The sequence below is a fragment of the Narcine bancroftii genome, chromosome 14 (genome assembly GCF_036971445.1).
Source record: "Narcine bancroftii isolate sNarBan1 chromosome 14, sNarBan1.hap1, whole genome shotgun sequence".
In the NCBI taxonomy this organism is placed as follows: domain Eukaryota; kingdom Metazoa; phylum Chordata; class Chondrichthyes; order Torpediniformes; family Narcinidae; genus Narcine; species Narcine bancroftii.
In genome coordinates, this window is record NC_091482.1 from 65,397,443 (window position 1) to 65,541,621 (window position 144,179).

A 144,179-nucleotide genomic window follows, 5' to 3' on the forward strand; every position below is an offset into this window, starting at 1 on the left:
CAGCAAGCTGTAGCTGAACAAAGCAGCCAAAGCAACTGTTTGGCTACTGGCACACACCACTGAACTTGAAATGCTGCAAATTAATCCTGGAGAGTATTAAATGTTATTTGGAACATGCACATCCGTTGACTGAGATTAATTTTTTTTTCTATTAACATCTATGTGTTTAACTCTCACTACGTGTTCCTGCATCCCTCTGCCTGTCTGTTTCTCTCGTAACATTAACTGTTTCTTCTCTACATGCATGCCTGTCTCTCTCTCTCACTCCTGGATTACCTAGTGATGTCTGTATGAGATTCTTCCTCTCTTTTTTTCTCTGTCCCTCTCCCATCTCTCACCCTCTTCCTCCCAGGCTTTCCTTCCCCTTCCATCCCATCTTTCGCCCCTTTCTATCCTTTTCTCTTCCTCCCCTCACACCCCTCTCTTTTCCTCTCTCTTTCTCACCTTCCCCCTCTCTCTCCCACCCCCCCTCTCTCTCTCTCTCTCTATTCTCAGCAGGTTATTTAATGACCGCAAGCAGTCAAGCCCATCTGCAAACTCTTCAATGACCCAGTAAATCTATCCTTCCATCAGCACCACGAAGCTACCTCTCCCTTGACTAACAGATTGAGAAGGGTTTTCTAGTGTGATTTTATCCCTTTTGCTCAGCTTGCAACGTCTGGTATAACATGCCGTGTGAGCTAGATGTCCTTGGCTGCAGCATAGATTAAATGTCCTGGCTTTTCACTGCTCTTAATTTTCCTTGTTCTGCAGCTTTCACCCTCCTCTCTTGAATCTGATCTCTGTCGCTTGGGGCTTGGCTTTATTAAAACAAATTTTAACAAAAAGCATTTGGATTATGTCTACTGTATTAGCTGGAGTACTGTGTGTAGTTCTGGTTTCAGGGGGAGGAAGTTTAAGGGAGATGTGCAGGACAAATATTTTACAGGCAAATTGGTAGAGGAAGACATGAAAAGAGCATTTAAGAGCCTTCCCAATTCAAGATGCCTTTATTGTCACAGAACAAGTAATATTTCAAAAAATTCCCTTCTGCCAGCTGCAGGGCAGACAAGGAGCCGCCATTAATTGCCCGGTGCCCCTTATAGCATGAGAGCAAGAGGAGCAAAAGAGAGGGAGGGAGACACTAGGCTATTTCTTACCTTTTCATGCAGGCCCAGAAAAGCCTGCTCCGATGGCCCCTTTCAGCCTGGAGGTGGCTTGGGCATTGATGTGGCGTGACTACTGGTGCCATGACGCCGTACATGCGCAATGAGCAATGGCCGACTTTGTTACCCATAACCCCCCCCCCCCCACACAGCTGGAACCACTCCCAGAATGGTTCCGGCTGCATGGGGGGGATTATGGATAAGGTAGGCGACCATTGCTCTGCTGTGTATGGAGCAGCTGGCGCCGATGAGCGGCCCCGAAGGCTGAAGCGGCCCGGTGAGGTGCTGGAGGCCGGGGCAGCCGGCAGAGCTGTCTCAGCCCACCCCCGCCCTGAAGGAGGTCATGGAGGGAGAGAAGTGAGTGAGATGGGTCACCATAATGTCATCAGCCGCCCATAACCAGCCGCTAGCAGTGGCATTTCATTCATGCTAGGCAGTGGAGCACAGCGTTCCACCGCTGACCCTTACCCCAAGAGGGATTGCAATCAGCACTTTGGAGCCGGCTAGTGCACTTTCATGGAGATGAGTCTCCTGACGCAAGGGCAAAGAATCTCTGCCTTTAGACTCGGGCCTTTAGACCGAAAGGGCCTACTGGTTCCCATCAGCCAATGGCATGCAGTCTGTGCGGGTCCCCCGACCACAAGGGTCCCTCAGCTACATTAAGTAATTCTGAGACTACAAAGGCGATTCATTGATTTGAAACTTTGCTGGTACTTTTGTGGGGGGGGGGGGGGGTGGGGTGGCGGGGAGCAATTGAAAATCCATTGCAGAGATACACCTTAAATTAGACCAGGATTCAAACATCCACTTGAGGAACAGCACATCATATTCTTCCAGAACATCCCAAAACCCAACAGTGCGTGCACTAGAAAATTCAGATAACATCCACCCAACTTGTGAATCTTGAAGGGTTAGCGACTCTATCCAGTGTTCCTTTTGTTGGCTCCTCTACATCAGAGAGACTAGGCACAGACTGGGAGATCGCTTTGTTGAGGCCCTCAACTCTGTCTGCCACAATAGCGTGGATCTCCCAGTGGCCACCCATTTCATTTCCCTCTCCATTCCCTTGCTAACGTGTCTGTCCATGGTCTAGTCCACTGCTAGATTGAGACCACCCGCAAATTGGAGGAACAACACCTCGTCTTCCGTCTGGGCCTCCTCCCACCGGAGGGTATTAACATAGAGTTCTATGGTTTTTGATAAACCTTCTTCTTCCCCTTTTCACCTTTCTCTCCTCTCTCTCTTTCCTCTTTTCTCCCGTCTGCTTTCACAGAAACCAACTCAATTCTCACCTTTCCTGTTAACATCTTTTGGCTGTTGGTCTGTCCTCCTCCCTTTGCCTTTCTTCCCCCTTTCTCTCTCCAGTCTTTTCTCCGATGCCTCCCTCTTCTTTGCTTATATCTTGACGAAGGGCTCAGGCCCAAAATGTCAGTAATACTTGGTTACCTCCTACGGACATCACGAGACCGGCTGAGTGCCTCCAGCATTTCTGGGTGCTTTTGCCACAATCGCAGCGTCTGCAGACTTGTTTCACTTCGCGTGACGAGCTACCCCCTACGACACTGAGCCCTTGTCTGTTGTCACAGGAGCACGATCTTTTTGCTAAAATGTTTGACACAATTTTTCATGCTCAGGTTGCAATTAGCCAGAACCGAACATGGTTTTACTTTCTCACTGGTGGCCACGTGTATGAAAATGTGCCCGAGTCATTTCTCATAGATCAGCCCTCTTGAACTGTGCCAGGTGTGGAGTAACAAAAGAACGTCTCATTTAAAAATACACAGCAGGATATCCTATTATAGAGCATTGTAGGCAAGGATTCAAATTTAAATTGTTCTGTGCTTGGGATTGCAGCTGGATCTCGATTGCAAGGTAACACCCACTATCTATCCTCCAATCTCCATGCTCTTGGACAGTTCTTGTACTGGATGTTTGTATTGATGTTGATTGTCGGTTTTCTTGGGGAAGTGGCAAATGAGAGGAAGGCTTGTTGGTGACGCAGTTTTCCAACTCCGTACAGCTTGCCAGCTTTTATTTTTGAAGTCCGGTCAAATTGGTAATGCAGAAAACACAGCAGGCAATGTGCGCACAGCAAGGTCCCACACATGGCAATTCACTCAGTGACCAGACTCTGACGCTGGTTGAGCTATGATGTATAGAGATAGGCTCAGAGAATGGCCAAGAAGCCAGCAGATGGAGTGTAACATGGGAAAATGTGAGGTTCTAAACCTTGGAATGAAGAACAGGAAAACAACTTATCAGTTTAAGTTGCGTGGGATAAGAACATTGCAGCGCCAACAGGATTTGTTGATCTTTGTATATGAAACACAAAAAGTTCACATATATAGGCAATATATCTTCAGGAAGGTTGATAATTGATAATAAGTTTATTGTCATACACACTGTACAATATTTCCGTGCCCAAAATTCTTTCTAGCCGTAGCCAAACAGGTACTGTATAAAAGTGTGTAATAGTCGATAAAGTGTGTAAAAGTCAACCACCCTATTTTTGGACCAAAATCTGGTATTTTCCAGATAGCACAAGTAAAAGTTGACCCCCCCCTCCCCCACCACCATTATTTTTGGCCCGGCCACTGTTCCACCAGAGCTCCCGATGCCCTGACCACGGACTCTCACCTGGGCCCCGGCTGCATGCCCATCTGAGCTCTCAACACCTCGAACGCGAACTTACCAACAGTCCCGACCACCACCCACCCCTATGAGCTCCCGACTCTCTGAGCGACGCACGTACGTACCGCGGTAAAAAGCCATATGCCTATAATGGTCTACCTCCTAAATTTTACCCTTAATTCAGCTATTACACAAGTATATATGGTACTTATAAAAAAAAACTATCAAAGTAAACTAATTGAATTAAATTAAGAGAGAATAAATATAGATAATAAATATTCACTTTAATCACAGACTGTCACCACTATTGTATAACTTTTTTGCACTGAGAGTAGTGTTCCAAGAGGAGGTTCAAGAATCTGATGGGCTCTTGGGGGAAAAATCTGCTCTTGAACCGAGAGGTGCAGGATTTCAGGCTTCTGGATCTTCTACTCGAAGGAACCAGAGGTTGTGACTACGGTGATGGGGGTCCTTTATGATTTTTAAAAAATCTCTTATGGCCACTGGATGAAAACAGACTGGCCTTGGGTTTAACGTCAGCCATAAGGTACATGAGTAAAACCTGAAAGATACAGTAGTTGAAGTAAGAACACAATACAGGAGAAAATCAGCAGGTCAAACGGTGTCAAACAGCAAAGATCAAGAAACAAAACCGACATTTCTGGTTTGAGGCCTTCATCAAGGTATGAGCAAAGTGTAGCCAGTGGCCCAAACAAAATGGTGAAGGGAAAGGGGCAGAGGGAGAAGCAGGAGAGAATAGGTGGATAAGGGAGGGAGGGCACACTAGCAAACAGGGGGTGGCTCTGTGAATGGAGAGGTAAGGGGGAGGGGAGCTGGAGGAAAGAAGACAGAGGGGTGAGGAAGAGAGGGAGAATGGGGAGTGGGCTAGCAAAAACCAGAGAAGTCGATACGGCTATGAGTGCCCAGACAGAATATTGGGTGTTGCTCCTGGTTTGACAGTACACGAGGCCATGGACGGACATGTCAGCGTCTGAGTAATTCAATTTAAAATTCATGAGCTTGAAATCACAAACCTCCAGATTCAAGGAGTTTCTCTCCCAATGTTGTAAGACTCTTGAATAGACCTCTCATTAGTAAAAGAAGATGCCCTTGCACTGTATAAGTGCACTTTTCTTTACACTCTGCACTTCATCTTTGTAACACGACACTTTATTATTGCTCCACCTGCTGTACTTGCGTACAGGTTGACTTACCAGGATAGCACACAAAACAAAGCTTTTTGCTGTTTTGGTAATTTTGGTAAATGTGGCGATAAACCCAGGAGGCAGCTGTGGGACAAAAGCTCTGAGCAGGTGCTTCAGGAGCGGGAAGAGGGGAGGTGGAGGTTCACCACAATCCCAGGGTCCTGGCCAACACTTACACCCACAGCTCAGGATTAGGCCTCGCAAGCCCAACCAACTGAAAGAGTAAAGGAAAATCTGTCTCATGTGGAGAATTTACTTTGAAAGAGGCAAAAGCAGAGTGTCTGAGGCTTTGTTTGCAATTGGCAGTCAAAGTGGCATTCACCTCTTGGACTCCAGCCACTGTTCTCTGCAGGGAAATCAGGCTGAAGCTTTAGCATAATGATCCCATAACAAGAGGTGATCTATGTTTGTTTTGTCGTGGGATTGGTTGAGGATTAACTGTTGGTAGCTCTATGCCACATCCCAGTGACAATGAGGAGCCCAGCTGCTCCTACCCCCCTCATGTGTGGGGGTCTTACCCTCTCCTCCAAGTGGTTGGTAGTCTGTATACCAGCCGAGCAAGGCCCGACTTGTGCCGATGGAGCCGACTTGAAGAAAGCTCAAACCACCAGGTTCAGGAACAGCTGCTACCCCTCCACATCAGACTCCTCAACCACACTCAATCAGGGACTCATTTAAGGACTCTTATTGTCCACTTTTTAAAAATTAATTTCATGTTTTATTTTTTAATTTAGATATATAGCACAGTAACAGGCCCTTCCTCCCCATGAGCCTGTAGGTCAATTACACCCAATTGACCTACAATCCTGGTGCATTTTTGAAGGGTGGGTGGAAACTGGAACACCTGGAGGAAATCCACACAGACACGGGGACGACGTACAAACTCCCTACAGACAGTGCCGGATTCGAACCACCACACTGACCATGCCTCTCTGTTGAATTTTTTTTTGTATTTCACACTCAGTAGTTTACATTTCTTTCTTTATTTACATTGATCTCTTTTGTATACATATCTTTTCTTGAGTAGTTTTTGTGCACTACTGATTCTGCCTGGCCTGCAGGAAATAAAATCGCGGGGCTGTAGGTAATGTCATGTACATACTCTGACAATCTCTCCTCTTGTGCACTGGAATCTTCCCAAAGTGCCACCAGCTGGAATCTATGTCCAGCTGTGTCACAAAGCTGGCTGTACTCCTTTGTTGCAGTCCTAGTCTCACACGCACTGAATTTCATACGGGAACCGAAACGGTCCAACGTCACCTTGCTCCTTATACACTGGACAGAGAGCAGGAACGCCAATAGCCATGAGAAAATCATCCAGCAAGACATCATTGCCACATGGAAGGTTATTACCATCACCGTCAGAAATGAGATTCTTGCTCGTTTTTTTTCCCTGCATGACATTAGCTTCAGCTTTGGGAGTTACATCACAGTTTACTAAGTCACGCATGTGGGAGATTCCAGTGCACAAGCTGACAGCTGTGACTTCTACCCTACAGTGTTGTCCTGAGATGGTGAGAGAGGTTGAGAATGGGTTTAAGGGGAGTCTGAACACCAAGGAGGAAGGAATGAAGGGGGTGGGGGCAGGGGCGAAGAACAGCAGTGGGAGGAGGAGACTCCACATGGTTAGGGCAGCAATAACATAGCAGCTGGCGCAACGCTATTACAGCGCCAGTGACCCTGGTTCGAAACCGGCGCTGTCCGCAAGGAGTTTGTAAGTCTGTGTGTGTGGGTTTCCTCTCTCCCTTCAAAACATACGAGGTTGTCGATTAATTGGGTACATTTGGGTGGAGTAGGCTCATAGGCCAGAAGGGCCTTCTACTGTGCTGTATGTCTAAATTTAAATTACTAGCTGTGAGTGCATGCCCCTATGGGGCTGAATGGCCTATTTTGATGCTGTATATCTTCTGCGTAAAGCCTGACTGTCTAGATTCCCCTTCTTCACCCACACATAATGCAGTTCAGCAGATTGGAGCTTGAGAGTAATGTGGGTCTGAGTAGCCATCAGGTTGGAAGGGAGGTAAGAGGTGAAGATTGGGAGAGTGGTGGAGGGTGGATGTTGTGCAGTGACCATGACACAGGAAGATTGGATCGCTTCCCTTCCATCACTGAAGGGTCCAATCAGAGCCCAGTGGACCCAGATCCCTCAGAGGACCCTTACATTGATGGTGGAAGGGCAATTTGTGTGGGGACATTTGGGCACCTGCTTCCTCTTCCAAAGGCTCAAGAACTGTGAGAGTTTGGAGGAAGGTCAGTCCTGGAAAAAGACCCATGCTGTTTTGAGAAAGTTGTCAAGGACTAAAGTACCACAAGACTTTCCCAATTCTTTAGTCCCCGCTAATGTTGCTTCCACCTTTTGCCAATTTTTCAGAGCTGTTGGATGTAAAATTGACAAATCATAATTGTTTTCTTGCCCACTGCAGCTGCTGTCAAACCTCCTCATCTCCCACAAAACCTCTCATTCTGTAAGTGTCCTCTGGGGAATGAGTGGGTGGCAACTTCATCTTACCCCTTCTGCATTGAGCACCAAAAACGTCAGGCCTTCGGGCAGTGCTCTGGGAGTGCGTCACCATTCAACGCATGCATGTTGATTTATGGAACAGTCCATTCAATAAGGCAGAGAAATGGACCTGCGACAATTCAGGGCACTTTAACTGAGGCATGAGCCAAAGTCCCTCTGCTCAACCAGCCCTGGGAGTCTCCAGAGCTGTTCACCCAACCAACTCCAGTTAACAAACCTCCTCCTTGCTGTTTAACTTGGTGACCCCACATTGACCAACAGTGTCCCTTTGTCCTAGATTCTCCCATATTACCCCTCTCTACCCTCTTTGTCCAGTTGCTGCCACCTGGAAGTGCAATCCAACCATGAGCACCTCTCTCCAGGGTGGGTGACAAGAAGCCTGGACCTTGCAATATCCTGCCTCCAGCCTGATGGGCGGACAATTAGACAATGTTACTGTGGCAATATTTAATGAACAATGTCAAGCCAATGGAGAGTTATGGAAAAATGCTGTCACCATAGCAACGCTAAGGCCTTCTTCAAAAGGTCGTGATTTGAATATAAAATCAATTGCAGCTTGTAGAGGCTGATTTAAATTGCAGATGTAAATTTTGTTGTCCACGTGCTCCTGGAATTTAACTGGTGAATGTTGAGTACCAGAAATGTAAATGAAAACAGTATAAATGTTGGATCTTTAACAATCTGATTTAAACCCCCCCTTGAAGAGAATCTGTGGTTGGAGAAGATTCCCCTTTGACCTCAATCCCAAACTCCTCCCATTTACCTTTCCTGATTGTGTTCTGTTCCTGGAGACATCTCCCTTTAAGTCCCGAGTATTTCATTCCAGTGTTTCTTGCCTCTCCCTGAAGTCCCACGAGTCGTTCCCATTCTTCAGTCCCCTCTCACTTAGCTTCCACTTGCAGCCAATTTTTCAGAGCTGTTGATTTGTAAAATTGATCTAAATCGTAATTGTTTTCTTTCCCACCCCAGCTGCTGTCAAGCCTTGCGGTTTAGCTCCTTGTCTCTCATAAAATCTCGTTTTTTGTTGTTTTTTTTTTGCGTATCCCCTGGGGCTGAATGGGTAGCAACTTCATCTCTACCCTTCTGCATTGAGCACCAAAAATGTCAGACCTTCGGGGCAGTGCTGTGGGAAAACTGCTCCCCTCAATGCTTGCACGTTGATTTGTGCAACAATCCATTCAGTGGTAAATGAGCATAAACACATTGTTTATCTCCTGAAAGTCGGTCATTCATCTTACGACACACCACAGAGCAAATACCAAGTGAGGAAGTGAGGAACAGGTTCTGCAAATGTATGGTGACATCCATGGTTCTGTGTCACATTGCAATCAGCTTCATTGATGTGACCCCAGGTTTAGTGAAGGTGGCACAGTGGTGCCTCTCACAATTCCTGCAACACTGGTTTGATTCTAACTTCTGGTACTGTCTGTGTGGAATTTGTGATTGTGTGCTCTGGTTTCTTCCCGTGTCCTGATGACCTGCTGGTTGCTGGATTAATTTACCCTGAGTGTGTAAGTGAGAGGTAGGATCTGTATCCTCAGTGTGGCCAAAGAAGACCTGGCTGTGTGTGTGAGGCCTGTATCCATGCCTGTCTACCTAATGTGGCCAAAGCAGACCTGGCTATCTGTGGGGCTTGGATCCATCCCTGTGTACTCAGTGTAATCAATGCAGACTTGCACGTCTGTGGGGCCTGTATCCAAGCCTGTGCACTCAGTGTGGTCAACACTGAGAGGAGATTGAAACTTTGGGACAGGCAAAGTGAAGATTACAGCTCTGTCCACCACAATAGCAGGGCCACCCATTTCAATTCCCTGTCCCATTCCCATGCTGACGTGTCTGTCCACGGTCTCATGTACTGCCGGACTGAGACCACCTGCATATTGGAGGAACAACACTTCATCTTCCATCTGGGCCCCCTCCAACCATATGGACTCCGTGTCCTGGTTTTCAGAGATTACTAACAAGCGAATATACTCCATGTCCCTGTTTTTCAGGGTCGGTTTCCTACCCAACCAATGATTTTTTTTTAAACCTTTCATACCGTAGAGGGAAGGGGGTGGAGAGGTGGAGGAAAGAAAGCTAAGGGATGGGGAAGAAAGAGGAAGAACAAGGAACAGGCTGGAACAGAAACTGGAGAAGTTGATGTTAATGCCATCCGACTGGACAGTGCCCAGACGGAATGTTAGGTGTTGCTCCTCCAATTTACAGGTGGTCTTGGTTTGTCAGTATGAGCCCATGGAAAGATGTCAGCACAGGAATGGGGCGCAGAATTGAAATGGTTGGCCTATGGGAGATGGTGGTCACTGATCCAGGCAGAGCATCTGAACAGATGGATGTTTCACCCCTGTCTTTCCAAGTACTTTATTGGAAGCTCAGCCGCCTTCTATTCTATTTCCTCACCCTGCTTTTCTCAATCTTTTGCTGGGTTCATGAATTCCATGTTCTCTGGTTAATTTTTCCTGGATACCGTGCTACAGGGTCAGAGACGTGGGATCTTCTGCTTAACATAAGGACGTTAATGGAGCCAGGGTGAATAGTGCTGCGATCTCCAGGGAGATGTGGAAACATCTGTGACTGTAAGCAGTTAACCTCATCTTTTCAGTAGTTCTCTGATCATCCTAACCCCGCGTGTCTCACTTGCCATGTCTTGTGTTGTACATAGCAACGTATCTCCTCGAAACTCAGGGTCTAATGTGTGCAGAGTTCAAACAGTGTGCAAACAGGGCCGGATCACCCAGTAACCAAGCACAACAGAGGACAGATTTCTACGCCACTTTCAAACTCTTTCATGAAAGGATCCGGGAGTCACGCCTCATTTCTCTCTCTCTTCTAAGAGAGAGGAGAAAAGAGCCGCAGGCTTTTGTTTGCAGAGTAGAGCAGCGCAGATGTTGCAGTGTCGGGTGAGGCCAGAGAGTCAGACCCATGCCTTGCTGCGGGGCTCAGGAAACTGCTGTTAATTGGCCATTGCTGTGTCCCAGCCTGATGGAGAGCAGTTTTCCCAGTCTCCAGGGGTTGCAATAAATCGCCGCAGCCTTGTTAAAAGCAAGCATGGAGAAACAAACAAACCAATGGAGGATTAATTATGATTCTTCCCTACCCTGTCCCTATCTGGTTTCTCCATCTCAGCCAGTCACAAGGGTAGGAATTCCACAGCTACACCTTGCCTCGAGGCTAGAGACCGACCAGGCTCACTGGGCCGTTTCACCGCATCCCCCTTCCCAACCAGCCCCTGGCAACCAGTGTTGCAGCAGTAGGGTGGCTGGGAATTCTGCAAAATCAGGCCTGAGCTGATTTGTCTTCTTCCCTACCAACCAATGCCCCCCCCCCCCCAACCCCTCCCCTGGCCTGCCTTTAGGCTACTCTGCGGGCTCCCATTAACACAGCCAACCTAAAATCGCAGGTCTGCCCCATTCTGCAGTAGACCCCAAAACAACTACGACCCTGAAATGGAGCAATGAGCTGCGTGTCAAGAACTGGTTGAACACGTGGACGAGAGATTGTTGTCCTATACACAAGTGCAATGAGCGAACACAAATTGCATATAATTAAGATTCCAGTAAAAAAAAATATACAGAGAAGAGAAAATAAAATAAATACTGAATCATAAATGTTTAGTTCACTGGTTCCACAAATAAAGTGTTCTGGGAATTATGCCGACAGGTTGAGACTGCCTGCCTAGGATATAATACAAAACTCCCAGTATCTAGCACGTTTTGGAGATTGGTAGATGCTGGATAAGTGGATTTTCTGGTTGCTTGAGACTGCCTGTTGCGTGTTTGGCGAACTAACTCCCAGGGTTTTCCAATTTTAAACTTTATTTTCCACAAAAAAAATTTTTCTGCTTGCTTCTGGATTATTGTTGCTTAAATTCTGGATAATGGGCATTTTACTGTGGCTTCTTCCCACAGGCTGTGAGGGTGACGAACAGTATCCTGTAACCGAGTAAATCGTCCTAAAATATTTATATATATATTTATTTTAAATGATTATGCGCTGTGTATTGCACGTGTATGTGTGCACAGTGGTCCGGAGAAACACCACGTTTTGTCGGGTTGTCTATGTGCCGTCGGATGATAATTGACTTGAGCTTGAGATCTATGAGATCTTTGTGCTGTTATGGTTTGGTTGATATAGGAAGGCTCAAGAGTCTGATAACTGTTGGAGATAAAAACAATAGTTGTTGGTGTAAAAGTCTTCGCAGACAGGATTTGAAGGCATGATTTACGGGTAAATGCTTTTTTTTAAGAAATTTACAGGAATTAAATTTCCACAGAATCCAGAATTATTTTTATTGGGGAATATCGTAGGGACAAGACCAAAATTGAAATTAGAATTTGTCAAAATAGCATTAGCAGTGGCAAGAAAATGTACAGCAGTTCCCTGGAAATCTGATTTACATTTAGGAATGGCATGATGGAAGGCTGAGATGCATTGCTGGGTTCCCCTTGAGGAGATTACATAATTTAAGAAATAAATATGATTTTTTTTGCAAATTTGTCGCCCGTATTTACAAATTTCAGGCATAAACTTGTAAAAGTTTTTATAATCCTAGAGACTTGTGTTAACCTTCTCCAAAGAATTAAATATATATTGGAGATCTGTATGGTGAGTGGCACTTTCTTGGCAATCCTTTGTTTTCTTGCTTTTCTTTTTCTCTTTTCTGTTCATCTTTTTTTTCCTTTTAGGGTTTCTAGGGTGGGAGGGTGTTGGGGTTTCTAGGGTGGGTGGAGGTTAGGGGGAGTGGGGGATCTAACCATCATGAAGTAGAATTGGTTTACATTTTTTCTATTTGTATCTTTTCAATTTTGTAACTGACTCCATGTATAGACAAACATTTTAAGTAAAATATACAGAGAAATCATATACAATTTATTCTGTCTTTAATCCCAAAGATAAATACATCACCAACAATTACAAATGACCACAGTTAACAAAATTAAATATTACTTCTCCAGACATCTCTGTAATTCTATGACAACAATTTGAAGTTGATCCAGCAGGTTTGGTGAAGTCAAGGTGATGGGGACCTGGCTAATATTCCTCACCCCACCCTCCCTCCAGCACTGAGAGACTGAGAGAGAGAGAGAGAGTGTGCTACAGGAAAGGAGATGGTGGGGAGGGTGTGGTTAATGGCATCCTGTGCTCCTGTTGTGTTCTCCTCTACATCGGAGAGTCTGGACGCAGACTGGGAGATCACTTTATTGAGCCCCTCGGCTCTGTCCGCCACAATAGCGTGGCCACCCATTTCATTTCCCCGACCCATTCCCTTGCTGACATGTCTCTCCACGGTCTCAGACTGAGACCACCTGCAAATTGGAGGAACAACAACTCGTCTTCCATCTGGGCATCCTCCAACCAGATAGTATTAACATTGACTTCTCCAGTTTCCATTAAACCCCCCCCCCCCCACCAATCTTATTTCCTTTGGTTCTCTCTCTCTCTTCCATTTATCCTCTGTCTCCTTTCACAGAGCCAAAATCAATTCTCACTCTTCGCTTGTCATACCCAATCAACACCCTTGTCTGTTGGTCTGTGCCCCCCCCCCCCCCCCATAATTCTTCCCCCTTTCTTTCCCCTGCCTTTAATTCAGGCGCCTGTGTTTTTTCCACTCGTTCCTTGAAGGAAGGCTCAGAAATGTCGGTAATATATCTTTACCTCCCAAGGACGCTGTGAGACCGGTTGGGTTCCTCCAGCATTTCCATGTTTTGACTACAATCGCAGCATCTGTAGACTTTTGTGTGTTTCACTCAGTGGAGAGGTTAAGCTCCAGCGGATGTTTTGGGACCACCCTCACCTCAATGAGTCACATAGTAGACCTGCCGGCATCGGTTGAATATTTGACTGCTTTCAGCACCTTTTAAGCAGGCCATTGCAAAACATTCCCTGGGCTTGTTCCATGTCCTTTAGGACAGGGATTCCCAACCTGGGGTACATGTACCCCCAGTGGTACGTTTGCACTTTTCAGGGGGTCTGAGAGAATAACCACTACTGTACAATACATGGTGTTGTAATCTGCAGTCAGATTGTACAATGTCGTGTTTTCTTTATCCTTAATTTTTAGGGGTACACGGGAACCTTTAAAAATGCCCAAGGGGTACAGAGGAACAAAAAGGTTGGGAACCCGAGCAAAGAAAAAAAAACTCTGAGTATGTATGACATTTTCTAGATTAAATTATGGACTCTCTTGCCTCCTTCCATCCTTCCCTGATCTCTGTGCTCCTCCATTTTGACTTCTTCTGCAGTATTCCCCACCACACCTTTCAGTTCCTCAGCTGTTTCCTCTGGAAGCTTGTCCCCAAACCCCTCAGCCTTTCTTCCTTCAAAGTTCTTTAAGACACACATTAAGCAAGTGTTAGGACATCTCGCCTAAAAATACCAAATATCGATTTAAATGTGTCTGGATGTTTTCTTGAACTAAAGGTTCAGGATGTTGTTGGTTGTTTTATCTCTTGTATTTAAGCCCTTTCTCGACTGAGAGATTGTTTTATTTGGAGACTTCTTGGTTAAAATAAGCAAAAGACCCTCCCAGTCCACCTCTTCGTTGCTTCCAAATGTTTGAATTGTTTCCTCCCTCTGCACCTTGGGTCAACCAAAGGCTCAGGCACACGTCGGGCCACAGGGTGAGAAGAAACCTCAAACGTTGACAGGCTTTCATTGTTTCAGAACGTCTTTGGGAGGAAGTAGGAAATGGGACTGCGGAACTTTCAACGTAAAATGCCAGCTGTGTTCTGCTCTTGTGCCTCCAGCGACAAGATAAGAAACCCACTCACAACATTTTTCAACGTCTGCCGGAAAAGGTCATTTGTTGCTCCCACCCTAGTTTTGGAGCCCTTTGTTGCGTCTTTCTTTTCCCATTAATGATGAACTGATGATCACATTGTCCAGTCCAAACAACTGCCTCTCAATATCGCAGCAGGATGAGATCTCTCAACCTGCTAACCTGTGTAACGAGATGATGGCTAAACCATGTGCCTCTCTCTCCTACCTCAACACCATCAAAGATCTTTCATCTCAAATGTGTTGTCGTCCACTGATCTGGAGCTTTTTTTTACTATTTTCAAAAGAAAATAACTTGAAAAGCAAAATCAAATCACTCCTTTTCAGCTTCCACTGAGTTTAACTCCCGGTGTTCTGGCAGATCTGCACTGCAGTCTCTGTAATCTCAGACTCTCTAACGGAGAGTGTTCCGAACTGCTTGTGGCACCTTAGTTATGGTCTAGGTTTGTGTGGCTGTACCACATCCCAACCCCCCCCCCCCAACCATGGCTCCACAGACTCCATCCCTTCACCATCAAATGCTGTTCAATCTTTTTGAGTCCATGATGCTTGATGATTGAAAACTTGGCTGAATCTTCTTCTTCTTCCTCTGGGTTGGTCATCTGTTGTTTCCTTGATTTCTTTTTACTCTCTTCTTTCTTGTTCTCGTTGTTTTCTATGTCCTCTTCTTGCTGCTGTGCTGTGGCTGTCATTCTCAGCTGTGGAGATCGACTCCTCAGCTGGTACCCCCTCCCGTCAGTGTTTTTTTTGTCTTGCGCGTCGCGCATGCGTGACTCCTCGCGGATGCGCGGTTGCGCACTTTTGTTTGGCTCCGCGAGCCATTTTTGTAGTCCCGAGCTCGGGACTTCGACTGACCTGAGGGAGCGGGCTTCTCTCTCCACAGCGGGCCTCCTCGGACAGGTAAGGCCTTCACCTTCTTCTTCCGATGTCTTTTCTTCTTCTCTTCTTCCCGTTGCTTTCGGGTTTTCTTTCTTCGCTGCCATTTTCTTCCCACCTTTACTTTCACTTTATTTTAATTTTTGTGTTTGTGCCTTTGTGTTTTCTGTGTTTTTTTTTAAAAACTTTTCTGGAGAGGGCTGGAGTTCCCCGACCAGCCACTACTCCATCATGTGACTCCTCCCGAAAACTTGGCTGAATGATGGACTAACAACAACCTCTCAGTCAATGTCACCAAAACCAAGGAGCTGGTTATAGACTTTAACCAGAGGTGTCAGATTTCAGATTTATTGTCCGAGTACATACATGACATCACATACAACCCTGAGGTTCTCTTACCTGCAGGCCAGGCAGGGTTACCACTTATTGGTCGTGCAAAAAAAAATGTAGACAGTGTGCACATTGAAACAAATAAAGAACAAGTAAACAGATAATGATGGGAAAATCCAGAACCCGGGGCCGTGGTTTGAGGATAATAGGCAAACCATTTAGGACCGAGATGAGGAGGAATTTCTTGACCCAGAGTGTGGTGAATCTGTGGAATTCATTGCCACAGAGGGCAGTAGAGGCAGGTTCATTAAATATATTTAAGAGGGAATTAGATCTATTTCTTCAGTATAAGGGTATTAAAGGTTACGGAGAGAAGGCGGGGACGGGGTACTGAACTTTAAGATCAGCCATGATCTCGTTGAATGGCGGAGCAGGCTCGAAGGGTCGAATGACCTACTTTTGCTCCTATCTTCTATGTTTCTATAACAAATGTCAACAAACTGTGCAATGCAGAGAGGACAAAAAGAAAATCAATGAAGTGTACAAGTAAGAGTCCTTAAATGTCTGATTGTTTGTTGTTGAGGAGTCTGATGGTGGAAGGGGAGCAGCTGTTCCTGAACTTGGTGGTGCGAGTCTTGTGGCACCGATACCTCTTTCCTGATGGCAGCAGCGAGAACAGAGCTTGTGCTGGGTGGTAATGGTCTTTGATGATTGCTGCTGCTCTCTGACGGCTGCGTTCCCTGTGGACATTATCAATGGTGGGGAGGGATTTACCTGTGATGTCCTGGGCTGTGTCCACTACCTTTTCACTCCGGGGTATTGGTGTCCCGGTTCCAGACTGTGATGTAGCCGGTCAGCACACTTTCCACCACACGTCTGTAGAAATTTGCCAGGATTTCTAGTGTCATACCAAACCTCTGCTGACGTGCTTTCTTCACGATGCCATGAGTGTGTTTAGTCCAGGGAAGATCCTTCGAGATTGACTCCTAAAAACTTAAATATGGTCACCCTCTCCACCTCTGATCCCCCAATGATCTCTGGATTGTACACGTCTGGCTTTCTCTTCCTGAAGTCAACAATTAGCTTTTTAGTTTTGATGACATTGAGTGCAAGGTTGTTGTTGGTGCAACATTCAGCCAAGTTTTCAATTTCCCTCCTATATGCTGAATCATCCCTTTATAACCCACTACCGTGGTATTGTCCAGCGATCAGTGGGGGATGGGAGGTGGAGAGGGTGAGCAAATTTAAATTCCTGATCTCACTTTTCTCATTTTTCCGTGTAATGTGTTACCATTTCTACAATGTCCTGACTCACTTGCCTCATCCCCTGAGGTCCAGAAGCCTTTTGCTGCCCCTCTCTGCACTTATCACTCTATTGAATGGAATTGGCTTAGTACCCCATGTCCAGGAACTAGTGTTGATGCCAATTAAATGGTTCAGATCCTTTAGATTATTCTGTGTAAAGGGACACTGATCCTCAATCCTCTTGGAGAGTTTTTGGAGCAGTAGATACGACTGAACCTCAAGTTGCCCAGATGTCCTGGTGGCAGTAGATGGGTGAGAATGTGGTATTGGGGCTGGGGAGAGTTATAGTGGCTGCACAGGTTGGCGAAGAGAATTGTAGTTGAGAGCACAGCTTTAAGTGCAGACCAAGCCAACACTGCCGTGTTTCCTAACTTTTGCTTGCTGCTAACTGGACGAGGCTCACCGTACTCTCTGTTGCACTGCTCTTTCCCTGGGGTGTAGCTGAACAGGTGAGGAGGAAGGAGCACAAACTAAAATATTCCAGGTTCATCAGTACAACCACATTACAGTGTTCATGTGCAAGGCACCACAGCTGCAGTAAGACCTTTTACAAATTGCCATTGATATCCAACCACATTGAAAAGGGACAGACAGAGTAAATGTGGATAGGCTTTTTCAATTAAGAAAGGGGGAGATTCAAACTGGAGGACATGGTTTAAGATTGAAGGGGGAAAATTATAAGGGGAACATGAGGGGAAATTTCTTTACACAGAGGGTGGTGGGGATGTGGAATGAGCTTCCAGCAGACGTGGTCGAGGCGGGATCATTGGTTACATTTAAGGAAAGACTGGATCGTTACATGGATAGGAGGGGACTGGAGGGGTATGGACCGGGTGCTGGTCAGTGGGACTAGGAGGGTGGGGATTTGCTACGGCATGGACTAGTAAGGCTGAACTGGCCTGTTCTGTGCTGTAAGTGGTTATATGGTTATATGGAAATGTGGTGTCCCTGTAGAGCTGAATGTCCGTATTCAGAGAACAAGCAGTATTCAGAACCTGGGTCACCAGAAGTAAACCACAAAAATCTGCAGGCACTGTGCCCTTTTCCCTGCCCCTCTGCCCCCTCCAGTAAATTTTGCTAATACTTTGATGAAGGGTTTAAGCCCAAATTGTTGGTTATGTATCTTTATCTTTGCTATATAAAGTACATTGTTTATCTGCTGAGTCCCTCCTGGGACGGGCCAAGAGGACCCCAAAACCCAGCAGCAATAGAAATTCACCAAGACAAATGGTTACTTAAAAAAAGTTACTTTTAATTTTGTCTATACATAAAAACAGGATCAAACTTTAACTTACTACTATTAACTTAACCCCCTTCTAATTCTAAGGGTATATGTAATGTGTATATAAATTCAGAAAAGTTCTTTTGAGTCACAGTCTAATCTTACTTCTCACTCCTCCAAATTCACCGGTATCAGGCAATTCTTATGCTGTGCACAGAATTTAACATTTATGAATCTTCACCAGGCTTTGGCGCTTGAAAGGTAAATAGTTTCCACTAGGAAGGTTCTTGTTGGTTTTCAGAGAGAGATTTGTTGCTCGTTGGACACAAACTGATTCTTTCCAGTTAGCCACTACAGTGTTTTGCCGAAGAAACCTGCCCCATCAGGGTTTTCCAGATGATGGCCTTTTTTTTAAGGTCACCACATAGTTCCTTTTCTGTTTCCCTCATCTCAGGCGAAACATTATACAACCACCCATTTCCTCTTGTATGGACCACAGGGGCTTTGAATAGGCTGAACTAAGAACTCACAACCTGTCTTCAAAATGGGGTTTCAAACAAGCTTCCAAAAGCCACTGCACACACACGCAGAGAAAAATCCTGTTTGATTCTCTCTGCTTGCAAAACCACATGACCTTCCTAGAACAGCCAACTGACTTCAGTCAGATTGTGGCACCGGACCCAAACTTCTGAGTCCATTCATCTGTTGCTTTCAAAACAGTAATCTATTACTCCACAGCATGTCCAATTAGCACCTACTTGTGAAGTCCTTCAGCAAAGCAGTTTCCTCTGGCTGTACAAAGGCACTGGGAGCCTGGTCTGTCTGACTGGAGCAGAGCTCTGGCACTCAAATGAGATCTGAATGATGAAATGTTTGTATATTTATGTCACCTACACTAAAACCCCACACAATTTATCTCCTTAAAAACATATCTATTTACATAATATAAAATATAACATAATCTGTCACACTCCAGCGTTGTGTTTTTACTGGGACACCAAGAGGCTGGAGACAGTTGTGCAATGACTGACCTTGACTGAGAGATGAAGCCTTGCCATGTGTCTTGGAGGTGAAAGAAGTGGGGGGGGGGGGGGGGGTTGGCCGGGGGTAAGAAAAGCAAATACTGGGAAATCTAAAGTTCAGATCGAAAATGCTGGAATTGTTCAGCAGGAGGACAGAGAAACGAGAGTTGACGTTTCACACTGAAGACCTCTCATCAGAACTGGGAAGGAAGCAAAAGGTGTTTGTTAAGATACAGGGTGAGGATAGAACTGGAGATGGTCTAAACTCATCCAGCAGGGGGAGCTCAGCTGGTCGAACTGTATCAGTGGGAGAGAAAGAGTGGCTGACGTTTCGGGTTCGAACCCTTCGTCAAGACAAAGCTTAGCTTTAGATTCTCTGGTGGGGGAGACCAGAACTAGGGGACATAGCCTCAAGATGCAGGGTAGTAGATTTAGGATCGAGATGAGGCTTTTTCCAGAGGGTGGTGAATCTGTGGAATTCGCTGCCCATTGAAGTAGTGGAGATGACCTCAGTAAATATCTCCAGTCTCCTGTGTGCCCTGAAATTGGTGCAACCATGGGGACATGGTTATATACTGATTGAATGAGTGGGAGCAGTGATCTATAGAGCACGGAACAGGCCCTTCAGCCCTTGTCATCAATGCCAACTAAATTAGCATTCTGGGCTAGTCCCATTGCCTTCAGCCCATGTCGTCAATGCCAACTAAATTAGCATTCTGGGCTAGTCTCTTTGGAGCCATTCCTGTCCATATTTGTTTGTGCAAATGTATTTTGAATGCCCTAGAAAGCAGATTATCAGTGAGTCTCTGTAATGCTAAGATAGATGCTTCAAGGGAGTGTGTTTCATAAAAAGATGTGGCCTGAACATTCCTTTCACTTTTCCAGCTATGAAAAGGAAGCCAAGCAGTATAAAAGGTAAACCACTAGATGCCGAAATGTTCACCGAAGGTCCAGGGAAACAACAAGCAATGCTTGTTGTGATGCAATGCTTTCAAAGTGCAGTGGACTGGTAGGCACTCGGGCTAGGTAAATAAAGCAAGACAGCACTCACTGCTGTTTTCCGGGGAACATGACGAAAGAAGCCATTAGCGCTGAGGTGCCTCATTGATCTGACACAGCACATTCTGTTGAAAGGAAACTGTATTTCAAGCAGAGCGTGCATCTGAAAAGTTAATGGTGAAGGTGGAAAAGCTCTTGTTATTAGGTATACAAGCCAGGCATACATAGCAGGCTGGGCATATTGTTGAAGCCTAGCATTAGCCTTTTCTAGACTCAAGACTATTGTTTACAAGGTAGGATGAACGTAGTGAAAAAAAATGCAAATTAATAGAATTGGTGTCCTTAAAGAAAAGGCAAAGAAAGATTTAACTTCAATGTGAGATTAAAATACCTCCTTGTAAATTTGTGTCCACATTCTCACAAAGGAAGAGACACAAAAGGGCTAGAGGAACTCCGGTCTTGCAGCGTTCATAGAAGGTAAAAGACCTATAACCCACGTTTTGAGTCTGAGCCCTCCCTCAAAAAGCAGACAGGCGCCTATATTAAAAGCCTGGTGAAAAGGGAAGAATGGGAGGGGGAGGAGTAGAGACCAACAGACAAAAGGTGTTAATTATATACGGTAAGCGGACAGGAGAGCGGAAGGTGAGTTTTACTCCTTATGATGGGGCAGTCCATCAGAGCAGATGACTCACTGTTCACAAGCAAGGCAAATGCTTTGAATAATGAGTCACATTTTTAAATATAAAAAAAGCGAGAAACAATATTAAAAAAAGAGAACAATTATTGTAGCTGGAGCACATTGTTGCATTCTGTTTACAGGTAATCCAGAACTCGTAACTCGCACATTCTGCCTGATTTTACAAACCTCAGCAGCGATTAAATTCTAACATAAAATGCTGCAGGCGCCAGAAATCTGGAAAAAAAAGTGTGCAGGGATTAGACAAAAGTGGTGGGAGTAAGAGAGTTAACATTTTCCAGCAATAGCCTTCCATCAGAATTTAAAACAGCAATTAAACACCAGCTGCAGTTAAACTTTACAGACTCTGGACCCAGTCACTTTCAACAATTAGGCGGTGTCTTTTCAATTTAAAAGCTAAATCGCGCACTATATAAAAGTCCTCTCAAGTCCATCAATCACGATGCCATGAAAAATGCCCAAATTTTAAAAAAGAACATTGGTCATTCCTACAGTTCAAAATACATAGTTTCTAAATTTAACTTTAGACTTGCAGTACAGTAACGGGCCCTTGCTGCCAAATTCTACCCAATTGATCCACACCTCCAATGCGCTTTGAATGTTGGGAGGAAACTGGAGCTCCCGGAGATTACCCACACAAGCGCACGGAGAAGGTCCAAACTCCATACAGACAGCGTCGGATTCGAACCTGGGTCGCCGGCGCTGTAATTGTGTGGTGCTAACTGCTGTGCACACTTTCATATCTACTGTCAATTCTCTTTCTTTTCTCCCATGGAAGCAATGTGGACTTGTCATTCTGGGATTGATTGCAGTTCCTAAAGCAGATCTTGATGTCAAATGCGATTAGGATGGATATTATTGCTGAAAAATAATGAAAGCAATTGCATTAGTCACTGAGGGAGGATGAAACTGACTTCTCTGTGGAAAACCATTTAGTAGAATGGTAGACATGGTTGTAAAGATTAATAGAAGCACAGGAGAGGGAGGCATTCTGCCCTTTGTCCATCTGCCATTTGTCTGGTTAGTTCCCAGTACCAAATCCTTGTCACCAATACATGAGATTGAGTATAGGAGTTGGGATGTTATGGTACAGTTGTATTAACATTGGTGAGGCCAAATTTGGAGTACTGTATGCAGTTGTGGTCACCTAACTGCAGGAAAGATATCGATAAGAGTGCAGAGAAGATTTACCAGGATGTTGGCTGGAGTTCAGGAACTGAGTTACAGGTAGAAGGACAGTACAACGCCGATTATCCAAAATGGTCATGACCGGACCAATATCGGTTAAAAAAATTTTTCTGAGAACCGGTCAGTTTAAAAGAAACATTCCAGTAGCGACAGCAAATCAATGTTAACAGTGTTTAAACAACAAGGGAAGGGTTTTTAAGCTTTAAAATAAAGTTTTATTCTCACCCAAAAAATGCTGGCGAGTGCCAATCACTGACACTTCCCCACCGAGGCCCCGCACGTGCTGGGAGCCCAAGGGTCCCGCTCCTGCCCGGGAGCTTGAGGTCCTCTGCTGGTTAGTTTGGCTCTGAAAAAAAAATCGGATAAACGAGGATTTCAGGTATCCTTGTTTATCTGAAATTTTTTTAAAAATTTGGATAACTGAGGATTTCAGAGAATTTGATTTTGGATAATTGGAGTTCTACTGTAAAAACACAAAATGCCGGAGAAACACAGCAGGTCAAACAGTGTCCTTTATGTAGCAATGGTAAAGATACAAAACTGATGTTTCAGGTGAGAAAGAGAATCAGGACTCCAGTAGCAGTCTGTGTCGGGAGCCATGTGGTATGAATAAGCTTGGGAGGGTCCAACGGCTTCTCCTCCACCACTGTGTAAAACATCATCTCCAACCTCTGGTCACCTCTTCTCCACGACCACCAACCTCATTTTCTCCCACTCCCACACTGCCTGTTTCTTCCTTCTGCCTAAGATCCACAACCCCAACCCTCTGGGTAGACCCATTGTTTCTGCCTGCTTCTGTCCAACGGAACTAGTTTCATCTTACCTTGACTCTGTCCTTTCTCCCTGGTCTAATCCTACCCCACCTAATAGACTGTTGTTTACAAAAAGGCAACAGATGAAATAACTCATCAGAGCCGCAGGCTGTCTGGAGTGAAACTTGCTGTTCTAAGAGGGTCATGTGGTTTTGCAAGCAGAGAGAGTAAAACAGACTTTTTCTCAGAGAGAGAGTTGAATTCTGCAGTTTTACAGTCAGCAGCAATAGCTGGGACTGGATCAGGACAAGTTGGCAAGCTTGTGGAAAGCCCCACTTGGAAGATGGGATGTTAAATTCTGTGCGCAGTATAAGAATTGCCTGCAACCAGTAAACTTGGAGGAATGAGAAGTGAGATTGGACTGTGAATCAAATAACTTTTCTAAATTTGTATGCACACTACATACATGTGCTTCGAATTAGAAGGGGGTTAAGTAAGTTGATAGTAATAAGTTAAAGTTTGATTCTGTTTCATGTTTAAAGATAATTAAAAGAAACTTTTGTTTAAGTAACCATTTGTTTTGGTGAATATTTATTGCTACTGGGTTTTGAGGTCTTCTGGGCTCATAACAGACCCTTGTTCACTTTATTGATTTTCTTTGCTCTCTCTCTCTATTGCACAGTCAGTTTGTTTATATTCGTTATCTGTTTACAGTTCTTTTATTTGTTTACATGTTTACACTGTGTACAGTTTATTTTTTGCACTGCCAATTAGTGGTAATTCTGCCTGGCCCGCAGGAAAAAAGAATCTCAGGGTTGTATGTGATGTCACGCATGTACTCTGACAATAATCTGAACTCTGAAAAATAGTTCAGCACAGACTAGAAGGATTGAAGGGCCTGGTTCTGTGCTGTAATGTTACATGATTCTTTGGTTCTATTGATGTGTGTAGATAATCTGGGGATAGGGAGTGGTACTTGGATTGTTTGCTGCATCTTGGAATAATAATGAAACATGGAGAGAGTGATAAAGATGGGAAGATTGCTCGTTTGGTGGGAGTTATCGCAAGCCTTCCATCTGGCTCTTCAGCAAGTTGGGTACTGACCCAATCCGAGACATGGTGCAGGGAAATCCAACAGCCATCATTGCTGAGTCACAATAATGCCCTTTCAAGCACTTTGTTCTGTCCAGTTGGTGCTTCCGATTGAACCGTCTACTTCTTGACACAAAGACTGCACTGTTTTGAGCTTGTTGCTAGTTGATGGAACTGGGGTGCAAGAGAGTTCACTTACTGCTCTGGATGTGATGCTATGCAGACCTTGGCATGCGGGTGTATTACCTCAAGCGGATTACACTCATTAAGTTAACTGTGGAGTGCCGGGAAAGAATGACTTGGAAACCAGGGCACTGCCCCGTGCTGGTGAAATGCACAAGGGCTGATTTCAGTTCTGCTGTCACTCACGTTATCAGGGAGCAGAAGTTGCGACGCTAAATGTGGATTCTTTTCCGAAGTTATGTTGTGCTATCATTTTAACACTAAATCATTATTGACACATTGAAAGTCTCTACTAATGGTTTCTGCAGAATTTGCCCGCGTCAGGCCTGAGCTTATCTCACACGGTGTACGACTTCGTGGGGATGTGGTGCTTTAGATTCAAGATAAATTTCGTCCTCTTCTCGGAATTTCCACCAGTGACTGTGTGAATTAACCTTCCCAGTTACACTGGACAATAAATTTCTTCAAAAGGTTTGCTTCTTGAAAACAAAATGGGTATTATGATAGACAACATCAAGCTGAACACAAATGTAATGTCAGATTTGCTGTATCATGTAGTAAGACTGAGAAATATTAAATTAACTTTTATTGAATTCACATTGCGATGTTGACACATTGCATTAGTTCAACTGTCCTAAAATGTTTGTTTGTACTCCGCATCTGATGCCTCTCGTGTCAGTGTCCAACAATAGTCGGCTGCTTCCACTTTTCCATGGTTGCAATGTCCTGGTGAAACCTTTCACCATGTTTGTCACTGACTGCACCAGGATCAGCAAGGAAGACCAAGTGCGAATGTGGAAAATGAATTTTTAACGACATGTTGGACTTCATGGTTTCATATGCTTGAAATAGATTTAAAATATGACAGGTAATTGCAATTGGTCGCATCTTAAAAAGTGGTACGGGATAGAATATGTTTAAGCCGATTTTTCGTGACCAGCAGCCCAAAATCCAAAAATACACCCAAAAGTGTTCAGGAAGCAAAATCTTCGTTGTCCAGTTATGGAGGGGTCCCCACTCCTCCAGAGACCCACTTTCGAACTTGACCTTGGGCGTCACCTGCTGTGGGGTTTTCACCTTCTCCCTCCCTGTGGCCACGTGGTGATCCTCCTAGTGCTCCAGCTTTCTAGACATGTGGGTCGGGAAGTTCTTTGGCCGCTGTGAATGATCCTGTGTGGAGATGAGAACTGGGAGGGTTGGCAGGAAGAGAGAAGGTTAATGAGGATAAAATGGGTCATAGTCGGATTGGTGTAAAAAAAATATTAGTGCTTTGTCGTTGGCACAGACCCGATGAACTGAAGGACATATTTCCACATTATAAGCTCCTTGTCCACACAAACCCCTCTTGTCCTGCTTCAGACCCTCTGAGAATTTACCTAGTTTCCCCTTAAATGGTCTGCACTCGTATCTGACCACTTTCTGGAAATTTTTTTTCCTCTTTCCAACACTTTGCAAGTAATAACAGAACACTGGAGAAACTCAGCAGGTCAAACAGTGTCCTTTATGTAGCAAAAATTAAAAATATATAATCGACATTTTGGGCTTGAGCTCTTCATCAAGGTGTGGGAAAATGTTGGCAGACGTCCGAATAAAAAGATAATCTGATGGTGTGGTTGTAAAGGCAGGAGTTAATAGGAGGAGAAGGGAGGGAGGGCACAGCAGTGAACAAGGAGAGATTTCTCCCTTCTCTTCCCCCTTCCAGCTCCCCACCTCCTTTCCTCTGTATTCACCCAGCCATCCCTCCTCCCCTCGCTGCTGTGGCCTTCCTTCCTTCTCGAACTATTACACACTCCCCTGACCCTTTTGCTCGGACGCCTGCTGACATTTTTTCCGTACCTTGATGATTGGCTCAAGCCCAAAACGTCGCTTCTGTGTTTTTATATTTTGCTGACCTGCTGAGTTTCTCCAGCGTCGTGCTTTTACTTCAACCACGGTGGCACGGTGTCTGTGGACTTCCATGTTTTACTTCTTACTTTCCAGATAATGTCTGTCTAAAAACTCCTTGGTGACTATTTTATCTTTTGGGCCTTTCCTGCCAGCGAGAAAGTTTAAACTGCAATTGGTGCTGTTGTGAGATGAGACTCTGAGCAATTGTCATGGAACTGTTACAACCTGGCTGCCTTGTAGCAGCTAAACCTTGCAATCACACTCCAGCCACTTCAGGAGCAATGTTTCAAATGCAAGTTCAAGTTTATTGTTATCCGATTGTACAAGTACAACCCGACGAAACAGCGTTCTCCGATCCTCGGTGTAAAACACGCAGACACACAACCGGACATAACACATACACAGACAATTCATATGCAGGGATACATACATACAAAAAAAAAATTCCTTTTTGAGATTCTCGGATAGTCAATATGATCTGTTCCTTTGGTCGTTCAGCGTTCTCACTGCCCATGGGAAGAAGCTGTTCCTTGGCCTGGTGGTGCTGGCTCTGATCCTCCTGGATCAAAGGCCGTGGGCTGGAGGTGTAATTGTGGTGTATGTTTACATTAAAATTAAAATAAAATTTAAAAGTATAAAAATGAAAGGGATGGGGGCGGGGGGGGTGGAGGAGAGAGAGAGAGAGAGAGAGAGAGAGAGAGAAAACAGACTTTAACTGGGCCGTTGTCTCACGATGTGGCAGGACCTAGACTTGGCAATTGTCACTTTGTGCCTCAAAACCTTTCTTTCCCACAGAAAACTACACAAGAAGCAATTTAGAAATGCAAACCCCTCCCCGTGCAATCTGCTGACAACTGCTGAGGGTGGCTGGCAAGCAAACTAGCCCGGAATGAGATCAGATAAAGTAACACGTGGATCTGTATGAATGCTTGCTGAAAGGGAACTTGGCAGCTACAGGCACAAGGGTTTCCATGGCAACAGTAACCAGATCAGTGCAAAGCCACGGATGGTCACTTAATCGGGTGTTTATTGGATAGGGTGAGGGCAAGTGTAAATGCTGCAGAGGCAAAAAGGGAAACCTCAATAAAACTGGATGGAAATCGTACATGCAAGAGAGCGGGAGTAAGAAAACCGACACAGGCTAGTAAGAGGAAAAGGGACAGAGAAAAGCAAAGAAATTAGATCAAAGGTAAAGAGAGAGATGTAGAGAGGGAGAGCGAGAGAGGAGTGGAGGTAGAATCAGTGACAGTACAACAAATAAAAAGGCAGAAATGGAGAGAGGATCGCTTAAAAATTTCCTTTCGTTTTTCGTGATGTGAAAGTTGAAGATCTAGTTCTCAAGAAGTCCCCTTTAACTTTCTCAGTTCCATGAGTGTTCCAAGTGTAGATCAAAGTTAGTTTGTGACGGGTATTCAGTTACATCTTATCAGCCTATAAATCCTGAATGCCTGCTGCAGCCAACCAATGAGGTCTCGCCAGTCTTGAGTGATTCAATATTTAACAAGTAATGTAACGATACAATTTCCCTTAGTGTGCCTGCATTTTGTCAGTTGTGTTCTGCCCACCCACACTTGTATGTTGAACAACCTTTCACTGGTCACACCATTCACTCTCTGTTGCAGTCAGCACATCTAAGGGAGGTGTTTGTATTCCAGCGAACGTACATCCCCCACCCTCCATCAGGGCATCCTTCCTTCCCCTTTCTGCCTCAACCAGCTCATTGAACTGAATTACCTTCAACCATATTATCCATCGGGAGTTCAAGTTCAGAGTTCAGGTTTATTGTCAGAGTACACACATGATATTACACACAACCCTGAGATTCTTTTTCTTGCGGATGAGGCAGAATTACCACTTATTGGTAGTACAACAGAAAGCTGTATTCAACATACACTTGTAAACAAATAGAAGTAAACAAACTGTTCAATACAAAGAGAAAAAAGTGAAGTGCAAAAGTAAGATTGAGTTTGTGGTTGAGGAGTTTGATGGCGGAGGTCCTGAACCTGCTGGTGTGAGTCTTGTGGCACCGACGCCTCTTTCCTGATGGTAACAGCAAGAACAGAGCGTGTGCTGGGTGGTGTGGATCCTTGATGATTGCTGCTGCTCTCCGACGGCAGCGTTTCCCTGTAGATATTCTCGATAGTGGGGAGGGTGTTACTTGTGATGTCCTGCATTGTACCCACTTTTGCAGGGCTTTACACTCAGGGGTATTGAGGTCCCTATACTAGACCGTGATGCAGCCAGTCAGCACACTTTCTACCACACATGTGTAGAAATTTGCCAGGGTGTCTGATGTCAAGATAATTATCATCTGACTGTACCTATACAACCCAACAAAACAGTGTTTCTCTGGATCACGGTGCACAGACTTACACACACAATTCACAGCACATAATAATCATGTGTCCATGCCATCATGAAGACCATCTGTTTCCAGCTAATTGCATGATGCCATCCACCCCATTTCAGCTATCCTTTCATACCCCTAGACTGTGGCTGGCTTTCCGCATTTTTAAACTTGGCTGTCCAATGCTGCTTTTGTCCCACACTCATTAGGACCCCTGTGGTTCCTGGTCAGCTCTACCGCCCCAATGAAATTCTCAAGGCGTTGAGCAGCTGGTAGTACCAGAGGAATGCCTTTCCTGCGTTCTCAGTGTAGAAAAGCTGCAGAGAGACTTGGATAGATCAGGAGAACGGGCAAGCAGGTGGCAGATGAAATACAATGTTGGGAAGTGTACGGTCACACACTTTGGTAAAAGAGGTAGATGTGCTGACTATTTATTGGGGAGAAAATTCAAAATTCCGAGGTGCAAATGGAGTTGGGAGTCCTCGTCCAGGATACCCTAAAGCAGGGGTGGCCAATCTTTTAATTTTTAATTTAGATATACAGCATGTTAACAAGCCATTTCAGACCATGAGTCTGTGCCACCCAATTAACCTACACCCCCAGTATGTACTCGTGGGCTGAAATGGCCTGTTACTTTGCTGTATGTCTAAATTAAAAATTAAAAGGTTAGCCATCCCTGCCCTAAAGGTTGACCTCCAGGTTGAGTCATGTTTATTGTCACATGCTCTCTGGTACAGTGAAAAGTTTCACTCTGGCTTCTATCCAGCAAGTCAATCCATACATTGTGTCTTCCGTTGGTCGTGGTTGACCATGGGTACTGCGCCTCTGGTAGCTGGAGTGCAAGCCAGGGCTGAGTTGATATGGAGATCCGTCTGTTGCCCAGGCAGTGGTACCCGCCTCCCACCCCACCATGCTAATGACAGGTCCAAAGGAACTGTCGATACGGTTTGGTGCCAGCAACATTGCAGGAGTTGCCATGCTGGCGCTGGGTCCAGCAGTCAGCAGCCTTTGGGACTCCGACTCCGGATTTTCCCTCTGGGTTTACTCCCAAAGTCTTTCCTGTGAGCAGGTGCAGCCACAAGGCAGTGGGGGGGTTTGAAGTCTGAGTTTTCCCTCTCCTAGCTGATGGTTAACGAGCCCCATCTGCCCAGAGCAACTGGATTCAAGGCGCCAGTGGCCCATCCTTGCCCCTTCTCCTGTCGGTGAAACCAGCTCCACTAGATCTATGACATAGGTGAAGGCCAGGAGTTGGACCTAGTTGTCAGAGGCTGTTTGAGTCGCACACCATGAAGAGCATTTGAGCAGCAGTGGGAGCTCGTCCCCACGACCACCCTTTGGCTATGACAACCTTGAGAGCCATCCGTACATAGTACAATAGAAACACAGCACATAGTTGCAGAGAGAGTTAGAGTGGAGCAAGGGCAACATAGTTAACTTCTGCAAGGTTCATTAAGGAGTCTGATAACAGCAGGAAAGAAACTAGTGGTGTCTGATCTTCTTCCAAATGGGATGAGGGTTAAGAGAGTGTGGCCAAGGTGGGATAAGTCCATTAATTTTCCAATGAGGTGGGAAGTGTAGACAGAGTCAGTGGAGGGGAGAGAGGTTTGTACCACAGTCTGAACACTTTCTTGTCATCTTGGCCTTGGATCATAGATAGTGGCAGATTCTCTGAGTTACATTGCATTAATATGGTGCAACAGGGGCGAGGTCAAATTGCTGGAATATGTGGCGAGTGCGATGGAAATAAAATACAAAAGGAATAAGAATTGGAACTGACCGTCACCACTTTGGACAGTTACACCAAGGCTCATCACACCCAATGTTGGGAGGGTGAAAGCTCCCACCTCAGGGAATAGCTGCCGCTGTTTTTGATGGAAAGCTTGTATTCATTTGTACTTGCGTAGCAACAGGTCATACAGTTACCATAGCAGTTAGCGCCACACCTTTACAGCGCCAGTGATCGGTGCCAGGGTTCGAATCCCACGTAAGGAGTTTATAGTTCTAGGTTTCCCCAGGCGCTCCGGTTTCCTCCCACCGTTCAAAAGAACCGGGGGTGTAGGTTAATTGGGTAGAAGTAGTCACCACCAAGCAATATTAAGGCTGGCAGTTTTAAACCAGTTACACGACAAGAAAAATGGGGTTTTTAGACCAGGAAACCCATGCCATCAAAAATTCATTTCTATCGGAATGATTATATACACTACTGAACAGATTAACTGTTGACATTATGGTGGTTTATTTATGTGATTACATATTTCAGTCAGCATTTCTGAATTTGCTGCTCTTCTGTTTAATATAAATGAATAGAATAAAACTCTCATACAAAAATCAGTGCCAAATAAAAAGCTGGGTGCACAATAAGAACAGGAGAAAAGATCAAGAAAGGGACAAGGCCGTCTCCAAGATTCCTCCACAACTCTCAGTGAACACAGTTCATGGCCCAAGTGTCCACCTTAATGATTGTAATGCAATGGGTAATTTTGCAGATAGACTATTAATGTTAATAGATTCCTTGCAAACAAGCAAACACCCTTCCCTTTGACTTCTGTGGAAAAGTATTAATTTTCCCACTGAGTCTGAAATTTTTGGCACTCCCTTTCTATTTTCTGTCTTTTCGGTTCTACCAAGTTTAATCAACTGAGTTAAATGTTCTTTTTAATTAAGGTTAAAGTTTTTATCAATGAGTAACATTTCAATGACTGGTCTAGTACAGGGGTCCTCAAACTTTTTAGACCATCGACTCTTCATGCTTCATGGAATACTTCATCCCTCATTGACCCCCAGGCATGGAATCCTGGCACTGGATGGGGGTGGTGGGGCGGGGGAGGGGGGGAATGTAGTAGGGGTAGTTTGTGGCAGTGCTGGATGGGGTGGGGGGTGTGATCAAAGGTACAAAGAACACATACATCTTTATCTTGCGCACCGTCTGTCCTCCCATTCACTTTCACCATATTCAAAGGCCGAAGCCAAATACAACATGACGGCCATGAAGACCCGATCTCACAAGAGGTTGGCCACCCCTGCCATAGGCGCTATTTTCCATTGATCAGCCCTCCTTTAACCATATAACCATATAACTCTACCACAAAAGTTCAATAGACCCCCACACCCCACCCCGGGATTATCGACCACTTTGGAGTCTCCTGGTCTAAAAGTTGTTCAAAATGGCAGTGACATCTAGTGTTGAAACTAAGAAGTGCAATGTACACACAGAGCAATTTATTATTTGAGACTATGTCCTAACTGGTCGGTCACTTAAAAATGGGGTACTGGCCACAGTTGGCAACTCCTGGGGTAAATGGACTCCCATAATGTAAAAAAAAAACACAGACATTCAGGAGGAACCCAGCAGGTCTCACAGCATCCATAGGAGGTAAAGATATATAACTGATGTTTCAAGCCTGAGATTCTCCTCAAGTACGAGTAAAAAGCAGACAGGCACCTGAATTAAAAGGCTGGGGAGAAGGAAAGAGAGGGCGGGGGGGCAGGAGTTCAGACCAACAGATAAAAGGATATGGGCAGGAAAGGTGAGAAATGATTGTGGGAGGTTGGATTGTCTCTGTGGAAGCAGAGCTGGGGGAAAGGAGAAGAGAGAGAGCGAGTGAGACAGAGCTAGAGGAAGGAGACATAGGGATGGGTGGGGTGGGTGTAACAGAAACTGGAGAGGTTGATGTTAACGCCATCTGGTTGGAGGGTGCCCAGACAGAAGATGAGGTGTTGTTCCTCCAATTTGCGGGTGGTCTCAGACTAGCAGTGCATGAGTTCATGGAGAGACCTGTCAGCAAGGGAATGGGGCGGAGGATTGAAATGGGTGGCCACTGGGAGATCCACGCTATTGTGGCAGACAGAGCCAAGTTGCTCAGCAAAGCGATCTCCCAATCAGTGTCCAGTCTGTCTGACATAGAGGAGACCACAACGGGAGCACCAGGTGCAGTAGACGACCCCTGCAGATGCACAAATGAAGCGTTGCTTCACTTCGAAGGACTGTTGGGGCTCCCAAATGGTGGTGAGGGAGGAGGTGTGGGTGCACCTCCTATGCTCACAGGGATAAGGGCCAAGGCAGTGATTGCTGGGAAGGGAGGAGAATGAGACCTCTTTGCAGAAGGGGCATAGCAGTTAGCACAATGCTGTTACGTCTTCAAATCTGGCGCTGCTGTAAGGAGATCGTATGTTCTCCCCGTGTCAGTGTGGGTCCCTCTGGTTGGTCCAGTTTCTTCTGCCCATTCAAAACATATCAATTGGCTCGTGGGCCAAAAGTGCCTGTAATCGTGGTGCTTGTCTAAATTTAAAATTTCAGGTGGCGAGGATAGGCGAAGGGAGGATCTGTCCGTTGGTGGAATCGTGTGGTACGTGGTGGAAATGGCGATATATTGGATGCAGAGGCTGGTTGGGTAGTAGATGAGGACAAGGGGAACCCTTGTTGCTCATGGGGGTGGAGGGGACCAGGGCAGATGTGTGGGTAATTGTAAAAGCGAAGCAAAGGCTCTTCATGTACAATGAGTGATAGCTATGGTGAAATAATTTATGACTCAGTCAACATCGGCCATCTCCACTGCAGCTGGACTCAGTCACAAAAGGATCCTTTAGAATCTTAGCTGAGGTTCTGTGTGTTCATCCTCTCATGGCCTTTGTACAATCCAACGACACCACCATGACGGCAGCACTTGGTCACACTGCAACAAGACCACTTCCATCTGTTCCTTCGCAGGCTTGTTAACAAAAGCTCCTCAGACCAAGGACCAGGGTCATGGCCTTTTTTCACAAAACACTTTGCACATGGCACTGCCTTCTCAGGAGTGGAAGACGGAGGAGGCTCGGACTGGATCCCCTTGCCTGCAGCTGGCAGAAGCTTGAGTTGTTCTCTTTTGACGAGGATTGGGCATGTTTTCTTGTTTTTAATGAGTAAAGTCAGGGCCTTTCAATTAATTTAAAAAAAAGACCTTCATTCAAACAGCCAATCCACTTGCAGTCTCCAGAAAGCTGGACTAAATCAGTAACAACTACATTATGGAATGGATGAGGCTTTTAGCCATGATTATCTCTGACAAAATCTTTGCTCCCTTTCACCTAATCAGGAAAAGCTGTTGGTTTCACTTCACTTCTGCCTGTGTTCCACTCCCCTGGCTGTTGTTATCACTGTCCGCCACTGCCCACCAGATCCCACAGACAGATGGGATCAGTCAGTGGTCTGCCAATCACACGCATCATTCTTAAACCAAATGAGCACCTTGATGAAAGGTTCTAGCCCAAAGAGTTGGTGACTCTTTATACTTGTGCAAAAGACCCTTTATTAATGTTCAATATATGGAATTGACTATTACATGGATACTACTTCTGACCACGATAAGTACCTGCGTCGCTCGAGGTGTCGGGAGATCCGACGGCCAGGCAGCCAGAGCCAAAAGTAGGGGTTCGACCTACACGAGTATTTACGACATATATCTTTGCCTCCAATGAACCTGCTGAGTTTCTCCAGCACTTTGTTTTGTTGAAATGAAATGCAAATTGTACACGTTTGCCATTTATTGCCAGCAGAGTTTTAATATTGGGCTGAATCTTCAGTTTTGAACTGGTTAAAACAAAAAAAAAATTCAAGGCATGCGTTTGTTGGCGAGACAGAGGCTTTCCGCCGAGATTTTAAAAGTAATCTGGGATTTATATTTCATCCAGTATTATTTATTCTGTATAATTCTGATCATGTAGTGAGTTGAAATAGTGTTTGGAACTTGTGAGTGAGAGGCGTCTTAACCGAGGGAAACTGATCATCTTTAAATATTGAAGACACACAGGAGAACACAGACTTTGGAATCTGGAGCAACAAACATTTGGCTGAAGGAACCCCCTCTTTTCCCTGAATATTCCCTCTTTACAAGCCATTACTTCTTCCTTGCTTCCCTGCTTTCCAAACACACTCCACCTTTCCATGGCAAATCCCAATAATAATTAGGAAGGTGACTAATCAACACAGAGGAGAATCAAAGTCGAGCTTGAATGATAGCAGTGAAGTGAGAATGGCATTCCCTTATATAGCAGGCAGTCCAACAATGTGATGGCGAGTTTATCGGCATACACATTCTACAATGTACAGATGCACCAGAATTCTTACTTCCTGCAGCCAAACAGAAAAACCCATGGTAGTAAACTAATTGAACTAAATTAAAAGACACACGAGGTGGATGATTCAGGCCAACACAGTTACAGCAGGTCTGAATCCGGTGCGTGGGTAAGGAATTTGTACGTTCTCCCTCTGTCGTATTCCCTCTCCGTCCTACAGAGAGGTATCTCATGGGGAGAATTACAGGACAGCATAGTTAGCATAGCAGCGCTCGAGACGTTTGTACGTTCTCCCCGTGACCTGTGTCGGCTTCCTCTGGGTGATCTGGTTTCCTTCCAAACATATGGGGATTGTAGGTTAATTGGTGTATTTGGGGGATACAACCTCGCAGGCCGGAAGGGCCTGTTACCGTGATGTACGTCTCAGTAAATATTCGAAGTAATCTAAGTGGAAAACAATGTGATGCAGCAGTGAAGTCTAGAACGTGCCGGGTGACCTGCTGAGTTTCTCCAGCACGTTGGTGCATTGCAATCGACCCCAGCATTCTGCGGGCTTTCTTGTTTAACTGCTTGCAGTAGTACAGACAGCCCTCTTGTGGTGTCAGAGCAGCCCACAATTAATGTACCAATGGGAGGCTAAGAGTCTGAGAGCTGTTGAAAAGACATTGTTCTGGAACCGAGAGGGGCTGGTCTTCAGGCTTCTGCGGGATCACATCTCTTCAAAGCAGGATGGGATCGCCGTCTGTGCCCAGGCTTCGGATAAGTAGTCCAGGAAAAGCTGGGGCATGTTGTCACTGTGGTGTGCTCAAACCTGCCTGCCCGTGGCTCCCTGTTGCCCCTTGTCATTTTGAGAAGTGATCTTACAAGCTGCTCCAATGTAAACAACCCTTCTCAATTGCCCAGGGCCGGATAGAGCCGTCAACAAATGCCACGTTGTGAAGGCCAACTGTCTCTCGACAACAGATTTTTAATAAAACTCCAGGTGTCCCCCCCCCCCCCCCCCCCCCCACTCTTAATGTGAAAAACATTGTGCACTGGTGTGTAACAATAAGGCAGCTCCACACTGTGGAAAGTAAATGACAGATGTTCAGAAATGGTTAGGGATTCGAACCCCAGTGCTGGTTACTGGTACTATAACAGGGTTGCACTAACCATGTCACTCCCATTAATTTTTCCCCCCGGATTTCTGAAATCCCAAGGAACTCGTACCCCCTTTTGACAACCCTATGATGGACAGCATGCTTTGAGTAACTGTGCTGGAACATTCCGCACCATCACCTATTCCGGAGATATTTCTCACAAAGGACCCCATTCGGAAGCTGGGTTCTCCCGCCTAACCTTGCCTGCTGTTGGAAAGCAATCTATGAGAGTGCAGGGCCACGGTTTGCAGCTGTAAATAGCGGGCCTTGTTTGCTGCAGGAGACAAACTGTGAACTCCGCATCGTGGTAGCGCCTGGGATTTGGCAAGGCTCTGTAGTTCCTTCTCTCAATCAGAAAGCCAGTAACTAGATTCATTATGACCTCGTGGAGTCTGACGTCTAAACTTGTTAGGAAGAATGGAGACTGGGGATCATACAAAGATCGCTAAAAAGCAGCTGTTGAAGATTTTAGTCTCAACAATTATTTTCTTTTTGTGAATCTGGAACCTCCCTTTCCCTCGGATTTTCTTTTTGCAATTTCCTCTCTCTTCTGTTGCCAAGAAGCCACTTCCCTCCTGGGGACAGTGGGCCAAGTCATGCAGTCCCTTGTGACTTGGCCATCTTGGAGGCCCTTTCAGTCTTGACAGGAAGCTGGCCTGGTGGGATGCAGCTTGGATCCTAATCCCATAACCTGGGAGACACTGGCCAAGCAAGAAGGAACTTCCCAGATGGTGCACAAATTTCTGGTTGGATGCTCAACATTTTGAGATTCTGATTTGTCTCATTCTTCCCTTCCAATCTTCTGAGTTTATAATTACAACATTATAAACTGCAGGTTGTCAAAGTTTGTAGACCAGCAAAAAGAAGGGCCTTCACATCTATGGAGCCTTTTAAAACCCTAAGGCATTATAAAGCTCTTTACAACCTATGAGGTATCTTTTAAATTTAGAAACTGATTTACAACACGGTAGAAGCTCATTGAAACTCGTGCCACCAAATTTCATCCAATTATCCTACTCCATATGCTTTTGGAGAGTGGTAGGAATTCCGAACGCTGGATTTGAACTGGGGGGGTCACTGGGCTGTACTCTTTGGCTTGGCTTCGCGGACGAAGATTTATGGAGGGGGTAAATGTCCACGTCAGCTGCAGGCTCGTTTGTGGCTGACAAGTCCGATGCAGGACAGGCAGACACAGTTACAGCGGTTGCAAGGGAAAATTGGTGGGTTGGGGTTGGGTTTTTCCTCCTTTGTCTTTTGTCAGTGAGGTGGGCTCTGCGGTCTTCTTCAAAGGAGGTTGCTGCCCGCCGAACTGTGAGGCGCCAAGATGCACGGTTTGAGGCGTTATCAGCCCACTGGCGGTGGTCAATGTGGCAGGCACCAAGAGATTTCTTTAGGCAGTCCTTGTACCTCTTCTTTGGTGCACCTCTGTCACGGTGGCCAGTGGAGAGCTCGCCATATAACACGATCTTGGGTTAGGGTTAGGGTTAATGCTGCATTACCCACCACACTAACCATGCAGAGTTAAAATTTACTTCTTCATCCACAGGACGTTGCTGAAAGTGTCAAAGGTTCCTTTTATTGCCACGTAATAATACATTAAAAAACAATGTTTATGAAATACTTTTTTTTGCCAGCCATAAGGCAAAACAAGAACCCCTAACAATCGGAGAAGCAAAAGTGAGCCCCTTCAGAGACACTGAGTGTCCACGGATTCGCTTCCAGTGCTCCCGCACCCACCCAGACCCCTCTTCAAATCATCGGCAGCCCGAGATCCAGATCCAAACCTGATCAGGAAGCCTCCAGCGCCCTTTGGGTGCCCTTCTTGCCCTTTCAAATATGGGTTCCAGTGCCTGGTTCCCATGAGCTCAGCAGCTCGCAGTCTGCACAGATCCTTAGACGTTTACCGCTCAGCACAGAGCCAATATTTATCACTCAGGCAGCATTATAAAACAAATTATCAGACCATTATAGTGTTTCTGCTTGTGGGAGCTTGCAAATCGATTGTTATATTTCTGATATTATAACTGTGCCAATAAAGTGCAATGATGGTTGTGAAAGGAACTACAAAAAGGCCAATTTTTGTTTTCATCATCCATCAGGTTGCTTTCCACACCTCAATTTCCTGAAAGCAGTTTCCTGCTTATTACAGGAGGTGGGTTTCATGGCCAATCTTCAAGAGGGTTTTTTTTTTGGTGGGGTCCTTTGCAAGAGGTCCAATTTAGACGATGCAACGCTCTCAAGGATTGCACTCTGATTGGATGAATAATGTCGCAATACGGAGAGAAGAGGCTGAGCACAAGAGGCTGTAATCTTCCTGAAGGACTAAAGTGCATTTTACTGAAAAAAATAAATAATTCATGATGAGAGGAAATCAAGCTGCTTTCTCTCAGGTGACTTTCAAAGATTGTCAGCAGTTATTCCAAAGAGCCAAAGAGTTCTCCCTGGTGACCTGGCCTATATTTATACGTTATTTTTGCTGGCTTGCTCTTATCAGATTGCTATCTGTGTGAGTTTTTTAAAAAAAAACTGTAGATTCCAGAAATCCAAAACAAAAGGGAAAATTCCAGAAACACTCATCAGTCTGAGAAATGGTCTTCCACCTGAAACATTGACTGTTTCTCTGTCTGCAGTTGCTGCCTGGCCTGTTGAGTATCTTGGTAATTGCTGTTTGAAGAAGCTGAGCGCAAACTATACATCAGAGCATAGCGGTTAGCGCAACACTGTAACAGCACCAGCGATCGGGTCCGGGGTTCAAATCCCCCGCTGTCTGTAATGAGTTTGTACGTTCTCCCCATGTCTGCGTGAGTTTCCTCCTGTCCTTCAAAACATACAGGGGTTTGTAGGTTAATTGGGTATAATCAGGCACACAGGCTCATGGGCCGAAATGGCCTGTTACCGTGCTGTATGTCTGAATATTTAAAATATAAGAAATGAAAAATACTGCAGATGCATAAAATCTGAAATAAAAACAGAAAATGTTGAAACACTCACGAGGTCAGGCCGCATCTGTGGAAGGAGAAATGATTAACATTACAGGTCTGGGCTCCTGCATTTGATTGCCGACTGCATTTCCTACCTGACAAGAATGTCTCTAGCCCCATCAGATGTAAATTGTTTTGGAACAGACTTAACTTGTGAAAGATGGTGTGACAACGAGAGATCAGAGAGAGTTCAATGCTCATACTCCCAGTGACCCAGTCCTCACACCCCCAATGACCCAGGAGGAGGGAGGGAGAAAAAAAGAGGGGCAGGAGGAAGGTGATAGGAATGGGGAGTGGGGGCTGGTGAATTCAACTGGCCTTTCCACACCCACTGCCCGACCTTCCATTTGTGAGCCTGTCAGTGAGCGTGATTAGATGAATAACCAGTTCCTTGTTCAGTGTCCCCAGGACTACCATCCAGGTGAACTCCAGGCTTGCCTCCTATCTCTCCCAAAGCTCAACACCAACGCGTCTGTTACTAGCCGTAGAACTGCTCTGAAACATTCATATAAACAACGAATTCATCAGATTACCTACGAGTTGGTTGTGTTTTACACAGCAAAAGAACCCTTTTAATTTGATTTGTGAGACTATTGAATATTTAACTTCAAGCTCCAACAATGTCCCATTCTCTTAATATTTGATCTGAATTTCATGATTGTGCCATGTGGGGACAGATGGGAAGGTTAATCCTTGCCAAAACAATCAGCGGGGGATGTTACTGTTTTATTCTACATGGTATCACAGGGAGTTGGACACACAGGGCTGATTTTAAACCCAGCCAAATAGTTGTGAGAATTCATATTGCTAATCAGGACAAAGCCTCCTCTTTAAATGGCTGGTGAAGGACGTGCCTGTTTCTACCATTAATGCCGATGTGTCCTTGCGGTTAAAGGACATGATATTGTGGCTCTGGCTATACCTTCACACTGACACTTCTCGCTGAATCTTTTATACAATGGGACATATCAAAGAGGTTTACTTTTATTGACCAGACTCACCGGCCTAAGGTGAGTGATGTTTTTTGAGACATGCAGACCACGAGTCCGTGCCACCCAATTAACCTACAGCCCCAGTGCATTTTGAAGGGTGGGAGGATACCCACGCAGACACGGGGAGAATATCCGAGCACCTGACAGACAGCGCCGGATTCAAACCCCGGTCACTGGCGCTGTAACAGAGTGGCGCTAAATGCTACGCTAACTGTTGTACCTTGGTCATGGAGGACCAATCGCGAGGAGATGTACTGAGCTCTCTCTGATGGGCAGGAAAGGCACCAGGGAGTTACTTCAGTGAAAAGCAGTTATGTGACCTGCTGAAGGGGGATAATTGTCACTGTCCAATACCTACCTCCCGATGGGTCAGGTGGGAAAGAGCCGCTGAGCTCTATGGCTGACGACCCGCAGCAACTGAGCGATGACAGGGCCTCACTCAAACACAGCAGATTCCAGGTGTGATGATACTCCAATCTGTCCCCTCTTCCCATTGCTGTCTGAAAACCAGTCATAACTTGGCCGTGCTGTCCAAAATGTCCCACCCACACTAGTCCCATCTCCTTGTGTTTGACCCATATCCCTCTAAATCCAACCAAATCCATGTATCCGTCCAGATTTTTCTTAAACATTGCAGTAGTACCTGCCTCAGCCACCTCCTCCTCTGGCAGCCCATTCCATGCACTCACCTCTAAGTAACCCTAAGGTTTTCCTTTGCTGAGGGTCATTCCAAGCAGAGGGCCATCCAGAGTGAAGGGATGTGCTCCAGCCAGTGCCATTCTGAAACCTGCCATGAGCCGCTGTGATGAGCCTTCTCCCTACCCCCCCCACCAACCCCCTCATTGCAGTTTCTCTCTGGTCGTTGGGATGCATTGACCTTCATTCCATGTTTCAGTTCTGGATCATTCTTTGCTATTTGGCCTGGTCCATAAGCCAAGGACTCGAGAAGAGCAGTTTGTGTTCAACAATCCTTGAGCAGCAACCAAGGTTTGAATGAAAATTCCCCAGACACTCCATGGAGGAGTAGGAATGTGTGGAGGAAGCTGCCAGACGAACCGATTAATGCTGCGGGAATTTACTAATGATGATCTCCAATCACATCACAAAACAAAAATGCTATGTGGTCATTGGATTGAATAAGGGGCATAGAACATACTAGCAGGGATGTCTCAGTACAACTTTAGAAAATCTCGCTGAGCACCCAAGCTCTTTTGTGGATCTAAACTTGAACCAGTTCAACTCCCCTAACAATTTCTACAGTGACGTATCTGTCCTTGGCTTCGTACACTGTCAGGGTGAGGGCAAACCGTAAACTTGAGGAAGAGAGCACATCAGTCCTTAAACCAAAAGACACAAGCATTGAGGTTTATGTGAGATAGTGATGGGTTTCGAATGGGTAAACTGAGGGCAGGCGTTCCCCATTGGCTGGTACATTGCTATTGGAGCCAAAAACATCTGAATCGTTATGTTAATAAGCCACTTGAAATTGCAGCTCAATGACTAGTTAAGGCCTTTCTAGTCTGTGCTGAACTATTTTACTGCCTAGTCCCACTGACCTGCACCCAGTCCCTAGCCCTCCATGTACCTCTTATCAATGTACCTGTCCAAATTTTTCTTAAATGTTAAAATTGAGCTCACATTCACCACTTCAACTGGCAGCCTAATCCACACTCCCACCCCTCTCTGTGTGAAGAAGTTCCCCCTCAACCTTTGCCCTTTCACCCTTAACCCAAGTCCTCTGGTTTGTATCTCACCTACCCTCAGTAGAAAAAGCATTTACACTGTCTTTACTCCTCAGCTTTTAGACACCGTAATCAAATCTCCCCTTGTTCTTCGACGCTCCAGGGAATAAAGCCCTAACCTGTTTAATCTTTCCCTGCAACAGTTGTGAAGTCCCAGCAACATCCTAGTAAATCTTCTCTGCACTCCTTCTATCTTATTGATAACTTTCCTGAAGTTAGGTGACCAAAACTGCACACAATACCCCAAATTGGGCCTCACCAATGTCTTGCACAACTTTACCATAACATCCCAACTCCTGTATTTTGATTTCTGCAGGTCACTTTACTACCCTATCTACCTGTCAGGGAACTATGTACCTGTATTCCCATCTGGTTATGCCATTCCAATCTCTTCTTTACCTACTCTTGTACTTAATTCTTTCTTATCTCTAACTTTTATTTCTCTTATAGATAGAGGGAGAGGGGACCCCCCCCACCCCCCCCCACCCCCCCCCCCCCCCAGCCCCCGGAGTGGCTGCAGTCTCTTGCATCAAAGGTTTTGCTTCACTTGGATCTTTTAGTCACAGTTTGTGCGTCTCAGTCCATTTTATTTCTGTATTTCCTGACAACACTGAACAAGGCCGTTTCATTCATCAAGTCAATGTCAGTTCACAGATCAATCCCACTATTTTTTTCCCCCTGAAACCTATTCTCCTGACCTGTTAACCCATTCCCCCAGCTTTTACCACTTACCCAGTCACTAGGTCCTTTCAAACTGCCAAGTAAAATGGGGTTAACAGGAAAATTTGCCCAGTTAGTGCCCCAGTTACGCAGCAGTTAGAAAGGGTCTGACCCGGTCAACCCCGACGGAATCCAACTCAGAGATAGTCAGGGAACCCAGTTAATCTTACCTAGGTCGCGTCCGTAGGCAATTTGAAAACGGCCGACCCACTTATTCCAGTGACATCAGTGCTTGTGTGCATCCCCGGGCAGCCAGCATCCAAACATCTGGTGAATATGTGACCTGGGTGGCGATTTAATGTGCAGATCCCCCTGCAATTTAAAAGGTGCTTCCAGCACTTTTGCCCCAGTAATCACACCTGGGTCCCAGGTGCTGCAATTTAAAAGAAGTTATCGAGAGACAATTTTGAGTGGCCCTATTAACCTAATGATTCAGATGCTTTTGGATCTAATAGCTGCACCAGTGTCCCACCCATTGGGAACAGATTCCCTCAGTTTACCCACTCGAAACCCATCAGGATCTCACATAAAACCCTTTCAAAACTCCTCTCAATCTTCTTTACTCCGAGGAGAACAACCCCCCGCCTCTGTTCTCCTGCAAATCTTGTCCCTAGAATGTTCTAGTAAAGCTTTTCAGTGCTTGAAGAATCATCTCCGAGGAGGCCATTGTGTGGTTGCCAGGATTTTGAATGAGCTCCTGTTCTGTGTCCTGAGAGAGGTACGGTGCCCGAATGACGGACTCGTTTTTGAAAACTATTGTCTCTCCTTCCACGCACCCAGGTTCTGCCTGCTCCCACCCCCGAAACCAATGGCTAAAGTATCTGTTCCCCACTGCACCTCTGATTCTTTACCCATTTATCATCAGTGTATATTCTCTCATTTCCGACCCTCAGCCACTGCAAACAATCTCTTACGTGGACTCGGTTAAAACTCCTCATCATTTTGAACTCTTCAGTGACTTTTCCTTAACCCTTTCTGCTCCGGGAAGAACACTGCCAGGTTCCCCATTCACTCCATGTAAGTGAGAACCCAGTTGGCAGCTCGAAGGGAATCTCGCCTGCGCCCTCCTTAAAACATTGGCATCCTTCCCAAAGTGTGGTGCTGAGAAAACTCTTGCTGACACCACCTAACCAATGATTCCTGAAGGCTTAATATCCACTCAGGCTATTGGACGGGGGGGTTGCAGAGAAGGTTAGGAAAGAAAATTTAATTGGCTCATAGCTTGACCTACAGGAGAGTGATAGGAAGCCGTTCACTGCCCCTCTGGGTCCTCAGCCAATGAGGCCTCGCTGTATGTGTCCATGAATGTGCGGGGAGGGAGGGGAGAGAGAGAGAGAGAGAGAGAGAGAGAGAGAGAGTCACTTATCTGCTTCCAGTGTTTATTTGAAATACAATCTCCCTCAAACTACAAGGCTGCAGTGTTTGGAGAGATCTTGGATGCTAGATAGAGGACTGATTAATATATTTGTACCATGTAGTTCTTGGTGATTGTTTGCAGTTGCGTGAAGTGCATTGTGAATGTTCTCCTTGTGATCTATTACCATTTGAGTTGTGATTATTTCGATCTCATGAGGCACAAAAGGTAAGATAATCCAGAGATAGAAATTGTGGGGAAGTTCAGTACGGGTGGTGAGATTTGTTCAATGGAGAGGCAAATTAGTATTTAAGTCAATGATCATCCCTGGACTCTCTGAAGGTCATTGAGGAAACAGCAGCATGTGTTGCATGAAAATAAGGCACTGAGAGATATTTTCCCCCCAGTGGGAGACTTCTTCTGTGCTGAGGCCATTAACTGTTGGGCTTTGATTGTGTTGTTGTTAACCCTTCCCCTGACCTGCCATTACTCAGTTGTCAACTCTTGGTGCTGTTACTGCATGACCCCTCTCCCCATTGGCCACCCACCTTCCCGTGCCAATCAAATGTCTCTTCCCTGCCCAACTTGTAGATTTTTAATCGGTTCTGTCTTGCAGTTTTCATTTCCCAAGTCTCAAAACACTTGCTGAAAGAAAAGCCTTAGCGACGGTAACTGTGATCCTTCTGATCCTAGCTGGAGGCAGTGGGATTGAGATAAATTTCTGAGGATTTGAGAGCACACTCCAGGTTTGGAGCCCGCGTGATGTCCAGTTGGATGAACCACCATTCCTGGTTTTAATTTTGAGTTTAGACACACAAAACGGTAAAAGCCCTTTTCAGGCCAAGAGCCCATGTCGCCCAATTACACCCCATTGGCTCACAAGCCCCATGCACTTTGAAGGAAACCAGGGAGCTTGGAGGAAACCCACGCAGATACGGGGGGAGCATACAAACTCCTTACAGGCAGCACCGGATTCAAACGCCGGTCGCTGGTGCTGCAACAGCATTGCACTAACTGCTACTCTAAGCAAGTCTGCTAGGAGCCAACCCGCTCACAGTCAGGCAATGGAGATTGTCCTGCACTGCTTTATCATCTTCTTTAGTCTACCCAAGAATAGTTTGGAGACCTGTCTGGCATCAAGATGAAAGGGGCCTCTGCGGAGAGGGTCGGCAGGGACGGTGGAGCGGAGAGAGTTAGGTGAGGCTGTTGGAAGCAATTTGTAAATGAGGGCAAGGATTTGTGTCTAAGAAATTCGACTGCTTGAGCACTGCTTGATTCATTTTATTTCTCGCCCCCCCCCCCCCCCCCCACAATTCGAATGAAGCATAGACCCTCCATTTCTAGATGGCTTGCTTAAAAAGAAAAATTTAACTGGATACTTCCTGTCATGAGTCACCCTTGCAATTCTGGTTCAATTTCCTCTTGAATCTGAAGTTTAAATTTATTTGCAACATTCTGTTAGTGCAGCGAAAATAATTCTTCTGCGAGCAGTCTAACAGGTTAGCTTTAACATGCATAGAGCTGTATAAAGTTGAAGAGCACAGACTGCAGAGTGTAGAGCAGCAATAAAAATAGATTGATTAGCAGGGGCAGCTTGAGGTGGTGGAGTTCATTCAGGAGCCTGATGGCTGCGGGGAAGAAACTGTCTTTTGGTGCACACTTTCACACTCTTGCGCTCTCTCCCCGACGGGAGGAGGGAGAAGAGAGTGTGTCTGGGTTGGGATGTGTCTGTCAGTATGTCGGCTTCCTTTCCTTGGCAGCGGGAGATATAGACAGGATGGCCTCCTGTGTTGAACCCTTTGGAACATTGTGGACCATTGGCCTGGGGTACATGGCTTTGACATTGCAACACTAACCTGGGAGATCATTTCTTCTCTACCCCATCCACCCCACTCTCATTAAATACATGCTGCACAACCATACTCATCTGTATGAAGATGTACAGTAAATAAGAAATCCAAGCAGTTCACTGGTCCACTGGCAGATGATAAATCACTAGATATTATTTTATTGAGACGTCCTGTCAGCATATCAATGAGCAAAGACCAGTGGCAGATGAAAAGATTGGGATGAGTATTAAAATCACCAATGAATGACTAAAAGATTAACAAGGAAGAAAAAATTAGAGTGAAAAATAAAGCAGACCAGAACTATAAAAAGAAAATGTGGTTTCTACACTTAGTTGAAGGAGCAAGTGTGCATTGTTCCTATAGTAAGTGAGCCTTCACAATTCATAATGGAAAATGAAGAGAAGGCAGGTGAATGAAATTGGTATTTTGTATCATTCTTCCCACAAATAGCTTGAAATAGGGAATAGGAAAGGAAAGAGGAACTTGGCGAAGTTAGTTTCACCAGGGAAGCAGCACAGAGCAAATATTTCAGGGTGTGGGAAGACGTCTCCAGATACTAGATGACTTTATCTGAAGCATCGAATGGATGTGGCGAGTGAGATCATAGATGCATCGGTTCCTTTATTGAGAGAGAGAGAAAGAGAGAGAGAGAAGGGGGGGGGGGAGAAAGGGAGAGATGTGTGGAGAGAGGGAGGTGGAAATCAGGAAAGAAACTACAGGTCAATTAGCAGTCAAAGGGAAAATAAAGACATCATGGAGAGACTCTTGGAAAAATTGAAGAGAATTAAGCAATTCCAATATGGTTGATTAATTTATTAGAGTTCTCTGAAGAAATAACATGTGCTGTGAATAAAGGGGATCTTCTAGACTTTCATTTCCAGAAGGACTTCAATAAGATTGGCATTGCAGATAAAAGCTCATGCTGGCCAAGATAGTGTATGGACGTGCACAGAAAGTAGAAAATAGAACAGATATAAATGTGCCTTTTTTTCTGGAAAGCTGGAGGCTGTGAGCTTTTCCAGTGCAATGGTTGGCTTGGATGAAGGCATTCAAAGTCTTTCTGAATTTGCTGTGGACACTAACTATAGGTAGGAAGATAAGCTGTGAAGAGGGCCATAAGAAGAATACGAATGTTTCGTGAGTGATCAGGATCTGTCAAATGGAGCACAATGTGGGGAAATATTCGTTTGGGCAGATTATCCAGATGCGGAGGGATCTGTGTGTCAGTGGAGGATTCAAAGAGGACAAGAATTAGGGGTGGCGCGATTGGCGTAGTGGTGAGAGAAACGATGTTACAGCGCCAGTGATCGGGAATGGGGATCGAATCCAGCGACGTCTGTGCAGAGTTTGTACATTCTCCCTGTGACTGTATGGGTTTTCCCTGGTGGATCTGGTTTTCGCCCACTCTTCAGAACGTACCAGGGAGGGGTTGTCAGTCAATTGGGCATAGTTAGGCAGCATGGACTTGTGGGCCAAAAGGGCCTGTAACCGTGCTGTGTATCTACATTTAATTTTTTTTAAAAAACAGATTTACTGAGTAATTCTAGAAGCTGAAAGGAGTATCAAATGCATAAGTCAGGATATTTTGGCTCATTATGGTGCACTGAGTATGGTTTTACTCTTCTCACATAAGGAAGAATCTTAATGGACTTGCTGCTGTTCAGAGATGGTTTACGAGACTATGATTAGGTGGGTTGTCCTACAAGGAGAGATTCAACAGATTAGGCCTGTGCCCACAGGGGTTTAAAAGAGAAAGTGCTGACTTGACTAAAACAGACAAGATTGTGAAGGGTCTTGACACGTGAATTTTGCTTCCTACAAGAGAATTTTGAATGAGAAGTTGCCCTTTGAAAACAGAGGCGAGGGGATTTTTCTTCTCTCTCTCAGATGGATGCAAGTCTTTGGAACTTGATTCTGCAAAGGACATTGGAAACAAAGCCCTCGAGTATTTTTAATGCAGCAGTAGATCAATTCTTAATTGAGAAAGTGTGGACTAGTGTGCAGATCTGAAGTTGCACTCAAATTAACCATGATCTGATTAAATGGGTAAAAACACAATGCTGGAGAAACTCAGCAGGTTAAGTAGTGAACTTTATATAGTAAAGATATTTCAGGCTTGAACCCTTCTTCAAGATATGGACAATATGTGGGCAGGTGCCCAAGCTAAATGGTGGGGAGTGAGGGGCAGGGAGAGGAACATGGTACTAGATGGATAAGGGAGGGGGGAACACCAGCAAATGGGGAGGGAGAAGGTGGCTCTGTGAATGGAAAGGGAAGGGGGTGGAGAACTGGAGAATAGACGACAGAGGGATGGAGAAGTGAGGAGATTGGGCCGTGGTCCAGCAGAAACCAGAGAAGTCCATTTTAATGCCAACTGGTTGGAGAGTGCCCAGATGGAAAATTAAGTTTTGCTCCTCCAATGTACTTTGTTTGACAGAAATTTTTTTGTTTTTTTTTTTGTTCAGGTAACTGCCTGCATTTTGCTCATACCTTGATGGAGGGGTCAGGTCCGAAACATCTTTACCTTTGCTTTATAAAATATACTGTTTGACCTGCTGAGTTTCTCCCGCATTATGTTTCTACTTCAATCACGGTGTCTGCAGACTATTGTGTTTTACATCTAATTAAATGGGGTAGGTTTGAGGGGCCGAGTGGTCTGTTCCTAACCTTGTCATTCCTCTCCTGTTATTGCCTCTGCTTTACTTTCTCCAGCACTGCCCTTAACAATGAAATGATTTGCTTTGAAAAGCAAAGTTGATATATTTGCATTTCTGATGCATCTGAAAGCATTTTGCCAAAGACCTTGCTTTGGAAATATTCACTGTTGTAACTTAAAAGAAGTAGTAGACAATCTCTGCCCAGTGAACATCTGCAATCAGCAGATAAAAGCCTAGTAACTTTCTTTCAAGATTCAAGATTCCTTTCATTGTCCTGTAACGATACAAAACTATATAATATATTCTTAATGACCTTTTATCTGTTGTAGGGCAAAGAGTTGCCAAGAGCATTGTCTAGCGTCCCAAACAGTTAGGGACAGAGAAGCAGAAGAAATTCCCTTCAGAGTCACTGAGTATCCGTGGATTCGCCTCCAGCGTTCCCGCAGCCTCTGCAGATGCCCAGGCCCCTGTCCGATCCGTTGGCAACCTGAGTTCCAAATCCAAACCTCTGACACGATCAGGAAGCCTTCAGTACCTGAGGCCCTTCGGGAATCCTTCTTGCTTTGAACTGTACTGGTCGAGGGACGAGCATACTGAGGAAACTCACTGGGTTGTCTAATTTGAACCTAGAGCTGAGTGACTATGACGAGGCCAACGACTGTTGTGTCGTCTGCGAACTTGCTGACACCGTTGGAGCTGGATCTGGTGATGCAGTCGTGGGTCAGTAGCGTGTACAGGAGCGGGCTGGGCCACACAGCCCTGAGGCTCAGTGTGACAGTACTTGACGCTCTGCTACCAACCTGGACAGACTGTGGTCTTTCCTTTAGGAAGTCCAGGATCCAGTTACAGAGAGAACCTCTGTGAGGACAGCTTCTCCACCAACCTCTGGGGAATGATCGTATTAAATGCCAAGCTGAAGTTAATGAACAGCAGCCTGGCATATGAGGTGTCGTTCTCCAGGTGGAGTGACAAGGCGATAGCAGCATCTTCTATCAGTGAGTTGAAATGGGTCCAGCGTCTCTGGGAGGTGTGCTGTGATGCATTCCATCACCAGACACTTGAAGCATTTTATAATGCTGGAAGTCAATGCCCCAGGCCAGTAGTCATCAAAGCCTGTTACTATCATTCCCTTGGGACGATGGTGGCTGTCTTGAATCCTGCTGGAGCGGTGGACTGCTGCGGCAAGGTGCAGTGTGCTGAGGGTAGAGATGAGAGGAGATTGCAACCTGAGTGATGGGAGCCCTCTTGAGGCTTCACGGAGACTCTTTCAATAGTCGGTGTCCGTGCCTTTGATGGACATGGCTAGTTTTGCCATTTTTTTTCAGCCTCCTGCATCCATGGAGTTACCAAACCAGGCCATGGTTCAGCCGGTCAGTATACTTCCCAAAGTACCCCTGTAGAAGCTGGGTAGAATATTCAATGATATTTCAAATCTCCTCAGATTCCTTAGGAAGTAGAAGCATTGGTGTACCTTCTTTACCTTGGTGTCTGCTTTGCACCCATCGATGGCACAGTGCAGCATGCCCTTAGTATTTTCTTTCCAATAATGCATGAACTATCGGTACAATCTTCCCTCAGTCCTGCTCACCTGAGGGTTAAGTGATAGTGGTGTGGCACTCCCTCTGGACTGCCCTCTCTGATTGCTTTGTGCTCCCTCATGACCCCCTTGGGGTTTCCCCAGACAGTCTGGGTGACACCAACCCCCTCTCTCCCTCCAACAGTGAAGAGCTTCCTCGACTGCCCTTCCAAAAGTGCAGCTCTCACACAATACAGTCTCTCCCACAGTCTAGAGCTCCCTTATGACTGCCCCCAACACTGTGATTCTCTCTCAGTACTGTCCATCTGACAGTGACTCTTTCTACCAGCAAAGCCCTTCTGAAAAGTGTGCTAATGTGGCTGTTGGATTGTTGAGCTCTGGAGTCTAGATTCGGATTTGAACCCTGTTCTATAGGTGCACTAGAGAAAGCATCCTGTCCAGATGCTTCACAACTTGGTATAAGAACTTCATTCCAAGACCATGAGAAATTACAGAGAATTGTGAACCAACTCAGGCCACCTTGCCCACTAACCTTCCGTCCACTGCCTCCGTCCATAGCTCCTGCTGCCTCAGGAAAGCTGCCTACATATCAAAGGACCCTTCCCACCCCGGTCTCTCTCTCTCCTCCACCTACTCTCAGGCAGAAGGTACACAAGCCCAAAGCGCAAAGTTTCTCTGCTACTTTCATCATCTGATTTTTTTTGTTTTGAATGGACCTCCCACTTTAAAAAAAAATTTAAAATTTCTTTTAAATTTTTTAAATGTAGATCTACAGCGCGGTAACAGGCCCTTTCGGCCCATGAGCCCGTGCTGCCCAATTGACCTACAACCCCCTGTATGTTTCAAACAGTGGGAGGAAAACCCATGCAGACACAGGGAGAATGTACCAACTCCTTACAGAGAGCTCAGGATTCGCTCCCTGGTCCTGATCTATAACAGCACTGCTCTAACCACCACGCTAACTGTACTCCTGACTTTTCCCACGTCCTGTACTGTTTGAGTCGGTGTAAAACTACATTGTGTATTTTGTTTATTATTATACAGTAAGACCCCTGTTATTTTTTAAAATTTTGACATGCAACACAGTAACAGGGCCTTTCTGTCCACAAGCCCGTACCACCCAATTAGCCTCCAACCCTGATACGTTTTGAAAGGTGGGTGGAAACCGGAGCACCCGTAGCACACCTATGCAGACACGGAGAGAACATATAAACTCCTTAAAGACAGCTCGGGTTTCGAACCCCAGTCCCGATCACTGGCTCTGTAACAGTGTTGCGCTAACCGTGCAACTCAATCCAGGATTATGTGATCCAGAATTCAAGCAACCAGCAAACTCAAACAAAAAGAAAATACGGAAAATAAATAGGTACAAAATACAGAAGTTTATAATGATGTTCCCCCCCCACCCAGTGGTTAGTTTGCCAATCACGCAACACGCAGTTTCAAGCAACCAGAAAGTCCATTTATCCGGCATCTACAGTGGTGCCAGATACCAGGGGGTTTTACTGTACTACGGGTTGAAATTAAATATTGGTTGACTTGACTGAATAGCATGCAATGCAAAACTTTTCACTGTATCTTGGTGCACGTGACAATGAACAATTTAATTACATTGAATTCAATTCAAAATCTTCTTTCTCAGAGGTGAGTGGTAATTTATGGAAAATCATATGTGGTCTGAAGAGGGAATAAAGAAAAATGCTGTGAGATGTCTGGCTCATATGCTTTTGTCTGTTTTTCCCTGCTGGAAGAGAGATGAGAGGTGAGTTAGCACTTGGATCTTTCAACTGTTCCTCCCTTAGGCCTGACTGATAGGATATACATCCCTCTGTCTGGCAGTTGAAAGGAGCTATAAATTAAGTGGCTCTGAGCATCTGTGTCCTATTTTTTTTTATTAAGTGGCTTTGAGTTCTGGGCAGTGGATTGCAGCATTGATTGGCAGGGAGTGTGATGACAGAGAGGGTCGAATTTCACTTCGAATCATCGTGTTAGGCAATGGTAGACAGTGGGTGAATAATCCAGACTCTATAAAGGGCTTCAGCTCAAAACTGCTCCTTGTCTCCGACCCACTGAGTTCCTCCAGCAGGTTGTGTTCCAGATTCCAGCGTCTGCACGCTCCTGTAAGACCACCCGGGAATTGAAGTGTAATTAAGTAAGTGGTCTGGAATTCTGAAGGTGTTTTCAGAAATCAGGGATGATTTCCTTCCACTGCAATCCAGTGGTTTGGAGTGACTGATATGAGGCCACTGGTGGGGCAAGAGGAGGCGAATAAGGTGGTGAATGAGGGTTGACATGAACTGCCCCACTGTCTAGACGCAGAAGGCATCTGACTCACAACTGCCCACTCGCGGAGGGAATCTTGCCTTTGCTCATCTAAGAGAGCCAAAGGAATGCCAAGAAATGGTGGGTGGGGAACCACAAAACGGAGGTTGTCAGCGAAAGCAACACGAGGGGGGGAAACCTCTTTGGGCTGCGAGAGTTTAGGGGACCAGGATGCACAGCAGATGGAGGCAGATTCCATGAGAGCATCCGTGAGGGTGCTGGGTATACATGGGAAAGGAAAATGGCTGTGCAGAGAGGTTGGGGACATGGGAACACGAGGTAGTGCAGACTTGATGGGCTGAATGGAATCCTTGCATGAAATAACCATTCTGTGATCCTGCATGGTTAACTCCAAACTGCTAGTCCATCCAGGGGTAGTAGGGGTAGGCAATAAATGCTGCCTTCCCTATATCGACCATGTGCTGTCATGGATAATGAATTGAATTAAATTGTTTATTGTTGCATTTAACCATGATAGAGTGAACAGCTTTTTTTTTGCATGCTATCGAGGCAAGTAAACTCATACAGAAGGTAATGCGATAATGGCAAATAAACAAATAAGTAAACAACATGGTGGGAGCAGAGCAGCGATAAGTGAAATAGTTCAGGGTGTAGATGTGTATTTATAAACAATGCAAGGGCATGATCTTTTACCAGCAAGAGATGCAGTCAAAAGGCCACCACTATTTCAGCCCTAGTGACCCAGGTTTGAATCCTGCACTATCTGTAACGAGTTTGTATGTTCTCCCCATGGCTGCATGAGTTTCCTCCAGGTGCTTCCACCCTTCAAAATATACAGGGGTTGTAGGTCAATCGGTAATTGGGTGGGGCAGGCTCGTGGGCCAGAAGGGCCTGTTACTGTGCTGTATGTCTAAATTTTTTTTTGGAAAGTGTTAACAGTAGGAAAGAAACTGCCCTTGAATCCGGGGTGTTGGTGTTTTCGGGTTCGTGTGTCTTTTGCATGACAGAAGGGGTCAGAGAGTGGGATTGTTTCTCCCTCTGCAGCAGGCTCAGTGCAAGGATGCTGGCACTTGCCAGGGCTGCCTCATCCTCCCCGGGATGGTGTGAGGATTGGGATCTGCCCCTCAAGCCCACTCCATGGGACTGGCTCACTGGAGTCCAGCAACCAGTCGCGACTGCCCCCACTGCGGGAGAAACTGAACACCACCTGCTTTCACTCGTTAGTTTATTTACAGTGAAATCCTGAATGTCCTTTTGAATGTCATCGAAGACATGGTCAGAGTGCCAAAACAGGACAGGCCTTTGTGTTATAATTCCATCTCATTGACAGGATCAAAAATGAAGGTTCCACTAATATTTAATTTAATGTAGAGACACAGCCTTTCTGGCCCACGAGTCCACACCACATAAATACGCCAATTAACCTTCTAACCCCATACATCTTTAAAATGTGGGAGGAAACCCACACAGACACAGGGAGAGCATACAAACTCCTTACAGACAGCGCCAGATTCGAACCTGGGTCACTGGTGCTGTAATAGCGGTATTCTAACTGTGCCTGTAAAAACCCAATGCTGGAGAAACTCAGCAGGTCAAACATTGTCCTTTATGTAGCAAAGGTAATGATTAATAACCACAGTTTCAGACTTGAGCCCTTCATCAAAGGGTGAGCAAAATGTAGGCAGGTGCCCGAATAAAATGGGGGGGGCGGTTGAGGGGTGGGGGGAGGAGCACAATTCTACAGGCAGGAGGTAATAGGTGGATAACGGAAGGAGGGCCCACCAGCAAACAGGGGCAAGGGGGTGGTGACTCTGTGAATGGAGAGGGAAGGGGGAGGAGAGCTGGAAGAAAGGAGACAGAGGGATGGGGAAGAGAGGGAGAACGGGGAGTGGGCTAGCAGTAACCGGAGAATAAGAAATCAACATCATCCAGTTGGAGAATGCCCAGATGGAAAATTAGGTGTTGCCACCCCATGTTCAATGGTCAAGATTACATGGCAAGATTTGGAGAGTTGACCACTCTCCTGACCTCACAGATTATCCGCCTTACACAAACATTCTGGAGAAGCACAGAATCCATAGGAAGCAGAGGGTAACCAGCGTTTTGAGCGAGAACCCTTCATCAGGCCTGGGTGACCTGTTGGGTTTCTTGAGCACACTTGTGTATTGCACTGACCCTAGCACCTGCAGACTCCCTCATTTAACTCCATTGGCCTTCCTGCCTGATTGAGGGTTTCCTCTCAGTGAACAACACTCTTACCTCTGGGTCAGAAGTCCCATTCCAAATTGGGAGTGGAGAAAACCAAGCTGGCACTCAGTGCTCCTGAAGAAGAGCAGATGTTTTGGACGATGACTATCTCTTGAAAGCCTTTATTTGGTTGTTTTAACATTGATGTTTATGGGATCTTACTGTGCTTTAGTTGATAGCTGAGCCGCTTGCAATACTATATCAATAATTGCAGTTGAAAATTATTTATTGGCTCTGAAGTGCATTGGGACATCTTAAAAGGGTCGAGAATGGTGGTTTGAAAATATACGTCTTTTCAACTGGTTGTTCCCTCAAATGGCGGCTTATAGTTGCCAATGTCCCTGCCTTCTCTGCTATTCTGGAATTAACTGGGTGGCACTATGAGCATAGTGGCCTAGTGCAGAGCTGTTACCGTGACTGGGGTTCGAATCCGGCGCGGTCTATAAGGAATTTGTACATTCTCCCTATGTCTGTGTGGGTTTCCTCCCCCTGTTCAAAACATGTTCAGGGGCTGGAGGTCAATTGGGTGGTGCTGACTCGTGGGCCGAAAGGGCCTGTTACCGTGCTGTATGTCCAAAATAAAAACTGCCCCTGAACCCCAAAGAAATGGAAGGATAAGTGGGAGGAATGGCACTTGGAAACAGAGATTGGAAGTGAAGGAAACCTGAGATTTCAAGAACTTAAAAAGTCGACATTTAGGAATGAAAACCTTACTGGAGACTTTGTCTTCACTCAGAGTTACCAGGTGGAAGGTCAAAGTTCATAGTGTAGGGTACCATCAAGCGGGAAAAGGGAAGTCCAACAGGGGGGGATGATTAGAAGTCCCATGATTGTAACAGAAGCATTGTGGTTAAGTTATTGGATTAGCGTTCGGAGGGTGGGATCCTGACATGCGTTCAAAACCCACAATTACAACCGGGTAATTCAAGTTATTTACTAAATCCTGATAAAGAGGAAGCTGACATGCATTAGCAGCTGCTGATCCATCCATCTGCTTCACTGATATGTCCTTGAGGGAAGGAAATCTGCCGTCCTTTCGCAATCTATGCTCATCCAACCAATGTCATTCACTGCCTCTTCAGTCTGGGAATAGTTGGAACATCAGAGCAGAAGAGACAAGAGCAGGAGTCCACCATCTGGCCTGTCGAGCCTGCTCTGCCATTCAATAAGATCATGACTGATCTGGCTGTGGACTCGGGTCCTCTTACCTTCCCATTCATTCCCCATAACCCTTAATTCCCCTTCTATTTAAAAATCTATCTATTGTGTCTTAAATGCTTCCAATGAGGCAGCCTCTACTGCTTCCTTGGGCAGAGAATTCCACAGATTCTCTGGGAGAATCAGTTCCTCCTCATCTCTGTCTTCACTCTACTCCCCCGAATCCTGAGGCTGTATTCCCCAAGAGATGGGCAATCAACGGCAACAGTCCTGTGAGCGAAATTTTTAAAAAAAACACAGAAAAGTCTCGGGGATGAAAAGAAAGATTTGCATTTTGGTAGCACTATCACATGTCCCAGTGCTCTTTCACAGCTGGTCACTGTTGTGATGTTGGCAGCACTTGCAGCCAGTGGGCACAAGGCCACCTTCTACTATCAGCCACATGCTTTTGGCCACGTAGACTGTTCTGCCGAGATGGATCGAGGGCTCCCGGGATGAACCCTACATCCCTCGCTCAGTTTGGTGGCGGTGAGATTTATTAACGGCACTCGGGAGAGCAATAGCAAAAACTGCAACTGTACAAGCGCAGCACGCCCAGTTCTACATTGGAGAGTTGGACTGACTACGTTGTTCAGTCACTGGTATACAAAACCACTATTCTCTGGCTCAGAAGAGAGAGAACTGAGCCAGAACTGACACAGTGTAGAAGTGGGGAGGTTTGAAACGCTACATGAACTTGATAGAAGCATCCAGACTATTGGAACCAATAATAAGAGGCAGGAAATAAAAGTGAGGTTTGGACATCGGCATTTGGTCTCTTGGAAGGCACCCAGTGACTTTTCTTAGCAATGAACTTAAATAGAGGAAGATGGATGATCCCATTCCAGACTGTGTAGATAATGTCTTGCATGTGTCCCTTTATCTCACTCCCATTTTGCACATCTTGCGTTAGGAATCACTTTGTTACAGTTAATTTTGTTTCTGAGGTTAGTTCAATATTTATTTACTGTAATTCTATTTTGTATAAAAAGACAAGGCTTTATGGAGCGCTCGCTCTGAAATGTCTCACTTTTTGTTCATTCTTGAGGGGCAGCGACGGTTAGCCAGCGATCGGGACCGGGGTTCGGATCCCACTCTGTCTGTAAGGTGTTTGTACATTCTCCCCGAGTCTGCGTGGGTTTCCTCCGGGGGCTCCGGTTTCCTCCCACCGTTCTGGGGGTTGTAGGTCAATTGGGCGGCACGGGCTCGTGGGGCGAAATGGCCTGTTAGCATGTTGCATGCTTAAATTTTTAAAAATTACTTAAAATATGGCATCGCAGGTTGAGCCAGCGTTTAATCATCCATCCCTCGAGGAGTTGCCTTCTTGGACCGCTGCAGTCCCTGAGATTGTGGGTCACTCACAATACTGTAAGGGAGGGAATTTCAGGATTTCCACCCAGTAACCATAAGACATAGGAGCAGGAACAGGCTATTCAGCCCATCGGGTCTGCCCCACCATTCTATCATGAGCTGATCAATTTTTCACCCTTGGCCCCACTGCCCGGCCTTCTCCCCAGAACCTTTGATCATCTTGAAGAATGGAGGTGAAAGAACAGCAAGATATTTCCAAGTCAGGATGGTGTGAGGACAACTTCTACTCTGTGTGACGTGAATGGGAGACTTGTTGTTCCTTCTGCTGAAGCACCTGCCCAGATTTAGGCTCAAATCCTGAAGCCTCTGGACTGGTGAGAGTGGCTGAGGTGTGTGCTTTAAAAAAGTTTTGAAGGACTAATAATTTCTTTGACACGTTTAAAGTTCATAAGATTACACTTCCGAAAAGCTTCTGGTTTCAGATGTGACCTGTTAGGTGTGGTGAGGGTTCATTCCACTGCGTGTCTCTTGCTGGTTTGCGATGACATTGGCAAAAGAATACTGAAGAAAGAGATCAGGGATGTTCCTCAGAAGGATCGTGACTGAGCTTCAAGCCCACTCTATGTGGGGTTGATTTGAGGCATTAATTTTACAAAGGATGGTGAGTGAGAATCCTGGATTCTTTAATAGAGACAGGAGATCAAATCCCAGCTCTGTAGTTGGGGAATTTAAACACCGTTAATTAAATGAATCTGAAATGAGCAGTGATAGGAAGGATGAGAATGTAGGCTTGCGGCAGAAAATCCATATGGTTCACTGCTGTTCTTCAGGGAAATCGATCACCCCTGGCTTGTGTCTGCATTAACTCCTATCTTCTCCAAGCAAATAGAAGAAAGATGTTTTTCATGCAGCAGGTTTTCATGACTGCAGAGGCAGGTTTAATCGTGAGTTTCAGAAAACGTGTGTGGGGGAAAAAGTGCATAGGTCACTAATAACACTGGACAACCATTTTTTTTCCAAAAGGTTTGCATCCTGAAAAAAAATTGGGGATGATGGTGGACAATTTCAGATAATTTCAGATTTGCTGTATCACGTAGGAAGTTGGAGAAACGTTGTTAACTTTTATTGATCATGTTCAATCGCATAATGATGCTGACACATTGCGTTAGTTCAATTGACCTAAAAATGTTTTGCCCCCGATTTTCATTTGTACTTAGCATCTGATGCCTCTCGTATCAGTGTCCAACAATAGTCGGCTGGCATTGATGGATTCCCGTTGGTCTGATGTCGGTTTTCCACGGTCGCAATGTCCTGGTGAAACCTTTCACCATGTTCGTCTCTGACTGCACCAAGATCAGCAGGGAGGAAGTCCAAGTGCAAATGCAGAAAATGAATTTTCAATAACATGTTGCGTTTCATGGTTTTGTATGCTTGAGATATACTTAAAATGTGACAGGAAATCACAAAAATAGGTTATATCTAAAAATCAGTATGTGATAAGAAAATTTTAAGGCGGTTTTCATGATCAGTCCAAAATCCATAAAATATACCCAAAGGTGTTCAGGAAACAAAATCTTCATTGTCCAGTGTAATGTGCAGAACAGCAGGACAGGACCCAGTCTCAAAATTAATGAGAAAAGAGCCTCACATGCATTCTCATTCCCATCTGCCAGCTTCAGCAATTTTCCCTGGGGGCCACTGAAATGCAGCTTCCATTTCAAAATCGTTCCATTCGGTCGTACCTAGAGGACATTGTGATTGCACAGTAGTGTGAAGCTTAGCGCCAGTTTGAACGAATCCCTACCCCATTTGCTGTGATATCATGGACCAGTGGTTTCAGACTGCTGACTGAGTGACAGGGGCTGGTCCAGTGACCCAGGTTCGATCCCCATCTCCGGTACAGTCTGTGTGGAATTGGCACATCCTCCCCATGGCAGTGGAGGCTAAAGCCAGTTATCTCCCACATCCCAAAGATGTGCTGGTTGGTTAGGTAAAATGATTGCTGGTGGAGGTGGGTGAGAGAAAAATTAACGGAGAGTCGATTGGCATGTGATGGACAATAGGAAATAAGAGGGGGAATCGAGAGAGACCACGTGAACACAATGGGTCAGATGGTCTCCAACGGCAATACCAAATGTGACGCACCACTGTTTCAAAGAAATCCAGTCTTGTGTTCACCTTTAAACTCCACCTGCTCATTCTGGGGTCTGTTTGGAGAATTGACCATATTAAGGTCATGTTATTTCTAATTCCAAGAAAGCACGTACAAAAGAAATACTTGTAAAATGTAACTGTGTGATTGTGAAGCATTAATCACTAACTGAGGTTGTTAAATATTGAAGAAGGGTCAAGAATTTCATGCAAACGTCTGCTTATGAAAGTCCATCGGCAAGGTCATGAATAAACAAGGGGAGGGAATCACGAAAGTCTGCAGACATTGTGATTGTAGTAAAAGCATACAGTGAATGCTGGAGGAACAGCGTCCATAGGAGGTAAAGATATATTACTGACACTTTGGGCATAAGCAAAGAACAGGAAGACATCAGACTGAAGACTGAAAAATGGGAGGGGGAGGAGTCCAGACCAACAATTGGATATGATAAGAGGAGAGGTGAGAATTGGTTCTGTGAAAGGAGACTGAGGGAAAAGGGAAGAGAGAGAGAGTTTGGGGGAAAGGCGACAGGGGGGGGGGAGAAGAAGAAGGGGGGGAGGGGTTTAACGGAAACCGGAGGTCATTGTTAATGTCATCCAATGGAGAGTGGCCAAGCAGATGATGAAGTGTTGCTCCTCCAATTTGCGGGTGGTCTCAGTTCGGTAGTGCAGGAGACCGTGGACAGAAGTGTCAGCAAGGGAAATGGGGCGGGGAATTAAAATGGGTGGCCACATCAGAATAAAGACTGGGAGAGAAAGGGGGAAGAATGGGAGATGGAGGGTTCTAGACCAACAAACAAAAGTTGTTCATTGGATATGGATAAGAGGAAAGGTGAGAATTGATATTGGCTCTGTGAAAAGAAACAAGGGTCACAGATTTGATGACGAGGCAGGATATTATTCAACTGATCTGGAAAGTGCTGGAAAAAGAGAAGTAAATTCAATGTCACTTTTCAAAGGGGAATTGGATGAATAATTCAGGGGAAACCTATAACAAGGTACTTGGGTGACAGCCGAGTGTGGGATGAATTAGTCTGCTGTCTCAAAGAACTGGCTTGTTGGATAGGGCTGGATGGCCTTCTCTGCTGTAAGATCCTTTGATCATGAGGTATCTTGTAACTAACCCATTTCCAAAAGCTTTTTGCCAAAATTTGATCCACTCCCATATAAGAGGCTGGGAATCAGGAAACAGTCAAAGCTTTATTAAAGGAGAAGTCATCTCTCGGAGCTTCTGATTTCACATTAGGGCAACATCTTTTGAGAATTCCCAATTCCAACACTCGAGAGTAAAGAAGTTCCTCATTTGCTTGAAGCCAGAGTGTCTTCCGTCTCCCATCCCCATGGGTAACCTGGGACGAGGTGTCCAAGGTTGGTTGCAGTGTGGCACTGTGGGTCAGTTTTGGAGATGCTGCCACCTTGTTTAACATGATCAATCGAGGACCAACTTCAAACTCTGTCTTCTTTAGGGGTCTTTGGTTGACGAGCCAAGGGATGGGGGAGAACTTCACTGTTTCTTCACAAAACAATATCATGGGATCTGAACAACATGCAGATCTCTGGGGTGGAGTTACAACCCACATGTTCTGATTTAGAGCCCCCTGATCAGTCAGGCAGAAGACTCCACCAACCAGTGTTAACTTTGGTGTCACACTGGAGAGCCATAGAATCCTAGAATTACGCAGGATGAAACAGGCCCTTCGACCCATCTTGTCCAGGCCTATCTGGGCTTTACCTGTGATGGGCCCAAATCCCTCTAAACCAGGGGTGAACAACCTTTTAATTTTTAATGTAGACATACACCACAGTAACAGGCCATTTCGGCCCATGAGTACATACCGGGGATGTAGGTTAAATGGGCAGCATGGACTCATGGGCTGAAATGGCCTGTTACTGTGCTAGATTAAAAGGTTGGCCACCCCTGCTCTAAACCTATCCACCTATCTGTCCAGAAGTCTTTTAAATGTCATAATTCTACCTGCCTTCACCATTTCCTCTGACAGCTTGTTCAATACACCCACCACCCTCTGTGTGAATGCGCCCCTCAGATCCCATCCCTCTCTCATTAAACCTACCCTCACTAGTTTTAGTAAAAACACAGAACTCAGCAGGTCTTGCAGTGTCCATGGGAGGTGAAGATATATAACCAATATTACAAGCCTGAGCCCTTCCTCAAGGAACCTCGCTCCTATGGACGCTGTCAGACCGGCCGAGTCCCTCCAGCACTCTTGTGTTTTTACTACAACCACGGAGTTAGCAGATTTTTGTTTTTAATTCTCTGGCTTTGGACTCCACCGCCCTGGGATAAGGCAATGGCTCATGGTTTTATATTCTCCCTGTATGTTTACCTAAAACACCAGATTCGGCGACCACCAAGATTTAGGAGCAATAGAGAGGGCTGAGGTTATCCCTATTCGGCCAAACTTTGACCACCAGAAGAAGTTCTAGACCCTCCTTCATCAAGACGCCTACCTCACTGTTAAAGGTATTTCAGTCCTGATAGATGTGTGGTATCTGTATACTTTGTTCTAAAGTACATCACACATGCTAGTGAGATCCTAAAATTTAGAAACATCAGTTGAGGTGCAGTAAAACCCCTGGTTTCCGGCACCTATGGGGTTTGATAAATGCTGGATAAGTGTATTTTCCGGTTGCTTGAGACTTACTCTTACAACGTCTAACTAATACCACATAATCATTTACACACAGAAACAGGCCAGTTTGGCCCTACTAATCCATGCAGAACATCTTCTTCCACCTAGTCCCATTGACCTGCATTTGGCCCATAACCCTCCACACCTCTCCCATCCGTTTACCTATCCAACCTTGAATATTAACATCAATCTCGCTTCTACCACCACTGCCGGAAGTTCATTCCATACCCCCATCACCCTCTGTGTGAAGAAATTCCCCCTTATTTTTCCCTTAAACCTTACTCTCAATCCATGCCCTCTTTGTTTGAATCTCCCCCATTCTCAGTGGAAAAAGCCTGTCCACATTGACTCTATCTGTCCTCCTTATAATTTTGAATACCTCTATCAAATCACCCCTCAACCTTCTACGCTCCAGAGAATAAAATCCCAGCCTGCTCAACTTTTCCCTGTATTTGAAACCCTGGCAACATTCTCGTAAACCTTCTCTGCACTCTCTCTATACTGTTTATATCCTGACTGTAATTCGGCGACCAAAACTGCACCAATGCCTTATACAATTTCAACATAACATCCCAACTCCAGTGTTCTATACTCTGATTTATGAAAGCCAACATACCAAATGCCTTCTTCACCACCCTATCTACATGTGATTCAACTTACAGAGATATATGTACCATGACACCTAAATCCCTTTGTTCCACTGCACTCATTTGTCGACCATTTAACATGTATGTCCTATTTTGATTAATCCTGCCAAAATGTAGCACCTCAGATTTATCAGTATTAAACTCCATCTGCCATCTTTCAGCCCACTCTTCTAACTGTCCTATATCACCCTGTAAGCTTTGATAATCTTCCTCACTGTCCACAATACCACCAATCTTTGTATCATCTACAAATTTACTAATCCAATTTTCCACCCTATCATCTAGATTGTTAATATAGATGACAAACAGCAGTGGACCCAGTACCAATCCCTGAGGCATTCCACTCATCACCGGCCTCCAATTCAACAAAAAGATTTACACCACTACACTTTGGCATCTCCCATCCAACCATTGTTGAATCCATCTCACTACTTCATCATTAATACCTAATGTTTCCACCTTCCTTACTAACCTCTTATGGGGAACCTTATCAAAAGCCTTACTAAAGTCCAAATAGGCAACATCCACCACCTTCCCCTCATGAACCTTCTTAGTAACCTCGAAAAACTCTATAAGATTTGTTAGACATGATCTACCACGTACAAAACCATGCTGACCACTCCGAATCTTTCCAAATAGTTGTATATATCATCTCTAAGAACACTTTCCATTAATTTCCCACCAATGGCATCAGACTTACAGGCCTATAATTACCAGGTTTACTTTTAGAATTTTTTTGAAGAGCAGAACAACATGAGCCACCCTCCAGTCCTCCGGCACTTCCCCCTTGGCCAGTGACATTTTAAATATTTCTGTCAATGCACCCACTAACCTCCCTCAGGGTCCTAGGGAAAATTTTGTCAGGACCTGGAGATTTATCCACCTTGATCTTTTCCAATATAGCTAACACTACCTCCTCCTTGTATTATCCATAATACACCTGCATTAAGATTAAACAAATGAACCGACATTCTGACTTAGATACAAAATACACCTAAAGACAGAGAAGAGGAGTGATGTCACAGGTCAGTCATGATCCTGTTGATTGGCAGCCCAGGATTGAGGAACAGAATGGTTTCCTCCCACGTTCCTTCTCGGAGCGATTGCAGGTACCGTGGCACGAGCAACTTTTTGGTTCCAAGATTCCAGAGATTGTGAAAAATGGAACGCCTTTAGCCTTCTTGGGGAATAGATGAACTCAAACTGAGCCAAGTAACAAGGGAACTATTGTGAAGTGGTAGGAGCCAAATGAGAATTGTTTTCACTTGGAGTTGAGCTGGAATTTGCTTTCTGAAAAACCAATGGAACGGATTCAACAGGCTTTAAAAATGGAATTGGATAAATCAGTGAAAAGAAAAAAGTGCAGCGTTAACAAAAGAGGGAAAGTGGGGAGTATAAGAACCATGTTCTCTGTCTTCCAGTATCCATGGGGCATACCAGCGGCACACAATTTGTTCAGAAAAGCTCACATTACTGGATACATATATATACTCTATGCATAAAACCTTTGAATAAGTTGCCAAACTATATGTAATCTCTTTACTCTTTTAAATAACATCTTTAAAACTGCAATTCTGTGATTTATGTCCAAACAATATTAAAGAAAAATATGGAAAAATTAATCAAACCCTCACCACCCAGGGCGTGCCCTCTTCTCACTGCAACCATCAGGAAGGAGGTACAGGAGTCTGAAGACTGTAGGAACTGCTAAACTGAGGAGCAGATAAGCAGGCAGATTTTGGAATGGTGAGGGAAAAACTGGGTTGTAGTTATGGGTGATTTCTACTTCCCTAATATTGACTGGCACCTCCTTACTGCAAGAGGGATGGATGGGGCTGAATTTGTCAGGTGTGTTCAGGAAGGATTCCTGACACAGGATCTGGACCAGCCGACTAGAGGAGAGGCCATACTGGATCTAGTTCTGGTCAGGTGGCGGATTTCTTACTGGGGGAACCAGTGACCACAACTCCCTTAGCTTCAATGTAGCTTTGGAAAAGGATATAAACAGTCAAACAGGGCAAGTGCTTAACTGGGGAAGGGCCAATTATGATGGGATGAGGCAGGAACTAGCGAGAATAAATTGGAATCAGGTGTTTAAGGGTGAGAGCACAGAAGTAATGTGGAGGAAGTTTAGGGACCACGTGCAGGGTTCAAGATAGATTTGTCCCATTGGGACAAGAAAAAGATGATAGGAAAATGGAACCATTGCTGACGAAACAGGTCAGGAAGCAAGTCAAGAGGACATTAGATATAGGAAGCAGGAAACAGGAAGGGCTCATGAGAAGTATGTGGTAGCCAGGAAGGAACTGAAGAAAGGAGCTCGAAGGGTGATTGAGAAGGCCTTGGCCTGTAGAATTAAGGAGAACCCCAAGGTGTTCTATGTGTATGTGAAGAACAGAAAGATGAAGAGAATGAAGGTGGAGCCGCTAATGGATAAGAGAGGAACGTACCTGGAGGCAAAGGAAGTTGTGAAGATCCTAAATGAATATTTTGCATCAGTATTCACAAGAGAAAAGGGCCTTGATCAAGGTGAGGTCAAAATTGAACAGCCTGTGTGCTGAACAATGTGGAGATTAAGGGAGTGGAAATGTTCGATCTGAAAAACATCAAGATTGATAAGTCCCTGGGGCTGGACGTGATATACCTCAGGCTGCTGTGGGAAGTGAGGGAAGAGATAGCTGGGGTAGTAGCTATGATCTTTGAATCTTTTTTGGCTCCAGAGGAGGTGCCGGAGGATTGGGGAATGGCAAATTTAGTCCCCTTGTCTAAAAAAGGTAATAAGGAGAATCCTGGGAATTATAGACCAGTGAGTCTTATGTCAGTGGTGTGTAAACTAATGGAGAGGGTTCTTAAGGATAGGATCTATGAGCATTTGGAAAAGTCCAGTCTACTCAAGGATATCAGCTTTGTGAAGGAAAGGTCATGCCTCATGAGTCTAATTGAGATTTTTGAGGAGGTAACAAAAGAAACTGATGCCGGTCAGACAGTAGATATGGTCTACATGGATTTTAGCAAGGCATTTGACAAGGTCCCCCAATAAGAGATTCATCCAGGAAGTCATGGAAAATTAGCTGTATGGATAAATAATTGGGTGAAGGAAGAAAGCAGAGAGTAGTAGTGGAAGGAAAGTACTCTGCCTGGAGGTTGGTGACTAGTGGAGTGCCACAGGGAGTTGTTCTGGTACCCCTGGTTTTGTGGTTTTTATAAATGAAGAGGCGGGAAGATGGGTCAGTAAGTTTGCAGATGATATGAAGGTTGGAAGAGTTGTGGATGGAGCTGAAGGTTGTCGAAGGTTACACAAAGATATAGACAAGATGCAGAATTGGAAGAAAAGGGGCAGATGGCTTTCAATCTGGATAAGTGTGAGGTGATGCATTTTGGAAGAACTAACTAGAAGGCTGAGTACAGTTAAGATAGTTGGTCACTTAAGAGTGTGGATGAATAGAGGGACCTTGGGGTGCAAATTTACACATCCTTTAAGGTCATCACACAGGTTGATAGGATAGTTAAGAAGGCCTGTGGGGTGCTGGGATTCATTAATAGGGGGTTGAATTTAGGAGTTGAGAGGTCATGTGGCAACTCTACAAATCCCTGGTAAGACCACACTTGGAGTATTGTGTTCAGTTCTGATCACCTCATTATAGGAAGGATGTGGAAGCTATGGAGAGGGTGCGGAGGAGATTTACCAGGATGTTGCCTGGATTGGGAAACAAGTCTTGTGAGGCAAGGTCACAGAGCTGGAACTTTTCACTTTTGAGCGTAGAAGGATGAGAGGAGACTTGATAGAGGTCTACAAGATTGTGAGAGGCATAGATAATGTGGACAAGCCAGCACCTGTTTCCCAGGGCAGGATCAGCAAACACCAGAGGACATATGTACAAAGTGAAGGGAGGGAAGTTTAAAGAGACATCAGGGGTAAGTTTTTTTATACAGAGAGTTGTGGGGGCCTGGAATACCTTGCCAGGATGGTAGTGGAGGCTGAAACATTCGGGGCATTTAAGAGACTCTTAGACAGGCACATGGATGGAATATAAATCACAGGACATAAATCACAGAATTGCAGTTTTAAAGATGTTATTTAAAAGAGTAAAGAGATGACATATAGTTTGGCAACTTATTCAAAGGGATTCAAAGAGGGTTTTTTTAAAGGAAGGAATATATGGGCCGGCACAACATTGAGGGCCGAATGGCCTATACTGTGCTGTGTTATTCTATGTTCTATGTTAAACTTTTGCCACACAAAGAGGATTCACACTACTGTATTGGTTTTAGCAAACAGCCCTGTGTCCTTTATTCTCCATTTTTCACCAGAACCTTCCCACTCCCAGCCTGTCCTTCTCTGCCACACCCCCATGCCGCCCGGTTCACTCCTTCCCCGCAGGTGACCCGCGACGCTGCCCTTGCTCCCATGGTCAGCCCGCGCATGGATGCTTTCGCACTCAAGTGTCGCCTCCGTTACGTCACCAGCAGCGACCGGCCCCAACGCAAACCCCACGTGGGCATGCAGCTGTGGCCAGACGGACACCCCACGGTACCAAAAAACTTCTTCCCCTCTGCCATCAGATTTCTGAACGGACAATGAACCACAGGCACTACCTCACCTTCACTTATTTTTCACCAATCTGTTTGTTTATTTATTTATTTAAAATGCACTTTATAGCAAGTATCCACCTGCCATAAAGTTACTTTATTTGTGAAACGTTTATAATAAATTCTGATTCTGACTTGTTCAATCGGCCAAATGAAGGGCAGTTTAAAAGAGGGCTTCGCTGCTAAACCTCTAACTACACAACCCTCACGTATGAACAGAAAAGCTAAACATCTTTTCCTGCTTACATTGCATTAAAAAAAAATAAAATGATGAAATGCCTCAACATTCTTAGAATGTTTTGCTGGTTGCAAGTGAATTCCGGTGCACAAACATTTTTGGAGGCACGGGTGGTATAGCGGTTAGTGCAACACCTTTACAGCGCCAGCGATCAGGATCAGGGTTCTAATCCGGTGCTGTTGGTACGTTCTCCCTGTGTCTGCATGGGTTCCCCGAAGGTGGGGCACCGGTTTCCTCCCACCATTTGAAATGTGCCAGGGGTGTAGGTGAATGGGGTGTAATTGGGCAGCACGGACTCATGGGCCGAAATGGCCTGTTACCGTGCTGTATGTCTAAATTTAAATTTAGATAGATAAGCCTTTATGGCAATTCGATCCCGCTCTCAATGAATTTGGACCAAGAGGTGTAAACTAGCCTTCCCCTGAGGTGCCAGAGAAGGAACTAGTCCATTTTGTGTTTTCAACCAAGTTCAAAGATGAGGACATTTGGGCTGAACAGTTCAAACTACCCATGGGAACAACTGGTTATCTCAGGAGATGTGGCATTTCGACGAGGGAGCTGGGTGTCTTGTGTCAGATCCACGCCAAAGCACCAGAACGGAGAACAACACAGTAAAATTCCAATAATCTGCTCTCCGAGATCCCCCAAATGGTCCAGCACCCTTAAATCCCCGGGCCGAACGCTTGCTCAAAGGTCTCCCTCAGGTCCTGCTCCCACACTACTTCGAAACTCACTGGACCTCTGTTCACCCACTGCCCTTAAATTTAACAGGACCCCATTCCTGAACTTCCTTTCAATTCACCAGGGTCCTCTTTCCCCTGCACCTTTTGACACAGCTGGTTCTCTGGAAGTTTTCTACTGTGACAACATGATACCCTGAAAAGGATGAATTCAAAGTGTGTTGGCTTTAATGGGATTAACATCCAGTAATCTGGAATGTCTGTCACTCCAGCAAAATCAAGGTTCCATTTATTGTTACATAGACCAGCCATTCTCAACCTTTTTATGGCTATAACATCTGAAGAACCCTGCTTAAATTTTATGGGCCCCTTTCCCCGTGTAGCAGTCAAGTTCAGTTGGTTTCTTCCATAATTCTCTCCTACTGACCACATAAAAAAGCATTAAAAATATTTTGTTATTTCAGTCCATGGCCCCCCTTCAATGTGCTGTGGCCCCGAGGGAGGCCTACAGCCCCCACTGAGAATGAGTAATGTAGACTAAATACACAAAAAGATTTTTCCTTTGTTTTCCCTGTAACGTCATTAGAGAGGGCTCCACTAGTTCCGGCATCCCTACCAAGAAGACAAGCCCCTTTCACACTTGCCAGTGATCCCAAGAATCGAATGCCAATCGGCATTTAAAGTGTGAAATCAAAATCTGCTCCACGCTGGCGTCGGATCACGTCATCTCATGCCGGGGATTGCCGGCCTTGAACCCTAGTACAATCCCCTGAATCTGCGGATGCCGGCGTTGAGATCAGGCAAGGGTGAAACGGGCAATTGTATTGCAGGCCCTTCCAATTAAAGCTAGAACAGACCAAACGTTGGGGATAGACCCTTGCAAGTGTCCCAGCTAAGAGTGGTCTAGTGTGAAAGGCCAAACCCCCATTTCTATCTCGGGACACTTTACAACTGATTTACTGGGGTGCAAGTAAGGGGCTAGAGAGAAAGAAAGGAGAATCCTTTCAGTGACACAGTGTCCGTGGATCACAACACCCTCTCTAATACTGCCTCCTGTGCCCCCGTAACCTCTATAGTCGCACATCCTCCTGTCCGGTCCAAAGGTGATCCCAAGCTCTAGGCATCCAAGTCTCCCACCTGGTTCCAAACCCCCTGAGCTGTCTGCACCTGAGTCTCTTCCAGAGCCCTGCTTGCTATTGGCACTCCTCACAGATCCCATCCCTACAAGCTGGACTCTGGCAGCCTGCAGCCTTTGTGAGGCCTGTTCCGGATTATCGGTCTTGTCCGTGCGCATGATTTTGGGCATGGGAACTGACCGGCCTGCTCCTCTTTCTTCGCAGATGTCATGGCGCCCACAGTACCGCAGCTCCAAGTTCCGGAACGTTTACGGCAAGGCGGCGAGCCGGGAGCACTGCTTCGATGGCATCTCCATCACGAAGAACGTCCATGACAACCACTTCTGTGCCATCAACCCCAAGTTTCTCGCCATCGTCACCGAGTCTGCCGGGGGAGGTTCCTTCCTGGTTATTCCACTGGAACAAGTAAGTGTTGTTTCCATGGCAGCATATACCATGGCAACCCAGGACTCGTATAGGGGTGCGTTGCACACTGTTCAAGGGGATAGAATCGTCACAAAGACCTCAAAACAAAAGAATCACTAAACAGGGATTGGGCTTATTTTTAAAGCTTAAATTCTTTCAGCTTGGAAATGTTCTTAATTGAACAGTTTTAGTTGTAAAATTGTTGGTGTTTCAGTCAAAATGATTGCCCAACTCACAGAGAATCTCTTCACCCTTTTAAATTAAAATCTTTTGCGTTACAGCTCTATAGTTTAAGCCAAAACAGCATTTGTGTGAATTATAAATAGAGGAACAGGAAAAAGGTCAATGTAAAAATGCAAAGCTGGAGAAACTCAGCAGGTCAAACAGTGTCCTTCATATAGCAAAGATAAAGATACAGGACTGATGTTTTGGGTTTGAACCCTTCATCAAAATGTACTGAAACATGTAGTGAAAGATGCTGTGATTGGAGTAAAAACATGCAGGAGGATCTCAGCCGGTCTCGCAGAGTCCATAGTGGGTAAAAATGTATTACCGAGGTTTCGGGCCTAAACACTTCTTTAATGTATAAGCAAAGAACAGGAAGGCATCAGAATAAAGACCAGGCTGGCTGACGGTGGAGTCCAGGCCAATAAAAGGTGTTAATTGGATATGATAATGAGAGAGAGAAAAGGAGAGTGTCAGAGTGAGAGATGGGGGAAAGGTGACAAGGGGAAGAAGGGGGGAGGTTTAACAAAACTGGAAAAGTCGATGTTGATCCCATCCGGTTGGCGGATCCCAAGGTGAAAGATGAGGTGTTGTTCCTCCAATTTGCGGGTGGTCTCAATCTGACAGTGCACGAGACCATGGACAGACATGTCAGCAAGGGAGCGGGACGTAGAATTGAAATGGGCGGCCACTGGCAGACCCACGCTATTGCGGAGGAGAGAGCCGAGGTGCTCAACAAAGCGATTTCTCAGTCTGTCCCCAGTCTCTCCGATGTAGGGGAGACCACAACGGGAGCATCAGATGTCGAAGATGGCCCGTGGAGCAGATTTTGCTTTCACACTTGCCACTTTAAAGGCCGATTGCTGTTTGATTCCTGGGATCACTGGCAAGTGTGAAAGGGGCTTGTCTTCTTGGTAGGGGTGCTGGAACTAGTGAAGCCTTTCAGAGCTGCCATGTCCCGCAACCTGGAGCTCAGCATGGTATGTGAGTGGAAAGAAAGCGGTTTGAAAACCACTGTTTTATTCGTACTTAATTGACTTGTTATGTGCACGGTTTCATAACTCCAAAGGAAATGGGCCAAGGACAATTTTTCTCAAGCAAAATATATTTCTGTAACAATTGGATCTAGAGCAGTGGTTCTCAACCTTCCCTTCCCACTCACATCCCACCTTAAGCAATCCCTTACTAATCACAGAGCACCGATGGGATAGGGATTAGTTAAAGTGGAATGTAAGTTTAGGGGGGTGGTTTGAAACCACTGGTCTAGAAGGAGCAGCAAAGAGAGAGGGAGAGGCTCCATGTGGTGGGCCTTTTCAATACAAGGCCCATCCGCGTGACCTACAAGGACCAATCGCACGTCAGCCTCACCTGTGTACAGATCTTCTGCTGCCGCCATCGGAGAGCAGTAGCAATCATCAAGGATCCACACCACCCAGCACACACTCTGTTCTCGCTGCTGCCATCATGTTCAGGAACAGCTGTTCCCCCTCCGCCATCAGATTCCTCAACACAAACTTAATCAGGGACTCATTTAAGGACTCTCACTTTCCACGTTATTTAATATTGAATATTTATTTTCTGTCTTGCACACTTCCCTCTTGTTTATATTTCTCTCTTTTGTGTACGTTTCTGTTCTTGAGAACAGTTTTTTGTTTGCACTACTGATAAGTAGAAATTCTGCCTGGCCCGAAAGAGAAAGAATCTCAGGGTTGTACATGATGCCATGTATGTCTTTGACAATAAATCTGAACTTTGCACTTTGACCCACAAAGGTTTGCAATAACAGATCGGCAGCTTCTTCTCTCAGAGTAAATGTTCTTTGTGAGTTTGGCAAAAGTTATCTCAGACCAACTGCAGCTGGATCCCTGTCCAGGGTTCAGACAGTGCGGGGGGCACAGCTGTCAGCACCATGTGACAGGGTCCTGATGGTGTGAGAATAGAGCAGATGGGGCAAACTTCAAATATAAAAACATTCCTTTACTACTGTGGACAATGTGCATGCACCGTGCCATCCCAGGCACCACCGCCTTCCCCCTCCCTCCCTCTGGCGAAGCTTATTTCGACTGGAGACTGCTAGATGCTAGTGACGTTAGGCTGCGGGTTACAATATCTCATGGGGGGGGGGGGGAGGCCACAAGCAGGTGGGGGGGTCACAATTCCTCGTTTGAGGGGGCAATGCCCATGAACACCACCCCACCTCCCGGCGCCGACCCTGCTACTGTGGACAATATGCAGGTACCCTGGAAAATAATTTGACTAAAATAAATTCTACAGCAAGGAGACACAAATTCATGGCTTAATGACTCCAGAGCAACATTATAGAATGCCAGAAACATCGGAGTACAGGGACAGGGGCTCTTTTCCTGTATAATTTTCTCAAACGTGCTGGAGAAACTCATCAGATCGCACAGGCCTGGGGCCCTGTGTTGAGATATGAGCAAAACGCAGGTGTATATGTCAAGTTATGGCTACTTCCTCTAGATGCTGTGTGACCTGCTGGGTTTGTGTATGGCATGAAATTCACTGGTGGTGTGTTATACTGATGGCTGGCTTCGCCCCCTCTACCCATAAATAACCCCACTTTCCCGCCTAAACCCTGAGCCCTTCTGAAGACCAATTATACCCTCAGTTATAAGCTAATAAAAGCATATGTTCTCCTTCTAGTCGTGAAAGCTTTTATTTGCGCTACAGGGAGGCAGTCCAGGCAGGTTCTGCCACGGAGGGACTATCTGCTTAGCTGGAATTCAGCCCAGGTATGGTCAAAAGTCTTGCCTACTTTGGTTCAGGTGGCCTGCAGTGCCACCTCTAGGCCAAATGAGAATAAAAATCACATGATCACTAGGGCCAACAGCACCACCCTGTGGAAATAGCATGAAAACACAGCATGGACAAACACAGCTGGTCTTGCAGCGTCCATAGGAGGTAAAGATACATAACTGACGTTTCGGGCCTGAGCCCTTCTTCAAGGTATGATTAAAAAGCAGATAGGCATCTTAATTAATGACTAGAGAGAAAGGGAAAAGAATGGGAGGTGGAGGAGTCCAGACCAACAACCAAAATGTGTTAATTGGGTAAAATAAGAGGAGAGGTGAGTATTGATTTTTGGTTCTGTGAGGGCAACAGAAGGAAAAGAGGGGAGAGAGAGAGAACAAGGGAAGGAGACAGGGTAACAGAAGGAGGGGTTTCTTATCGGACACTAGAGGAGTCGATGTTAATCCCATCCGGTTGGAAGGTGCCCAGACAGAAGATGAGGTGTTGTTCCTTCAATTTGTGGGTGGTCTCAGTCTGGCAGTACAAGACTACCATGCTGTAGGTCTACATTTAAACTTAAAATTTAAATTTCAAAGGGCCTGATGACCAGCACCTCTACGTTCAAGAACAGTTTGTTTCTCCAACAGCTGGCAGGCACTTGAACTTCCCCGTATCTGTCTGTACTATTGAAGCATCACTTATTTTCTTTCCACTAACTGCACATGAATATTTATCTATCCTTTTATATTTAGAGTCACAGAGTCGCACTGCTTGGAAACAGGCCCTTCAGCCCAATGCTGGGACCAGATGGTCCCACCCACATGAATCCCACCTGCTATATTCCTCTAATCCTATCCAATGCATTAAACCGAGGCCCTGTCTACTACAGAGGGACAGAGAAGATTCTGTGATGCTTTTCAAGGATGCTGGAAGTCCTGGACAGCGTAGATGTGGTGATGTGGTTTCACATGGTAGGGGAGTCAAGGAGAAGTGGGCATAATTTCAGGATAATTTAAAACAAAGACTTGGAAAATTTTTCTTGAGCCAGAGTCTGTGGAACCTGTTACCACAGGTGGCTGTGGAAGTGAGGTTGTTGGGTGTATTGAAGGCAGAGATTGACAGGTATTTGATTAATCAGGGCATCAAGGGTTATGGGAAGTGGGGCTGAGTGGGAAGATGGATCAGCTCATGATTAGAGCAAACTCGATGGGCCAATGGGCCTACTTCTGCTCCTAGATCTTGTGAAGTGTTTTCCTGGCTAAAGTAATTTTCCTGTTGTTCTTACTGTTCAAACATTGGCTGTGAAGTTTCCTTTATACATTGATTGCACTTATAATCGTAGTTCAACGGTCAGAAATTCTGAAATTTGACAAGCTACAATTCAGGTTCTGGAATAACCATCCTTCTTCCCTCTGCACCTCCTCTCCCTCTCCACATCTCTTCTTTCCCTTTCCCATAACTCTCCACCCTCTCTCCTCCTTCCTCTCCCCTCTCCCCTCCCCTTCTCAGACAGGGCGGATTGACCCACTTTACCCCAAGGTCTGTGGCCACCAGGGAAACGTGCTGGACATTAAATGGAACCCCTTTGTGGACAACATCGTAGCTTCCTGTTCTGAGGACACTTCTGTGAGTAATGTTATCATTTATTGTATGAACTGTACTCCTACTGAGAGAAAAAAACACACCCCTCTTTCTTTATGTCGGCAAACTCCTCTAAGCCCTGCCCTCCCCGCAAAGACACATAAAGCTATCACTTCCTGTGGAGGACAATTCCCAACGCATATCCGTGGGTCATAAACCCAACATTTATCTCTGATCTGTAGCTATATCTGTGAGGCCAACCTTTGTGGTCCATCCACATTCATCCCCACCCAACTGGACACCAGGTTATTTCAGTTAAGATTCCCCAGTTACCAGATGAGGTAGATCCTTAAATTGTTGGTCCGTTCCCATCATTGATGGGTTCTCTTTCAGACATCATTGAATTCAATTTGTCCTGTGATAGCAAGGGTTGAACTTGCATCTCGTCTCTATCCTTTCCCCTTTCGTATCCCTTCTGCCTCACCTCTTCCCACTTTCCCTCTCCCCCTCATTCCTCATCTCCCCTCCTCCTCCTCTCTCCTTGTTCTCCCCTCTCCTCCTCTACCCTTACTCCTTTCCTGTCTCCCTACTCCCCTCTCTCTTCCCTCTCTATTCCTTTCTCCCTTCTCTCCCCTCCCCTTCCCCTCTCCTCTATTACCCTATTTTCTCTCTCACCCTCCTCCCCCTTGCCTCTCTCCTCTTTTCCCTCTACCCTTGCTCCTTTCCTGTCTCGCTTCTCTCCACTCTCCTCTTTCCCCCCTGTACCCCTCTCCCCGCACTCCCTCTCAGACAGGCCAAATTGACCCACTTTGCCCAAGATTGTGGTGAGCAGGAAAGCAGGTTCAGGGTCCACGTCTTTGTTCCACCAGGCGGGGATCACCATGATCCCAGTCTCAGTTGCTGAGGCTACGTATCCCTTCACTCTTCCCTCAACGTGGAATCTTACTGTGCAGCACCATGTCATGGAAACAGGGGATATCCAGGGAGAGATCAGAGTCTCTGCCATTCTTTCAAGTGAACACACACACCCAATGCACTGACCACATTCAACTCTCAAGAGAACGACGCTTCAAGGAGCAATTTACCCAAGTCCAAGAGGTTTTACAAAACCCTTCCACTACAAATTTCAGCAGATGTGATATGATTCTCAATTAATTCAGGATTGGAGGAGAAAATTCACAAAATTACCAATAACAACTATTTGTATTTCCATAGAGGCAGAAAACATTAACTTTTGAACTCTGGTGCCCAACCATGTAAGGAGATAGCAGAAGTAACAATGAAAGATGTTTGAAGTTTTTGGAAGGCCAGGCTGAACCTGTGGAGATTCTCTTCCATGGACACAGCCTGACTGTGCCTTTCCAGCATCTTCTGTTTCTAATTTCAGATTCCCAGTGGGTTTTGATTTTGGGTTTTAAGGAAGTAAAAGGAGAGTGACCAAAAGGTTAGACAGAGAGGCTGGGTTCAAGGAGCAGAGAGGGCTGGAGAAGTTCAAGGCAGGAGTTTCAAAGCTTGGGCTCTTGTCTGCGGAGGGCACGGTGACTAAGTTCAGAGGAGACCAGGATTGGAAGAGGGGCAGAATGCCTGGAGGAGGTGACAGAGATGAGGAGAAGAGAGCAAATTACGGGATTCACGTTGATTGTTCCAGAGGGATTACACCCTTCCAATATTTTATTATTGTTATTACTCCCAGGTGAGACTCTGGGAGATACCAGAAGGGGGACTGAAAAGAAACATGACTGAGGCAGTCCTGGAACTGTATGGCCACAGTCGTAGAGTTGGCCTCATCGAGTGGCACCCTACTACCAATAACATCCTATTCAGCGCAGGGTACGATTACAAGGTAAATTTCTTTCTCACAGGACAAGGTTCCATTTATTGTCATGAGCATAAAACACACAAAAATCTGCTTTCCTTTGTTTGTTAATGAAGAAGGTGCCACTGATCAAGGCAGGATAGAGATATTAGTATTAAACAGTGTGATGAGCCCAGAGGACCCAAAAACCCAGCAGCAATAGAAATTCTCCAAGAAAATGGTTACTTAAACAAAAGTTGCTTTTAATTATCTTTAAACATGAAAACAAGATCAAATTTTAACTTATTACTATTAACTTAACCCTCTTCTAATTCTAAGTGCATGTATATGTAATGTGTGTGTAAATCCAGAAAAGTTCTTTGATTCACAGTCCAATCTCACTTCTCACTCCTCTAAGTTCACCAGTATCAGGCAATTTTAATACTCTGGAAAGAAATCAAAGGCTTTGGTGCATGAAAGGTAAATAGTTATCACTCAGGAAGGTTGTTGTCGGTTTTCAGAAAGATATTTGTTGTTCATTGGACACAAACTGATACCTTCCAATCAGCCACTTCAGTGTCTTGCCGAAGAAATTTGCCCCATCAGGGTTTTCCAGATAATAGCCTCTTTCTTTCAGATCACCACAGAATTCCTTTTTTTCATGCATTTATTTATGCAGCCAGTTCTCTCCTCTTGAATGGACCACAAGGGCTTTGAACAGGCTGAACTAAGAACTCACAACCTGTCTTCCAAATGGGGTTTTTCCACCAGCTTGTCCTGTTCCAGTCCCAGCTGCTGCTGCCAAAGTGTAGAACTGAATTCTCTCTCTCTCTCTCTCTCGCTCTCAGAGAAAAGCACATGACCCCTCTTCGAACAGCCAATTGCACTCAGACTACGCCACTAGACCCAATTTTCTGAGTCGTTCGTCTGTTGCTTTCCATTACTCCACAGCGTTTCCAATTAACACCTACTTGTGAAGTAGGTCCTTATAGGTGTTCTTCCAAGTTTTTGCAAAGGCACCTGGAGCCTGGACTGTCTGGCTTGAGCAGGGCTCTGGCATTTTAAATGAGATCTGTTTTGAAGTGTTTGTATGTGATCTACGCTTAAAAAAAACTTGCCACAATTTATCTCCTTTTAAAACATATCTATATAAAATTTAACATGATCTATCCCAACAGGCAAGCCTGCAGACTCTATGACTACCTTGTTGAAGGGCCCATGCCAAAAACGTTGGTTAGCCTTTACCCCCTATGAATGCTGCGTGACCTGCTGAGGTCCTCTAGCATTTTGCACATTGCCCTTCAGACACAGAGTGTCCATGAATCCCCTCCACTTCTTCCCACAGGCCTGTAATCTCCCTAGCCACAGTCTCCTAACTGGTCCAGAGGTGAACCTAAGCTCCAGGCGTTCGATTCTCCCTCCTAGGCCCCTCGATTCCAAGCCCCCCCTCCCCCCAGAACAATTAATAATTAGCAGAGCATCTGATGATCCTGGTGAGAGAGCACGATGAGACATCTGCCTTCTCTGGTGGATGTTACAGAGAGAGATCAGTTTGGCCAGAGCAAAGGGCAACACTCAGGAAAGTGAAGACACAGTCTCTCATGTAACGACTCTATCCTCCTCAGATCCTGATCTGGAACCTGGACACTGGTGAGCCGGTGAAGATGATAGATTGCCACAACGACGTCATCCTCTGCATGTCATTTAACACAGACGGAAGCCTCTTTGCCACCACGTGCAAAGACAAGAAGCTGAGGGTCATTGAGCCTCGGTCTGGTAAAGTACTGCAGGTAAGGTGTTTCACCCTGCTGTGCTAGGCCATGCTTGGCTTGCTCTTGACCTGGTGTGAGTGACAGGCAGGAGGGGCGCACAGAACTAGCACAACTAAGGCAGTCAGAGCACCCCTCGCTTATTAGATCTTTCACTTCTTTTGTTGTTTCCTGAGCGCTGCTTATATTCTTTCATTTCCCCTTCCTCTTTGGAAGACAGATAAGGCAGGCCCCAGTACCTTGCCTGGACAACAAAAAAAACACCCCTCAGATGCTGGTAATTATCAGCCGATCAGGCAGCTTCTGTGGGAAGAGAAACAAAAGTCAACTGGTCAGGTCAGCCTGTCTCTGTGCCTCTTCCCACAGACGCAGCTTGGCCAGCTGAGGGCCGAGTTTCAGTTCCTACTTACTTTGCCTCAGAGGTGAGAGTCCTTTTGTGAGTGAGGGATAAAGCGCGCGGTGACATGGGCTCTTGTGCATTGCCAGAAAAGAGCAAATAAGAAGAATAAATATTTACTTGTTAAGATGTTCCCTTTCGGCAGTGAGATCTCCTTGGCAACACCTTGTGGACTTGATAGTTCTCCCGTGTCAAATTTTTATGATCTTACAATGTGGTCCAATATAGAGTCAAGCTTCAAAGTCACTTTTATCCGGGCTCACAGTTTATGTTTTAATACCTTTATTTTTATCGCAAGGAAGTATCATTGAAAAACGAGGCACTGAAAAGGTGGATTGATGAGTGGAGAACTTCTCTCCTTTACTTTCCTTTATCTTCCTCTTGGACTGATCTAGGTACTAGATAAAGATTAACCCTGTTGGAGTATTGTGAGCAGTTTGGGGCTGCTCTTTTTAGAAAGGTTAGAGTGGGCTCAGAGGAGGTTGACAAGGATGATTCCAGGAATGGAAGGGTTAACATAGGAGGAGTGTTTGACAGCTCTTGGCCTGGACTTGTTGGATTTAGGAGAATGAGGGAGAATCTCTTGCAATATTTTGAATGTTGAAAGGTATGGACAGAGTCGTTACAGAAAAGTTGTTTCCCATGAAGTGTCTAGGACAGTGGTTCTCAAGGATGCCATAGGTGTTCTGTAATTAGTTAGGGATTACATAAGGTGAGTGGAGAGAAAAGAGGGTTCAGAGCCACGGGTCTAGGACAAGAGAGCACAACTTCAGGACTGAAGGGTGTCCACTTCGAATTTAGATGCTTAGGAATTTCTTCAGCCAGAGGGTGGTGAATCTGTGAAATTTGTTGCCACAGGCGGTTGTGGAGGTCACAGTCGGCGCCAAAGGTAAGGGGGCATTTGTGGGCATGGTCCCCCCCCTTGCGAGGTGCTGTGCCTCTTTACCCTCGCGGCCATCCCTACCTCCCCCCCCCCCCCACCCGTGTCACTAGAGTGCGTCAAGTATCACTAGTGTCCACGCTAGAGATTCTCCACACAATAAAAGCAGCGCTTTCGACTGCTACGTCAGAAGGACGGAGGAGGTTTACGTCCGGTTGACAGGTAGCCCCCACCCCCCACCCCATCCCCTGGGCGAGTTTACAACTGTTGACAGTGCCCCACCCGGTTACCCCAATGCCCTCCTCTAACATTTGTCCTGGCGCCGACCCTGGTGGGCATCAAGTCTTTGGACGTACTTAAGGCAGAGACTGACAGGTTCTTGATTAGCCAGGGCATCAAAGGTTATGGGGAGAAGGCCGGGCTGTGGGGCTGAGTGGGGAAATGGATCTCAATTAAATGGCGGAGCAGACTCGATGGGCTGAACAGTTTATTTCTGCTTCTGTGTCTTATCTGCCACATTTCACAGGGCCTAATCACGCTCCCTCAGCTTGCACCCCCTATCACCGATGTCATTTATTTGGTCTCCACCCTATCAGATATTCCCTTTGTCCTCTCTCCCCCCCCCCCCCCCCCTCTGCTGCATAATACAGTCTATCCCCATGTAAGAACATAATAATTCAAGGTTAGACAGAGGTACCTGGATAATTTACCCAAGGGCTGAAATTACGAGCTCCCATAGATTAGTAAATTGACAGATTAACACGAGAGTAGGTGGAGATAAGGATGGGAAGGAAGGTTGTCAAAGGATACAGCAAGGATATAGATCAGTCGGACATGGAGTTCTAATATTAACGTTACATGAGTGAAAGTTTAGAGGTGACCTGATGGAAGGCCATAAAATCATGAAGGGTCTGATATTTCTTTATTTGTTTACGTGTGTACGTGACTTCCTGAGTACAGGTTTTTTTTGCACTTCTAGTAAGTGGTAACCCTGCCTGGCTCGCAGGAAAATCTCAGGGTTGTATGTGATGTGTACGTACTCTGACAATAAATCTGAACTTTGAACATGACAACGGAGAGATAAACAGGCCTGCAAGGATGAAGGTACATGGATTTCTGCTACATTTTGCCATAAGTAAAACATAAGAGTCTGCAGACACTGTGGGAAACTCAGCAGGTCAAGCAAAGATAGATACATAGCCAACGTTTTGGGCTTGAGCCCTTCTTCAAGGCTATACATCAGCCATGATTTGAATGAAGGAGCAGATTCAATCAGCTGAATAGCCCAACGCTGCTCCTGTGTGGTATAATCCGGACAAGTGTGAGGTGATGAATTTTTGCAAGTCAAATGCAAGAGAAGACAGTTAATGGCAGCTGAACAGGAGGATCTTGGGGTGCAGATCCATAGCTCCCTGAAATTGGCAACACAAGCAGTCGGGGATAACAAAGGTGATTGGTGCCTGCCTTCATCATTCAGGGTACCGAGTATAAAGGTCAGGAAGTCACATTGAAGACCTATAAAAATTGTAAAGCAAATGTTTTTTTTGCATTGAAAGTGGTGGGTGCCTGGAGTGGGAGCCAGGAGAGGTGGTGGAAGCAGATAGGATGGCAACATTTAAGAAGCATGAACATGCATGGAGTGGAACAATGACATCATTAGATTGGCATCATGGTCAGCACAGATGTGATGGGCCAAATGTCCTGTCACTGAGCTAGACTGTTCTGTTCTCAAGAGAAGAGGTAGACACACATCTTGTCACTTGGCAGGAAGGCGCATCAGCGACTGCACTTCCTGAGAAGACTGAAGCGGGCAAGGCTACCGGCTGCCATTATGCCAGCCTTCTACAGGAGCTCTATTGAGAGCTGCAGGTATGGATGCTGCAGAGAAATGGATCACTGGTCAATCCACAGGGCCATAAGAGTGGGAGAGAGGATCACTGGAGTCTCCCTCCCCCACATCTACCGGGATTGTTGTATGGAGAGGGCACGCAAAATCATTGAGGATCCCTTCCACCCTGCAAGCAGCACCTTTACAGCTGCTCCCGGCGGGAAAGAGATACAGGAGGATCAGAGCCAGCACCACCAGGCTGAGGAACAGCTTCTTCTCACGGACAGTGAGAACGACCAAAGGAACTGCTCACACTGACCCTCCGAGACTCTCATATGCATGAAACAATATTTATTTGTATACTTTGTCCTGTATTTGAGTAGTCCTGCATTTGTATGTTTGTGTGATATGTCTGGTTGTGTGTCTGCGTGTTTTGCACTGAGGACCGGAGAATGCTGATTTGTCGAGTTGTACTTGTGCGATCAGATGAGAATAAACTTGACTTGAAAACGGGAGGATTCCCTCTGCTCCATTTGAGATGATCCACAGGCCGATGACCACAGCCACAGTCCAGTGAGGGGTTCTGCAGCTGAAGAACACGCAGACAATGGGCTGTTTGTGACTTGAAGTGAGGAACCTACACAGGCCGCGGGCTGCTGTAAACTGGGGTACCAGATATTGGAACTGAGATGTGAGAGGATGTCAAGGGCACTGAGGGCTTCCTGATTCTGTCGGAGGTTTGGATCAGGAGCTTGGGCTGCCGATGGTTTCGACTGAAGGCTGTGTGGTTTCGGAGCCCTCAGGAGCGCTGGAGATGAATGCACAGGCACTCAGTGACTCTGGGGACACTCTCTTTTGCTTTCCTTTCTCTGACAGTAAAGGGTGCCAGGCTGATGGTGAATCTTTTTCTGCCTTACAGTGGACTAAAGGAAATTTCATGTAATATTACATTTCCTGTATTATTACTGGACTATAAAAGAATCTTGACTCACAGCGTCTTCAGACTTCCTGGTTTCTAAATTTCTTCTGGCTCACCAGTGACCCCTGCTGGACAGTGTGCAGAATGCCAGTGAGGACAAAATGGAACCAGATCTGCACCATCTAACACTCACTGACTGACAATACTGAGAGTTGTTAGTGAGAGAGCTCCCAATGTCCCAACTGCGGACTCTTGGTTAGACCCCAGCCACCCACCCATCCGAACTCTCGACATCTCCAATGCAGAGTTGCCACACGGTACCTAGCAGACAGCCTATCCGAACTCCTGATACCCTGAACAATGCAGTTATTTACCACGGTCATAGCAAACCCCCCCTAAATTTTACCCTACAAATTGGCCCACAAAATTCAACAGTTACACGTGTATATGGTATTTCAAGGTTCTGTCCGTGGGCAAATGGTGAATATCAAGAGTCAAGTCCTGGATCTGTTATATCTATGATTTAATGGAATGAGTGCAACATTTAAATGGATAGGGACATTGAAAATGAACCACTAGTCATCGACACTACATCTAGAAACTCACTTTGTCCTTGCTGGTTCAAAGAGAGATTTCCAGCCTGATTCTACCTCCCAGCTCATGGACCCCAACCCTCAGTATTTCATTAACATAATGACTGTTTCTGTGTGGTGCTTAGCAACCTTTCGTCCCATCTCTTTTCACTCCTTCCCCGCTCTTAAACTCTCCTTTAATCCCTCAAACCTGAGCAGGTTTCATTCCGGGAGATGTGAACCTCCCTGGCAGGGTTAAAATTGCAAGCCAGTTTAAAACATAACAGAGATGATCTCTTCCATCCCCACAGGAAGCAAACTGCAAGAACCACAAAGTAAACCGGGTGGTGGTCCTGGGGAACTCGAAGAGGCTGCTTACCACGGGCATGTCCAGGTGGAACACCAGGCAGATCGCCTTGTGGGATCAGGTCAGTTCAGTGAAGCATGCCTCCATTACGGAACACAGGCTGGGATCTGTGGGTGTGACCTTCACACTTTCTGTCATGATGCAGTTAAACTGACAGCAACACCAACCTTGCTGTGCATTTGCAAATTCAGGTATATTCTGAGTACGACTTAGAAGGCAACCTGACCTTATTTGTAAGTCCTCGGATTGTAATGGCCTCAAAAGGATGCTTCAAAATTTAAGGGATGTTTTAAATAATCATACTTTATTTAATAATACTTCTAAACCTAATACTACTGCTTTTGATCTAAATTTGTCACAAATTACTTTGTTAAATAAGAAGTTCTTCTGCAAGCAGACTGTCAGGTTATTTCTAACATTCATTCAGCCATTTAAAGAGAACAGAGCACTTACAGAGTATGATTACAATGAAAAGGAAGGTCAATTAGCACCAAGCTTGGGTAGCCATGACAGCACTGTGATGGGGTTCATTCAGGGACCTGATGGCTGTGGGGAAGAAAGTGTCTTTAGGCCCATTGGTGCTTAATTGTGGTTTTGTCTTCCTGGTTTGTTGGGCAGAAATTCTCCTTTATGATTACCCACTCAGTCAGCTCGAAGACATTGTTGTTCACTTACTGATTATATAGTTGCCAATATAATTGATTACATCATTTTGTTGGCATAATCACCAATATAATCGGTGGTATCATTGTTGCTTGATGCCCGAGACCCATTTGATCAGAGATGCCCACCCACCCAATAAATCTTTTAATGAGGGGCCTTCTCCAAAATGCATCTCTACGTTCCTCTACTCGAGAGGATGTCATCCTTTGTACAAGTTCCCTGTTGCACTTCCCCAGGATTGAGTCACTGTGTGAGGATGATTTTTGGTGCTTCTGAGGGGTGGGATCCAAGACTACTTTTCATCTTCAATCCTTTTCCAGGAAGACTTATCGATGCCAATTAAAGAAGAAGAAATCGATGGTCTCTCGGGGCTCCTGTTTCCTTTCTATGACGTTGATACGCACATGCTCTACTTGGCTGGAAAGGTATCGGTCAGTTAATCATGAAGAGGGAGGCGAAATGAGAATGCACAAGGTTTGACTGTATCATATACCATTTCAAACTCTTCCCACTTATCCAAAGTCTTGTCCATTCATCTCCTCCCACCTCCTGCTCTTTTCAAGGTGTCCCTGGGAGTGGGAGATCCCATCGCAACCACTGATGTCACAAGTGTGTAACATCATCTTATGACCACTTTCCTTATGCCTCATTTTCCACTCTATCCCAGTCCATTCCCAATATCCTTTCATGTTTAAAATTCAATTGATCATTCTCTAATGTACTCAGAAGCTGAGCTGTCATTAGACCCTGGGTAGAGAAGCCCAAAAAAATTCCTGCTTGTTTCAGTCCCAAGTTCCTGCAACTGAGACTTAGTTTGAGATTCCCGGTATCCTGTTGATCAATCCCTTTCAGTATTAAACATGCCAAAGAGATAATCTTTCCTTGATCTCAACACCATTGTGTTCAGGCCAATTATAGTCTCTCCAAATCAATCAGTCTAATCTATTGGTGGGCAGATAGGAGTGAGGGCAGCGGCCTCATTAGGGTTGGTGTCATCCAGTGCAATGACTCAAGGGGTCACCCTTCCCACACCCCCACCCACCCCCACACAAGACCATACAAAATTTTTTTTGTACTAATGTTACTTGTAAATTGTAATTCCCGTATATCACTGAATGTAATGGCAATAGTAGTGAGGTAAACACCCAGCAAAATTTAAATTACACCTTTAAATCACAATATCATACATGCAGCCTAAATATATTTACATTTATATCATTTTACTTGGTTAAAGTGAACATTAGTTACGTTATTAGTAACTGAGCAGAAACCTTTGATTTTTTTCTCATTCTTTTCCTTCATTCTCAAAACAGTTATTGATACAAGTTCACAAATTACCAATGACCACATTATTTAGTTAAAACACCTAAAAATTTTGACAAAAGCAGCTATATATATTTGACTATATCAAAACATCAGCAACAACAAAAACAGCGCTTGCTGGTGGCACGTGCAGATGAAACCACATGATTCGAAGTGTCATTGTAATTGGGTAATAATGACAGATCTGACCAGAGCACATTCGATGGCTCAAAAGGTAAATTAGCATTGAGCGTTATCCTTGGAGGTATTTTGATACATGTAAGCTGGGCTTACAAAAAATGTTATAAATAATGAAAGGGATATTTTTATAAAAAAATTTTGCTTAAACACTGAACATACATTTTATAGACAGTCACCCGGTGTGGTCTGCACCCCCTCGGGTTGCCTGTGAGTGAGGGTTAGATGCTAGAAACAGGTAGTTATGATTGTGTAAAGGTGCTGATGTATCAAGCATACTAAGCATCCAGGGCTTAAGGGTGGAATGACCTCCTCCTGGTTTTGATGTCACCCTTCAAATGTTCCACCCTCACTGGCTTATTGTAAGGAGGGTGAGTGGGTTCCTCAGCAATTGCTCCATCAGGACAAGTCTGGTAGAAAAGATCATCCATCGATTCAAGATAAAAAAAACAATTTTAATTTGTTTGAGGTAAAGGAGATGAGCAAAAAATGGGCAGGAAATGGATGAAATCAGCAATAACAAAAATAATCTCAAAAAGAAAGAGTATTTTACATTTCCTGTGTCCAATCATCTTTTCTACAGGGTGACGGGAATATTCGATACTATGAAATTAGCACTGAGAAGCCATACCTCCACTATCTGATGGAATATCGCTCACCAGCTCCACAGAAAGGGATGGGTAAGGTCGCAAATGTACCCCGATGGTTTGACAATTGATTGTGCGTTGAATTAATGGGAACCAGTCAGAACCCCAACTAGACCCGAGCTCAGCTTTTCTCATCTGCCCTCCCATCCTGTTTAGCCTCTGCTTCTCCCCCTGCCCTTCTTTGCTCCACCGGAGCTCGCCTGCTTTTAGCTTGTACCCCGACAAAGGGCTCAGGCCTGAAACATTGGTCATGTCCCAATGCTGGACGCTGTGAGACCTGAAGAGTTCCTCTAGCACTTTTGTGTATTAAAACATAGCACGAGATGTTATGTTTGATGACAAATAGCCGGGATGTGGACATGATTCTTGAGGAGGGTTGCAAAAGAGAATGGAGTGGAACAACAGAAAGGAGGGAATCACAGATTCTGGGCCTAGTTTACCTAGACAGTGCCAGTGACCCAGGTTTGAATTTGCCACTCTCTGTAAGGAGTTCATACATTCTCCCTGTGACCGCTAGGGTTTCGTGCGCATTCCTAAGTACAGGGTTAGTAGGTTGATTGATCGTTTGAGCGACACAAGCTTATTAACCAGAGGTGTTAAAGTGGACCTGAGGTTGTTTGAAAACAAATATGAATACAGCTGCAAAAACAAATTTTAATCACTTTGCAAAGCATAGGAATTCCGTGACAGCAAGAAGCACTGCCACAAGCAGCTCATCTCACTCCAAGAGAGTGCCTCATGGCTCACAGGACACATATTTACACAGACAAAATTTCCATTGTTCCAGAACATAGGAACAGACTTCTCCAAATAAATATGTTTCTTAGAATTCTTTTGGGATTCATTAATCAAGGTCATAGCCCTTACCGTACAGTATGGTTACTAGTCTTTTAATGCTTTGTCAAATAAGGAGTCCCTTATCAGCACTAGTCTTGTTCAATTGTAAGCAAAACAATGGAATGCAGTTAGTTTCTCTCTCCCAGTCAACATTTTAAAACCTACATTCTCAGAAGGGCCTGCTCCCGTCCTGTATCAAAATTAAAAATAAATCAGTGGGCATGAAGATGCTGGAATTGAAAGGAAGTATATGATGTGGCTGGGATAGAATTCTATGTCAGGATAGTTCTGGGATGTCCAGTTGCCACTAACTGTGAAATGGAACATAAGAAAAGATTTTACCAGGGTCCAGGCCTGATTCCTGTTGAGTGTGGACTTCCATCCGGGGAGAATTTATGTTTCACTATTTTTATGATTCAGGGTATGAGCTGACTTGAGGCTTCCTTGTGCCCGTAACAGGTGTGATGCCGAAACATGGGCTCGACGTGTCCATCTGTGAAGTATTCCGGTTTTACAAACTGGTTACGCTGAAGGGAGTGATTGAGCCAATCTCAATGATTGTGCCAAGGAGGGTGAGTGACATCAGCACCCTCACCTGGGGTTGTTGCTAGTTCCAAGTGTAGTCTCGTTGGTGGGAAGGGGGGGGGGGGGGGGCACGCACAAAAACACAAATCACAGTCAAAACACCTACTGTTGTGAGGATACAAAAACCTGGTGGCTAATTGTACAGTTACCGTTAGAATTTAAAAGAAAGGCGCAAGGCAGCAGCGAGAAGCTGATTGGAGGAAGATCAACAATGAAGAATAACTTTGTAATATTAAAACACTAGCAGTATCAAGCAACATTTTACAGGATGACTCCCATCCATATCTAGGGGGAGGTTTTGGTGCACGACCGGATCTCCTTGGTTCTTGTGGAGCTCCTGGTTCATCATCCTCCACACTATGGCACATATCTTCCTCCTCCTCCAGTATTGGAACTACCAGATTTCTTTGATCTTGTTCTACAATAGGAGACGGGCTTCTGGACAAGGTGCCAAGTCACGACAGACACAGTAGACTCCCATCCATCTGGGTACCTGATGTTTGCATACGTTGGATCACCGTCAAGGAATTTGGCTTGATCTGCAAGTGGTTCATACTTGTTGCCCCTCACAAACCTTCTTCATTAGCCAGGAGGGCAATGAATTTCCATGGGATGAGCAGTGTTGGAATGCAGAAAAAACATTCATGGGGTGTCGTATTTGTTTCTGTACACAACAGCGATCTTTGGGAGTCTAGTACCTAAGGAAGCGCCAGTTCCCAATGCTTCTCAGGCAGGTTATGACATCAAAGGGCCAAATGGACTACTTTCCATGTGATGCCGTTGGACCTGTCCATTCCTGACTGGGTGGTATGGTTATGACTTGTGGCGACCCCCTTCTGCGAGAGATAACTTTTCAGATCCTTCGACACAAGGGTGCTGCGATTTGGCTAAATAGCAGATCCAGGCATGGAAAGGCAAAGGGAAACACGAGTATTCATCATCTACTGTAAGTAGATATGGGTTACGCAAAGCTGTAGGCAAGGGTCCCTTGAAATCAATACTAAGCTGTTTCATCGGTTTTGTTGCTTTGATAAGAATCCCTCCTGCTGGGTGGTAGAACTTAGGCTTCAGGTCAGCACAGACCCATCACGAAGCACAAGTTTTCTTGACGTCTTCTGTAGAACAGGGGAGATTCTTTGCTCTAACAAAATGCAGCAGTTGAATTATTCCTGGATGACAAAGTCCATTGTGAATGTCAGCGAGTGTAGAGGTAGAAAAGGCTGAACAAGTGTACGTCCAACTAAATGTTGTCAGGGCCCACATTCTCTTTCCCAGGATGGTATTTTATTGTATAACTCAATGCTGCAAGTTCCAGGCTCCATTCTTGAATCTTCGCCTTCTTTATCTTTACTGTACAATTTTTACAGTCAATAACCAAGCTAAAGTGGTACCATGCCAGCTCGTGGCTCCATTGGCGCACTGCCTCAATGATGGCAGTTACTTCTTTCTCTACAATGTGGAAGTCCAATTCACTTCCTTGTATGTCTTTGACATGAGTGCAACAGGGCGTCCTCCTTGGTTAAGGGCAGCAGAAATAACCACATCAGATGTGCCACACTCTACCTCAAAGGGTAAGTTTTTATCCACCGTGCAGGGTGGCTTCCTCCAACACTCTATTTAGTAAGTTAAATGTGTTCAGGGCCTTTTCCTTCATTAGAAACTCTTTTGTATTGTTGAATCTTGTTAGAAAACCCATGAATCCATTGGACATAATAAGCAAACATCCCAAGCACCCATTTTAAGATTAGACTGATGGTCTTCTGGAATTTCTTTACATTTTGATCATGTCCCTTTTGTGTATGTCCAGCAAAAGTGATATTATCAAGGTAAGGAAAGGAACCTTGTAGTTTTTTCTTCTCTAACTTGTCCATAGCTTGCTGGAAGGCGGTTACCCCATTTGTGACTCCAAATGAAATCTTACAAAATTGGTATAAGCGTCCATTGGCTTCAAGAGACGTATACCTTATCTGATTCCTAGGCACTTTTCAGGTCTTGGGTAGAGAACACACTATATGTCATTCTCCATTTCATCAATTCTTGGCAAGGGGGTAAGCATCCAATCCCGCGAATTGATTGATGAACAAGCCACACATATTTGCTTCTTGTGCAATGAGGTAGGATCCTTCACCACTACCACTTGGGCTCACCATAAGGATATGCCTTCTGAAAGTAACTGGCAAATTCAAATTCCTGATCATCTTTGCTAAAGCGTCTTGATTTGGCAGAGATTGGTTTACAGCCTAGTGATAACTTTGGAAAAAGGGATGGTTCTTCTATTTTTGCTGTTGTCAGTGCAGTTAACATTCACAGCACCTTTCACAGTTAGCTCAAACAAGGGTCCAACGTATTCTAAATTCATACTCAAATGCTAGCGCTGGAAATCCTGGCCAAGTAACAAGTCAGAATATAGGTCCTTCAATACACCAAGTCAGGTGGCAGCGAATGACTGGCTATTAAGAGTTAGGTCAACACAAAGTTTTCTGAGCTATGGTGTAATGTCTTTACTGGATGGGTGAACCTTTAGTTTGAGTTCCATCTTGACTTTTTTGCTAATGTAACTATCAGCGCGACGTGAATCCAACAGAGCACTTAACCTTTTATCATTCACGGTCACAAAGGTTGCAGTTTGAGCGATTCCTTGTGGCACATAGTAAGTGTAGCCAGTACCTGAGAATTAACCACCGTTGCCACTAAGCTTGGTAAGGCCTTGGATTTGCACCCCCAGGCATAATGTCCCTTCTTGGCACATTTTGAGCAAGTAGCCTCGTGTGCTGTGAACGGTAAGAGAAACCAGGTGAGGTGTGGTATTGCCAGTGATGAACGCGCTATATCAGTTCCACACAATATTCTCAAAAATTTACAGTTTCTCTTTAACTTTTCCAACTCACTGAAGAAATCATCTCCTGGCTTTTGCTGCCTGGTAGTCGGTAAATGTCTGGCAAAATCCTCATTGGGAGTCCTCATGTATAAACTGTCCAACTTAGATAGCGGAGTCAAAATTTTCACCTCCTTCTACGTAGTCACACAACAAAATAGTGTTCTGTACCTGTTTGGTATCTTGTCCCCATAGTCGTCGACGTAGTTCATGAAAATAGTATGCCAGTGTCGCCACTCCTTGGCAGCTGTCGGTGAGCTGGGGTCAATGTCGAAGTACTTGGGCCTCCACACCATCTCCATGCTTGACAATTAAGTTGAGTAAATTGTGAGATTGAAAAACTTGGTGGTTGCTTTCCAAGCTTCACTCAACTTAATTGTATAGTTACAGTAAGAATTTAAAAGCAGCAACGAGAAGCTGATTGAAGGAAGAACAATTAGGAATAACTTTGTAATATATATAAATACATATCCGGGATGATTTTCACTTAACGTTCAGAAGTCTCACAACCTGCAAGAAGCTATTCCTCAGCCAAGCTGTTAAACCCTGCTCCCTTTTCAATGGCTTTATTTTCAATGTCCATAGGAATGACCTCCTCCTGTTGCATTCAAATATTTTAATGAGGTTTCCACCTTCTTTGGGCTAGAAGGTCTAAGAGCTACCCAAAAATTCATTTGAGGTCCTGGTTGGTTGGTAATGGGCAGGTAATTAATCTGTGGGCTACAAATTGGGTCTTTCTCCTTGTCACAACTTCACTCTGTTTGTTTTTGCAGTCTGAAACATACCAAGAAGATATCTACCCGATGACACCTGGCACTGAGCCTGCACTAACTGCAGAAGAGTGGTTAAGTGGAATGAACAGAGGTCTGGTCTTCTAATATTATTTGCTCTGTGCCAATTGCTATAACAGTTCCTGGTCTGTGATGTCAGCCTTAATCCAGAATGAAGGGAGCCTACAGTTTATTCAGTGAAACATGAATGAGATGTTGTGATTGTAGTAAAAACACACAGTAAATGCTGGAGGACTCACCTGGTCTTGCAATGTCCATAGGAGGTAAAAAGATATATTACTGACATTTCGGGCCTGCGGCTTTCAAGGTGTTAGCAAAAAAAAACCAAAGGCAGCTGAATAGAGTCTTAAAAATGGGAGGGGGAGGAGTCCAGACCAACAGCCAAAAGATGTTAATTGGATATGATAAGAAAGGTGAGAATTGATTTTGGCTCCGTGAAAGGAGACAGAGGGAAGAGATAGAGACAGAATGGGGGAAAGATGGTGGGGGTGAGGCTTAATGGGAAGTGGAGGTCAGTGTTAATGCCATCCACTTAGAGGCTGCCCAGACAGAAATTGGGGTGTTGTTCCTTCAGTCTATGGGTCATCGCAGACTTGGACAGAGTTAGCAAGGGTAAAGGGATGGGGAATTGAGCCTTTTTATCTGTTGGTCTTGACTCCTCCCCCTGCTATCTTCAGTCTTTATTCAGATGCCTTGAAGAAAGACTCAGGCCTGAAACATCATTAACATATCTATCTCCAATGGAAGCTGTGACACCAGCTGAGTTCCTCCAGCATTTCTGTGTGTTGTGACTATGGTCTATTGACTTGGTGCTTTTAGTTGTCATGAGTATGAAAAGCTCCACAGTGAATAGTCCTTCTGTTGGAGATGAGCATTGCTTGGCACTTTTTCTCTCCCACTTACCAGCTTGTGCCTGAATGTTGTCAAGTTTAATTGTCACCTGATTGTACAAGTACAATCTGATGGGGGGTGGCACACGGTTGGTGTAATGGTTAGCGCAACGCCAGCAATCTGGACCAGGGTTCAAATCCCATGCTGTCTGTAATGAGTTGATACGTTCTCCCCATGTCTGGGTTTTCCCCGGGGGCTCTGATTTCCTCCCACTATTCGAAATGAACTGGGGTGTAGGTTAATGGTTATAAATTGGGCAGCATGGCCTCGAGGGCCAAACTGCATGCTCTATGTCAAAGTTTAAATTGAAACATCGTTCTCTGGTCCATCGTTCAAAACACTCACACACACAACCAGGCACAACTCACATACAGACAAGCAATACACATGCAGAACCAGTATTCATCTATACATATATTGTTTCAGGAATACAAGGGACTTGGATCATGTACCTTGGTCTTGCTGAATCTAGGCAGCTTTCCCCAAGCTCTGACACTCTCTGCTGTTATCCTTACAGATCCTATTCTAATGTCTTTGAAAGAAGGTTACAAATCTACAAATGTGGCTTTCAAACCACCAAAAAGGGATAAGAAAAGTGTGGTGGTGAATGGAATCGATCTCTTGGAAAATGTCCCACCCCGGACAGAGAATGAGGTAGGTCTGGGAAAAATGGGAATACTAGGTTAAACTTGCTGTTATTTTCCAAAGGTAGTCTCCTCTATATCTGGATAAGATCTCTCGCTCTCTCACTTGGATTTTATACTATCTAAAAATTTTCAAATCCATTTTAGTTGAACTATGCAACACTACACCATAGAAACACTGCCTTCAGTCTATCTAGTCTGTACTGACCCCACTAGCATCCAGACCATATTCTTCCAGTAGCCCTCCCATGCATGTACCTCTCCAATTTCTTAAATGTCAAAATTCACCACATCAGCTGGCACCTTATTCCACACTCCCACCTCGTCCCATCACCATGCTTTTTTAAAAAAACAAGTGTAACCACTTAGTTCCTGTTAAACTTCTCCTTCCTCATTCTTAAACCTATGTCCTCTGGTTACTAATTTCCCCTGCTCTGGGCAAAAGACTGTGTTCAAGATAAGAAAGTTGTGCTATCAGAAGAAAAAAAGTTCAATCTCTAGTCTTTGCAGTTTAGAAGAATGAAGCGTGATGTTACTGAAACGTCCCAAGGGTAGAGCTTTTCACTGCTGGAAGTTTCATGAATGAGGGACATGGGATGGTCATTTAAAATTGTGGTCCTTGAGGAATTCCTTTCTGCAGTGGGTGGTGGAATTCTTTACCAATGAGCGTTGTAGAGACTGGATCACTACTGATATTTAAAAAGGTCAACAAATTAGCAAAAGACTCTGGAAAGAAGGGCTTTGGAGAACTGGCATAGATCAGCCATTGAATGGTGGGGGAAGGGTCAAGAGGCTGTGTGCTGGTCCTTTTGTCATGAATAGGTCACGAAATACATCGTTTTGTGGCAGCATCACTGGCCAACATTGATATAAACCACATTACAAATTAAATAAAAATAATGCAAGAAAAAGACAAAGTGAGGCATTGTCTGTAGTTCATGTTCATTCAGGGATCTGATGGCGAAGGGGAAGAACCTGTTCTCGTGCCGCTGAGTGCTTGTCAAGCTCATATACCTCCTTCCCGATGGTAGCAGAGTGAAGAGGGCACGGCCCGGGTGGGGGTCCTTGAGGATAAAGGCTTTTTAAAATATTTTTTATTAGTATTTACATTATAACCAATTAAACAGTAGTTATATATTGTGGCTATAAGGTTCAAGAAAAAAAATTACAATAAACTTTTCTCATGATTAGAAACAAATCCAGAGCAATCGTATTAAAGAAATAGAATTTAATAATACAAAAAAAAACCACAAAAGAAAAAAAATCAAAACCCCTACCTCTCACCAAGGCTAAAAGTTGACATGTAGGAATCGGGTGATAACAAATTGGAAATAGACAACAAAACACCAAAAGTTTCAAAACAACCCAAATTCTTAAGATAATGATAAGAGTCCATAGATGGGGCGCATGCCTTTTGGAAATTAACATTTGAATCTTTAAACTTAAATAAGACAATATCATTCAGCCATTGTGTGGGTGGAGTGATGTCTTTCCATGTAATCAACAGTGCACATCTGGCGATCAATGAATTAAAAGATAAAATTCGGTTTTGAATTAAGTCAGCGAAATATCAACATCTTGAAATGGTCCGAAAAGAGCAATTAAAGGGCAAGGTTCCAATTTGAACTTGAGAATCACCAAAATTCCTCAAGGGTGTGAGAACAAGTCAAAATGGGGACAAAGAGAGGACTTAAGGGTGTGAGAACAAGTCAAAATAGGGACAAAGAGAGGACTTAAGGGTGTGAGAACAAGTCAAAATGGGGACAAAGAGAGGTCTTGAGGGTGTGAGAACAAGTCAAAATGGGGACAAAGAGAGGACTTAAGGGTGTGAGAACAAGTCAAAATAGGGACAAAGAGAGGACTTAAGGGTGTGAGAACAAGTCAAAATGGGGACAAAGAGAGGTCTTGAGGGTGTGAGAACAAGTCAAAATGGGGACAAAGAGGACTTGAGGGTGTGAGAGCAAGTCAAAATGGGGACAAAGACGTCTTAAGGGTGTGAGAACAAGTCAAAATGGAGACAAAGAGAGGACTTAAGGGTGTGAGAATAAGTCAAAATGGGGACAAAGAGAGGACTTAAGGGTGTGAGAACAAGTCAAAATAGGGACAAAGAGAAGACTTAAGGGTGTGAGAATGTCAAAATGGGGACAAAGAGAGGACTTAAGGGAGTGAGAACAAGTCAAAATGGGGACAAAGAGAGGACTTAAGGGTGTGAGAACAAGTCAAAATGGGGACAAAGAGAGGACTTAAGGGTGTGAGAACAAGTCAAAATGGGGACAAAGAGAGGTCTTCAGGGTGTGAGAACAAGTGAAAATGGGGACAAAGAGGACTTGAGGGTGTGAGAGCAAGTCAAAATGGGGACAAAGAGAGGACTTAAGGGTGAGAGAACAAGTCAAAATGGGGACAAAGAGAGGACTTAAGGGTGTGAGAACAAGTCAAAATAGGGACAAAAAGAGAAGGGTGTGAGAGCAAGTCAAAATGGGGACAAAGAGAGGACTTAAGGGTGTGAGAACAAGTCAAAATGGGGACAAAGAGAGGACTTAAGGGTGTGAGAGCAAGTCAAAATGGGGACAAAGAGAGGTCTTCAGGGTGTGAGAACAAGTCAAAATGGGGACAAAGAGGACTTGAGGGTGTGAGAGCAAGTCAAAATGGGGACAAAGAGAGGACTTAAGGGTGAGAGAACAAGTCAAAATGGGGACAAAGAGAGGACTTAAGGGTGTGAGAACAAGTCAAAATATGGACAAAGAGAGAAGGGTGTGAGAGCAAGTCAAAATGGGGACAAAGAGAGGACTTAAGGGTGTGAGAACAAGTCAAAATGGGGACAAAGAGAGGACTTAAGGGTGTGAGAACAAGTCAAAATGGGGACAAAGAGAGGACTTAAGGGTGTGAGAGCAAATCAAAATGGGGACAAAGAGAGGACTTAAGGGTGTGAGAACAAGTGAAAATGAGGACAAAGAAAGGACTTAAGGGTGTGAGAACAAGTCAAAATGGGGACAAAGAGAGGACTTAAGGGTGTGAGAACAAGTCAAAATGGGGACAAAGAGAGGACTTAAGGGTGAGAGAACAAGTCAAAATGGGGACAAAGAGAGGACTTAAGGGTGTGAGAACAAGTCAAAATAGGGACAAAGAGAGAAGGGTGTGAGAGCAAGTCAAAATGGGGACAAAGAGAGGACTTAAGGGTGTGAGAATGTCAAAATGGGAACAAAGAGAGGACTTAAGGGAGTGAGAACAAGTCAAAATAGGGACAAAGAGAGGACTTAAGGGTGTGAGAGCAAGTCAAAATGGGGACAAAGAGAGGACTTAAGGGTGTGAGAACAAGTCAAAATGGGGGCAAAGAGAGGACTTGAGGGTGTGAGAACAAGTCAAAATGGGGGCAAAGAGAGGACTTAAGGGTGTGAGAGCAAGTCAAAATGGGGACAAAGAGAGGACTTAAGGGTGTGAGAACAAGTGAAAATGAGGACAAAGAAAGGACTTAAGGGTGTGAGAACAAGTCAAAATGGGGACAAAGAGAGGACTTAAGGGTGTGAGAACAAGTCAAAATAGGGACAAAGCGAGGACTTAAGGGTGTGAGAGCAAGTCAAAATGGGGACAAAGAGAGGACTTAAGGGTGTGAGAACAAGTCAAAATGGGGACAAAGAGAGGACTTAAGGGTGTGAGAATAAGTCAAAATGGGGACAAAGAGAGGACTTAAGGGTGTGAGAACAAGTCAAAATAGGGACAAAGAGAGGACTTAAGGGTGTGAGAATGTCAAAATGGGGACAAAGAGAGGACTTAAGGGAGTGAGAACAAGTCAAAATGGGGACAAAGAGAGGACTTAAGGGTGTGAGAACAAGTCAAAATGGGGACAAAGAGAGGACTTAAGGGTGTGAGAACAAGTCAAAATGGGGACAAAGAGAGGACTTAAGGGTGAGAGAACAAGTCAAAATGGGGACAAAGAGAGGACTTAAGGGTGCGAGAACAAGTCAAAATAGGGACAAAGAGAGAAGGGTGTGAGAGCAAGTCAAAATGGGGACAAAGAGAGGACTTAAGGGTGTGAGAACAAGTCAAAATGGGGACAAAGAGAGGACTTAAGGGTGTGAGAATGTCAAAATGGGAACAAAGAGAGGACTTAAGGGAGTGAGAACAAGTCAAAATGGGGACAAACAGAGGACTTAAGGGTGTGAGAGCAAGTCAAAATGGGGACAAAGAGAGGACTTAAGGGTGTGAGAACAAGTCAAAATGGGGGCAAAGAGAGGACTTGAGGGTGTGAGAACAAGTCAAAATGGGGGCAAAGAGAGGACTTAAGGGTGTGAGAACAAGTGAAAATGAGGACAAAGAGAGGACTTAAGGGTGTGAGAATGTCAAAATGGGGACAAAGAGAGGACTTAAGGGAGTGAGAACAAGTCAAAATGGGGACAAAGAGAGGACTTAAGGGTGTGAGAACAAGTCAAAATGGGGACAAAGAGAGGACTTAAGGGTGTGAGAACAAGTCAAAATGGGGACAAAGAGAGGTCTTCAGGGTGTGAGAGCAAGTCAAAATGGGGACAAAGAGGACTTGAGGGTGTGAGAGCAAGTCAAAATGGGGACAAAGAGAGAAGGGTGTGAGAGCAAGTCAAAATGGGGACAAAGAGAGGACTTAAGGGTGTGAGAACAAGTGAAAATGAGGACAAAGAAAGGACTTAAGGGTGTGAGAGCAAGTCAAAATGGGGACAAAGAGAGGACTTAAGGGTGTGAGAACAAGTGAAAATGAGGACAAAGAAAGGACTTAAGGGTGTGAGAACAAGTCAAAATGGGGACAAAGAGAGGACTTAAGGGTGTGAGAACAAGTCAAAATGGGGACAAAGAGAGGACTTAAGGGTGTGAGAACAAGTCAAAATGGGGACAAAGAGAGAACTTAAGGGTGTGAGAACAAGTCAAAATGGGGGCAAAGAGAGGACTTAAGTGTGTGAGAACAAGTCAAAATGGGGGCAAAGAGAGGACTTGAGGGTGTGAGAACAAGTCAAAATGGGGACAAAGAGAGGACTTGAGGGTGTGAGAACAAGTCAAAATGGGGGCAAAGAGAGGACTTGAGGGTGTGAGAACAAGTCAAAATGGGGACAAAGAGAGGACTTAAGGGTGTGAGAATGTCAAAATGGGAACAAAGAGAGGACTTAAGGGAGTGAGAACAAGTCAAAATGGGGACAAAGAGAGGACTTAAGGGTGTGAGAGCAAGTCAAAATGGGGACAAAGAGAGGACTTAAGGGTGTGAGAACAAGTCAAAATGGGGGCAAAGAGAGGACTTGAGGGTGTGAGAACAAGTCAAAATGGGGGCAAAGAGAGGACTTAAGGGTGTGAGAGCAAGTCAAAATGGGGACAAAGAGAGGACTTAAGGGTGTGAGAACAAGTGAAAATGAGGACAAAGAAAGGACTTAAGGGTGTGAGAACAAGTCAAAATGGGGACAAAGAGAGGACTTAAGGGTGTGAGAACAAGTCAAAATGGGGACAAAGAGAGGACTTAAGGGTGTGAGAACAAGTCAAAATGGGGACAAAGAGAGGACTTAAGGGTGTGAGAACAAGTGAAAATGAGGACAAAGAGAGGACTTAAGGGAGTGAGAACAAGTCAAAATGGGGACAAAGAGAGGACTTAAGGGTGTGAGAACAAGTGAAAATGAGGACAAAGAGAGGACTTAAGGGTGAGAGAACAAGTCAAAATGGGGACAAAGAGAGGACTTAAGGGTGTGAGAACAAGTCAAAATGGGGACAAAGAGAGGACTTAAGGGTGAGAGAACAAGTCAAAATGGGGACAAAGAGAGGACTTAAGGGTGTGAGAACAAGTCAAAATGGGGACAAAGAGAGGACTTAAGGGTGTGAGAACAAGTCAAAATAGGGACAAAGAGAGGACTTAAGGGAGTGAGAACAAGTCAAAATGGGGACAAAGAGAGGACTTAAGGGTGTGAGAACAAGTCAAAATGGGGACAAAGAGAGGACTTAAGGGTGTGAGAACAAGTCAAAATGGGGACAAAGAGAGGACTTGAGGGTGTGAGAACAAGTCAAAATGGGGGCAAAGAGAGGACTTGAGGGTGTGAGAACAAGTCAAAATGGGGACAAAGAGAGGACTTGAGGGTGTGAGAACAAGTCAAAATGGGGGCAAAGAGAGGACTTGAGGGTGTGAGAACAAGCCAAAATGGGGACAAAGAGAGGACTTAAGGGTGTGAGAACAAGTGAAAATGAGGACAAAGAGAGGACTTAAGGGTATGAGAACAAGTCAAAATGGGGACAAAGAGAGGACTTAAGGGTGAGAGAACAAGTCAAAATGGGGACAAAGAGAGGACTTAAGGGTGTGAGAACAAGTCAAAATGGGGACAAAGAGAGGACTTAAGGGTGTGAGAACAAGTCAAAATGGGGACAAAGAGAGGACTTAAGGGTGAGAGAACAAGTCAAAATGGGGACAAAGAGAGGACTTAAGGGTGTGAGAACAAGTCAAAATGGGGACAAAGAGAGGACTTAAGGGTGTGAGAACAAGTCAAAATGGGGACAAAGAGAGGACTTAAGGGTGAGAGAACAAGTCAAAATGGGGACAAAGAGAGGACTTAAGGGTGCGAGAACAAGTCAAAATAGGGACAAAGAGAGAAGGGTGTGAGAGCAAGTCAAAATGGGGACAAAGAGAGGACTTAAGGGTGTGAGAACAAGTCAAAATGGGGACAAAGAGAGGACTTAAGGGTGTGAGAATGTCAAAATGGGAACAAAGAGAGGACTTAAGGGAGTGAGAACAAGTCAAAATGGGGACAAACAGAGGACTTAAGGGTGTGAGAGCAAGTCAAAATGGGGACAAAGAGAGGACTTAAGGGTGTGAGAACAAGTCAAAATGGGGGCAAAGAGAGGACTTGAGGGTGTGAGAACAAGTCAAAATGGGGGCAAAGAGAGGACTTGAGGGTGTGAGAACAAGTCAAAATGGGGACAAAGAGAGGACTTGAGGGTGTGAGAACAAGTCAAAATGGGGGCAAAGAGAGGACTTGAGGGTGTGAGAACAAGTCAAAATGGGGACAAAGAGAGGACTTAAGGGTGTGAGAACAAGTGAAAATGAGGACAAAGAGAGGACTTAAGGGTATGAGAACAAGTCAAAATGGGGACAAAGAGAGGACTTAAGGGTGAGAGAACAAGTCAAAATGGGGACAAAGAGAGGACTTAAGGGTGTGAGAACAAGTCAAAATGGGGACAAAGAGAGGACTTAAGGGTGTGAGAACAAGTCAAAATGGGGACAAAGAGAGGACTTAAGGGTGAGAGAACAAGTCAAAATGGGGACAAAGAGAGGACTTAAGGGTGTGAGAACAAGTCAAAATGGGGACAAAGAGAGGACTTAAGGGTGTGAGAACAAGTCAAAATGGGGACAAAGAGAGGACTTAAGGGTGAGAGAACAAGTCAAAATGGGGACAAAGAGAGGACTTAAGGGTGCGAGAACAAGTCAAAATAGGGACAAAGAGAGAAGGGTGTGAGAGCAAGTCAAAATGGGGACAAAGAGAGGACTTAAGGGTGTGAGAACAAGTCAAAATGGGGACAAAGAGAGGACTTAAGGGTGTGAGAATGTCAAAATGGGAACAAAGAGAGGACTTAAGGGAGTGAGAACAAGTCAAAATGGGGACAAACAGAGGACTTAAGGGTGTGAGAGCAAGTCAAAATGGGGACAAAGAGAGGACTTAAGGGTGTGAGAACAAGTCAAAATGGGGGCAAAGAGAGGACTTGAGGGTGTGAGAACAAGTCAAAATGGGGGCAAAGAGAGGACTTAAGGGTGTGAGAGCAAGTCAAAATGGGGGCAAAGAGAGGACTTGAGGGTGTGAGAACAAGTCAAAATGGGGGCAAAGAGAGGACTTAAGGGTGTGAGAGCAAGTCAAAATGGGGACAAAGAGAGGACTTAAGGGTGTGAGAACAAGTGAAAATGAGGACAAAGAAAGGACTTAAGGGTGTGAGAACAAGTCAAAATGGGGACAAAGAGAGGACTTAAGGGTGTGAGAACAAGTCAAAATAGGGACAAAGAGAGGACTTAAGGGTGTGAGAACAAGTCAAAATGGGGACAAAGAGAGGTCTTCAGGGTGTGAGAACAAGTCAAAATGGGGACAAAGAGGACTTGAGGGTGTGAGAGCAAGTCAAAATGGGGACAAAGACGTCTTAAGGGTGTGAGAACAAGTCAAAATGGAGACAAAGAGAGGACTTAAGGGTGTGAGAATAAGTCAAAATGGGGACAAAGAGAGGACTTAAGGGTGTGAGAACAAGTCAAAATAGGGACAAAGAGAGGACTTAAGGGTGTGAGAATGTCAAAATGGGGACAAAGAGAGGACTTAAGGGAGTGAGAACAAGTCAAAATGGGGACAAAGAGAGGACTTAAGGGTGCGAGAACAAGTCAAAATAGGGACAAAGAGAGAAGGGTGTGAGAGCAAGTCAAAATGGGGACAAAGAGAGGACTTAAGGGTGTGAGAACAAGTCAAAATGGGGGCAAAGAGAGGACTTGAGGGTGTGAGAACAAGTCAAAATGGGGGCAAAGAGAGGACTTGAGGGTGTGAGAACAAGTCAAAATGGGGGCAAAGAGAGGACTTGAGGGTGTGAGAACAAGTCAAAATGGGGACAAAGAGAGGACTTGAGGGTGTGAGAACAAGTCAAAATGGGGGCAAAGAGAGGACTTGAGGGTGTGAGAACAAGTCAAAATGGGGACAAAGAGAGGACTTAAGGGTGTGAGAACAAGTGAAAATGAGGACAAAGAGAGGACTTAAGGGTATGAGAACAAGTCAAAATGGGGACAAAGAGAGGACTTAAGGGTGAGAGAACAAGTCAAAATGGGGACAAAGAGAGGACTTAAGGGTGTGAGAACAAGTCAAAATGGGGACAAAGAGAGGACTTAAGGGTGTGAGAACAAGTCAAAATGGGGACAAAGAGAGGACTTAAGGGTGAGAGAACAAGTCAAAATGGGGACAAAGAGAGGACTTAAGGGTGTGAGAACAAGTCAAAATGGGGACAAAGAGAGGACTTAAGGGTGTGAGAACAAGTCAAAATGGGGACAAAGAGAGGACTTAAGGGTGAGAGAACAAGTCAAAATGGGGACAAAGAGAGGACTTAAGGGTGCGAGAACAAGTCAAAATAGGGACAAAGAGAGAAGGGTGTGAGAGCAAGTCAAAATGGGGACAAAGAGAGGACTTAAGGGTGTGAGAACAAGTCAAAATGGGGACAAAGAGAGGACTTAAGGGTGTGAGAATGTCAAAATGGGAACAAAGAGAGGACTTAAGGGAGTGAGAACAAGTCAAAATGGGGACAAACAGAGGACTTAAGGGTGTGAGAGCAAGTCAAAATGGGGACAAAGAGAGGACTTAAGGGTGTGAGAACAAGTCAAAATGGGGGCAAAGAGAGGACTTGAGGGTGTGAGAACAAGTCAAAATGGGGGCAAAGAGAGGACTTAAGGGTGTGAGAGCAAGTCAAAATGGGGGCAAAGAGAGGACTTGAGGGTGTGAGAACAAGTCAAAATGGGGGCAAAGAGAGGACTTAAGGGTGTGAGAGCAAGTCAAAATGGGGACAAAGAGAGGACTTAAGGGTGTGAGAACAAGTGAAAATGAGGACAAAGAAAGGACTTAAGGGTGTGAGAACAAGTCAAAATGGGGACAAAGAGAGGACTTAAGGGTGTGAGAACAAGTCAAAATAGGGACAAAGAGAGGACTTAAGGGTGTGAGAACAAGTCAAAATGGGGACAAAGAGAGGTCTTCAGGGTGTGAGAACAAGTCAAAATGGGGACAAAGAGGACTTGAGGGTGTGAGAGCAAGTCAAAATGGGGACAAAGACGTCTTAAGGGTGTGAGAACAAGTCAAAATGGAGACAAAGAGAGGACTTAAGGGTGTGAGAATAAGTCAAAATGGGGACAAAGAGAGGACTTAAGGGTGTGAGAACAAGTCAAAATAGGGACAAAGAGAGGACTTAAGGGTGTGAGAATGTCAAAATGGGGACAAAGAGAGGACTTAAGGGAGTGAGAACAAGTCAAAATGGGGACAAAGAGAGGACTTAAGGGTGCGAGAACAAGTCAAAATAGGGACAAAGAGAGAAGGGTGTGAGAGCAAGTCAAAATGGGGACAAAGAGAGGACTTAAGGGTGTGAGAACAAGTCAAAATGGGGGCAAAGAGAGGACTTGAGGGTGTGAGAACAAGTCAAAATGGGGGCAAAGAGAGGACTTGAGGGTGTGAGAACAAGTCAAAATGGGGACAAAGAGAGGACTTGAGGGTGTGAGAACAAGTCAAAATGGGGGCAAAGAGAGGACTTGAGGGTGTGAGAACAAGTCAAAATGGGGACAAAGAGAGGACTTAAGGGTGTGAGAACAAGTGAAAATGAGGACAAAGAGAGGACTTAAGGGTATGAGAACAAGTCAAAATGGGGACAAAGAGAGGACTTAAGGGTGAGAGAACAAGTCAAAATGGGGACAAAGAGAGGACTTAAGGGTGTGAGAACAAGTCAAAATGGGGACAAAGAGAGGACTTAAGGGTGTGAGAACAAGTCAAAATGGGGACAAAGAGAGGACTTAAGGGTGAGAGAACAAGTCAAAATGGGGACAAAGAGAGGACTTAAGGGTGTGAGAACAAGTCAAAATGGGGACAAAGAGAGGACTTAAGGGTGTGAGAACAAGTCAAAATGGGGACAAAGAGAGGACTTAAGGGTGAGAGAACAAGTCAAAATGGGGACAAAGAGAGGACTTAAGGGTGCGAGAACAAGTCAAAATAGGGACAAAGAGAGAAGGGTGTGAGAGCAAGTCAAAATGGGGACAAAGAGAGGACTTAAGGGTGTGAGAACAAGTCAAAATGGGGACAAAGAGAGGACTTAAGGGTGTGAGAATGTCAAAATGGGAACAAAGAGAGGACTTAAGGGAGTGAGAACAAGTCAAAATGGGGACAAACAGAGGACTTAAGGGTGTGAGAGCAAGTCAAAATGGGGACAAAGAGAGGACTTAAGGGTGTGAGAACAAGTCAAAATGGGGGCAAAGAGAGGACTTGAGGGTGTGAGAACAAGTCAAAATGGGGGCAAAGAGAGGACTTAAGGGTGTGAGAGCAAGTCAAAATGGGGGCAAAGAGAGGACTTGAGGGTGTGAGAACAAGTCAAAATGGGGGCAAAGAGAGGACTTAAGGGTGTGAGAGCAAGTCAAAATGGGGACAAAGAGAGGACTTAAGGGTGTGAGAACAAGTGAAAATGAGGACAAAGAAAGGACTTAAGGGTGTGAGAACAAGTCAAAATGGGGACAAAGAGAGGACTTAAGGGTGTGAGAACAAGTCAAAATAGGGACAAAGAGAGGACTTAAGGGTGTGAGAACAAGTCAAAATGGGGACAAAGAGAGGTCTTCAGGGTGTGAGAACAAGTCAAAATGGGGACAAAGTGGACTTGAGGGTGTGAGAGCAAGTCAAAATGGGGACAAAGACGTCTTAAGGGTGTGAGAACAAGTCAAAATGGAGACAAAGAGAGGACTTAAGGGTGTGAGAATAAGTCAAAATGGGGACAAAGAGAGGACTTAAGGGTGTGAGAACAAGTCAAAATAGGGACAAAGAGAGGACTTAAGGGTGTGAGAATGTCAAAATGGGGACAAAGAGAGGACTTAAGGGAGTGAGAACAAGTCAAAATGGGGACAAAGAGAGGACTTAAGGGTGTGAGAACAAGTCAAAATGGGGACAAAGAGAGGACTTAAGGGTGTGAGAACAAGTCAAAATGGGGACAAAGAGAGGTCTTCAGGGTGTGAGAGCAAGTCAAAATGGGGACAAAGAGGACTTGAGGGTGTGAGAGCAAGTCAAAATGGGGACAAAGAGAGAAGGGTGTGAGAGCAAGTCAAAATGGGGACAAAGAGAGGACTTAAGGGTGTGAGAACAAGTGAAAATGAGGACAAAGAAAGGACTTAAGGGTGTGAGAGCAAGTCAAAATGGGGACAAAGAGAGGACTTAAGGGTGTGAGAACAAGTGAAAATGAGGACAAAGAAAGGACTTAAGGGTGTGAGAACAAGTCAAAATGGGGACAAAGAGAGGACTTAAGGGTGTGAGAACAAGTCAAAATGGGGACAAAGAGAGGACTTAAGGGTGTGAGAACAAGTCAAAATGGGGACAAAGAGAGAACTTAAGGGTGTGAGAACAAGTCAAAATGGGGGCAAAGAGAGGACTTGAGGGTGTGAGAACAAGTCAAAATGGGGGCAAAGAGAGGACTTGAGGGTGTGAGAACAAGTCAAAATGGGGACAAAGAGAGGACTTAAGGGTGTGAGAATGTCAAAATGGGAACAAAGAGAGGACTTAAGGGAGTGAGAACAAGTCAAAATGGGGACAAAGAGAGGACTTAAGGGTGTGAGAGCAAGTCAAAATGGGGACAAAGAGAGGACTTAAGGGTGTGAGAACAAGTCAAAATGGGGGCAAAGAGAGGACTTGAGGGTGTGAGAACAAGTCAAAATGGGGGCAAAGAGAGGACTTAAGGGTGTGAGAGCAAGTCAAAATGGGGACAAAGAGAGGACTTAAGGGTGTGAGAACAAGTGAAAATGAGGACAAAGAAAGGACTTAAGGGTGTGAGAACAAGTCAAAATGGGGACAAAGAGAGGACTTAAGGGTATGAGAACAAGTCAAAATGGGGACAAAGAGAGGACTTAAGGGTGTGAGAACAAGTCAAAATGAGGACAAAGAGAGGACTTAAGGGTGTGAGAACAAGTCAAAATGGGGGCAAAGAGAGGACTTAAGGGTGTGAGAACAAGTCAAAATGGGGGCAAAGAGAGGACTTAAGGGTGTGAGAACAAGTCAAAATGGGGGCAAAGAGAGGACTTGAGGGTGTGAGAACAAGTCAAAATGGGGACAAAGAGAGGACTTAAGGGTGTGAGAACAAGTCAAAATGGGGGCAAAGAGAGGACTTAAGGGTGTGAGAACAAGTCAAAATGGGGGCAAAGAGAGGACTTAAGGGTGTGAGAACAAGTCAAAATGGGGGCAAAGAGAGGACTTAAGGGTGTGAGAACAAGTCAAAATGGGGACAAAGAGAGGACTTAAGGGTGTGAGAACAAGTCAAAATAGGGACAAAGAGAGGACTTAAGGGTGTGAGAACAAGTCAAAATGGGGGCAAAGAGAGGACTTAAGGGTGTGAGAACAAGTCAAAATGGGGACAAAGAGAGGACTTAAGGGTGTGAGAACAAGTCAAAATGGGGACAAAGAGAGGACTTAAGGGTGTGAGAACAAGTGAAAATGAGGACAAAGAGAGGACTTAAGGGAGTGAGAACAAGTCAAAATGGGGACAAAGAGAGGACTTAAGGGTGTGAGAACAAGTGAAAATGAGGACAAAGAGAGGACTTAAGGGTGAGAGAACAAGTCAAAATGGGGACAAAGAGAGGACTTAAGGGTGTGAGAACAAGTCAAAATGGGGACAAAGAGAGGACTTAAGGGTGAGAGAACAAGTCAAAATGGGGACAAAGAGAGGACTTAAGGGTGTGAGAACAAGTCAAAATGGGGACAAAGAGAGGACTTAAGGGTGTGAGAACAAGTCAAAATAGGGACAAAGAGAGGACTTAAGGGAGTGAGAACAAGTCAAAATGGGGACAAAGAGAGGACTTAAGGGTGAGAGAACAAGTCAAAATGGGGACAAAGAGAGGACTTAAGGGTGTGAGAACAAGTCAAAATGGGGACAAAGAGAGGACTTAAGGGTGTGAGAACAAGTCAAAATGGGGACAAAGAGAGGACTTAAAGGTGTGAGAACAAGTCAAAATGGGGACAAAGAGAGGACTTGAGGGTGTGAGAACAAGTCAAAATGGGGGCAAAGAGAGGACTTGAGGGTGTGAGAACAAGTCAAAATGGGGACAAAGAGAGGACTTGAGGGTGTGAGAACAAGTCAAAATGGGGGCAAAGAGAGGACTTGAGGGTGTGAGAACAAGTCAAAATGGGGACAAAGAGAGGACTTAAGGGTGTGAGAACAAGTGAAAATGAGGACAAAGAGAGGACTTAAGGGTATGAGAACAAGTCAAAATGGGGACAAAGAGAGGACTTAAGGGTGAGAGAACAAGTCAAAATGGGGACAAAGAGAGGACTTAAGGGTGTGAGAACAAGTCAAAATGGGGACAAAGAGAGGACTTAAGGGTGTGAGAACAAGTCAAAATGGGGACAAAGAGAGGACTTAAGGGTGAGAGAACAAGTCAAAATGGGGACAAAGAGAGGACTTAAGGGTGTGAGAACAAGTCAAAATGGGGACAAAGAGAGGACTTAAGGGTGTGAGAACAAGTCAAAATGGGGACAAAGAGAGGACTTAAGGGTGAGAGAACAAGTCAAAATGGGGACAAAGAGAGGATTTAAGGGTGTGAGAACAAGTCAAAATGGGGACAAAGAGAGGACTTAAGGGTGTGAGAACAAGTCAAAATGGGGACAAAGAGAGGACTTAAGGGTGTGAGAACAAGTCAAAATGGGGACAAAGAGAGGACTTAAGGGTGTGAGAACAAGTCAAAATGGGGGCAAAGAGAGGACTTGAGGGTGTGAGAACAAGTCAAAATAGGGAGAAAGAGAGGACTTAAGGGTGTGAGAACAAGTCAAAATGGGGACAAAGAGAGGTCTTCAGGGTGTGAGAACAAGTCAAAATAGGGACAAAGAGAGGACTTAAGGGTGTGAGAACAAGTCAAAATGGGGACAAAGAGAGGACTTAAGGGTGAGAGAACAAGTCAAAATGGGGACAAAGAGAGGACTTAAGGGTGTGAGAACAAGTCAAAATGGGGACAAAGACGTCTTAAGGGTGTGAGAGCAAGTCAAAATGGGGACAAAGAGAGGACTTAAGGGTGTGAGAACAAGTCAAAATGGGGACAAAGACGTCTTAAGGGTGTGAGAGCAAGTCAAAATGGGGACAAAGAGAGGACTTAAGGGTGTGAGAACAAGTCAAAATGGGGACAAAGACGTCTTAAGGGAGTGAGAACAAGTCAAAATGGGGACAAAGACGTCTTCAGGGTGTGAGAACAAGTCAAAATGGGGACAAAGACGTCTTAAGGGTGTGAGAACAAGTCAAAATGGGGACAAAGACGTCTTAAGGGAGTGAGAACAAGTCAAAATGGGGACAAAGACGTCTTAAGGGTGTGAGAACAAGTCAAAATGGGGACAAAGACGTCTTCAGGGTGTGAGAACAAGTCAAAATGGGGACAAAGACGTCTTAAGGGTGTGAGAACAAGTCAAAATGGGGACAAAGACGTCTTAAGGGAGTGAGAACAAGTCAAAATGGGGACAAAGACGTCTTCAGGGTGTGAGAACAAGTCAAAATGGGGACAAAGACGTCTTCAGGGTGTGAGAACAAGTCAAAATGGGGACAAAGACGTCTTAAGGGTGTGAGAACAAGTCAAAATGGGGACAAAGACGTCTTAAGGGAGTGAGAACAAGTCAAAATGGGGACAAAGACGTCTTAAGGGTGTGAGAACAAGTCAAAATGGGGACAAAGACGTCTTAAGGGTGTGAGAACAAGTCAAAATGGGGACAAAGACGTCTTAAGGGAGTGAGAACAAGTCAAAATGGGGACAAAGACGTCTTCAGGGTGTGAGAACAAGTCAAAATGGGGACAAAGACGTCTTCAGGGTGTGAGAACAAGTCAAAATGGGGACAAAGACGTCTTAAGGGTGTGAGAACAAGTCAAAATGGGGACAAAGACGTCTTAAGGGAGTGAGAACAAGTCAAAATGGGGACAAAGACGTCTTAAGGGTGTGAGAACAAGTCAAAATGGGGACAAAGACGTCTTAAGGGTGTGAGAACAAGTCAAAATGGGGACAAAGACGTCTTAAGGGTGTGAGAACAAGTCAAAATGGGGACAAAGACGTCTTCAGGGTGTGAGAACAAGTCAAAATGGGGACAAAGACGTCTTAAGGGTGTGAGAACAAGTCAAAATGGGGACAAAGACGTCTTAAGGGTGTGAGAACAAGTCAAAATGGGGAGAAAGACGTCTTAAGGGAGTGAGAACAAGTCAAAATGGGGACAAAGACGTCTTAAGGGAGTGAGAACAAGTCAAAATGGGGACAAAGACGTCTTCAGGGTGTGAGAACAAGTCAAAATGGGGACAAAGACGTCTTCAGGGTGTGAGAACAAGTCAAAATGGGGACAAAGAGAGGACTTAAGGGTGAGAGAACAAGTCAAAATGGGGACAAAGAGAGGACTTAAGGGTGTGAGAACAAGTCAAAATGGGGACAAAGAGAGGACTTAAGGGTGTGAGAACAAGTCAAAATGGGGACAAAGAGAGGACTTAAGGGTGTGAGAACAAGTCAAAATGGGGACAAAGAGAGGACTTAAGGGTGAGAGAACAAGTCAAAATGGGGACAAAGAGAGGACTTAAGGGTGTGAGAACAAGTCAAAATGGGGACAGACAGGAACATGGGGTGGGAGGGGAAAGCAGACCCAGCTTCTTGTTCCTCTAACTGAACGCTTATATTTATCCTTCAGCTTCTCCGAATGTTCTTTCGGCAGCAAGATGAAATCCGAAGGTTAAAGGAAGAACTGACACAGAAGGACGTGAGGATACGTCAACTGGAACTGGAGCTAAAAAATCTACAGAATGTCCCTAAGTGCACCTGATCTCAGGGTCCTGACCGCACTTCCTCATCCCCTCTGGCATGTCACAGAATTATCAGCCACAGTTATATGCAGATTGTAAGAATGCTAACGAACCTTTAAGACCTGCCAAATCTGCCCCAGCACCCCAAAAGGAGATAAACTTGAAGTTACATCAGCTTTTCAAAAGGTTTAGCCATATGCACAACTAACGGAAGGGTTTGTTTGGTCCGCACACTGCACCTCATCAGGTATTTGGAGAGTTAAACATTGTCCATGCAGATCCAGTCGTCATTTGCAGCCTAGAGACATGTATACTTTTTAAAAAGTTCTGCATGCTAATAAATCATTTTAACGTCATTTTGCATTAAATACTCCGAGGTGCCTCTGAACTAGTGTCTTGTGAGCCTTTCCCATGTAGCTGCTAAGCTTGAAGCTTTAAATGGAAGGGAGGTGAGAGCAAGAACTGACCCGTCCACACAGTCTATGCATCACTACCTCAACTGTGGACTCTCACATGGTCCCCACCTTAAACCACGGAACAATGCAGTTCACAAATAGGCCCTTCAGCCCACAGTCTACACCAAGCTGGATGCTCTTGTTAAACTAAAACTCTGCTGTCTGCATATTATCTACCACCCTTAATTCCTTCCATGTTCATGTTTCTAGCTTTCTAAATGCTATTGTATCTGAATTTTCCCATCAAATCTGCCTTTCCTATTTTAAGAGAAATTACCATGTCAATCCTGGAAGATTTATGATACTCAGGTTAATGAGAACCCTCAGATGTCTGGGAGACACCAACTCCTGTACCATGTTAAGGCAGTGACTCAAAGTGTTCTTGCAACAGACAAATCACTGACCACAGTGTCTAGGTTAAAGCTTGGAACATGAGATCATCATTAGTAGTACAGTTTCATGCAAACTGGATCCAAACACTCCCTAAAGCAGAGGAGTTAGAATTGTTGCAGACCTGTTCCAACTCCGAAACCTGGAAGACTGATCCTGATCGCACAACCTGGAGAGAGAGAGAGAGTACAGAGCCAGCTCAACATGGCTGACACGAAATAATATCTGGCCAGCACAAGCTGTCAGATCCACTGGGACTAAGGCCACCCAGCTTGGCTCAAGCCTTGCTGCTAAGCTTGAAAGTCCGAATTTGCACCCGACTCCAGACGTGGGACTGGGGGCACTTGCAGCTGGCATTCCAGTGCCACAATGAGGGAGCACCAGAATGTTTGAGGTACCTTCCTTTGGATGAGCCATTAGATTGTGTCTCCTGGGGGAATGAGCATCTTGTGGAATGGTCATTCTGAAATCAATCTTTCTGAGATCACTGTCTCATTGCTCTCTCTGGAAGTTTGCAGTGCACAAATTGGCCGTCATGCCAACTATTCCAGAAGTCCTTTAACATTGTCTTGGGATCCAAAGGCACCATACATCCTCACCTTTTCTTTTCTGCTCGGTTTTAAATGAGTAGTTTAGCAGATATTCCTTCCTGAGACCAGTTAAGAGTTGAGTTTAGTCCCTCAACAAAGCCCAGTGATCTCCTGCCTACCTTTTATACTGAACCTTCCAAAAAAACTTCACTGCCTTATAAAACAGAAATAGGTCGAATCAGCCATTCAGCCCCTTGTGCCTGCTTTCCCATTCATGGCTGATCTTTTACTTTAGCTCTACTTTTTTTGCACTAACCTCATATCCTGTGATTCTCTTACAAGTTATAACAGCTTGGGGCAGCATAATGGAGCAGCTAGTAATGCCTTGCAGCTCCAGCCGGCTAGGTTTGAAGTTCCAATGCTGTTTGTGCAGAGTTTGCATGCTCCGTCTCTCTCTCTCTCTGCGACCGCACAGATCTCCTCCAGACGCTCCAGTTTCCTCTCACACATCCCAAAGACTTCCAGGGTGATGGGTTAACTAACTGCCGTAAATTTACCCCTCGTAGGCCAGAGGTGGGCGACAGAATCCTGGTATTGTGGGGAAAGTAAAACAGGATTGGTGCAAGGTTACGGCAAATGCTTGTAGTATGGTCCATATGGTTCTGCTCAGATGCTGAGGTAGAACGGTTGAACTGTACAGTTCTACAGTTGGGGCAGATTACAGCAAAAACAAGATGTGTTCTGCACCAGCAGATGAACAGAAAAGTTGTTCCACTTCCCAACCACTCCTATCTCTCACACAAATCTGCCCTGCTTTAGTGTCAGTGATGTCTCCCGTCAGGCAAGGAGTTTCCACCATGTGGTTCCTTAAATTCAGTAATGAACCTTCCCCCACCCTGAGGATATACTATGCACATGGCCATTCAAATCCAGGATTTTCAACAGCAGGGGCCAAGAAATTTACCATTAGAGGATTAGTTTCCTCCACAAATGTAGTCACTTTTATGTTTGTGGTAAAACACTTGGTGATGCCATAGTGTAGGCCAATGGTGAGCAGGACGTGGGTCAGCTTGGTGATCCATTCACTGGGAGCCCCCAATTTGCAGGGCTGACTGTACTGGCTAGTGCAGAAAGAGCAGATATATGCTGACCTTCTCTGATGGGGGAGGGTGGGGTGGGGGGAGGATGGGCAGAAGGGAATCAGTGGGACCCTTTCATTTCCAGACAGGGATTTTGCTCACCTCCCATCCACCTGGTGCATGGACCCCCTCCCCATTAGCAGGCAATGAAGCAACAAAAGCTCTACATGTGAGGTCAGTGCTTTGTACTGAATTGATTCCATTGACTTGATGCCTTTAACATTATCAATGGGGATGAATTTATCAGAAGAGATCTCCTCGTCCTCAAGACTCCCCCAAGTTAAAAGAAACGTGGTATTTATTGAAGTTTAAAAAAACAGCACATACATTTAGATATAGGCAGTAAATATATTTACACTAATTACAATTTTGATGTACTTTAGAGAGACGAGTTTCTTCTGGAGAATTATTTAATTAAAAGATGCAAGTCGTTAATTGTCATGTTAACAATGGTTTGCAAAATCCCACCTTGATCATTAGGGTCCTTCAAGGAAAGGAATCTACCCTCCTTACTGAGTCTGGAGTGTTTGTCACCTCAGATCCACCACACCCTGTCACCCAATTCAGAGATAATTAGGACAATAAATGCCAGCCTGTAGTGGAACGAACACAGAGTCAAAATTTCCATCTTCAGTTTTAAGCTCCGAACACAAAATGCATCAAAAATTTACCTTCATGGCAAACAGAGCCTTTGATTAGCTTTTTAAGTCGAGTTTGAAAGACAGTGTGCAACTGATTGGCTGAGCTGGGTTTTCTTCCTCTTGCGCCTACTCCAGACAATATCAACTGTGATGGCCATGACTTCACCACCTTCTCCCAGCAGTGGGATAAAGGGGGACATGGACCAACTAGATGGAACCAGCATTGATCTGACAGGCTTCATGGTCTCATCTCCCACATTCCGACTAAACTGGTGCCAAGATAGAATCCTCATGTGTCCATAGAAATTCTTGAACATAACCTATAGTGGTTAATGGAAAATAAATAGAGAGAATATTGAAATGGACAGACAACTTCCCAATCCTGAGATGCCAAACTAATAGACCACAAGAGAGTCAATCACATAGTGACATACCTTATTTGTTCCAAATACTTTGAACAACCCATGACACCAGACATTTCAGCTTTTTTAGTTTATGCAGAGGTAGAATTAGACTTGTACAAACTGATGTATTCCATGTACTTTCTTTGGAAAGATGAAGACCCAGCAAACCTCAATGCAGAGGTTTGCAGATACAACTGGAACTTGCAAATTTAAGCTTGTGTATGGTGCAGTCGGTAGGAAAGAACCAGATTATAAACCCATCAGAACAGCTTCCACAGGTGGGATTGCAGTTGTCCACAAACAGCCAGACAGATCAATGACAACAAATATTCTATTTTATGATCTTCGCTGGCTGAGACAGATGTTAGCCAGGGGACTCTCTGCTGTAACTCACCCCAGAAGGTATGTTTACTTTCAATTGGGAGGGTGGATATGTAGTTTAACCCTCCAGGACTCCAAGATTTCACTTGCCGCCTAGGAGAGCCGGAGGTTGGGGAAGGTGCTATGGAAATCCAGGCCTTGTTTTTTTTTTAATAATCGTGATTGTTGATTCTTACCTTTCTAAAAGAGCTGGCTCGGCTCAAGTATTGGGAATGGATTGTGCGCTGTGATAGGGACAAGCACCCTGGGAAAACACCCTGAAATAGAAGATGGCAGATCAGATAGGATTTGTTGGGTTTTAAAGTAAAAATTGAAAATGATGCCAGTAGTCAGCAGGCCAGGCAGAATACGTGGAATGCGATAGAAGAACCAAGAGGAAGCTATTTCGCCTGCTCTGCCATTCAATAACACTGGACAATAAAAAAAATGTTTGCTTCCTTAACACTTTAAGGTGTATTTTAAGCTTCTGATCACAAAAGTCACTTTAAAAATTTCCTATTATGTTCTGGTTTTTTAAATATAACCTATTTTTGTACAATGTGTCAGCGTCATTATGTGATTAAACACGCTAAATTCAATAAAAGTTAATGTATTGTTTCTCCAACTTCCTACGTGATTCAGCAAATCTGAAATGTGCTTGTTCAGTTTGACATTATCATAATCCCCTTTTTTTTCAGGAAGCAAACCTTTTGAAAAAATGGTTGTCCAGTGTAATTGATGGGAGTAAGAAACAGATTTGATGTTTCAATCAATGACTTGTCATCAGCCAATCATCTCATCAGCACTTCTCTCTCCACAGATGCTGCCTGACTGGCTAAGCATACTTCATTTTTGACTTCCACCATCTGTAGGTTTTTTTTTTCTCCAAGCCTTTTAGACAGTGGAATGTTGTTGGATTTCCTGCAAGAGGACAGGGCAAAGCATTGGCAGAACTCCCTTTGGAAACTGGATGAGTTGAATGTTCGAGGACAGACTTGGCCTGATGGATGGTTAGCATCTCTCACTTCAGGGATTGGTACTGTGCTTGATAATGATTTACATGTATCTGGGCTCCTTCTCCAGTAGAAGGCGAGCCAATCCCATTGATTCATGGCAGCTTGCTTCATCATTCCTGAGTGACTGGAATTTCCTGCAGAAAGATTGGCAAAAACCCTGTGTATTTCAGTCTCCATGCCTAGATAAGGTTATTACCGGGATAGAGAGGGTGGGGGATGAGTACACTTACAGAAGGAAATAGGGCTTTCTGAGAAGGTCATGTGGTGAGAGAACACAAGCCAAGAAATGCTTAGTGAGGCAAAAGCCATTCCTGACAGTGGCCCTACAAGAGAAGCTGGAGGGAGGAATATTATGGATCAAACCATTTGGATCTAAAATGGGCAACGCCCATTTAATAAGGAGGGTGATTTAGGAACAAGGCCATCTGAATTTACTAGTTTTAATAGGTTGACAGATTTGATGCCTTCAGCAAGTTAGATTATGGATTATTCTGATTAGACGATAGTTACAGACTCTGAAAACCACGTACATTTTCTTTTTGCCTTTGTACGTTCTACTCCACCGTCAGTGTGTAATATGAACAGCCATGTCTTCAACTAATAAAGTCCAAGTCACTGTGATTTTACTTTCTGAAAAGAAATCACATAAACTGCACTCTGTAACCAATAACATGAATAAACGATTGTTTTCTCAGTTTTTAAGACTTTGATTGAATGGAACTGTTCGTGGCAAAGGCCCTATATCATGAGCTTGCACATGAAGTTCAGTAATGCTATTCTGTCGGCAAACAGATTTGATGCAAGATTCCACAAAACGAGTCGTTGAGAGTTCACCATGATAATAATGCTCAGTTAATTGACGCACTTAGTGTTAAAATCCAACTGGCAACCCTCGCAAAGAGAAAAATCAGAACATTGGAAAATTTACGAGTTAAAAATGCAACTGCGGATTCCTAACAAGCAGCCTGTAGAGGTCGCTGCTGCTCTGTCTTAGTGTTGAAGGAACATGGGAAGAAGGTCTTAAATCTTAAAGAGCTTAAGCAGATGGCTTTGGGATTCTGGTTTATTGTTTGCATAAATCACAACTACTTATTTTATTTTTATTTTTTTTTCCACACCATAAATCACATTAGCCATGATATACACTATTTCTTTTTCACACATATACAGTGACTTTTAATCACAACTACTTATTCATGTTAAACATCATCAGTCTGTTCATCACCCGGCTAATTCGACATTGTGCTAAATTTCCTATTTTGTACATGTAGGTCCAGTGATGTTATTTTTCATTCTGATCTTTACTCTTTGAACAGGACCTCCTTCAATCCATTTTATAACCACCTCCATGACCCCATCCATTCAATTAGTGGGGCTGTTAGAATTAGGAGGAGATTGATATAATATTAGCTTCCATGTAGACAGCACCTTTAACATCCCGAGGAGTATCACAGGAGTGTTATGAAATGCAATTTGGCACAAAGCAACCTTTCAAGGCAGACAACTTGAAGCTTGGTGAAGGAACTGGATTCTCCAATTGGGAAAAAAAGTGAATATAACAAAAGTAGGGATCACAAGGCAGAGATGCAAGGTTCTTAGAGGAAAGATTTAACTTGCAGTTGATCGCAAGGCTATAATTTGATTAAGATATTGAGTTTAGTTTCATATATAAATCCACCAAAATTCTGATGCTGCAACAGCTAACTTCATAAAGAAAACAACTGCAATGGTCTACGTTAACTTAAAAAGAGATCATCAATACAAAACACAGATAAATAATAACAATTCAGTTACCACAAAGCAAAAAGAGGTGGCGTGATCGTGCAATAGGACAATAGGATTGGCACAGAAATTTGAGAGGACTGCGCCTTCAGCCTGTGCCAAACATGATGCGATATTACACCAACATCACCTGCCTCCAAGTGGTTCATCCTCCCCTTTTTGCTGCCTGTTCTTGAACTTCACTAAATGCCTGGAATTCTAAAAGATGGAAAATCTCATGAAATGGTGCAAGAATAACGACCAGAGGGTCAACGTGGACAAGACGAAGGAGATGATCGTGGACTTCAGGAGGACCAGGAGTGACCACCCTCCGCTACGCATCAACAACTTTGTAGAGAAGAGAGTGGAGAGCAACAAGTTCCTTGGAGTTCACTTAACTGGCGACCTATCATGAACCCACAGCATCTCCTCACTTGTCAGGAAGGTTCAACAGAGACTGCACTCCCTGAAGACTGAAGTGGGCAAGTGGCCATCACATCATCCTTCTACAGGAGCTCTATCGATAGCTTCGTGGCCGGCTGCAACACAGTGGGGTACGGTTACTGTAGAGAAATGGATCGGAGGTCAATCCACAGGGCCATAAGAGGGGCCAGGAGGATCTCCCTTCCCCCCACCCTCCCGTGATTTACCAGGATTGTTGTCTGAAATCATTGGTGACCTTCTACCCCACACACCATCTTTAAGCTGCTCCTGTTGGAAAGAGAAGCAGGAGGATCAGAGCCAGCTCCACCAGGTTGAGAAACAGCTTCTTCCCACAGGCAATGAGAACGGTGAATGACCAAAGGAGCAGATCATACTGACTATCTAAGATTCTCATATTTTTGAAACAATTGTTTTTTTGTTTGTATGGATACCTCACCTGCATGTGTAATATGTCTGGGTGTGAGTCTGTGAGCTTTGCACTGATGACCAGAGAATGATGTTTCATCAGGTTGTGCTTGTGCAATCAGATGACAAGCTTAACTTAAACATTATGATCACATCTGCTTCACATCTGTTGGTCCCCAACATCCACCTCTCTGTATGGAGGGCGAAAAAAAGGCCTCACATGCCTTCCTGCCATGGCCAAGGAAGGACAGAGAAGTTCTCCTGACCAGTACTGATTCATGCACAATACTGCACATTATGGCCCCAGAACTATGTTCTTGCTGTGTATGGGAGTCTGTCACATTAGCTTCCTCTTTGCTTACATTTCAGAAGTTTGTGAATGGCTGTAAATCACTTGGGAAGAAGCCGGGCTTGTTGAAGGTGTTAGGGATACATTAACGTTCATTTTTCACTTTGTCTCTTGCATTCACAAAAGCACCAACAGTCTGCTGTGAAACTCCTCACCTCCAATAATCGGCCATTATTGACAGGAACTGGATTCCAAACCATGCCCCAACGTTGAAAAGTCAAAATTCAACCCACCATACCAGACCTGGAGTTCGGATTTCCAGTGGCTGATAGAAGTGTTCTCCGAGCTTTTACTCTCTGCTATGATCCACGCAAAGGACTTCCAGTTAGAACTCATTAATGCAACTTTCATCTGTCGGCAAAGAGAGACCATCAGTTAATTGGAGTCTGATCACAATTATTTATAATAATTAAATGTGAATTGTGAACACATGCAAAGAGGCATCTTATGTTCAGAAAAGACCTCTAGAGCTCGAGATGATTGACAGTGCGAGCTTTTTCTTGAGGTACTCGAGACCTAGAAAGATGATTGACCCAATCATTTTTTAATTTATTTTGAGGTCCTGGGCGAGACCAAAGTCTATGGCCCTCCCCAATCTATGGACTAAACCATGCCATAAAGCTCAAGTTGCAGAAGCCGGCAATATGCATATTTTTGCTGGTGCCTTCAGCCTGGTGACAGCATTGACAACCGCCCAGGTTCTGCGCGGGATCCCCATCTGAATTCTCTTCCTTGTCTCCCTCCCACCCTATTGCCTTCCTCTGCAATGTGTTGGAGAAACTCAGCAGGTCATGCAGCATCCAGTGGAAGAGTAACCATTTCAGGTCTGGACCCTTAGTCAGGTATCACCTTCCTCTGCTGATGTAGATGGATTGATTTATACTTTGCCCTCCTCTGGACTTGTGTGCCCTCACAAAAGTTCCACATTCCATGAATGGGCAAGCAGCTACCTCATTCATTGCCTGCCATAACCTCTGCCCGTTTATTATTACCCTCTGTACAGTTTTCTGCTACTCCTTCAAGTAGCAACATCCAAATTTGATGCCCATTGCAATCGACCCATGAAATTATGCAGGTTGAGCAACCAACAAAACTGAAGGCCATCAATTCTAAACCAAATAGAAGAGGCAGGTACACCAACTTACCCATCACTATGGGGGTTGGGAAACAGGCCAAGGAGGGAGGCTGATGTCTGGAGCTCGGGTTCACCATTGGCCCGGACAGGTGGTCATGTGGCCGCGGAGGCGCAGGAGGCAAAGGGATCCACCATCACTCGATATCTCTGAGGGGACTCTCTTTGGCTTCTCCTTCTGGTCTTGATGTGTGGGGCTGGTGGTGTCTCTCCACTGGGAAAACAAAGGAAAAATATTTTTGTGTACAGGATGATGAATGGGATCTTGGAATAACCCCACACAGTGCAGCCATTTCCCATTCACACACTGGCACTCAAATAAACACAAAGCCTGCTCGCTTCTCCGCCAGTCCCTCCACCTCCCTTTCTTCCAAGCACTGATCACAGTAAAAGGCTTGCATTTAAAATAGTCCAATCAATAATTAATTCAGTTCTCCTTCAGACACCATGTTAGCATGGCATAGTACTTGCAGATGACCTATCAGATCATGGGAGAAAGTGGTTGGGTCTAGCTAATTACTGTTGGGGCAGTTCCCCAGCTCTAAATGCCCCACTTAGTCCTTTATTATTCTGAACTGAAATTAAATCTATTAAATTGCAATGTGCTTAAAGGAAATGTTGGAAACATTCAGCATCATCTCATATTCAAGTTCATTTAACAAGCGATTGAACAAGTACACCCTGACGAAACAGCGTTCTCCTGTCCTCAGTGAGACCGACTGCAAACACACAAACAATACATATAGACAGAACAGATATACATTTATAAAAATACATAATTGTTAAATAATATATTCGTAGAGGGTTTGTATGAACAGTTCATCAGTCATTCAGGAGTCTCACTGCTCATGGGGAGCGGTTTCTCAGCCCTGTGGTTATGGCTCATACTTGTATATATCTACCCCAAAGGGGAGCAGCAGCTGAAAGGTGCTGTGTGCGAGGTAGAAGGAGTCCTCAATGATTTTGTGTGCTCTCTTCAGACATCAACCCTGTTAGATCACATCAATTGTGTGTGTGGGGGGTGCAGACTTTTGTGTCCTCAAAATAAATTAAAAAATGATTGGGTCAATCATCTTTCTAGGTCTCGAGTACCATTCAATGGTCCTGGGGATTGACCTCCGATCCATTTCTCTGCAGCAACCGTAACACGCGGTCATGCAATCGGCCAGGAGCTCCCGTGGAAAGCTGACAAGGTGGAGGTCGGTAGCCTTGCCCGCCTCAGTCTTCCCAGGAAATGCATCTGTGCTAGGAAAAACTGAGTTTACACTTCAGCCCAGTGACCTTATTGAAAAAGCTTACACACATTACTCCATTGACTTGTCAGGTAGTTGGCTTGATCATTTGGTCAGATGATAGTTCTTTAATGGGGCCGGACCTGTGGCTTTCTTCACTGGTGGTGTTGAGATTCTGACTCAACAGTGAATTGGCCCCATGTCACTGCCCGACACCAGCAAATCTGATGACAGGAGGATACCTTGGAGACCACTCCTTGATGACCAGCTGTTTCAAAGCTTTAAGAGAATAACATCGCACTCATCATCCATTCCCTTCACAGGGGAAATAATTGAGTAATTTTCATGTAGCAACCATTCAAACCTGCATAGGGAGAAAGCCTTCACATTTATATAAAGAGGTAGTCATGGAAACCCAAAATCTACTGCTTAAAGACAAGCAAGATTAATAGTGTGGCATGTTATTTCAGTGCTAACACTTTGATAACGCCAGGTGATGATAAATTGTGGGCATTCAGAATTGTCATTGAAGACAAGCCACAGTCTCCATACTGATTGAATTGCTACTCAAAGGCACAGCACTTCTTGAGTGTTCCTGAAGGATGAAGTAAACTTGAGAATGCAAGTTTTAAAAAGTTGACTGAGAGAGAAATTAACTGTGTTCCATTTTGTTTTCAGTTCAATAAGGCTAGGGTTCATAAAGAACTCCTTATTTGGAAGAACAGAAAAAGATTTAACAATTGGGTAAGGGATACAACCCTGATTAACAAATCTCAAGATCATTCTAAGTTTCTTAGACTTATTTGGAGATGTTCGTTCCAATGTTCTAAATAACTAGAAGTTTTGTTTGGATAAATGTGTGACCTGTGAGCCAGGAGGGGGAGTCTCTTGGGATGAGACTAGCTGCTGTTAGCAGTGCTTCTTGCTGCAACAGAGTTCCTATGCTTTGCAAAGTGTTTAAATAATTTGTTTTTGCAGCTGTATTTGTGTTTGTTTTCAAGCAACCTCAGGTCCACTGTAACAAAGGGAATCAAAATAATTTTCAGCAATCCAAAAATGTGTTAATTACACTTAAGAATGTGTATCTGGAAAACAGTCAGTTGTGGTGACCGTGAGATCAGTGAATTGCCATTGAAACCCTGCAGGTTTATTTATGCCCTTCAGAAGAGAAAAATCTACCAACCTTTCTGACCTAAAACTGAATTAAGGACTAAGACAATAAAGAAAGTGTTTCCTTTAACAGATGGGTTCAGGACCAGAGGATATGGAATGAAAACCAGAAGGACCAAGTTTTAAAAAAATACTATCCAGCAGGTTGGGCAGCTCAGTTAGTGCAACACTGTTACAGCGCCAGCAACCTGGGATCGAATCCAGCGCTGTAAGGAGTTTGTACATTCTCCCCGTGTCTGCATGGGTTTCCTCCCATCCTTCAAAACATATGTGGGGGTTGTAGGTTAATTGGGTGGCAGGGCTGGGCTGGAAGGAACTGCCTGGGAAATAGTGGAGGCAGGTCCAAAATTCTCAAAGAATTTGAAGGACAAAAGGGGAGTGGAACTTGTTGGGTTGCTCATCCTGAGTCAGCAAGAACACAAAGGGCTGAATGGCCTCTTCATGCCATAACTATTCTATAATTCAGTGTAAAACATTGATCGCACTGCAGATTCAAAACCTATGCTGGAGGAACTCATCAGGTCGTGCAGCGCCCATATGAGGTACGAGATGATATAACCAACTTTTTAGGTCTGAGCTCAATATATATATTGACAAAGGGCTCAGACCCAAAACGAGAGTTATACATCTTGCACCGCCTGTGGACCTGCCGAGATCCTCCAGCGTTTCTGTGTTTTTTTTCTACAATCACAGCACCCGCAGACTTTTCACTTTAAGATCTCCAGGTTTAAAAAAAGCTTCATCAGAATTTAATTGTTATTATCTTTGTTCGAAGTGGAGGGTTTAGCCAGGCAAGTGAGTGAAGAGTCACACTGCCCTCCTCTGGTGTTAACGTCAAGGTCTACCAAGAGAGGCAGATCGCTGCACCCCCTGCAGGATGAATGCAGGAAGTGCGATGAAAGAGTCTCAACTTCCACACTGACTGCAGGAGACAGGGCAGAGTCCACGTCCCTGTCCACATCAGTGGTGCTGAAGATGGAAGAGTAGACAGCTTCAAATTCTTAGGAATAAATGGCGTCAGTCACCTGACCTGGGACAAGCACGTTGACGTGGCAGCCAAGTGTGACAACACCTCTACTTTCTTGGAAGATGAAGGAAGCTCAACATATCTCCCCTTGAGGCTCAAGCTTCTGCAGACAGACCATCAAAACCAGGCACTGGATGCTTGGCAGCAGGGGATGGGACCTGCTCTGCTGAAGATTGAAAGTTACAGAAGGTGGTGAATGCCACTTTTGTGTTATTTTGCTTTGCGGAAACTGCCAAAATGTTTGGCCTGGAAGTCAGCCTGAAGAAAACTGAGGTCCTCCATCAGCCAGCTCCCCACCATGACTACCAGCCCCCCCACATCTCCATCGGGCACACAAAACTCAAAACGGTCAACCAGTTTACCTATCTCGGCTGCACCATTTCATCAGATGCAAGGATCGACAATGAGATAGACAACAGACTCGCCAAGGCAAATAGCGCCTTTGGAAGACTACACAAAAGAGTCTGGAAAAACAACCAACTGAAAAACCTCACAAAAATAAGCGTATACAGAGCCGTTGTCATACCCACACTCCTGTTCGGCTCCGAATCATGGGTCCTCTACCGGCACCACCTACGGCTCCTAGAACGCTTCCACCAGCGTTGTCTCCGCTCCATCCTCAACATCCATTGGAGCGCTCACACCCCTAACGTCGAGGTACTCGAGATGGCAGAGGTCGACAGCATCGAGTCCACGCTGCTGAAGATCCAGCTGCGCTGGATGGGTCACGTCTCCAGAATGGAGGACCATCGCCTTCCCAAGATCGTATTATATGGCGAGCTCTCCACTGGCCACCGTGACAGAGGTGCACCAAAGAAAAGGTACAAGGACTGCCTAAAGAAATCTCTTGGTGCCTGCCACATTGACCACCGCCAGTGGGCTGATAACGCCTCAAACCGTGCATCTTGGCGCCTCACAGTTTGGCGGGCAGCAGCCTCCTTTGAAGAAGACCGCAGAGCCCACCTCACTGACAAAAGGCAAAGGAGGAAAAACCCAACACCCAACCCCAACCAACCAATTTTCCCTTGCAACCGCTGCAATCGTGTCTGCCTGTCCCGCATCGGACTGGTCAGCCACAAACGAGCCTGCAGCTGACGTGGACTTTTTACCCCCTCCATAAATCTTCGTCCGCGAAGCCAAGCCAAAGAAGAAGGGACTCTTCTATTTGATTATGGATTTGCACTAAATTTATTTATTTCTTTAAATGTAATTTATAGCAATATTTGCAATTGTAATGCAGCCGCATAACAAATTTTGTTGTCATGCACAAGACAATAAAATCTGATGATTCCTGATTCTCATGGTTTTACTCATCTCGATAGCACACCAAAGGGGTCTCTGTCTCTTGGCACACAATAATAAGCAATTCAAAAATTATTTAGAGACAAGGGACATCAAATGTACTTGTTTATTAATGGTACAAAGCTACAGACAGTTTGTGTTGAAGATGCAGAGAGGTGATTTTGATAGGCTTAGTGAATGAATACAATAGTCTAATAAGGCCCTTCTGCCCCCAGTCACAACAAACAGAATCCCCCTCATCCTCACCCACCACTCTACCAGCCTCTGCATCAAACACATTACCCTCCGGTATTTCCGGCACATACTACAGGACATTTTTCCTTCTCCTCCCATCTCTGCCCATAGAGACCACTCCCTCCGTGATTCCCTTGTGCACTCATCCCTCCCCCACCTTCCCCTGCGGCTACAGGACGTGTACGACTCGGGCCCACACCTCCTCCCTCACCAGAGCCCCCAAACAGGCCTTTCAAGTAAAGCGACACTTGATGTGGTGTTCTAGGGGTCCAGAACCAAATGTCGCAAGTCTCAAAATTCAGACTGGAGACTAGAAGAAACTTCACCAGAGATGGAATTCTGAGGGCTGTGTAGGTGTTGAGCATGTTCAAGTCAGAGCTTGATTGATTTTCTGTATATTACAGGAACAGTATTCACTCGGGAAAGTGGTGCTGCATTTACACGATCAGCCATGATTTTACTGAGTGGCAGACCAAGCACACAAGTTCGAATGACCTACACCTGCTTTTCTTTCAAAAGCTCTTAATCTTGGCAATGTATGGCAGAAGGGGAAACTGTTGTAAAGACTCTCAATTAACATTCTTACTAATCCAAAACATTTCTTCCTTTCTCTACAAATAAATGCTACCCAACCTCTGGAGCATTTCTACCTCCCTCTGTTTAACACTGTATTAGCATTATTTTGTCCCCCCACCCCCAAAGAAATGTGCACCCCCTCTTCCAGGCTATTAATTTTAATGACATTTACAATAAAAGTTGGATCAAATGCAACTTGATCCAAGTTATCTGCCCCCTCACACAGCAAGATGGAAAACAAATCTTCCAAATGGTGTTTGTCTAATGTTCAAAATCACTCCAAAGCGCAAGGAGTGGGGGATTAAACACACGCACAGGCTGCATAACACAAACTTGTTTCAGATGCATAATTAAGAAGCAAAAGACCACCAAGCCTAGACCCCAAGTGATTCAGACCATCGCCACTAATTGAGGGATCAAAAACTAAACCTCAACTCCAAAAATACATACAACCGCAAGTAATACAATGCTTTTTGAAGCAAAATTGGAAATGTAAAATATTATTCATAATAGGTAACAAAGTCCGCAGATACCATGGTTGAAGTAGGAGAAACTCAGCAGGAAAGACCAACAGTCTCTACATCAGAGAGACTGGACGCTTCGCTGAGCACCTGCTTCAATCCAAGAGGCCAACCACTTCAATTCCCCGCGCTGACATGTCTGCCCATGGCCTCGTGTACTGTCGCACCAAGACCACCCGTATATTGGAGGAACAACACCTAATATTCTGTCTGGGCACTCTCCAACTGGATGTCATCAACTTTGCTGATTTTTGCTAGTCTATTCTCCGTTCTCCCTCCCTTCCCCTTTGTTATCTTTCCTCCAGCTCTCTACCTCTTTCCCTTTCCATTCCCCCGCTCCCTTTATTTGTTGGGGTGACCTCCCTCCCTTATCCACCAACTACCTCCTGCCGGTCATCCAAACCTGGTTATCCAATGTACAGGAAGACTACACACTCAGAAAAATCACTGGAGTCCCCATAAACATGCTTTAGTAGCACAAGTACTCCAATTCTGAGGCTTCTCCAAACCCCCTCCCATGTACGAAGGCTGGAGGAGTTGTGAATAGTGCCAAAGGTTATTGGAGGTTACAAAAGGATATAGAAAGGATGCAAAGTTGGGCAGAAAATTGGCAGATTGAGTTCAATCCAAATAAGTATGACGTGATGCTTTTGGAAGGAGAAACCAGAAGGCTGAGTACAGGGTTAATGGCCAGTTACTTAGGAGTGTGGATGAACAGAGGGACCTTGGAATCCAAATCAATACATCCCTCAAGGTCGCCACAGGTTTATAGGATAGTTAAGGCCTATGGGATGCTGGGCTTCATTAATAGGGAATTCAAGAGTTGAGAGATCACGTTGCAACTCTACAAATCTCTAGTGAGACCATAGATTATATTGTGTTCAGTTCTGGTCACCTCAATACATGAAGGATGTGGAAGCTATGGAGAGGGTGCAGGGGAGATTTACCAGGATGTGGCCTGGATTGGAAAATGCCTTATGATGCAAGGTTAGCAGAGCTGAGACTTTTCTCTTTGGAGCATAAAAGGATGAGAGACTTAATCGAGGTCTTAATATTATGAGATAGGCATTGGCCTTCCACCTTTTTACCCCAGAGCAAGGAATTGCAAACACCAGAGGATACAGGTACTTTTAAAAAAAAACACAGTTGTGGATGCCAAGAATACCTAGCCAGGGATGATGGAGGGAGCAAAAACATTTTAAGGAAACTCTTAGGCTCATGGGATGGAAGAAAAATGATACCAGATGCCTTGAACAATGCTTACTTGGACAAATACACTGGGCATTCCCCCCGCCCCCCCCCTACCCAAGGTTCACTTCCTAAAAAAAAAAAGGATTATGATTAACAACTTCAATCTGAACACAGATAATTTCATACTTGCTGTATCACATAGGAAGCTGGAAAAACCGTAATTAACTTTTATTGGACTTGTATTAACTGTTTAAATTGCATGATACGGACACTAAACTTTCAACTGACCTAAAAACTTTTTGCCGCTAATTTTCATTTGTACTCACCATCTGATACCTCTCTTGTCAGTGTCCACCAATAGTCGGCCGGCATTGATGGATTCCATTTGCTTTGATACCACTTTTCAATGGTCACAATGTCCTGGTGCACTGACTGCACCAAGGTCAGCAAGGAAGACGTCCAAGAGCCATTGGAGAAAAGGAATTTTCAATGACATATTGCACTTCATGGTTTTCTTTGCTTGAAACAGGTTGTCAATCAGCTGGATGTAGTTTATTTGTACTTTAAAAGTGTTATATCTAAAAAAAAAGCACATGACATGAAAATGTTACAGCAATTTTTGCGATCAGCAGCCCAAAATCCATAAAATACACCCAAAAATCTTCAGGAAGAAAAACCTTTTTTGTCCAGTATAACAAGGGCAAACAGAAGGGGAAAAAAAAACTTAGCTTAGAAGTTACAGTGCCAGGAATTGGGAGCAGGGGTTAGAATCCCGTGCTGTCTGTAAGGAATTTGTACATTTGCCGTGTCTGCGTGCTTCCTCCAGGTGCTCTGGTTTCCTTCCACCGTTCAAAATGTACTGTGGATTGATTGTAGGTTAATTGGGTCACATGAGCTTGTGGGTTGAAAGGGCCTGTTACTGTGCTATATGTCTAAATGTTAAAAAAAAATTAAAATTACTGGCATTAACGGTAGATAGAAACAATGCCTAGTGAAGGGATTAGATAGATCTACAAATTTCAACCAGCCCAAATGGCAGCAATTACGAATTAGAAAATTAGCATGGATTGGAAATCAACATGAAACGAGCATTAGGGTGGATTAGTCAACCTAAACGGCATTTTGTAAGCACAAAGTTTGTTAAATATTGGGCACCCATCCACACCTGTACAGCATTGAATATTTAGAGAAATAAATCTGCACTAAACAATCCGTGAGCAATATTCAGAGATCAGAGTGGTTTATGGAACATTACATCACAGTACTGGCCCTTCAGCCCTCTATGTGGTGCTGACCTAGATATTTCTACCAAAGTACTATCTCTTCCTATCTTGTAACCTTAACTTTCTTTCATCCACGTGCCTGCCTAAGTCTCTCAAATGGCCCTATTGTTTCAGCCTCCACCCTGGCAAGGCATTCCAAGCACCACAATTCTCAATGAAAAAAATTGTGCCCTGATGTCTCCCCTAAACTTTCCTCCCTTTTCTTGGTTCAGTGTGAGCGCCCCAATCAGACTTTAAACATGGGTCCTTGACACGCCTATTTACTGGGATCTCAGTGCAAAAGGGGTAATAGACCACATTGTAGCCTGACTACCATCCCTTATGTACACTTGACCAAAATTAATTGAATCTCTATGGCAGAACCCTCCTCAACTTCCAATCTATCCATTCAAATTATTCAGTCACGTTGGTTCCTACAGCAAGCAAATTCAAAGACACACTAATCCTCAAAATTCCTCACCTGTTTTTAATAATTCCTCGTACTGAAACCATGCCTCAGTTATCATATTTCTAGATACCCCAAAAGAGGGGAAAATGACCTTTAATAATTCACATCAGAATTTTGTAGGTTCATTCAGGAGCCTTACCGTTTGATGTGGACGATCAAGTTTCCCCATCAGTCACGATCTCCGACTCTCCAAATTGTAGTTCTCCTTTGGCGAAGGGTCCATCTTTGAGCTGAGACAGTAGTCAATATTGAGTTCATGATTATACAAGGGAAAAATGTTGAAGTGGTTTCACGTTGCCTTCTTCAGTTGCAGGGTCTGCATTGGACGAGTAAAAAAAACCCTGGCCATTGGTCTGCAGATTCACCTGGCCAGCATTTTTAGTTTTACAACCGTAAATTCCAATTTGTAGAATCTGCTTGTAAGAACCACCTGCAACCCATAGCTTCACATGACCCTGATTGGGAGGCTAAACAGATACTACACCTTGCCCAAGGGTGACCTGTGGCCTATCGGATGGAAGGAACACCTTGCACCTCCTCTTGCTGAGAAATTGCTCCTTCGAAAGGCCAAGGAGTGCAGGCCCAACCTTTCTTTTGCTAATAACCCAGTATTCATCTTAAATTTACCTAATGACCTTCTAATAGCTGTCAAGGTAAATAGCAAGAACAATCTGGAACACCAAGTGCAGATGGCAAGTTAATGTGCTGCAAATCCCAGCACGACAACCTTGCTCCCCTAAAGCACAATACCAGTGTCTGCAGCCAAAGCACAAAATGTGTAGCCCAAGGCAACTACATTTTAAAACTTCCCCTCCAAAAAAACTAACCCAGCCTAACCCTCAAAATAATGCACAAAAATTGTATATAAAAAAAGGATTTATTGAAATTGTTGAATGACAAAAAAAAAAGACAAAACTAAAAGTTTGGCTTTGCTGAGAGAAAAAAAAAACTGTGGCAAACTTTTGTACAGGTGAGATATTGAAGGAATATAGTCACTCCAGATATGAAAGTAAAAGTCTGTACATTCACTAGGCATTTCTCTTTCCCACCCCAAGTCAACATTACTGACTTTGCCAAGATAAGAAAATACAATTCTGCATTAATATTAAGCCTTCGGATGTATGAAAACATGCCCATTCAACACTACATGCTTTAATTATTCTTCTGCACAAGGATGTGTGTAAAAAAATTCAAAGTGTACAGCACAAGGAGGAAACAAATTGCAGTTTCTTCTCTACGGTATTCAGATTATATATTACAGAACATAAAGTAGCACACTGTGCTGGGAAATCAGGGTTCAAATGTAGTAGTTTTTATTACAACGGTGTATTACACTACCAACCAATTAGGACTACAAGTTAAATGGGTGCCACCTTTCAGAAATCCGGGCTGTGAACAGAGGAAGGAAGTGGGGAAGTGAGCTTTGGTCACTATATACAGAAACAATCTCTCACACCTACTGGAGCCAGAAAAAAGGAAGCGGGGGGGGGTTAAAGGGCAGTCGGGTGATTTTAAAAAGTCACCATCACTTCCCAAAACTGGCAACCATTTACTGCACAAAACAAACACACCCTTTTTTTTTATTTTAGAATATGCCACTTGGTACATGTTGCTGTGGATATGATTTGTGATATGGTTTTTAAAATGGCTGTTTGAACCAATCTAACAAAAACAAAAAGGCATCAGATTTGGACCTTGCCCATATTTGCAACGGGGGCAATTCTTCCAAATTCACAACACCCGGTGGAGAAGCAGAAAAAGATATTCAGACCAGAAGGAATGGAAGCTTCTCTCACACACATCATTCCCACAGCAACAGTGGGATGGGGTTTTGAAAAGGGAGAAAACAGGTAAAAACAGTCACAAGAGGAGGTTAACACTGGAAATTTAATCATCTTCCTCGCCCTCATCTTCAGGATCTCGTTTCCTCTTCTGTCCTTTGATTTCTTGTGAGGGGAAGGGATCTGAAAGAAAAATAACATGATAAAAGAGCAGCAAGGCCATCAAGCGTTCAAAGAGCTGGTAAGTTCGAATTTATGGGATGGGAGGTCATCTACTGAGCATCACGCCGGTTCTTTTTATGAATATTTTTTCAGAAGTATACATAGCAACATTTTTAATATATATTAAACTTTCTCATAAAAACCATCCCTTTCTTGCACCGCCAGAGCTTATATATATTTTAAGTATATAGAGTAGTCAGTTACTTTTATACTTTGTTCCTTTTTATTACTGTATCTGAGCCCCTATGTGGTCCAAGTATGGCTGCCAGACTCTTACAAAAGAGTCATATTTATTCTTTATATGTAATTTTTTTCCCCCCCAATAGGTATACAGCTGTTCATTTCCGGAGTCCATCGTGCTATAAATAGGAGGGAGTTGGGCTTCCCATCGCAATACATTTTTTCACTACAGAGAGTGTTATTTTTATAAATGAGATTTGATCAATTTGTCGCTTTTTTCCACGAAATTACCTAATCGATATAGCTCTCGGTCGCCCGTGAAGGCCACTCCCGTTATCCTGGTTAATTTTTCTGCAATTTCTTGCCAAAATGGCCTGCATCCTGCCAATTCTGAAGAATAATTCCCAACCAAGCAAACATTACCCCTAAATATCTGAGGGAAAAGGAAGGAGGGTATCTGAGGGAACCTGTGGAAGGTTCAGAACAGAAAGCCAGAAAACAAATCCTCAGGGTCATGCCAGGCTTCTGCAACCCATTGTGCTTCCTGCTCTTGTACATCTCAGCTAAAATGTTCTATTGACACAACCCTCCCCTCTCCCCCAAAACTCTCATCACCTGGCAAGGTTGGTAGGGGAGGGGCAGGGGGGGCAGGGCAGCCTGGGGAAAAGAATATTCCAGATTTCAACCCAAAATAATTTGGGTTTAAACTGCTTTATCCACCCCCCTCCCCCACATCTGAGAGTTTGGTTCTATGACAAGTATTGCTTCACAAGGATGGGAAATGTTTTCAAACCTCACTTCTTTTATCTGGGTCTACCTTCCTCAAAAAAATCAAATCGATTCCAATATGCCCCAATATCCTTCTGCAGAATTGTCTCTTCAGCCTGCTGCTATCAAATCCTCTGAACAGAAAAGACTTCAATTAGATCACCTCGTCTTTCTGCAAGTCCCAGTCAAACATGCCATCCCCAATTTACAAAAGGGTACCATTGTTAGGCAGTTTTATAAATTGGGAAAGGTTACACAAAATGCATTGTGGACATTTTGGTGCAGTGTATTCCTATAGGAGGAGTGTGCACGCAACTCACTGTCATGGCAGGTTCTTAACCACTGACACAATATACAATTCCAGAGTGTTAAAACTCAAATTCTGAAGTTGAATACAGTGGTGTTTGTAAAAGAGGTGAATACTGTGGACTCCTCTAGCTCCTGACGATCTGGATCCGCATTTTCTATTTGTATATCCCCATGCTCTCAAAATTCACTGAAGTATCAAATCCACTTCACTTCCTATTCTGCCCAGATTTAGTTCCAATTACAAAGGCAGCTGCTTTCTAGATTATTTGACCAAACCACTTTTTTTTCCTTCCGAATGTTTGACGTGGACATAAGGTGACAAGAGGCCCATTTAAGTACTGCAGGACTCTTGACAACCCTTCAGTTGCCGAGAGATGGCCAATAACAAATATGAGAACGCTCACGTGAGGAGGTCATGTACACACCAGATTGCTCATCCTCTTCCTCCTCTTCATCTAATTCACCGTCATTGAAGTCTTCTTCATCATCTTCCTAGAGGGGCATCAAAACAAAATCCCATCCGTTACCACCGAACAATTCTCAACTGGAAACCAGCAAAGTTCTCACCTTCGAGAGAAGGACCCAACTTCTGGACGACCAAATGCACCGAGGTGCATCACAGAAGCGTAACTAAAAAAAAAAAAATTAACACTGAGCCTGCTGCTTGGGCCAGGCAAGGCAAAAAGTAGATACAAATGAAGAAAATACTGGAGGCCTCCAGAAGGATTCCAGAACCCAAGGGTCTAGCAGCCAATAAAGGTGAACGAGGCTGAAGGAACTGTGACTGGTTAAAAATGAACCTATCAGGTGGAATCTAGGGCATCCAGCGAAAGAAACATTTAAAGCAGCAACTCTCACACCAATGGAGAACATTTTTTCCAACGTACAGAAGGTCGGTTGCTGGTCACGGGGATGGATATTGTTTCTGCAACATGAACTGCACCTGAGCAATTTGGAGATGGACATGGCAAGACGGTACAAATGCCAGTCCTTTACAATGGACTTTCTAGAATTATTTTATCAAAATCATTTGAAGGGATTCAGGAGGTGGAGAAGCAGGGGTTTTTTTTGAAACACACTGGAGTTGCTTTGCAATCACACTCTTTGGCAGATGTGAGCCTCGACTTCAACTTTGATCTCAACGCCAAGACAGGTGCCACCCAAAAACTGTTTGATAATGAGACGCAAGAAACATTTAAAATAAACCAACACAGGATGCAGGAAACGGTCATTTTTACAGCCTCTCAGAACAGGGTCCTTCAGTCGAGTGCATCTTTAATGTTGCTATAAAGTACATACAACCTTGAAGCAGAGGCCCGCACAAACCATTCCCCATTTGGTGGTTGCTTCTTCAGCTGTCTCAGTCTCCAGCATTGAGAGTTGCCATCTTCACCCATGTCCCAAACTGCGAAAGTCTTCCCACAGCCCTTTCTTTCTGAAACCCTGCCTCTCCTTCAACTAGCTCGAAAATGCCCTTGTATCTCAGGGTAAAATAGTTTTTGATAATGTTCCTCTTGGGGATATATTATGGTTAAATGCAGTTTAGCTCATGACAGTGAAATATGTACAACTATTGAGCAAAATCTTTGTCAGCTCGGGAAGAGTTGGTCAATTTCCCCTTGCACTGTTCTTGGCAATTAACTTTTTTTAAACCTCGTCAGAGAGGAAGAATTCATTTGCCTTCCTCCTGAGGTTTACATTGTGCATTCTAACCAGACCTGCAATGCAACTCCAAGATTGACACGATCCAAAAAAGATTGTTTAATAATCCAATGCAAGAGCTATTTAAAGGAAACCAAGTAATTTTTTTTAATGTTCTGAGGAGATGGTATTTGGTCAGTTTTACAGCCACTCAGAATGGGGTCCTGCAATCGAGTACACCTTTAACTCAACTACAAAGCACAAGCCACTTCAAAGAATGCAAGGACAAAGGACAGGATGAAGTGTGGCATTTTGTTTTATGAGGGGATGAAAGTTCAGATGCCAACAGGATGTAACAACTTTGAGTGGAGTTAAATTCTGACTACAAACACCAGAAACAAATTTGAATGGCCAAGGCAATGGAGACAAAAAGCTAGTTAACAGCCAAAAATTACAGCTTTATTGTGCCAAGATTTTTCAAGTATTGTCTTCTAAAATGCTCTAAAGTTTACATGTATCAGTGGATTGGCTTTCATGTAAAACATTTCATAAACTCTGATCTTGAAAACCGTAGTCAACAAGTCCTGCCGTAATGTAATAAATATGGTAAATATAGCAGCCATTTTGCAAGGGGAAGATTTAAATTGATAATTTTTTTTTTAAAAAGAGGATATCCTTTAGATCTTGAAATGCTGCCGAGAGATTGCTAACATGAATGTAAGCAGGCCTCGGTTTAAATGTCACCGCCAAAGAGGTAGCTCGCCCTCAATACTGCCCTGAAAACTAACAACCGCCACCCACTGAATTCAGAGAACCTGCTTATCTGCTACAATAAAAAAAAATTCCTTCTCCCAGGTAGTTGAGAATCTTCAGAAGTTTCACGATCCATTCAAACAAAACCTCAAGAAAAATGACATTTTTCAACTCAAAAAAAGTAATCTGAATGAAACCAGAGGATCTTGAAGGTGCCAAGAGCATTAGAACCTACATGGTCTTTTCCCATGATATTGCACAATGTTGGGACTCTGCTGTATTAAATCATACCTCTTCCTCTACGCTGACAACTTCCTCCTCCTCTTCCCCTTCATCCTCTTCATCCTCATCCTCCTCTTCCTCCTCCTCCTCCCCTTCTTCATCTTCGTCCTCTTCACACTGAGCTGTCTCATCATACTCTTCCTCGTCAACCTCTGCACAGCAAGAGTAAAAACAAAATGGCAATTAAATTAACGCAATGCAAAAAAGGAAAACCAATGTTTTCTAAATCCTCATTGTTGGAGATGAAATGGTTACAATGGCATCTAAAATCTTTAGATCATGGACAATGCAAGACAGACAGATGAACCATTCAATGATTTCAATGGACTGGGGAGTACTCCATTCTTAAAACTAGGTCAAACAGCTGGCTTTCCAGACTCCGCTATGTCACAATGAACTATAGATAATGACCCAATAAATGGTTCAAAAGAGTCAAGATAGAAGGCAGGCAAACTACAGCATCCCTCAAACCCATTCTTTATAATGTGAATTTTTTTTCCCACCTCCCCTTCCCCACTCACAATGCCACCATCAATGTGGACATCAGAATGTAACCGAAACATTTAGCCAACACTACAGAAGGCAGAGTGAGCTGGTAACCCTCTCCTCGCCTTCCCAAGCAACAACTTGAGCTCAAACATAGGGAAGAGTAACTGCAGGGGGCCACATTAGTAACAATGGATGCTACACAGTAAAGGATTAACTCTAACTTAGACACAAAGATGGCACTAACAGGACTGCACTGTTTTCCTTTGTACATATTTTTATTGCAAATCAAATTTTTGAAAACCAATTCATCTCGAAGAACTGCAAATGGCAACTGTAGAAATCTATTTCCCCACAGAAGTTCAAGGACAGAGATGAACACAATTCCACAAGAAATTTCATTAATATTCACAACTTTCACCATCACCTCTCCCATCCCATTTCATGCAGTCCACTTGAACAAGCAAGTATTTTGAATTAGTTTGAGCAAGGCTTGCTTCAGTACAATTTGCCGTAATATGACCAAAAATTCAAGCCTGAACACACTTGCAAAACTTCATCCTGCAATCCCATCACTTTTTGTTTTCACTTCCAAAATCTTCCCCAAAATCAATTTTTCAATTTTAAATACTAGAGGAAAGAATGAATATATTAAGTCTTTTTTTTATATAAAGTAAAAGGTTGTGCACTAGTCTTGGAACAATGGGAAGGAGACTTCCACGAAGCCAGTTTCTTTTGCTCATTTCTCTCACACGCAGTATGGAGGAGGGCGAGAGTGGTCGCGAGTTTATGGACAAATTTTTTTAAAAGATGGACTGCTGCTTCCATCAAAAAATTTCCAGGTCAAAACCCTGAAATTGCCATTCAGGGTGGCTCAGCTCCTATGATCGACGTTCAGTCCCCACTTCAAACATTGCCTGTGTGGAGAGCTCACGCTCTCTGTGGCTGGAGAAGCTTGAAAGGAATTCCTGTTTTCTCGAACATTTCAAAGACTTGTGGGTTTATAGATTAATTGGCCGTTGTAAATTGCCCTTTGTGTGCCTGGAGCTGAGGAGAATATGGGGAAATAAAACTGAATTAGTGTAAATGGGGGCCTGATGGTCAGCACAGATTCAATGGACCAAAGGGCCTGTTTGCATCCTGTGAATCTAGCACGACCACTTGGACCACAAGGCCTGTGGCAGTTCAAGTCCATCATTATCACCATGTCTCCACCCCATGCACAAATAATAAAGAATAAATAATTAAAATAAATAATGTGTAGAAATAATAAATGCAGAAACACTGTAAAATTAATTTGTATTTCACCACTAGAGTTATCACACTGCAGAACCACAGATGCACAGGAATCTGACAAGATTGAAATTGAACACTGACTGGTCCGATAACTAATATTTCGGGAACAAAAATGACCACAAGAACAAAACCTAGAATTTTCTGGTTTGAAGATTTAACTGCTCAGTTTGGGAAAGGTTTGTTTAGTTTCCAAATGGCCACCACGCTGTCAAACCCTCAGCCACAAAATAATTCAAAAGATATTCAAGGGGAGAAAGTTTAGTGCAATCCTATTACAGAGCCAGCAAACTCATGTTGGAATCCAACTGTAAGAAGTTTGTATATTCTCCCAATTTCCTCTCAAGTTCTTCAGATGTACGGGGTGGATAGGTTAATTCTTCACGTGGATTTGTGGATCGAAGAGCCTGTTACTGGGAGTATTTAGACAAGAATCTCATTCGTGAGGGCATCAAGGGATATGGGGAAAAGGCCGGAAATTGGAACGAGTGTAAAGTAGCTTCGTGCAGATTTACGGAACAGACTCTGTTCCTTTGTCTTGTGATCTTTGAATTAAAATTTTTAAAAAAAACTTGCAGAACCCAATGTGGTTAACAACACATCCATGTGCAGGTCCAGTAAATTAATTAACAAACTCAACACGCCAAGAGATTAGTAATCAGTGCAAGGACCACAGATTCACTGGACCAACAACTTAACACTCCCTGGGTTTATCACGTTGTCAAGACCATACTAAAACAAGTGTTGGAACACACACATCTGATCTGGCAGCATTTTAAAAAGTCACAAGTTAGTACACTAATTATATACTAATACACTAATTAATAACAAAATCACCAAAAAGCCCTCTCTTGTATCCCTTTCCTCTGCCTGGTTCACTTCAAAAGACAGGACTTCCCTATAAAAATTATGTGCTTTTCTTTGGACATATAAAGTGTCAGGCCATTAGTTAGCTCATTCCGTGAACTACTCTTTGCAGATGATGCCGCTTTAGTTGCCCATTCAGAGCCAGCTCTTCAGCGCTTGACGTCCTGCTTTGCGGAAACTGCCAAAATGTTTGGCCTGGAAGTCAGCCTGAAGAAAACTGAGGTCCTCCATCAGCCAGCTCCCCACCATGACTACCAGCCCCCCCACATCTCCATCGGGCACACAAAACTCAAAACGGTCAACCAGTTTACCTATCTCGGCTGCACCATTTCATCAGATGCAAGGATCGACAATGAGATAGACAACAGACTCGCCAAGGCAAATAGCGCCTTTGGAAGACTACACAAAAGAGTCTGGAAAAACAACCAACTGAAAAACCTCACAAAGATAAGCGTATACAGAGCCGTTGTCATACCCACACTCCTGTTCGGCTCCGAATCATGGGTCCTCTACCGGCACCACCTACGGCTCCTAGAACGCTTCCACCAGCGTTGTCTCCGCTCCATCCTCAACATCCATTGGAGCGCTCACACCCCTAACGTCGAGGTACTCGAGATGGCAGAGGTCGACAGCATCGAGTCCACGCTGCTGAAGATCCAGCTGCGCTGGATGGGTCACGTCTCCAGAATGGAGGACCATCGCCTTCCCAAGATCGTATTATATGGCGAGCTCTCCACTGGCCACCGTGACAGAGGTGCACCAAAGAAAAGGTACAAGGACTGCCTAAAGAAATCTCTTGGTGCCTGCCACATTGACCACCGCCAGTGGGCTGATAACGCCTCAAGCCGTGCATCTTGGCGCCTCACAGTTTGGCGGGCAGCAACCTCCTTTGAAGAAGACCGCAGAGCCCACCTCACTGACAAAAGGCAAAGGAGGAAAAACCCAACACCCAACCCCAACCAACCAATTTTCCCTTGCAACCGCTGCAATCGTGTCTGCCTGTCCCGCATCGGACTGGTCAGCCACAAACGAGCCTGCAGCTGACGTGGACTTTTTACCCCCTCCATAAATCTTCGTCCGCGAAGCCAAGCCAAAGAAAGAAAAAATACACTGATTTAGCATCTCCAGTTCTTTTTAAAATGCTAACTATTTGAAGTCTACAATCATTTTGGATAATGTAATCATGTTAACAAATATCTATTGAATTTCTTAAATTTTCCCCTATTTATCTCTATGCTGACTAGAAATCTAGCAAAAATGCATTTGTTAAGAGAGGTCAGAAAGTGACCTCCACACAAGTCTGTACAACTTCTAGAATCACTGAACTGAAACCATGACCATTTTTCTCTCCAAAGATCCTGCTTGACCTGCTGAGTGTTTCTGCCATTTTGTTTTCTTACAAATTTCCATCAGTTGCATTTTTAACGATTCAAACAAGTTGATTATTAAAGGTTGTGATGATTAATTTATGGGTCAGAATGCAGTTTCTGTGAAGTACCTGCAAAGAATTACAAGCAGCGGTCTGATTATCCTCAATGATTGGGTTGACGAACAGTAATACTAAACAATTTGGGGACAAAAGGAGAGGCAATCACTTCAATCAGATGGGCTCTGATACCAATGCAAATCACAGCACATAAGCAACCCTTGATAATTACATATATTCTATGGACCCTAGCATTAAAAGTGGATGGCCTCACATTTGGTCATCTCCATGTCAAGGGCAGCTAATCCTTTACACAACCCGAATACTAATTAAACCAGCTGCCTACCCTGGAGTCTTGATGTGCAAGTCAGATTTACCTGGTTATAAAACAATACATTTTTCTCCAACAGAGACTAGGGAGCAGAAAAACAGGTGTGGGGCAACCACTCTGCCATTAACTTGCCAAAAATACTGAGTGGTCCCAAAGAGAGAATGGAGTTGAATGAAGGAGAGTCAACAGAGATCCATTGGTTAAATAGATGGCTATTGAACTTTTGTTCATTAATACATTTTTGGAAAGAAATTTAGATGTACAGCACAGTATCAGCCCTTCTAACACACAAGCCCATGCCGCCCAAATATGCCGATTAACTAACAAACCCCGAACGTTTTGGTGGGTGGGAAGAAACTGGGGCACCTGGAGGAAACTCAAGCAGGTCACAGGTAGAACATATAAAATCCTTCCAGAGCACCAAAATGGACCCCAAATTGCTGGTGCCATAATAACATTGCACTACCTGCTCTGCTAACCGTGTGCCACCTTACTTGCTCAACACCATTCAGCACAAGAGGATCGCCCAGTATTTCCCAAGTAGGCTGTTCAAAGGTTTCTTCTCACCTCTTCCTGCAGGTGCAACTGGCAGGGGTCAGTTCAAGAGCATATAGTGCAGACACCCCTCTCACCTGAGAGCCAAACCCAAAAACTAAACCTGTACCTTCAAGGGCCTGTGGGGAGGGGTGGGGGTGGAAAGAGGCAAATTTACAAAGTCACAGATTGAAAAGGATCTTTGGTGGGGGGGGGGAAAAAAATCACAAGATAGAACAATACCGTCTTCATCTTCTTCATCGTCGTCTATCCCCTCCAAATACGCTTCAGCATCCGAATCAGGCGCTTCCTTATCCTCACGATCGTATCCATCCAGATAGGTCAGCTGCGGAAGAAACTTGAAGACGTTTTCTCTGTAATCGTTTAGATTTGTTACTTCACAATTGAAAAGGTCTAGACTCCTCAGGCTATCCAATTTTTTCTGTAACAGGAGATTTAAAAAAAAATCCGATGTTGAAAAGCGGATCACACTACACACACACACAATCAGAATAATTCGAGATACTAGACTACAGTCAAAATTGTTAGTCAATGCAAAAAAAAATTTAGATACACCCCCCCCCCATTAATTTCCTGTCTAACGTCCCATGATCACACATAACAGCTAGAACTTTAAGATGGGATCAGTTGTGCAGAGGTTTCTCCAGTAGCAAGTAATTCCAAGAATTACCAGTGTGAAGATGGACCAGAGAACATGGGCAAAACCTCTAGACTCTATGGAGGTCACACATCTGTCCCTCCATTGTGGCCCAATGAATCAGCAATGCTGCAGGATAAGACAGTAATTAATTGCAAATTAGTCCATCTATAGCTTGATCTTAATAAAAATGACTCAACATCTTGACATACAATACCTTGGGAAACATTATTTTAAACAAATTTACTTTTGAACATTAAAACTCCAATCCAAAGTTCAAGTTTCTTGTTTTTGCCCATCTAATTCTGGTCAAAAATCTGTCAATATGCCATTTGAAGAAAACAGAAATGGAAAAGGAGGAAAGGTAATGATGGAAAAACGGAAAGAGAAGATAAACAAAATATAAAAGAGCTACGCTGAACTATATGTCTTTAAATATTAATGGAATACATAACCAAATTAAAAGGAAGAAACTACCAAATTTAAATGAATAAATGTATTCCATTAGGAAAAATAACATATTGGTTAAGAAATAATATTGAAATATTCGAACAAGTATAGGAGCCTTACATTAAATACAATAGCGAAAACCTACCAGGGATAAACATTACCTAAGTTGATGGAAGGAGAAGGAAAGAAAAGAATGGACTCAGTAGAATTTCTGGTGTAATTTTGTTGAATGACAACATTGTCTGACTGGCTTAATGCAACCTAGATTGTATAACTAAAATGGATGAGGGGGGGGTGGGGGGGGTTGTTTTGGGAGGAAAGGGGGGGGGGGGGAGAAAAAGTCACTGTATATGTGTGAAAAAGAAATAGTGTATATCATGGCTAATGTGATTTATGGTGTGAAAAATTAAAAAAATTAAAAAAAAAAAAAAAAAAAATGCCATTTGATAACAAGCTGGCCTGTTCTCCTTTTACAAACCATTGGCTTAGGAGACAAAGCAAATCTTGTCCAAGGGCAGCCTTCACCCAGTTAGGGCACACATTAGTCCACCTGGAACAATATCGAAGCTTCAGATTCAGAGTAAACTCACCAGAGGTTCTATTGTACTGAGATCTTTTATTTTGTTGCCGCTGAGGTTGAGATGCGTGAGATTCGGACATTTTTCTGCCAACACTTCTAGACCTCCTGAGATTCTGTTATCACTTAGTTCGAGCTGGACATAAAAAAAAACACTGAACTATTAATGTAAACAAAACTGAGTATCTGGAGCCAATGGGCTTGTAACTAATGGAATCCACTCCGGACTCTATGGTTTTCAAAGAATTCCATCTGCACATCTCCCATTACATTTTTCCCCAAACTGTAGACAACAAACCAAACTTGCTATTGCCAAGAGAAAATTAATTCAGTTCTGCAGGGAGCAAAGGGAGGTTTTGGGAAAATTTAAGGGCTTGATGGTGCCTGCCATATGTAAAAAAAAACACTATTATAATGAAGAAAACGAGTTTTGAGACCAAATAACATAAAGCCATGTTATAGAGCAGGAAGTGAAGTTTATACCTCAGGGAAGACATGATAGTCAATTATGATACACAGTGGCAGCACAAACTCAAGCCCATGGGCCTGCTGTGTGAACAAGATGATGCAGTTCTATTCATGGACAAAATCCCAACATTTGTCTCAATCACATGGGACGTTGTCAACAGAGAGATGAAACTTAGAAGCTCAAGAGCCACTTCCACAACACAAAGTCTGTGTGCAAAGGAAGTTTTAAGAGCAGGGATATTTACAGGAGAACTCAGAAGCCTGTCTATAAAGGAATTACCAAGATACAACTTTAAGTGGCTGCAGTTGCTTCAAATTTGGTTCCCACCACCCCAGAATTTATTCCATCACCAGCCAAATTGAAATAAGTACCTGAAACAGCCAGCAGGCCTTTACCCACCTTCTTTAGTTTGTTTAAGTTTGGTAGGTTCACGACTGACAATAATCCTACGTTGATTGTGCTAAGGAATTCCAATTCTTCAAACTCATCTGAGAGCCCCTCGATTTTGCCTTCATTTGAACGACAGTTGTCAAGTACAAGCTCTTTTACCTGGGGAGACAAGATGGGAAACAAACAATCAGAATAGCCCAGTACAGAACGTACAAGAGACCAGAAACTATACTTGTGTACACCTCCCGTAACCCCACAGCAAGTTACATATCCCCTTTCACACTGGCACTTGTACCCAATAATTAGCCAGCAATTTACTAGGTCACCTGCCAATGTGAATGCTCCCAACCTGGTATAGTTGGGGGGGGGGGGTGGTGTCCAAATTGACCCAGCAATTAACTGCATAGTTATCATTGCTGATCCGTTTCGACCCGGCTCCAGTGTGAATGGGCAATCCAGTACGCCCGATCCCATTAGTGACCTGCTGATGGCGTTCTTGCATGCATGGGAGGTTCTTAAAGAGGAAGGGAATGGAAAGAACAAATGGAGAAGATCACAGCCGAGAACACTGTTAACGAGCGTATGGAAAGAGTGCAGAATGAGAACAAGAACCTGTCAGAATGACTGCAAACAGTCCAGACGTTGTTCATCAAATTGAACATTTGTAGTATGGAGTTTTAAAAACCTCATTACTTCGAGCAGTTCTGATGGTTGGGTGGCAAGATACCATTTTGCTTGTGATTTTCCCATGCTTGCTATAAATTGTGCACATACATTTAATCGTCGGTGCGACTTTCCCAGGCTCATGTTTTATTTCTGCTACCACTTTCCCATACATGCTATAAACTGTGTGCATGTGTGTGAGTTATCCTCAGTACCATTTTCCTACACCTGTCCTTTGCAAAATTGCATGCAGAGTCCTTGTTTTTGAGATCCATCAAATCTGTTTCTCACTCATAACACCAACACACCCACACCCAGAGAGTGAGGGTAATCTCTTTATAGAACAAAGCATTCACTGCCTGAACAGATTCTATCACCAATGTGTAGGATGATTGTGATTGGCTGAGAGTGTAGCCACACCTACTGGCAGGTCTCAAAGGATTGCTCCTAGCCAGACCAGGTCATTCTGGACTGGTCGACCTACTTGTGATAGGCTCCAGTCTTTTAGTTAATAAAAGCCTTGGTTTGGATCAACAAGTCTTTGGTTCTTTCGACGCGCTCTACAATTTTACTAACTAAAAATTTTTGAAGGGGAGTACATAATACATCACTCAGGATGTCACTGTTGGATGTTGGTTCTGAAATACCGAAAGGCAGGTGGAACTGATTTTTCTTGGTCCAGTGTGACCAGCCTGATCTGCATTTCGAAGTGGGTCATTCACACACCAATTTAGTAGGTTACCAATGTGAAAAGGCCTCTAGATACACCCAGAAATCTCAATGGGCTAATTGCTTACTTGTACCTCAAGAAATAATTAAATCATCTTTTTTTTTTAAATTTTTTATTTTTCACACTATAAACCTTATTGACCAAGATACAGACATTTTTCTTCTTAAATATATAGTGTCGTTTTCTCCCCCTTTTTCCCCCTCCCTTCCCTCCCTCCCTTTCCCATTTATTTAAAGTTCAATCTATAAGATACATTAAACCCATTAAACAATGTTGTCACTTAATAAAATAAACAAGAAATTTTACTGTCAGTTCTTTTCATTGTCTTCTCCTTCTGTCATTTTAGGTGATGGAAGTCCACGGTAGGATTTCTCTATTGTGTTTCATGTACGGCTCCCATATTTGTTTGTATATTGTAATATTATTTCTTAAATTATATGTTATTTTTTCTAATGGAATACATTTATTCATTTCTATATACCATTGTTGTATTCTCAAGTTATCTTCTAATTTCCAGGTTGACATAATATCTTTCAATTACATCTAAACTCGAGCTAATGTATAGGAGTTACACCAGTTAGGAGTGCAATGCTAACTTGAAGCGAACTTCTATTATTCACTTTAACACAGCCAGGTACAAGTATCACAGCAGAGGTAAGCACCAGGGTCACTACAAATTCAATCAACCCAAATCATTTTTGAAACTGGATAGAAATCAAGAGCTGAGATTACTGGAGCCAAAGGTGAATTATAAACCTGACAAAATAATGTGGATTCCTGAAGGATTCCTTCCAAAATGAAAGTGCAAATTGACAGGATGTAAACTCACATCTTACCTCCAGAAATCCAGCCTTTTGGTAATCTTAGATTTAACAATGATAATAGGTTTGGAGGGGGGTGGGAAGGAGGGAAAATGCCACTGTGTATATTCAAGAGGGAAATGTTTGTGTGTATTTTGATTGATATGGTTCATAGTGTGAAAAATAAAAAAAATTAAAAGAACAATGGTTAAATCTGAAGCAATCCTGGTGTTCTCCTCCTTGCTGTCAATAGTTATTTCACATGTTTGGTGGAAAAGCCACTGAACTCAACCAATCCTACAAAATCCTCCAAGTATTAAATGATGAAATCCAATTCCACACACAGACCACGTACTCACTCTCTCAACCAGCCGAAGCTAAAAATCACAGAAAATACTCAAAACACAGGTCAGGCAACATCTGATAGGGAATGGAGGTTGATAAAACCTATGTATTTACAACGTTTTATTTCAGATTTCCAGCTTTTTAAACAGTACACAATTCATCAACTTCTGGGAAAGAATATTATGACAAAAACAAGATTTACATCCACAGAATTAAGTATTTTCATTATCAGGGCACCACGGTTACAAAATAGTGAAAAATTGCAGCAGGCTTGGGAGTGCTCGTGCATGAATCACAAAATATGGGTTGGCCAGATGCAGCAGGTAACCAAGGCGGCAAATGGGATGTTGGCCTTCAATGCTAGTGGGATGTTCGTATGTACCATCATGGAGTCACAGGAAAGCAAGTCATCGTGACAAGTTGATCAATGTTACTAATGGAGTGAGATCTTGTTATGCAGACATTGGCTCCAGTCTCCCCATGTTTCAATAACTACATTAAAAGCACCTTAAAAACTAGAACAATACTTGAAAAGAAACCATTACCAAGTCTAACAAAATCCTGAGTAAATTGTCCTGCTTTTACAATGTGCTGGAACAGGGGCATGGCTGGTTTGCAACTAAACAACGTTCAATAATTTTAACTCGAGGAGCAATGAGTTGCTTTTCTTTTCAAGTACCACAATGCAAATTGACAAACAAATAGAAGGACCGTTGAAATCATTTATCATATTAAACCGACAAGACTTTGCTCAGCAAGGAAGTTTCCAGATCCCTCTTGTTCACTGAGGGCCAGAATATTTAACCTGCATAAGCCCCCATTGGATATGTAATTACCAGAGCCTGAATGCCCATGCCATTAGATCGGTAGGATATCAGTGACCAACTATTGCTAAATTCATCATAGACAACTGTATTAAATATTGCAGGGAATGAATATGACCAAGGTGTCTATGATCTTTCAAACAGTGAGCAGAAGTTAACAAGTCATTGAAATCTTCAATGCAATTCCTTAGAGGCCAACTTCAGAAATACAAAAACTGTCAAATGGCACTTGACCTAAAGCCAGGCTGGGGAGATATGGCATGGACAACACCTCCAATATTATGTTCCAAGAGTATACTCTGCAGGACAAACATGATGAAGACACCTTGTTTGTTAGTTCAAGTTTATTGTTGCGAGTATCAAAAATGTAGTGATAGGACAATAAGACGGTACAAGAGAGCAAAGTTACAGGACAGAGGAGTTTGCATGGAATAAACGCAACACAATTGTATTTGGAGGAAGAGGTTGGGCGTAACCATGCTCTAACCCAAGGGAGACCAGCAGGATTCGAATGAATAAACTGCACCAGCAAAAGAGAATGATAATTATTCTCAAACTAATGCTAGCCAAGGATTAAAAAAAAAATCACATCCAGGAGGAATATGGTGGCATTTAACTCCGGGTATCCAACATTGGCATTCCAGCTCCGACAAGTCACAAGCATTTTATATTCAGTACAAAACCTACCTCCTGACTCCAGGTGCATACCCTACAAATCAAGAGGGGGCAGTCAACAGTGTGCAATAATGCCAAATTTGAGAACCTAACACCATTTTAAAAATTGCTAAGTTTTCCAGCTTCTTCCTCGTTGTTCAACCTACCCACCAGAGCTCCCATCAGAAGGAAACAAGTGGAGGAAAAAAACCAGCCAACTGCTAGCTTCATGAACACATGAATTCATGAACATCAAATTAGTCCAAAATGCAATTCATCAATAAACAAGCCATCCATTTAAAAAATGTCAGTTCATGGAACAATAATTTAAGCCAATACGATATCCGCCCCCCTTTGACAGTACAGGCATGGCTCTATGCTACTAGGGACACTAATTAAACATGCTCCCGCATCGGACTTGTCAGCCACAAATGAGCATGCAGCTGACGTGGACATTACCCCTCCATAAATCTTCGTCCGTGAAGCCAAGCCAAAGAGAGAAGAGAGATGAATGAAAAATTTAAGTCTTTATTTTGAAGTTACTATTAGCAGGTTGACCACCGCCAGTGGGCTGATATCGCCTCAAATCGTGCATCTTGGCGCCTCACAGTTCAGCGGGCAGCAACCTCCTTTGAAGAAGACCGCAGAGCCCACCTCACTGACAAAAGGCAAAGGAGGAAAAACCCAACACCCAACCCACCAATTTTCCCCTGCAACCGTGTCTGCCTGTCCCGCATCGGACTTGTCAGCCACAAACGAGCCTGCAGCTGACGTGGACTTTTTACCCCCTCCATAAATCTTCGTCCGCGAAGCCAAGACAAAGAAAAGAATTTAAGTTTCAGAGTTAAAGGCATGATTATTTATTTGCTTGATATTTGCCCAATGGGACACAGGGAATTACAGAATTGCATCCCTTGGAATCAAACAGTTTGGATACAATTGATCACACAAACCACAGAAAGCAAAAATGGTGTAAATGGCTCGATTTCA

General features: G+C 44.3%; 2 protein-coding genes across 12 annotated transcripts in view; one reads left to right on the forward strand and one right to left on the reverse strand.

Annotated features, from left to right (window-relative positions):
* Positions 1–13,561: 13,561 nt before the first annotated feature.
* coro2ba (coronin, actin binding protein, 2Ba) lies at positions 13,562–113,378 on the forward strand. 5 transcript variants are annotated; one of them, XM_069910570.1, is made up of 12 exons: positions 13,562–13,648; positions 68,541–68,741; positions 73,227–73,343; positions 74,992–75,141; positions 76,719–76,883; positions 81,770–81,886; positions 82,809–82,913; positions 84,572–84,668; positions 85,932–86,044; positions 89,706–89,796; positions 91,132–91,268; positions 107,635–113,378. In XM_069910570.1, exons 2-12 carry the CDS (start codon positions 68,541–68,543, stop codon positions 107,764–107,766), a joined length of 1,425 nt encoding a protein of 474 aa, XP_069766671.1. In that variant the 5' UTR covers positions 13,562–13,648; the 3' UTR covers positions 107,767–113,378. The 5 variants fall into 5 exon arrangements, with proteins under 5 accessions (XP_069766671.1, XP_069766672.1, XP_069766670.1 ...); XM_069910571.1 differs by lacking the exon at positions 13,562–13,648 and adding an exon at positions 43,287–43,389; XM_069910569.1 differs by lacking the exon at positions 13,562–13,648 and adding an exon at positions 58,661–58,735.
* Positions 113,379–126,614: 13,236 nt separating this feature from the next.
* anp32a (acidic (leucine-rich) nuclear phosphoprotein 32 family, member A) overlaps positions 126,615–144,179 on the reverse strand; it is a 43,566-nt gene continuing 26,001 nt past the window's right edge. For 3 of the 7 annotated variants that reach the window (XM_069910575.1, XM_069910574.1, XM_069910576.1), the window contains exons 2-7: positions 139,183–139,332; positions 138,328–138,450; positions 136,873–137,071; positions 131,702–131,844; positions 129,584–129,646; positions 126,615–127,720 (exon numbers count right to left, since the gene is read on the reverse strand). In XM_069910575.1, coding sequence (XP_069766676.1) covers positions 127,439–127,720; positions 129,584–129,646; positions 131,702–131,844; positions 136,873–137,071; positions 138,328–138,450; positions 139,183–139,332 — 960 coding nt within the window. In that variant the 3' untranslated portion in view covers positions 126,615–127,438. Of the gene's footprint in view, positions 127,721–129,441; positions 129,509–129,583; positions 129,647–131,701; positions 131,845–136,872; positions 137,072–138,327; positions 138,451–139,182; positions 139,333–144,179 lie in introns of all 7 variants that reach the window. The other 4 variants (XM_069910579.1, XM_069910578.1, XM_069910577.1 and 1 more) reach the window with 3 other exon arrangements.

What these genes read in the sequence shown, in the direction of transcription:
- coro2ba (XM_069910568.1), top strand. An exon ending in AGCTCCACAGAAAGGGATGG is followed by an intron (nt 84,669 to 85,931) that starts GTAAGGTCGCAA and finishes TGCCCGTAACAG; the next exon opens with GTGTGATGCCGAAACATGGG. An exon ending in GTTAAGTGGAATGAACAGAG is followed by an intron (nt 89,797 to 91,131) that starts GTCTGGTCTTCT and finishes TTATCCTTACAG; the next exon opens with ATCCTATTCTAATGTCTTTG.